General features: G+C 40.9%; 15 protein-coding genes across 23 annotated transcripts in view; 10 read left to right on the top strand and 5 right to left on the bottom strand.

Annotated features, from left to right (window-relative positions):
* The window catches only part of riok2 (RIO kinase 2 (yeast)), a 4,421-nt gene extending 851 nt beyond the window's left edge, over positions 1-3,570 (top strand). Inside the window, exons 2-10 of the mRNA XM_068311148.1 lie at positions 1-136; positions 238-354; positions 684-859; positions 1,093-1,181; positions 1,294-1,485; positions 1,570-1,662; positions 1,791-2,216; positions 2,313-2,412; positions 2,838-3,570. The exon at positions 1-136 is cut by the window's left edge and continues 3 nt beyond it. Coding sequence (XP_068167249.1) covers positions 1-136; positions 238-354; positions 684-859; positions 1,093-1,181; positions 1,294-1,485; positions 1,570-1,662; positions 1,791-2,216; positions 2,313-2,412; positions 2,838-2,999 — 1,491 coding nt within the window. The 3' untranslated portion in view covers positions 3,000-3,570. The remainder of the gene's footprint in view (positions 137-237; positions 355-683; positions 860-1,092; positions 1,182-1,293; positions 1,486-1,569; positions 1,663-1,790; positions 2,217-2,312; positions 2,413-2,837) is intronic.
* Positions 3,571-4,665: 1,095 nt separating this feature from the next.
* On the top strand, positions 4,666-8,266 carry LOC137593040 (protein limb expression 1 homolog). The gene is made up of 6 exons (XM_068311615.1): positions 4,666-4,850; positions 5,320-5,525; positions 6,222-6,362; positions 6,473-6,568; positions 7,487-7,564; positions 7,682-8,266. The coding sequence occupies exons 1-6, from the start codon at positions 4,775-4,777 to the stop codon at positions 8,135-8,137; spliced, it is 1,053 nt and encodes a 350-aa protein (XP_068167716.1). The 5' UTR covers positions 4,666-4,774; the 3' UTR covers positions 8,138-8,266.
* Positions 8,267-9,819: 1,553 nt separating this feature from the next.
* epg5 (ectopic P-granules autophagy protein 5 homolog (C. elegans)) lies at positions 9,820-27,944 on the top strand. Of its 4 annotated transcripts, none has more exons than XM_068310575.1 (45): positions 9,820-10,405; positions 10,701-11,351; positions 11,740-12,000; positions 12,092-12,290; positions 12,416-12,552; positions 12,658-12,765; positions 12,854-12,927; positions 13,046-13,154; positions 14,213-14,327; positions 14,401-14,551; positions 14,634-14,789; positions 14,875-15,032; positions 15,245-15,396; positions 15,701-15,841; positions 16,007-16,168; positions 16,250-16,372; positions 16,464-16,726; positions 16,827-16,967; positions 17,056-17,200; positions 17,503-17,700; positions 18,080-18,187; positions 18,273-18,395; positions 18,694-18,860; positions 18,938-19,174; positions 19,286-19,409; positions 19,522-19,666; positions 19,748-19,919; positions 20,066-20,228; positions 20,319-20,461; positions 20,582-20,738; positions 20,825-21,019; positions 21,116-21,329; positions 21,943-22,130; positions 22,252-22,459; positions 22,573-22,648; positions 22,910-23,013; positions 23,109-23,284; positions 23,823-24,032; positions 24,120-24,329; positions 25,091-25,235; positions 25,334-25,576; positions 25,750-25,963; positions 26,073-26,291; positions 26,398-26,512; positions 26,606-27,944. In XM_068310575.1, exons 1-45 carry the CDS (start codon positions 10,352-10,354, stop codon positions 26,792-26,794), a joined length of 7,743 nt encoding a protein of 2,580 aa, XP_068166676.1. In that variant the 5' UTR covers positions 9,820-10,351; the 3' UTR covers positions 26,795-27,944. The 4 variants fall into 4 exon arrangements, with proteins under 4 accessions (XP_068166676.1, XP_068166678.1, XP_068166677.1 ...); XM_068310577.1 differs by having other exon boundaries at positions 10,698-11,351; positions 18,739-18,860; XM_068310576.1 differs by having other exon boundaries at positions 10,698-11,351; positions 18,697-18,860.
* Positions 27,945-31,814: 3,870 nt separating this feature from the next.
* Positions 31,815-40,294, top strand: dnajb5 (DnaJ heat shock protein family (Hsp40) member B5). The gene is made up of 4 exons (XM_068311134.1): positions 31,815-31,933; positions 32,719-32,995; positions 33,578-34,230; positions 38,323-40,294. The coding sequence occupies exons 2-4, from the start codon at positions 32,785-32,787 to the stop codon at positions 38,554-38,556; spliced, it is 1,098 nt and encodes a 365-aa protein (XP_068167235.1). The 5' UTR covers positions 31,815-31,933; positions 32,719-32,784; the 3' UTR covers positions 38,557-40,294.
* A 2,257-nt stretch (positions 40,295-42,551) lies between these two features.
* On the top strand, positions 42,552-45,355 carry akr1a1a (aldo-keto reductase family 1, member A1a (aldehyde reductase)). The gene is made up of 8 exons (XM_068310466.1): positions 42,552-42,664; positions 42,744-42,863; positions 43,410-43,561; positions 43,675-43,870; positions 43,974-44,023; positions 44,131-44,280; positions 44,357-44,516; positions 44,847-45,355. Exons 1-8 carry the CDS (start codon positions 42,584-42,586, stop codon positions 44,910-44,912), a joined length of 975 nt encoding a protein of 324 aa, XP_068166567.1. The 5' UTR covers positions 42,552-42,583; the 3' UTR covers positions 44,913-45,355.
* Positions 45,356-45,506: 151 nt separating this feature from the next.
* On the bottom strand, positions 45,507-53,457 carry vcp (valosin containing protein). The gene is made up of 17 exons (XM_068310465.1): positions 53,304-53,457; positions 51,744-51,855; positions 51,457-51,629; positions 51,238-51,380; positions 50,988-51,118; positions 50,770-50,901; positions 50,191-50,293; positions 49,625-49,758; positions 49,286-49,421; positions 48,728-48,840; positions 48,133-48,297; positions 47,921-48,043; positions 47,623-47,835; positions 47,149-47,457; positions 46,724-46,879; positions 46,468-46,622; positions 45,507-46,044 (listed from the first exon to the last, which is right to left on the bottom strand). The coding sequence occupies exons 1-17, from the start codon at positions 53,318-53,320 to the stop codon at positions 45,939-45,941; spliced, it is 2,421 nt and encodes an 806-aa protein (XP_068166566.1). The 5' UTR covers positions 53,321-53,457; the 3' UTR covers positions 45,507-45,938.
* Positions 53,458-53,927: 470 nt separating this feature from the next.
* fancg (FA complementation group G) lies at positions 53,928-59,260 on the bottom strand. The gene is made up of 14 exons (XM_068311340.1): positions 59,131-59,260; positions 58,783-58,882; positions 58,563-58,688; positions 58,291-58,457; positions 57,782-57,932; positions 56,727-56,857; positions 56,486-56,632; positions 56,127-56,281; positions 55,933-55,999; positions 55,494-55,807; positions 55,368-55,408; positions 55,085-55,258; positions 54,872-54,986; positions 53,928-54,179 (listed from the first exon to the last, which is right to left on the bottom strand). Exons 1-14 carry the CDS (start codon positions 59,209-59,211, stop codon positions 54,077-54,079), a joined length of 1,872 nt encoding a protein of 623 aa, XP_068167441.1. The 5' UTR covers positions 59,212-59,260; the 3' UTR covers positions 53,928-54,076.
* A 2,744-nt stretch (positions 59,261-62,004) lies between these two features.
* Positions 62,005-65,491, top strand: LOC137592872 (neurofilament medium polypeptide-like). The gene is made up of 4 exons (XM_068311343.1): positions 62,005-62,745; positions 63,427-63,626; positions 63,717-63,841; positions 63,932-65,491. The coding sequence occupies exons 1-4, from the start codon at positions 62,061-62,063 to the stop codon at positions 65,040-65,042; spliced, it is 2,121 nt and encodes a 706-aa protein (XP_068167444.1). The 5' UTR covers positions 62,005-62,060; the 3' UTR covers positions 65,043-65,491.
* A 1,328-nt stretch (positions 65,492-66,819) lies between these two features.
* On the bottom strand, positions 66,820-73,347 carry thoc5 (THO complex 5). The gene is made up of 20 exons (XM_068311021.1): positions 73,242-73,347; positions 72,916-73,017; positions 72,011-72,157; positions 71,471-71,584; positions 71,050-71,147; positions 70,580-70,726; positions 70,378-70,492; positions 70,094-70,226; positions 69,926-70,003; positions 69,720-69,763; positions 69,390-69,489; positions 68,707-68,815; positions 68,319-68,420; positions 68,139-68,235; positions 67,942-68,053; positions 67,751-67,854; positions 67,592-67,679; positions 67,392-67,507; positions 67,107-67,297; positions 66,820-67,001 (listed from the first exon to the last, which is right to left on the bottom strand). Exons 2-20 carry the CDS (start codon positions 73,009-73,011, stop codon positions 66,938-66,940), a joined length of 2,055 nt encoding a protein of 684 aa, XP_068167122.1. The 5' UTR covers positions 73,012-73,017; positions 73,242-73,347; the 3' UTR covers positions 66,820-66,937.
* A 339-nt stretch (positions 73,348-73,686) lies between these two features.
* On the bottom strand, positions 73,687-78,684 carry tfip11 (tuftelin interacting protein 11). The gene is made up of 15 exons (XM_068310879.1): positions 78,548-78,684; positions 77,700-77,907; positions 77,390-77,555; positions 77,146-77,302; positions 76,896-77,023; positions 76,603-76,764; positions 76,200-76,391; positions 75,888-76,067; positions 75,659-75,793; positions 75,469-75,572; positions 75,193-75,361; positions 74,833-75,076; positions 74,569-74,711; positions 74,275-74,440; positions 73,687-74,174 (listed from the first exon to the last, which is right to left on the bottom strand). Exons 2-15 carry the CDS (start codon positions 77,903-77,905, stop codon positions 73,828-73,830), a joined length of 2,499 nt encoding a protein of 832 aa, XP_068166980.1. The 5' UTR covers positions 77,906-77,907; positions 78,548-78,684; the 3' UTR covers positions 73,687-73,827.
* Positions 78,685-79,627: 943 nt separating this feature from the next.
* Positions 79,628-83,079, top strand: srrd (SRR1 domain containing). Its single transcript, XM_068310581.1, has 6 exons — positions 79,628-79,870; positions 79,965-80,005; positions 80,098-80,306; positions 80,395-80,493; positions 81,938-82,089; positions 82,169-83,079. The coding sequence occupies exons 1-6, from the start codon at positions 79,725-79,727 to the stop codon at positions 82,407-82,409; spliced, it is 888 nt and encodes a 295-aa protein (XP_068166682.1). The 5' UTR covers positions 79,628-79,724; the 3' UTR covers positions 82,410-83,079.
* Positions 83,080-83,224: 145 nt separating this feature from the next.
* On the bottom strand, positions 83,225-95,358 carry LOC137592419 (clustered mitochondria protein homolog). Of its 2 annotated transcripts, none has more exons than XM_068310578.1 (28): positions 95,079-95,358; positions 93,742-93,854; positions 93,172-93,343; positions 92,167-92,304; positions 91,914-92,068; positions 91,664-91,818; positions 91,395-91,517; positions 91,183-91,315; positions 91,009-91,101; positions 90,753-90,919; positions 90,407-90,586; positions 89,887-90,321; positions 89,727-89,800; positions 89,538-89,642; positions 89,306-89,406; positions 89,028-89,180; positions 88,887-88,949; positions 88,539-88,771; positions 88,359-88,443; positions 87,681-87,834; positions 87,425-87,564; positions 87,012-87,092; positions 86,748-86,873; positions 86,533-86,642; positions 85,287-85,380; positions 85,071-85,196; positions 84,902-84,975; positions 83,225-84,243 (listed from the first exon to the last, which is right to left on the bottom strand). In XM_068310578.1, the coding sequence occupies exons 1-28, from the start codon at positions 95,125-95,127 to the stop codon at positions 83,634-83,636; spliced, it is 4,242 nt and encodes a 1,413-aa protein (XP_068166679.1). In that variant the 5' UTR covers positions 95,128-95,358; the 3' UTR covers positions 83,225-83,633. The 2 variants fall into 2 exon arrangements, with proteins under 2 accessions (XP_068166679.1, XP_068166681.1); XM_068310580.1 differs by having other exon boundaries at positions 93,742-93,851.
* A 1,100-nt stretch (positions 95,359-96,458) lies between these two features.
* Positions 96,459-108,266, top strand: ddhd2 (DDHD domain containing 2). Of its 3 annotated transcripts, none has more exons than XM_068311603.1 (18): positions 96,459-96,575; positions 97,292-97,469; positions 99,473-99,665; positions 99,755-99,948; positions 100,079-100,168; positions 100,498-100,618; positions 100,752-100,841; positions 100,940-101,081; positions 101,213-101,421; positions 101,722-101,783; positions 101,880-101,999; positions 103,025-103,120; positions 103,394-103,570; positions 104,015-104,170; positions 104,614-104,716; positions 104,817-104,978; positions 105,925-106,093; positions 106,212-108,266. In XM_068311603.1, exons 2-18 carry the CDS (start codon positions 97,356-97,358, stop codon positions 106,291-106,293), a joined length of 2,280 nt encoding a protein of 759 aa, XP_068167704.1. In that variant the 5' UTR covers positions 96,459-96,575; positions 97,292-97,355; the 3' UTR covers positions 106,294-108,266. The 3 variants fall into 3 exon arrangements, with proteins under 3 accessions (XP_068167704.1, XP_068167703.1, XP_068167705.1); XM_068311602.1 differs by lacking the exon at positions 96,459-96,575 and adding an exon at positions 96,702-96,825; XM_068311604.1 differs by lacking the exons at positions 96,459-96,575; positions 97,292-97,469 and adding an exon at positions 96,726-96,825.
* A 961-nt stretch (positions 108,267-109,227) lies between these two features.
* On the top strand, positions 109,228-128,796 carry LOC137593122 (transforming acidic coiled-coil-containing protein 1-like). 3 transcript variants are annotated; one of them, XM_068311749.1, is made up of 13 exons: positions 109,228-109,474; positions 118,640-118,731; positions 121,351-121,750; positions 122,489-122,534; positions 122,641-122,722; positions 123,952-124,004; positions 125,191-125,325; positions 125,429-125,505; positions 125,754-125,797; positions 125,988-126,148; positions 126,624-126,730; positions 126,866-126,986; positions 127,142-128,796. In XM_068311749.1, exons 1-13 carry the CDS (start codon positions 109,410-109,412, stop codon positions 127,208-127,210), a joined length of 1,452 nt encoding a protein of 483 aa, XP_068167850.1. In that variant the 5' UTR covers positions 109,228-109,409; the 3' UTR covers positions 127,211-128,796. The 3 variants fall into 3 exon arrangements, with proteins under 3 accessions (XP_068167850.1, XP_068167849.1, XP_068167848.1); XM_068311748.1 differs by lacking the exon at positions 109,228-109,474 and adding an exon at positions 116,563-117,011 and having other exon boundaries at positions 125,194-125,325; XM_068311747.1 differs by lacking the exon at positions 109,228-109,474 and adding an exon at positions 116,563-117,011.
* Positions 128,797-129,105: 309 nt separating this feature from the next.
* Positions 129,106-130,953, top strand: si:ch211-113d22.2 (uncharacterized). The gene is made up of 3 exons (XM_068311410.1): positions 129,106-129,285; positions 129,702-129,815; positions 130,188-130,953. Exons 1-3 carry the CDS (start codon positions 129,237-129,239, stop codon positions 130,406-130,408), a joined length of 384 nt encoding a protein of 127 aa, XP_068167511.1. The 5' UTR covers positions 129,106-129,236; the 3' UTR covers positions 130,409-130,953.
* The last annotated feature ends 450 nt before the right edge of the window (positions 130,954-131,403 follow it).

Genomic DNA, 131,403 nt, shown 5'->3' with positions numbered 1-131,403 from the left:
GAAATGGGAATGAAGAACCATGAGATTGTTCCAGTGAGTCTCCTGGCCTCCATAGCTAGCCTGAAACATGGCGGCTGCAACAAGGTCCTCAGAGAACTTGTCAAGCACAAACTCGTGGCCTATGAACACACTAAGAGTAAGAAATCATACAAGAATGCTTGTTGAGCCTCAGCAGTCCTAGAAGAGATGGAACATATGAGGTTTTTTTCTAATACGGCATGTGTGTGTTGATTTCAGCTGTGCAGGGCTATAGGTTGAACAATGGAGGATACGACTACTTGGCTCTGAAAACTCTTTGCTCCAGAGAAGTGATAATTTCAGTTGGAAACCAGATGGGAGTGGGTAAAGAATCAGGTAAGACAATTACCTGAAATGTGTAGAAATTGTTCACAGTATCTGCTTTTATCAGTTTTTAATTATGTAAAGGATAGCTTACACAAGCATAGTCAAATGTTGACTATTAAAACTTGCCCCCTAATGTAGATACAGAATAAATTGTAGGCAATACAATATGTTTACTTCTTAAAATGAACATTTATATCATGGAGTCTTCATACTGCACAAGTGTTTCCTCTCACTGACCATTGGACACTGAAGGAATAATTTTAACATGATTTGCTTTCTCTTTATTACAAATATAAATTATGTTCACATAAATCTATTTTTGTGTTTTTTTGCTTAAGACATATACATCGTTGCAAGTCCCAACAATGAACAGTTTGCGCTGAAGCTTCACAGATTGGGTCGTACCTCCTTCAGGAACCTGAAGAACAAAAGAGATTACCACAAACACAGAAAGAACATGTCCTGGCTTTACCTCTCTCGCCTTTCGGCCATGAAAGAGTTTGCCTATATGAAGGTAAATAAACAAATTACTGAAAGTAGGGAAGTTGTGTGGAAGGAAAAGAAGTGTCACCAGGAATTGATATAAATTGTGGTAGGAATCTTCTCTTGTACCACGTCACTCTCCTAATTAAAAAAAGTTTAAAAAAAAAAAGTAATTTCCTTACAGGGATCAATAAATTATTATATATTATTATTATTATTATTATTATTATTATTATTATTACAGTATTATTATTCATTATGCAGGCATTGTATGAAAGAGGATTCCCTGTTCCCAAACCTGTGGACTATAACAGACATGCTGTAGTGATGGAGCTCATCAATGGATATCCTCTGTATGTATACATGCAATCCTTCTCTCATGTCTTATGTATTACACTGCTAATGCTAATAGTACCCTTTCTCCTCCAAGTTACTAATAATCTGTGTGCTGCATTCTTCTTTCAGATGTCAGGTCCATGAGCTGCAGGATCCATCAGCCCTGTACAGTGAATTCATGGAGCTCATCGTCAAACTGGCCAATCACGGCTTGATTCATGGAGACTTCAACGAGTTCAACCTTATGTTAGACGACCAGGACCACATCACTATGATTGACTTCCCTCAGATGGTGTCCACCTCACACCCTAATGCAGAATGGTTGGTATCTCCTTTGTTAAACTGACAAGTTATGAACACATAATAAATCAAACCGTTAAGAAGTTTTTATGTTTTTGGATACAGGTATTTTGACAGAGATGTCAAATGCGTCAGAGATTTCTTTGCAAAACGGTTCAATTATGAGAGTGAGCTCTTCCCAACCTTCAAAGACATCAGGTGACTGCTGAGTTTTTTCCTTTTGCTTTTCACCTTTTTCTTTTATGTACAGTAATTCATTCATTAAAAAATGTGAAAGTAAAATGCAATTCTTACATGAAAATTTTTGCTATCATATGTTTCTACAGACGGTCTTGTTCTCTAGATGTCGAAGTCTCAGCAAGCGGCTTCACAAAAGATCTGGAGAGAGACGGTGCACTGCTGCACCCAGCTGGGCCTGAGGGAAATGATGATGAAGAAGATGAGGATGATGAAGAAGATGGAATAAATGATGTAGAAAAAGAAGAGAGTTTGGACATGGAGGAATATAAGCATGCAGTTCTAGAACTGGAAGGTCTAACAGTCAGTGACCCTCATGCCAAGGTGCAAAGACAAGATGATGAGGACAATGATAGTGAAAGAGGAGAAGAACAAAAAGTGACCGATTCAGCACCTGCTGACAGAAGTGAAGAAGAACCCAAGAAAGAATTGGATGAAGAGTTGGATGAGGCAGAGGATGAGTGTCCAGAGTTAGCAGAGCTTTCTGCCTCCAACAAAAATTTCAAACCCTTCAGGTAAACAAATTATAAAGTGAAATACAAAATCTGATACATTTGACCAAAAGAAGAACAATAAATGTGAATTCTGTGCATGTTCTTTTCCTCCTGCAGAGACTCAGACAGTCTTCTACACATGATGGAACACGTGAGGAAGAGGACAGACAGCGAAGCCACAATGGGCAGCATAGGGAGCTGCTCCACCATACCTCCAGTAAGTAGAATATACAGTAGCTCTTGTTGCTGTATTGTACAAGCAACATGGCAAAAGCAAACTAATGCTGGACAGGATTTACCACCATACTTAAAGTTATACCTTTACCAGTGGGGCATTTTATAACCTTATTTATTTAGTTAATTTGACAGTTATTGCCTTTATGGAAACATTGATTTGCTGAGCTTAAAAAATTCAGTCTGCAAATGCAAATGCAATGACAGTTTTGGACAAAAATGGTATTTACCTGTAGATGGTGCTAAACAGCTTTCAGAACTTTATGTCTTGTGGTTTGTCAAAGAATGCAAGGGGTGACTTGTAGGTGAGACAACACGTCTGCAGAATGTTGTGTCTGGCTTTCACAGAAAGGCTGCCTGTACATTTGTCTGGAGTGTAACCATCTGTTGTTTTTGTGTGTCCTGCAGGAGATCGTCCGTCAGAAGGTGCGGAGGCAGCTCACCAAACAGCAGAAGGCTGCACAGAGGAGACGTCTACAGAAGGGAGAAGCCAACTTGGTGACCAAATCCAGGAGAGAGAACCAAAATAACATCAAGTCTAGCATGGATAGTGCGTCCTTCTGGGGGTGAATTGGAGAGTAACTTGCATCAACATGCCTTTTGTTTGCTGAGCGTACATGCTGCAAAATTCATGAACTGTAGCAGCTTCATTTCAACAAAACTGAAACTTCTCTCTTTGAACTGCCATATCATCAGATTCATGTTATTGTAATGTAAATATAAGTTACTTATGATGAATCAATTTTATTTTTAATTAAACTAACAAAACTTAACCCTTGAATTGTGAGGTTTTTTTTATTTTAAAGACAGGTTTATTCTTTGTGTGGTCTGTACACTAATAAACCCGTTGCTCATCCACCAATACTTCAGGCTCTGATTTGTAGAGCTATGGTGGGCACATCACCAGTTCATCCCACATCTCCCTTTTGGCCTGCAGTTCATCTGACACGTGTGCAGGGTCACGAGTCATGGATATCAAAGTGGAAGGGTCAAGCTCCCCCTGCAAGAGAAAATTTTAGTTTTGTCTTGAGATCAGTCAGTAATATAATTTCAATTTATGTGTGTGTGTTTTTGTGGCTTTTCTAGTATGTAACTTTCTGTGACTATACTGACTCATAAACAATCTTGACACCACGGTAAATAAAGCCATGTTTTTTTAATGTTGCGGTCAATCCAGGAGATGTTATCAAAAATCAAGTAGAAAAATGTAATCGGGGAAGGTCTTTCAGCTGTTAAAATGTCAATGAATGAATGGATGTCAACCTGAAGACAACATTTAAATAAGTTCAATATATTTTTTCTAAGGATATTACAACCACAGCTTGCTATTCAACGTAGAACATTTGCTGAGGAAACAGTATCTAATAAGATATGGATTTAAGATTTAAAGAGAAGGCAGGTTCACTGAGAGCTTTGATATAGGGAAAACTCCTGTAGTTCAAAGGGCTATTATGGCAATTTGAAAAGATCCCAGCCTCCACCCTCCCAGCAGCCAATCAAATCAGAGAATGACACAAGCATGTGAAAATCCATATGCTCCAGAAAACACAATATACCATATTCAGGATTTAAAAAATTCAGGAGATAAACAGACACCTTGTCTCTCTGTCACACTAAAACAATTCACTATAGAAACAAGTTATAAGAGTGAATGTTTTAAAGCACAGAAACCATTTATCAGAATTTGGTTCATTTATTGGTAAGAGGCTTTCAGAGAGTGGGTGAATTCAGACTTGAACAATGGTCATTCATGTTGAAGTGAGTGAATGGAGTTTAGACCCTGGGTTCCGTGGCCTCAAACTTGGGTGTGAAGTCAAACGTATCCCACTCCCCCAGTGCTCATTCTGTGTTTTGGGAAACACTAAGATGGATTGAAAAGCGAGGAATTATGCAAAATTAATTCATTAATTGACTTTAATAAAAACCTTTATATGCTGCAAAATGAAATTTTTTACCAACTTGAACTGGGTCTTGAAGTGTTCAACTCGGTTCAGGGATTAGCCAGCTGCACAGCTCAGAGGGAGGGGCTCAGCATTCCAGCTTTGCACCACTGTGTGTATGTGTGGGCGTGTGCGTGCGTGTGTGTGTGTGTGTGTGTGTGTGTGTGTGTGTGTGTGTCTAGAAAGAGTAAGAGGCCCCCTGACTTAATTGGCAGCATGGGTAACAAAGGTGGTTCACTTCAAAAGAGAGACCCCCGGTGAGACGTTCACACAGAAGAAACGTAGGAGAGTGGGAAGGGAGTTGAGGAGGTAGAGAGAGGCAGTTGCTGCTCACTCTGTAGATCATGCGTGCTGTTTTGATGGAAATAGTGGACGGCTTGTGTTTGTGGAAGTAAACGCTGGAAGATGAGTGAGGTTAAAGAGGAGGAGAGCATCATGTCATACCTGCCACAGAGTGAGACCGACACCAGCCTCAAAGACCGTGAGTAACTAAAGAAAACAGACTCCTCAGCATCACCTGACAATGATCTTTTGAAATGCATTTAGCAAACATTCAGTTGTTTTCATTCCACTTCTTGCCTCCAAAATGTCAGTCAAACTGGTCATGCTGCCTGAATCTGAGCTGCAGTGAATTGTTTAGCACTCTGGAAAAGTTGAAGTCCTTCATGGTCAGAAACCTCAAAGGTGTAAGTTATTGAGAGACACATTTCAAATCCACTTAATTAAATGCTGCCTGGGAAAGCTGCTTTCCATTTGAGTGATGTGTGCAGTCAGGTTCAATACTAGAATTGCTCAAATATTTGCCAGAATTGAAAGGAAGAGTTTCATTCAGTTGGTGAAGAAGAGTCGTGTGACATAAATTTACACTCAAACTGTTTGCTTTCTTTTGTGTTCATGTATGATTTCCATACTGTCAGTCTTCATTCTCTGCCTTTATCTCATGTGTGCAGTTAATGTAGTAGCCATGCTCCATGACTTCTGGGAGCAGCGGAAGATGAGTCCATCACACAGTTCCTCCAGTGATACTGGAGGTTGCGGAGGGGACGTGTCCATCCAGAGAGAGAGTGTGCTGCTGTATGAATCCGCTCCGTCTCCTGGTCCTCCATACATCTGTTACGTCACCCTGCCTGGAGGAAGTTGCTTTGGAAACTTTAAGGTGTGTTTATTATGATCCTACGATCACGTGTGCTGTCTAACACTGCATGCACTCTGTCATTTACACTATTAATCCTTCATATGAAGTTGGAAACATCAAAATCACGCGGTGAATACACATTTGTAAGCAATCATGTAAAAGTTACTATTGATACCTGAGTCAAGTGAAAACTGTAACACCAGTTGTTAGCACATCTTAAACTTTTAGTAAACATATGTAATAGAAAAGCTTTGATTATTTTCTTTTCAGCTAAACTAAATTATAAGTAAATCAGGCCCAGAATCAGATTTATATTCTTTCATATTTAGAGGGATATGCTTACAAGAAACACCTGAACGTCATTCGGTGGAGATAAACACACAATCACACACATTTATTCAGACATTTTTAAACTTATTTATTTTTATTATTTATTTAAACTTATGTATTTCAATACAACAGTTCCTCTCAGTGTGATCATTGTTACCCAGAGGAAGCATGTTATTGGTTATCTGTAAGATCTCTCATAATAATTTCACCGACGAGTGGAGTCCTGATCCCATGATTAGCTGCAATGTAGTGTGAAATCATAGAAATGGATCTAAGAGTGACTTTCAGATGTTAACACAGACTAAAGTTTATACCTGACTTGAGCTGGTTTCACATCTTTTCCCTCTCTTTTTTCACTTCATGTCTTTTTCAACATCAATGTTTCAGGTGTGTGACAGTCAGGCAGAGGCTCGGAGGGATGCAGCCCGTGTGGCTCTGATGAACTCACTTGTGAACGAGCTGCCATGTCGACGCATCACCCCTCATTTCATTACTCAGAGTTTGGCCCAAGCAGCCGCTGACAGCTCTGTGAGTTTAGGACAGTCCAAACACATAGGGTTACACCTCATAATGGGCTGTAATAATGACAGTGTTGAGTCTCAACCGTAATCTTGACCTCCACCATTTAATCTGTAAAGGTCTCTGTTGAAGATGCGAGTGATCCAAGCACCAGTTTAGGAACCTACAGTTTGTTGCTCCACTCCTTCATGGGACGGACTATGCTGGAGTTCCAGGTAAAACATGCAATCAAGTCGGAGTTTGTGCTGAATTATGTTTTTGTTTTAGCTGTGCTCATAAATCAAATACAGTTATTTGATGATTTTGTGAACAATTTAGTTACTTGAAACAATTCATGGTGTTTGAAATGTTTTTGTGAAGGAATCTAAGTAGTGCATTTATAGTTGGACCTAATGTATAATTTGTATCATTTCACATAATTAGAGACTATTAAACCAGAATAAGCAAAACCAAATCTTACAACTGGGTGGTAATTCCACCCACGATCGTTATCATTATGATCCTACTTCTTCCCATTTCTTCTCACTCTTGGTTTGACCCAGGCAGGGAGGGATTGTACGAAGTACCTTATATTTCTACCATTGTGTAAATAAACCTGTGCCTGCAGACAGAATGCTATTAGTAAGAGGAAACGGACTCATTATCTTTCCTGCCAAAGAATGGCTCATAGAGATTTCAAGTAATACACACACACACACACCGTGAACCATACTGTAAGCATCTGACAGTGCTTTGTGTATTTATGGATAAGAAAGTAGAATGGGGCAGATACACATTTGGAAACACAGCAAACGGTCTGGATGTTACAACATCTCAAAGTCCAGATAATGTATGTGTCATAGTTTCCATCTGTTTTTCATTAGGTCAATTTTGGTTGGCTCGCTTTGTTTAACACCAATGTTGTTAGGTTCTCCGCGTATGGCAGCTGTTCAATTATATGAATGACATACAGTTTAATATCTTTTCAAACAAATCATCTACAGTTTAGGTGTGGATTTAAGAAATAGCTATGTAATAAGTTCTCTTTGTCAGGCCTATGCACACAGAGCTGAACATTTGGGTTTGTTTTTCAAGTCATTACTCAAAGGGCAAAGAGCATCTCTGTGTCTAATACATTTTTTCACCCTCTGTAGGAGATGATGACAGTTTTTCAACTGTTGCACTGGAACGGGACACTGAAGGCTTTGAGACAAAGACAGTGTTCTCGACAGGTAGGGGCCTTGCCAATGACATATTTCATCCCTGAAGCATTGGGCAAATTTTGAAAAAACAACCCTAATTCTGCTGCTATATAATAATAATGAGTGTTTATTTTCTTCCCTCCTCAGAGTGTGATAAACTATTACTCGCAGCGAGGACTTGATGAGTACATACGCAGCAGCTTGGCTTTGGATTGGCTCGGACGGGAGCAGAGGTCACCGGGGCGTCTTGGAGAGGAGCTGCTGGTGGCACAGAGGGAGCTCGTGCTAGCGCAGCGTCGAGGCATAGAGCTACGATTCTATAAGGAAAAGACCGAGATCCTCTGCTTGGCTCTCAGTCAAGCATACATTCACCACACACCTGACACCTCACTTCTGGTGCCAAGCAACACACACGAGCAAGAACAATTTCCCTTACTCACAATGAATAGCCAGAACTCAGGAATTCAGACCACCCCACGCAGCAGTCCTTCACCAAACCTCCACAGAAACACTAAGCCAGCTGTCTGTCACTCCTATGACAAACCTATGTCCTCTATCAGCTTTTTATCTTGCCAAATTGAGACTTCAGAAGACTTGGAATAAACTGAGCGACAATACTTTACTTCCTTTGTTTATTTGTTACATCATACAGCTTGTGCTTTGATCCGTGGTCTTTGTCACGGGCGTGCATACTAACTAACTAATCAACTAAATAAATAAATAAATAACTAATGGAGGGACAAGTTCATCGAGGGTTTACTGTGTAGGTTGTAAATCAATCACATGTGACACTGAACAGTGTTAATTCATCCAGAGTGTAATTACAATTGATCCCCCGACTTGTTAGTCCAGCTTGGATGGAACAAATGGTGGGTTACTGTGGAAATGTCAAGTGTAAAGAAAGTTTGAAATTGATTAGAATCAATCTTTCTTATCAATTTCAAACTCCAGGTCTGGTTCACTGATTCTTAGTAACACCTGTGGTGGGCTGAACTTTACAATTACCATATACGCTTTGCTATGTCAAATGAACATGGCTTTAAAAATATACTGTATGTTAATTTGTGTATTAGTAACACTCTAACCTTAATGATACTCTTTTGTTAATATCGAGCTAAGATTAGGATGTGTACAGTGCATTTTAAACTTTAACCAACATTAAAGACATCATATGTTTTGAATTCATTCATAAGAAATGTTTTTGAACTGTGGCTGTAATGTAAATGTAATTTTCTTTTCATAAACACCACTCTCCTTCCTTACCATTTCTGCTTGTCTAATCACATGATCTTCATGAGTGATATACAGTATAATGAGTCACTTCAGTGATTTAGAGTTTAATCTGATATACATACCAACAATTAGTGATGCCTCACTCTATTTTGTATCTCTGTCAAGCATGTTGTGAAATGCAAACTTGCAGTATGACTTGTTGGATGTTGGATGATTTGATCCTGTGAGGATGACTGTTTGAAAACATCAGAAGGCAATCTGTTTGTATACAGCATATATGAACCAAGGAGATATTTAGGGGGTAGTTGCTAGTTTTAATTGCAGCTAAAATTACAAGAACCAGCACTTTATGAAATTAACACAGCTCTGGAGCTTGTTTCAGATTTGCACGATAATAAACAATTTTTTTAAAAATTCTTAAATGCATTTGGTACAAAAGGTTTTTTTGTAGCTCATTGCCTGTCTTTGCGTTTATATGAACCCTGCAAGTTAAGGGAAGCCAATTTTTATTATATGATCCCTTACAGGTTAACAAGGTGATTATAATAGTCATTTTCTTGCATCATGACCTTAAATTGAGATCAGAGTGAACTGTTATGGCAATGGATCACAGTATAGTTTAGATTTATATTACATTTTATTACATTTAGCATCAACACAGAGGGTCTTTATTTGTATCTCGTTAAGTTTGTTTTTATCATTGTGTATCTGTGAATTGTTGAGGTCTTACGTCTACTGTCTCTAACCAGTAGCACCTGTTGCACTTGCTTGACCATATAACATGTTCTATTATCACATTAAATATACTGAATGTCCTTTCATTACTTCCAAGTCAAAGCACTTTCTAAATATTTTTATTCAAAATTAAAATTGATAATAGAGATATAATTATACTTGCAACTATTCATATTAAATATGTTGCTGTATATCAATATGAATATTTGTAACTCCGTTGTGAAAACATCAATTGCGACTTCCATAAGTTTGGGCTCCCTGACTGTCCGTAGCGAGGTGGAGTAATCACGTGACTTGAGATTGCGATTGCTGATTTCCTGGAACATCAAAACAAATGACAGCTGACCTGCGGACTGGGCAACTGTTGTAAACCAGTGATATCGATTTAAAGATTTAGAGCACCAATTTAGAAAAGTTGAATAAATTATTTAGGGTTAAGGCACCATAATAAGCTAACAGTTACGGGTGAGTTTAGCTTAGCCTTCGGTAGACTGTCTTCTGTCATGTAGAAAGCTAAGTGGAGCTTCACCAGCATGGACTGGTTTCTTTTCCAGAAATGGATTTAAAGGACGTCTTATCAGCGCCAGACGACATGCTAGTTCTTGCCTTGCCGTCACTGCCGGGGATTTCTCTCAGCTGGCAAAACAAGAGTGTTTCGTTTCGTTTCGTCGTTTTATCTTGACAACACAGCCACGAGTTGTTTATCACAGGATATACCTCGCTTGCCTTTGCAGCTAATGGCTGCCCTCTGAGTGTGTTTTGTTTATATGCGAGGAGTGTTCGTCTTCAGATGAGCAGCATTTCCGAGGTGAATCATCGAGCAATGCCCGGTGTGCGCAAACGATAAACATGGAGGCTGTAAGACCAAAAAAGACCAAGACGAAAGTCAGCGGAAAATCTCAGGTGACTATTCCAAGTTGATCTTTCTGCTCTGTCCTTTTTGTGATTTACCAGTAAGTAGTGGCTTTGAATTAATAAAGGTTTATATATTTTCTCACATAAGAAATTTTTTCGGTTCTTGTCCACCATACTGTACAAACAACAACACTGAAAGTTTAGTTTGGCAGATATTTTTTAAAAATGTTTGGTCTTTAATCTAGGTCACACGCCTTTCGTCATATGTTTAAAAAACCAAAGCTGATTGAGTTGCTAAGTGAGAATAATGAATTCCCCCCATGTTGTTATTTTATGTAAGCAGCTATCCAGGAAGCAGAAACAGACTGAGGAAGACAAAAGAGCCACAGTTCCTTTAGCTGACTGTGATGAGGCCTCCACCTCTCCTTTTACTGACATCCCCCTCAGTCTGCCATATCAGGAGCCACAAGAAGAACAGCAAAAGGCTGCTCATTCCATTCAGACCTCAACACAACATGCAGATCTGCCTTCTGAGAAACAACAAAGTTCCTCACCAAATTCTTTACCCACAACAGGGTCATCTAAGACTTTACACTCAACTCTGACATCACGGGACACCGTTCTTCTGTCAGAATCAAAAGAGGAAGATGGTGGAGTGGTCGCGCATCAGGCTGAGCCTGAAGTCTCGGCACAAACAAAGAAATTGGGAAAGGACACACAGTCATGGGATCAACTTAGTGCTTCATGCACTAAGTTTCAGATCCAAAATGCCCCAAGTGCCCCTGCATTGTACCCTTGTTTACAAACACTGGAAGAAGGTCCCGTGGCACATCTCTGTGAGGAAGCTGTGAGCAGTAGAGAAAAAGGACCTGCAGTGTTGGCACTTCCTGAGCAGGAATCTTCCCCTCCAAGTCTGCAGCCTCTGCAGTCTGTAACTGAACTTTCTATGAATAAATTGTACCCAGAATTACCCAAGATTGCTGCAGAAATTCAGGTAATCCCACAAACAAGGGAAGTAAAGTTATTTTAAGTTATGTGTACAGTTAGTGTGGTTGAATGTTATTGTCAGTTTTGAACACAGCAGCATTGAAACCTATTAATATCTTACCCCTTAAATGTTAAAAGTCAATGCTTTATAATTTGATCAGTGTTTGATCGGTGATCAAGATTTCAAATGTGATGAAAAGGAAGAGAAGAGCTTTAAAAAGTATTGTTGATGCAGGAAAAAAACATTCTTATTTTGGGCAAAATTCCATTTCTGGTTTACCTTGCACATGTATTTGAAGTTGACTTTTTAGTTCTTTTTATTTTTTTGTGATAATGAAGGTGTTTGTGTTGGTATTGTGATGTTTTCTTTGTGTCATTTTATATTTCTTTGGCAGCCGTTCACAATGGAGCAGCTGAGTGTCTGGGAGCCAGGTGGAGGCCTGAAGGCTTGGTTAGAGGGTGTTGAAGTGTGTGCAGTACAGTTCTGTGCTTTAGCTCGCCAGGAGAACCACGAACTGACGGAACTGTTACAGAACTACTTGCGCTGTCGTAGACAGCTGACCCAGTCACACACACAGTTGCATACACAGTCATCTGACTGCAAGAGCTCACAAAACCGTCTCTGGACCTTCAGAGACGAACAGCTTACGCTTCAGGTGTGGTAGTTAAAATAAAAAGCTGAAATAGAGTGTACAGTGTTTTTTTGTAAAGACAACTAATATAATGTAATATAATATCTTCCTACAGGGTGTGTGTGCTGATCAGTCTAAAGTGTGCGGGTACCACCGCTTCCAGCAGGCAGATTTCAGTGAGAGTGTGCTTGCTGAGCTGAGGAGACAGTTTGAATCTCGCAGCGAACTGCTCCATCAGAAAGTGGTGCTACATGCATATACTGCTCTACTGTCACGCCTACAGGTGGAATCATACTTATATCATCTGTTGAAAGGTGAGACACTTAAACATATTGCTTACCTTTAAATGACCACAGTATAGCATGCCTGTTATAAACATGCCTTTCATGCATTAGTAGGTACCTTACATTACTTTTCTTTTGCTGTCTTTTGTCATCAGCTTGTTCTAGTAGCCAAACACAACCCTGTTCTCTCCAACCCTTGAAAGAGGCCATCAGCGTTCTTTTTAGCTTCACCCGTAGAGTCCTGGATGACTCACAGTTTCAAACAGACATCCATTACTGGTTGGATACATTGGTATAAATGCACAAACACTGTCCCATTTATTTTACTTTATGTTCGTTTGGATATGGTTTTGGATACTGGTTTTGTTTCCTCACATGATTCCGGATCCTATTCCAGGTGGCTGTCCTGCTGCATGTTGGAGGGTCAGGAGAACATCTGTACCTGCTGTGCCATCTTTTGTGCTGTCCTGCTGGGGTTGGCAAGTGGGCTGCACCCTACCTTCAGGTTGGAAAAAGTCACAGTCTTTTATGTGCTTTTATCATGTCAGATGAAGGACACAATAATTGGAGCTTTCTTCACATTCCTGCCTCAGATCCAAGTTCAGGGAAACTCTTGTGGTGTGCAGCAATTTATGCAAGCTTTGGCCATCCTAATGTCACCTTCCAGGTAAATACAGGAGGTGCCTCTTTTTGTCCTGCTGACTGAACTGTAGCTTTAAGTGTTTGGTTTTCAATGAGAATCATAAATCTGATCTCTAAACAGTAGTTTCTGCTTTGTTACTCAGACACCGTGCAGAGTTCTTGGCGCATCTGAAGCCATGTGAGAGCCAGAGTTCAGCAAGTTCTGGACCTGAGTCTGGCAACTGGACCCTAGTGGATGAAGGGGGAGAGGAGGTATGCAAATGGAGAAATTATGGCATTTTTAAGAAACAAACCAAACTTTCTACATTAAAGATTCAAAGCAAGCAAGTTTTCTAAGAATGGGACAAACTCAATATGTTGTGTAATATCTGTATGGGACTGGGGTTTTGAAACAATATGTATTTAATTGGCCAGCCTCAAAATGTCCATAGGTGTGAGTGTGTGCGTGCGTGTTTGTCTGCGTCTTTGTGTGGCTACTCAGCGTACTGGCGTCGCGCCCGGAATTTGCCCCGCCTCACGCCCAAGCCAGCTGGGATAGGCTCCAGCTCCCTTCGACCTGCGATATTGGACAAAGCAGTAGAAGATGAATGAATGTATGTAATTAAAAGGCAGGGAGCCAATGTATTATTTGCATAATTTCATTGAAAGTGATGACAAATTTTATTTTGAACTGTTGCTCTCATGAAAATTTAATCTGTCATTGAGGTTTGTAGATGCCAAATTTACTAATCAGATTGTTCTGGTGTTTTTTTATTTTGTCCTAATGAGTCACATTCAAGCTGTTGTTAAAAGGGTGCCAAATGAACACCTTTAATCACTTTGTTAAAGATTAATGAAGCAGCACTATGTATGTGCTGGAAATCTACGACTTTAGTCCTGTAATAATTTGTGGTTTAATGATTGTTTGGAGAAACTTCTAGCAACATTATTTTCTAAAACTAACTGAATAAGCTGTATGCAGATAACGGCCGTCTGAGATGTAGAAAGATCTAACAGCCTGTCCCACAACAGAAATAAACACAACAACAGCCGGCAAATTGTCTGCCTGTCTGCCTCTGCTCTCTGATTCATTGTCACCTGCCTGCATGAGGGAGCAGATCTGTGTTCACACAAAGACAGACAGCTGCTCAAAGCTGAGAAAATGAAGCAATTACATACATATTCACTGAAGCCAATGATGATTACATTTTAAAAACTTACATAAATGTTTAAACTGTTAACAATCTATTATATTTTTTTTAAAAACAGCATACTGTATATAAAACAACAGTATGCGGTCAGTTCATTGCTGTTTTCTTCTCTGTCTATAGGATGAGGACCCAGAGAGCAGCTGGCTGTTGCTGTGTGAAGAGGATCTCATCTCCCTCCTCAGTCAATTTCCCTTCCGGCACCTCTATTCACACATGCTGGGAATGATTGCTCCAGGTAACCAAGTTTGTCTTCTATTCCCACTGGTGCTTGTATTATTCACTATACTGACAGATCACTCTCCATCCAGGTGTATATGAACCCCAGGGCAATTCCAGTCAGAAAATGATGCGTGTTTTTGGTTTTGCCTCCTCGCTCGTTGAAATTCTTGCTTTTGGACTGCAAACTTACAACAGGGCTCGATACAGACAGCTAGTTAAACGAATAGGGCATACCATACGGTCAGTGCACCAATCTGGATACACAGAAATTATACACATAAACAGAGTATTAGATATTCTAATCCTTTCTTCTTTTTTCCAGAATGACAGTGTGTTATGTCAGCGATCACTGGGCCCAGTATGTGAGCTTATCTGGTGGTAGTAATTCCACTTCACACACACTATCTTTGGACAAACTACAGCAGGAATATGACCATCTCTTCCTCAGAGCTGTTTTACATGTACTCAGAAACAAAAGGTGTGGATTTGGCCTTTAGTTTTTATTTCAATTGGGAGTCATTTTGTTTTAGGTTTTTATCATCATATTTGCGGTTCTCTCACAGGTTGGGTATCTGGTTGTTCATGTCTGAGATGCCCTACGGGACTCTATCCAACTCGATGCTTTGGAGGATTCTTTATGTTATGCAGTGCGCTGAAACAGCTGGGCTAGAGACCCTCAGTGCTGCTACTGATACACCCTCCTGCATTCAGGCTCTCCGAGGTACCCGTGTACACTCTCAACCTGTGACTATATGCCTCTTCACCAAATAGCACAAACATAGTAATGAATAGAGGTGAACTCACATCTTCTCATTGAAATATTAGCGTATTTTCTCAAAGAGGTTTATCACATTTTAATAGATATTTGGGCCATATATTGCATTTGAGATGTGAAACCTTCTCTTATATTATCCTTCTACGTGTCTGCTGTAGACCCTAAACACCAGGAGAGGTTTGAGACCTGGCTCTGTGAGGTGAACAGCTCTGACGGCATCTCGCTCCTCACTGCATTAGCACACATGGCCACACAGACTCAGCATTCTGACTCTGCATTTATCACAACTATAACGCTGCTGATTTACCAGGTATGTAACAAAGGCACGAGTAAAATACTAGAACAGCCAAATGAAGGCATGAAGATGCAGAGTAGTTTAGATAATAAAAAAAATTTAGGACGATGTTCTATTATATTTTGAATACAAGCATGAAGATGCTCTTTATTTCATAGAGAATCTGAGGTAGCCAACATGAAAAGTCTGAAATAAGATATCATAAAGAAAATATGTTACATATAATAATATATAAAAAATTTCAAATGCATTTGCTTGATAAGAAAACATGCAGTTCCCACCTTGTTGTTTGACCTCTCTCACCTTACATTTGCTGCAGGTGTCTTATGTCAGTGTGTCAACCAGAGAAACATACTCCAAAGTTGGGAGGGAGTTGCTGGCTGCCATAGCAACAGTCCATCCCTACATTGTTTCTGTGCTCCTGGAGAAGCTGAGAGAGACCATACAGACCGTAGGGATGGTTGGTGTTGTTTTTCTATTCTGTCTTTAAATCTGCAGTTGACAAACTTTACATGTAAACAAAGGTCTGTAAGGTCCATTTACTTCAAATCAGCCAGTAAAGCTTGATTTGCCGGCTGTACCTTTGTAACTGTTCTGCTAACATTTGTGTGCATGTGTGTCTCAGGTGGCTCTGTATTTGTGTAAAGAGCTGCCTCTGAGTCTGTGGCAGCCACAGCCAGAGGAGATATGTGTGATTGGAAACTGGTTGCTTCAGCATCCTCTGTCTGCTGTGGAGAACCGACTGGCTTGTGTCATCCTGGAGGGTCTGAACTGGGGATACACTCAGGTACTTAATGAAAATGAAAATGATGCATTCACATACTGTATCTTGAGTAGAAATGTGAGTTTTCCACCTTTCTTCTTGCAGGATGGCTCTTTGGCTTTGTCTTCATCTCTCCACAGTGAAGTAGCTCTGCTGGTTGCTGAGGCCTATCAGAAGTACCTCACTGACAAACCGTATACTGGCCTCATATCAGAGGGAATCAAACAGGTGGCACATTCGTTTTGCTCACTGATCTCTAATGTGAGCTGACAAAACTTCATTGTTGTGTCTTACTTTTCTTTTGTTTCATCCCCCTCAGGTGTCTTATCTTGCCAGTGTCCTTCGTTTGGGTGGATCTCCTGAAGCATCCTTTAGCCAATGGGCATGGCAACTATTGCTGAGGCTGAAACTGCACAGCAATGCCCAGAACCCTAAAGGGGCCTGGTCGGTATCTGCTCTGACATCTAACCCCCCTCCAGAGCTCCAGAGCTCTCCCAGCATGCACTCTGTCATCAGGGCAGTAAAGGCAGGTATACCTATTGGATGTTACCTGTCCATTGCCATGACAACAGTGGGACATAGGTTTGCAGCAATTCCTTCCATTTCTAATGCATATAGTTGATTTGTAAATAGAATTTAAGTAAAGTTAATGCATGGAGTTTCTTTTTGTGTGTTCTTCAAGTCTGGAACACTTTTGTACCAATGGAGTTGGGCTGTTGAAGAACCTTATTCAGTCTTACCACCTGAGAGCTGCTGTGCATCTTTTGGACAAAATCCTTCCCCCAACCTACCCTCTCAGCTTCTACCTTCTCAACAACTCTCAGTAAAAAAATCTTTTCAAACACAACGTATTAAAGAATTATTTTCTAGCTGGTACTCCTTTCTTATTGTCGTTTTTTTGTTTATAACAGGTTTGTAAGTTGTATCCAGCTGTTTTTGCAGTACGACAGCATGTGTCCTCAAGGTGTGACACAGCAGGTCACTCACCGGGTGGCACCACTCCTCACTGGAACCACTTATGGAGACAATATTCGACTGTTGAACAGTGTGATTCAGGTTGATAAAATTGAGTTTTATAATAAAGATGTATTTTATGTCTTAAGATAACACTGAAAATTGTTGACTTCCAGAAGTCACACAATGGTCAGGATTCTTCTAAAAATCACTTGAATGACAAAGATATTGATTTTTAACTTTAGGCAAAAGGCTGGTCCTTTTTTGTCAAATAAACGGCCAAACACTTTTTTTGTAATTGCTGATTGGCCTCTTATTTCCTTATGATTTGTGAGAAGAAATAAAGAAAAGAGAAACATTTTCAATCTTGTTTAATACATGTGATTTTTATTTTAATCTTCCAGAGTCATGTGGTGGAAAGTTCTCAGCCCGGGCGTGTCGGTGCTGCGGTGGTTCTGGAGTTTTGGGTGGGGATCCTGATTCAGCAGAACCTGTGGTACCGGAACAAAACTGTCCTGTTCCTCATGGATCAGATTTGCTGCGCTGCGTTCACACACCATCAGGAGGAATGTGTGCAGAAACTTCTGTACCAAGAACATAAGGTGTTTACACAGTCTGGTTGTACATTTATATTACTGTATTTTATTATTTAACAACTCATAAAGGTCTTGCAGGTACAAATGCTGAATTTGTCGTTGCAAATTGCCTTCAGTATCATTACAATGACAAATATCACATTAACAGTTAATGAATTGCACATTACAGTAAACCAAGAGCTTGGGGCAGCAGGAGGTTTTTTTCTACTTTATTCACACTGTGAATGAACAAGAAAATGTAGACTAATCTGCTACATTAGTAATTCTATTTTGAAAGTGTAAATAGATCAACTACAACCTATGAAATATTTTCATCTGGAGAATTTTACTCCACTGAACAAGCACAGTGTTTATGTAAATTTTTCTCAACTCATACTTCATACAGAATGCCTTAGGTTACCATGGAGATCGGGGTTTTCTCTCTACTCTTGTTGGTTGGATTGCTGGAAATAATACACCCTCATTCATAGAGGGCCAATCCTTGAGTGTTGAGGTGAGAGCCTTCAGGTATTACCAGTATGTGTGGGAACCGTTGCTCATGTTAACATTGCTGACAGATGCCATCTGTGCACTTGTAGGTTTGGTTTGCCTGGGTGGTGCTGAATATGGAGGGCGTGTTTGAAGATGATTCACAGTTGAGACGCTGCGTTGAAAATGAGCTCCTGTCAGACCCCAACGTTTCCCCAGAGCAAGCATTAAAGGTCAGCAAAGACTCCAAAGTTGTTTGTTTGCAGATCATTATTTATAGCAACCAGTCTGTATCACCTGATGCTCTTACTAACATTTCACAACAAGAAATATGGCAAGAAATATTTTGCCTAATGTGAAATAATTTTGCACTGCATGGCATTTAACGCAACATAAACACCCTGTAGTTACAGATGCTATATTATACATATTGACGTGGAGCTGTGGCATGGAAATGTGAAGTAGTTTGATTTACAGTTACAAGTGCTGTATATAGAAGGTGTTAACAGTATGTGTATGTGTATGTGCCAGAAGGCGCAGCAGAAGCTGAAATTGCCGGTACCACCATCTCTGCAGCGACTGCAGGTGTACCGCTGGGCGTGTCAGGCTGTGGCCACGCCCCCTGACCACCCCCTCCTTCCCCTGATCTGGCAGAAGTTCCTTCAACTGTACCTCAGACAGCCAGGACCTGAGTACGGGTACGATGCACAGTCATTGCTGTCCCTTTTCAATGAATTGAAGAAATATTTTAATGATATTTTGTGTTTTTCGCCAGGCTGGTTGCAGGTGGATGCATCGGCAGAAGGTTCTTCCAGGCGTCATCTCAGGCTGCTTTGCTCAGAGACCTGCGACAAAGAATACAGGAAGTGTCTGACTTCCACCATGCTGCCAGCCAGGCCCTCAGGGTGCCTCCACCTCACACGCCTTCATCAGACAGCCAGGGAGACGAAAGCCCCGACAAACCCCACACACCTTACCTTACGTCTCCTGAGCTGCACTCAGAGCTGGTCAGGTAGGTCACTGATGCTACGCTCACACACACACTTCTCTCTGTTGTTTGTCAGGTAGCAGTAGCCTTTGACCATTAACAGCTCTCACATCTCAGCTGCTTGGTTGATTTTAGATTGTTTGGTGTGTTTGCTATGTGGCTGGATGACGAGACTCTGCAGAAGCAGGAAGTATATCTTCCTTCACTTCCTCCAGCATATGAACCATATAAGCTGGCACAAGTCATGCAACGACAGCAGGTGAGTTTTTCTGTGAATGAAAGTCATGTAGTGCTGTGTTTTCAATCTCATTCTTACAGTATTGTTTTTATTACCATGTAGCACATATATTTCAATTTGTATTTTCCTGTAGGAACTGTGGCTGGAGTATCTGGATCAGGAGCGCCTGCAGTACGATGAGAGAGAGGTTCTGTCTCTGTGGGAAAAAGTGCAGAGTGAACCAATGTTCTTGCAGACCCAAACTTTTGGCTTGACTGACTGCACAAACCTCAGCAGTGGTACAGAATTAAATATGATACTTAGACATTTTCCTGGTTTTTCAGCAATTTAAAATCGTGTTTCTGTGGCTTGTTGTAAAGCAAAGGAACGTATACTATCCAACCTGCAAAAGCATCCAGTTCCCCGTCCAGCACCAGCGCGTCAGAAACAGAGGGCTCCGGTGGCTGACGTACCTACCAGCTGCCTCACTGACTCTAAAGCTGCTGGTGAACTGATACAGCAGGACCTCAGCATTCTGCAGGAGCAGGCCAGGTAAAGATTTCATCATTTCCAAATGAACAGCAGAAGGCATTGCATATGTGCACTCACAGGAGGGCATCACGTGTATGCAGTCACACAAATAACACATGTTAAAAGCTGTACTTTAATTACCTGTCACTTGTTTATCTTGGTGTCAGGATTGCAGTGGCACGTGAAGCCCAGCAGGTGGCGATGGAGCAGGAGCTCCTGGAGAGCCTTCCTGTACTGTATAAGAACCAACCAGAACAAGTCACCATGACCCTCGAGTGTAAAGGAAAGGGAGGACAGCCATGCCAGGGCCCGGCGAACATAGCCGTAACAGTACGACATGCAAAGCCACTTAGTAGACACTTTTTTTTGCATTTCTTTATTTTTTTTTATGTTGAATGTGTGATCTCTGTAACCATGTAGTGTGAGCGTGTCCAGAGACAGGAGGCAGTGCAGACTCGGATAACATCGCTCCACAGGGACATCAAGAAGCTTCAAACAGATTCCGTGGCTCCTCCACCTCAAGGCTTGGCCCAGGCTGCTGTCCACACTGAGAATTTTATCACGTCAGTATTTACAGACTGAAAGAAGAAAACATAGCCTAAATCACAATAATTAGCCAATTTTAGAGGAAGAAAACTGATTTAAGGTCTTTACTAACATGTGGACTGTGTCTACTTGCACAGAGCTCTGGTGAATATGTATAAAGCACAGAAATCACCAACAGTGCAGCATGTTGGTGTGTCTGCCTTCTACCAGGTGGTCGCTTACGTGTGTGAGGACACACTGCGACATCCCCCGACACGCCAGTATCTCTCCTCTTGTGTGGAGATTCTGGGACAGGTACAAACACACACACACCTTGTCTGAAATAAAAAGTATCGCTCATGAAGACAATAACACATGAACATTTTTTTGTGTGTGTTTAGGTATTTATCCAGGGAAATGCAGAGGAGTGTGGCCGTGTCCTGAAGACCATCCTGGAGCACAGACGTCTTTGCCCTCTCATTTCCCCTTTCTTCACTCCTAATGCAGCACCCAATCAGCTCGTCTTTCTCTACCAAGATGTGGTGACATCCTTACACCTCGACAGTGCTGACGTCATTTTCATGCTGCTCACAAAAGTTAGTTGAGACGCAAATGGAAAGAATATGATACACACCTATGGCAGCTTAGTCACAGCAGCCACCTCTCTTTTTCTCCCTCTCTTCCCCCTGCAGTTTGATTTATGTCAGTGGCTGAATGAAGCCCAGCCTGTGTTTTCAGAAAGAACCCGTTTCCTGGAATTGGTCCACGGAGGTCTCTGCGTCTGTGGCCAAGACCCTGAACCTGAATTTCTCACACCTTTTCACCTCTTCACCAAGCACTGGACCTGGCTGTTGTGCTACCATTTCCCTGACCACTACAGCGACTGCCTCCGGTTGCTCACGACCAGTAAGTGTTTGTGTGTCTGTGTACAAAAATGTTATTTTTACAACGTGACACATACACACAACACTGACAGTTGCGAAAGCAATTTCACAATGAGTGTGTAGTTCACTGACAGTTTTCAATAAAAAAGCTCAAATAAGAACAGAATAAAACAGAAAAGTCACAAATCCGAAGGAGTTACCTCTGCCTCTGTGTTTCAACTAAATTCTATTGAAATAATTATTAAATACCTACCCTTTTTTTTTCTGTAATGCATGTCAGACCAAAGAATTCTTTAAAGATTTCTCCTATGATTCATAAAAACACATTCAAGCTTCTGAAAGAATGCCTCCCACTCGTCCTCCCACCAGCGGAAGAGCAAATTAAATAATTAACAGGAGTAAAGTTGGCTGAATTATTTCATCAATGCACTGAATCAGATTGTGAGATTGTACTGTGTGGCTTTAGTGCTGACACAAACATGATACTGTTTGATTTTGGTTTGTTGATGTTTGACCCAAATGAGTTGCAGAAATCTGCAACAGTTCTAAAACAAGTAATGCTCTCTTGTTAAAAATCCTGGATTTTGGTGTTTAATTTTCCACAACTATAAAGAAAAATGTCTGAATTTCATCAGGCTCTTCAAGCCAGTTGCTGAGTCCAGAGTGCTGGAAGGTGACTCTGCGAGTGTTGGGCTGTTTGCCTCCACCCCGCCATACCAAGAGCAAAGCCGAACAAGCACAGAGCACCACTGATGTTTCTGGACATGCAGTCCGACCCTCAGTGTCTCCTTACAGATCCTCCATCAGCCTCTCTCCTCAGCAGGTAAATGAATTTGTTAATATATTCAAACATTATTCTCTGAAACTGCCCCATTAAAGCGTAGGATGCTCGAACATTCATTCTCTATCCAACCCCGCTGTGGGATTTTATTGGTGACCAACAGGCAGAGGAGACGATTGATTGGCTGAGTGATTACTTCCTGCGGAGTCGTCTCAGTAAGCCGGACCTCCGCAGCTTCGGTCTGTACTCGTCCTGGACTCCTTACATCAGCGAGGTTGTTTTGCTCTGGGACCATTTGATTGGCTGTCTGATCAGCATGCACCACAGCAGCTGTGCCAGAGAGTCAGTGGGCAGCAGCAAGATTATGAAGGGTAGCTATCATAAAATCGAGATTCATAATACACAGTATCATTAATATGGTTCAGCTTATTTATTAAAATGTTTCAGTATTTGTTTCTATTAAAACAAAATAAATCTCTCACAGCTCTGCACGACCTGCACAGTAAGATTGTCAAGTTTTTTAAGCCTTGGATTTTTCCTGTGGATACTGATGATGGCGGGTAAGCATGACGTTGCCTCAGCTCTTAAAAAACTCTGTGGATCAAAACTGTTCCTGTTTGTTGTTTTTTTTAACGCTGTAGTTTTTTTGTTCTTTTTGAAAAATACATATGGTTTCATACTTGTCACTAAAACTAAATACTGAATGTTGATAATTGAGAATCTTGTAAGTCAACCATGTCAGAATCAAGCCTCTTATGTGGGCAGTGGTTTGTACTGTTATTCTCTCGATGCTGAACTTAATGTTAGTGTCTGTTTTTTAGTAACCTGAAGTGTTACCCCTGGCTGGAGACAGATGCGAGTGCAGCAGGGTGTCTTTTTGGCCTATACACTAAACTCACTGACACACTGCATTACAAATTTAGAGGTGAGTTCTGACTAATCCTCTCCATTAAGTGCTGACATTCTTTAGTGTCCGTGCCACGGAAGGTATTTCCAAACTTTTGTATGTTTACATTGTAGATCGCCTGCTGCCTGGTCAGAGAGGTGCACTGTGGCTGTGCATGATGCAGTATTGTGCGAGCTGCACTTCTCCACGAACGCCTGAGTATCTTCTCTACCTGTACCACACACACCTCCGCAGCCTGCCCTGGAGACAACTGCACCCTGACACCCTGCTAATGGAGCAGCTCTTTAATGTGAGACGTTCTTTCACTCAACTGCTAACCCCCGAACTTCAACACTGCTCCCCAGTCTAGACATGTATTACACAGGGGAGCTTGTTAATTTGAGACTGGGTCCTTGGATCCAGACTCCTTTTATTAGCCTTAATCATAGTCTTAACTCTCTCTTCCTTGATATAGCTGTCTGTCTCATGTGAATCATTTGAGACTAGTATGCAGTAGTGTCCCAGGCATTTAATCAAATCCTAAAGAATTGTGGTTTGCTTATCTATGAAAGATAATAAATACCAAAAAAGGAAGTAAAAATAAGCAGGACGATTTAAAGTAAAGCTATTATTTTCAATATGCAAACAGAAAAAACATTACAGAAAGTTACTGAAATATAGGATTTTTTCCGTAGCGATTTAGTCATAAATGTACTTTTGGCATTAAATAAAATAACACGTTACCCCAATAAATAAATAATCAAAGTGCAGTCAGTTGGGGGTCTATATAATTGATTTGTTTGCTCCTCTGTGTTTTGAGTGTGTTTCCCTCCTTCTGGTGCCTGCAGGTGGAGAGAGGAAGTCCCAAGAGTTGCTTCCTCTTCCTAGGAGAGGTGTTATGTGAAGTTAACTGGCTCAGTGTCCTGAGTGACCAGTTGCAAAAGCGCCCCGCAGCTACAACATATCCAGACATTCAAAAGGAGTCACATACCATGTTAGTCTATCTACTATACATGCTTGTTTTTCTGGCAAAGGAGGAACAAATCCTGAGTCAACAGGTATGTCCAGAATGTGTTATCACACATCAGGGTAAAACATATTCAATTCTTCATTTGTTCTTCCTTTTTACCCTCTATTAACATCAGGATTCTCCTCTGCTGAGTCTCTTGGTCCAGTCCACCTCTCTCCCCTGGCATCAACTGGACCTCTCCTCATACCAGGGCATTCTGGGATATGTCAGCACCCATTACCCGCCCTCCTTGCTGCTTACTGTTGATTCTGCACCTCAGCTGCTCTTGAAATTACTGCGCAGTGCTGCTGGGCTCCAGCCCCGCCCCAGTGAAGTTCCACACGGGGTGAGACAACACAGGCCTTTTTGTTTTACAAGTCAAATCAGATTTATGGAGGTCTATCTGTGTTTAGAGCTACGGTACATTAAAGTTTAATATCCTTTTAGTATTCTGTGTACATTGAGTGGCAACTCAGTCAAGTTTTGGGCTTAGTTTATCACAGAACACATCCACGATTAATGATTTAGTATAAATACTGTATATCACATATTTAATTAACTGGGTTCTACAATAATTTATAACTTTGCACATGAAGTCATGTAAAATTCTTCAGTTTATAATTTAATGTAAAATTCTTTAACTTATGATCCATCATGAACAGTTCATGGTGTGGCTGGACATAACATCATTAAGCAATTTATGATGAAATGATGCCCTAATGTTGGAAAATAACGACATCAATTCATTATCCTCACAAATCTACATGTGCACTGCTCTGGGTGGGAGGGTGCATGCACATCTCCAAAACTAAGAGGATTGGAATGACATAAATTGCATATAACTCAGTATTAAGTCATGAATAGTTTAAAGCCTAAATATTAATTGAGAAAATGCAAAAAATGCCTAAAAATTTAACTTAAAAATTTAGGTGTTTCTGGAAGTATAGGCTCATAATACCAACAAAAAAATACTACAATCTGGGTACTGTAGTATATCTTTTATAGTGTATCATACAAAAAAACAGAGATATATATTTAATCATATATTTCTATATGGCATTAACTCACTAATGAAAATGGATCATCCTATAATCACCCGTGTGTCAGGAGGAGACGCTGAAGGCCTCGGCGTTCGTGAGCTGGTGTGTTCAGTCTCTGGTGACTCTGGAGCAGGGAGGCAGCATCAGCCTCAGCAGCCTGGAGGCTCAGCTCGAGACGCTTCTGGAGGGCGTTGTCACATTCAACCCACCAGGTGAGTCATCTCACATCTTCATCAACATTATAAACCCATCAGTAGCAAGATCTTTAAGTACCTTGGCTGTACTGCTGTCTCCCTTTCTTACTCTGCAGAGACGGGTTTGGAGCAGAGGCACATGGCATTCTGCAGCCTGTTCAGCGATGCTCTGGCTTTGCTTAATGGAGTGGGCGTCTCAACAGGCGAAGCGCTTGTCGCTCATGTCATTACCTGGTTGGACAGGAAGGGGAGGGGCTTTCCCATCCTGCCTCTACTCACAGCTTGTTCCCGCTGTCTTGCATCAGTACGGCACATGACTCGCATCATGGAAGCATGTGTCACAGCGTACTTCAACCATGGTAACCAAAACTCCTGCTTTGTGACTTCTCGGTACTTTTGTGGAAACATTTCTGATATTGAGTTTTAAGTTACGCTCTTGATAAATGAATGTGAATTGAAATTGGACTGGTGCACAAAGGTGTACAGCCACAGGGTGGTATTTCCGTTGTTAAACTTTCTGTTTGTCTTTCAGCTGAGGAGGAGTCTGTTGGTTGGGGTCCTGTGTTGGCATCTCTGCAGGTGCCTGAGCTCACAGTGGATGACTTCCTTTCTGAGAGTCAATCTGGAGGCAGCTTCCTGACTCTCTACGCCTTCATCCTGCAGCGCCTCAACACTGAATACACCGCAGCCAATGAGAGGAGGACTCTGGCTATTATTAATACGTGGACAAATCAGGTTTTCCCCAGGTTTGACCACTCATTCTCTCATTTGTTTACCTCTCATGCCTTTTAAAGTCAAACTTGTCACCCTGTGGGCTTTGACAGCATTTTTAGATCCATTTTATGTTTTGTATAGTGGACCAGGTGATGAAGCCAAGTTGTTTCTTTGGTGGCACAAAGCGCTGAACCTTTCAGCAGAGCAGATGCAGCCACAGTCAGGCCAAACCGAAGTGTCCGGAGTCGTCATGGGTCTGCTGAGGTTGCAAACCAGGCTGCTTCAGCTGGGAGAAGAACGACTGAACTCTGGGCTGTTGGGAGCTATAGGCCTGGGCAGGAGGTCTCCTCTGTCTAACAGGTGTGCTAACATCTCTGTGCAATATTGTGTAAGCAAAATAGAGTTGGTTAGTTAAATCATCATCATTAGTAAACCACCAATCAATGCACACCTGCTTCACACCCAGGTTCAGGGTCGTGGTACGCAGTCTGGCTGCATTCCTTGCAGTCCAGGTGCCATCAGAGACGGAGCTTCGTCTTCAGCCGAGCACTGACCTTCAGCTCTCTGCGAAAGCACAACAAGTAAGCAGAAAAGAACTGCAGCTGTAATCATTACCTAATCTGTTCTCTTCCCCTAAAAATATCTTGTATTTCCTGTCTTTTACATGGATGCAGATCTTGGGGACGCTGGAGGCCATGCCAAGTAATAAGCATTACGCTGACTTAGAGGATTGTGTGAATAAAGCTGTCCAGTTTATCCGCTACCCCGGACACTGTCTCCGAGATGGACCTCGACTGCTGGCCCTTCTCTCCAATCTCCTATACCATGACGTCAGATACCTGCATATTATCCGCCAATCATGACTTATCCTGACACTCATGCTGGAGAATTAGAAAACACAGTGACAGGAAACACCTGTTCTAAGGATAAAAATGCATCTGGAGCACAATATAGTGAAACAGTCATCACAGATCTGTCAGTAAGAGCTGCATATCGTACCTACAAGAGGTTTGTGTGACAGAAACTGTTCATCGGAGCTCACTGCACATGTGTGAAAAGTCCTTTTTTGGCTGGTAACCATGAAGGACCATGGAGACAATAAGAAGAACAAGAAATAATCAACTATCAACCCCAGTCTTTACTTGCACTTCCTTCTCTCATGTCTATGCCTTATTGCTTTTAATGTAATTGTCAGCCAGCGTTGGACAAATTTGTTCTATTAATAATTTAAGTGGAAATTGCACATATTTATTGAAACAGAAATCATGAATCAGTATTTAACACTGGCAGTGGGTTGTGTCACATGTCTGAAATCCACAGAAGATTTGGAGGAAGTTAATGGACCTATCTGACAGGCCCATTATTACTCTCAGAAAGACCTCCTTAAAGTGGGGTTGGGGGCGCGGTAGGAAAGTTGTTTTGCAGTGGGATTAATGCCTGAAGGTTATCTTTTAATGGTAAAATCTGAAATCTGAATCCTTTCTTCTGTGCACAAACAGATCACAGCTGTTTGCCTTTATGAAGTGATCACATTTCATAACTGAACATTTGCCAGTATTTCTTTTATGTCCGGCCAGAAGTGCTTTCCTTGTTTTTGCCAAAGACAAGTTATCTTTATTTGCTGAGCTTCTTAAAGCTTCTTGACCATGTTCTCTTGTTGTTCCTTCTTTTGTTCATCGTTCTTTCCGTTGGTTCATAAACTAAAGCTGGAAATAGACGCCCACTAGAAGGTCCACAGAGTACTTCTTACAATGTACCACACTAAAATAACTTCCTTATAAAGTAGTGTCTGAGCAGTAACTTACTGACAATGTTTGTATTACTAAACCAACAGGTATGTCGTGTTGGAGCTTGTATATACAGATTGAATATTAGGTTTATTGGCAGAATATGCTATTAATCAGTTGTTTGCAAGAACAGCTTTATCTCGGGTTTTATTTGCTACTTTTATCAACCTTCTGAACACTATACCTCACAAGAGCACATTTTCAAATAAATGTTGTTGAAACACTCTGCCAAGCTTCATACACTCACTTTAGCAGCTTTACATTTGACTTAAAGGCTCAGAAGGTGCAGAAGATGTACACCACCGTAAACCCAAATGAAACAGGCTCTAATGCACCCAAAACCGTCTAGATAAGCCAAAGATATTTTTGGATACTGTTCCACCATTAGTTCTGAAGGGGGAAAATAGCCAGTATCCAATATATCACCTCATGCAGAAAGAAACTGGAACCACAGTGAGTAAGGCTGTGACTCAGTGGATAAAATTGATTCCATCAAGTATCAGGACAGCCTAAAAGAAACTGATCATCTGTGAGGAAGATGAAGCTTTAGTGTCTGATCCCAAACACAACTCAAAGCCAGTCGTGCCTTCAGAAGTCCTGGGTGGTTCTAGAGTAGATTCACCGTCACCAGGTTTGATCTTGGTGGAATGCCTCAGGTGGGTTGTGAAGAGGCAGCAGGTAAACCCTGGACTATGTCCAAGAGGAATGTGTAATGGTTCTTTTGGGGAATGCTGCCAACTCTGTGCCATTTACAGCATTTTGTAAAAAAAAAAATATTTGAAAAAGCTAAATATCCGTATTGAGCCAAGTGTTCTTGGTTGATTTAGTTATGCAAACAGCTGATAAACATATTTTACCAATAAACTAATCGTACAATAAATGATTTCTCAGGGATTTGAGGACAAAGGCTGAGAGTAATTCAGATCATTAGACTTCCAGACTTCACTGAGCATCACAGTTCACTAACATGTTCATTTCACCACGTCTCCCTCTATGCTCTGGTCATTGTGCACCCTGAAGATATTGCTTGTGTTATGCGTTGACTATAAATGTCAAACGCTTCTCCGTGAGTCAGTAATCAAGAATGAGTTTCTTCTGCAACTGGAGGAGGGAGCTACAATAAAGAGCTAGGCAACACAAAAGAACATGTTCACTAAAAGGAACTGAATGTCTCACAGCTGGTATTTACCAATTCATCCCAGTGGGCAGAGACAATATGTTGTACTCTGAGAGAAAGGAGTCTAAACTATGCTCCGTGTACAGGTCATATTCACTGTTTTACAAACTGAGCTGTAGAGCCAGTGGGCAAAGAGATGCAAACAATGCAGAACACATTTTACTACACGATAAAAGGAATTTAAAAAGTCTAGCATGATAGTATAGCTTGATTTTTGCATCACCTCTCTGATCGAAAGAGGCTTTTACAAAAGGAGTCTTTGCATTTAGCCATTAGGTTTTGTACACGTTTTGTGTTCATCCACTGTCCTTATTTGACTCCACTATGTCTGTCTGGGATGAAACCTCTCTTCAGGCGATGGTGGTCTCTATGGTTACAGAAAGAGTAGAAGTGAGAAACGAGATGGAAATGATGGGGTGTTCTGAAACTGTGAGAGGAGGTGGGAGCTGATCAGAAACAATCACAGCTGCCTCATTTTTTTACATTAAGCAGCCTCCAGTGTGTTCTGTCAACACTTTTGTCTGGTACGACCTAACCGACCTACTGTTCTCCCTTTGTCTCTCAGGTTTGATGGTTAGAATGCTGAAGAAGCTGATTTAATGTGAAGAATGTGCTTTCGGATATGTACATCATCTTATACACTGCCTCGCTCTCTCACACACTCATAAGGACATTCACGTGCTCAGAGGACCCATTGCTGAGACAGAGCATCCTGGCAGACACCTCACTGTCTAGCAATTTTCAATGTCACTATGGAAACCCAGCATGAGGTCAGAAATAGTTGTTCCTAGACTGTTTCGGTGCACACTCAGCATCAGAGCAGCACGTGGATCCGCTCCTAATGTCATCATCATTGGTTCTTGATGCAGACGTGGAACAAACAGGGTGGAATAAGTGAGAAGGCTTGATTGTGTAACGTACATATTCACTTGACACAAACAGATTTGGGAGCCCATTTTTAGCAAATCCTTTTGTCAGTGCGCTGCAGGTCGTTTCAACATGTTCCAATGTCTGTCAGTGGCAGAACAGACTGACACTCCACTGTTGAGCAGTTGTTCTTCTGGAACAGCTGCACTGGGTTTAAGTCCCTCCCTGCTGCCAAACAACACACACACACACACACACACACACACACACACACACACACACACACACACACACACACACACACACACACACACACTCAGCTGTACACACAACAGTGTCGTTCTGCGTTCTTGAAAATAACTTCTTGGTCTGTTTTCATTGTGTTGAATCTCTGTGCATATATACATATATATATATATATATTTATATTTATATATATAAACACACATACATACTGTACATATATGCATGTGTCAGACAGACTCCTCCACTTAGAACACCCACTTTACATTCACCTCCTCACCAGTCCAGTAGGGAGGGATGACTCAATCTTAAATGACTCTTTATTTCTCTCGCGCTCTATTTCTCACATCAACCAAGCAGAGCGGGGGCTCCTCCCCCCCTGTTGAATCTACTTTTCTATGCACTTGATGGTTACTGACTCCAGTGGTGTTGGAATAAGTATATAATTTTTAAAGTTTTGTGTGCTACTTGATGATCTCATCTAGACACCAATCAGATGTCGGGGGAGAGAAGGATGTTTGATTGCTGCAAATCCCCACAATGATTTATGAATAAGAACCTGCACTGAGAGGGAATTTTAAGTTAAAGCTTCATCTCGATAAGCTTGGTGGGATCAATAAATCTGGGATTTCATTTAAACTGAGGTGTTGGTCTGAATCCAAATTAGGACAAAGATAAATTAACAGTTAATCCCAGCGTTGAACATCTCAAGACTTACTTGTCAGCCAGTTTTTGAGTTTTAATTTCTACTTGCACCAATAAAGGACGATATACCTTAAACTTTGATGATGATGATGATGATGATGCCTAAAAGCTGGTTAAATAAGGGTTCAACACGTCAGTATTTAATGAATGCATAAACTCAAGACACACAGGGTGGGAGGACCCCTTGTGTGTCAGTTGTAAGGTTAATTTTAGAGTTTACATTTGGAGAAGTTATTGGTTTGATTTTGTTGAACTTGAAATAAGGATGAGCTGCCGGATTGGATTGGGATTTAAGGCAGGATGGGAAGTTTCGTGGATTGTTTCAGTTTGGAGTGATGGGACATGTCAGATGTTAGGTAGTGTTAATATTATAGGGAAAGTAGGATGTGACAGAATAGATACAGAATAGATCCTGGATAGAACAAAATGCGTGTGTGTGTATAAGGAGTCATCACATGACTCAGCAGTGTTTTTATCAACTTAATCTAGGCACCACGACACGATCAGACTCACAGACACACACATACAGAGAGAGAGAGAGAGAGAGAGAGAGAGAGAGAGAGAGAGAGAGAGAGAGAGAGAGAGAGAGCGAGAGAGAGAGAGAGAGAGAGAGAGAGAGAGAGAGGGCGAGAGAGATCAATTAATTAATTAATTAATTAATTAAAGAATGAATTTCTAATTCCTTCAGTCCAGCTGACTTTCTCCTGGACCGACAGCCCACTGGAGGCTCCGGTGGCTGCTGGTCGATCTGATTTGGGCATCGAACACAACAAAGCTGTTGGTTTGGTAAGAAGATAATTCGGGGTTTTTTTGGCCAATAACGACTTTTATCACATGAGTTTATATATATATATATATATATATATATATATATATATATATATATATATATATATATATATATATATATATATATGACATTCTCTGAGCTGTATTATGTATAGAAATCCCGTCAGCAGCCCGTCTTTACGCGCATGTTTAGCAGCGGGGGGGGGGATGCGCATGGAAGTTACCCGAGGTTTTCCACTGAGACGTCAGACGCGCCTCGGCGTTCGCTCACCGGTTATTTCGGAACATGCGATCCTCCCGGTATCCTGACGTCAATTTATAAGGACTCCGCGGTGAGGCGCACTGAAGGCAGGCAGATACCGGGGCTGAGGCACAGAGGCAGAACCTGGACCATGCTGCTGTAGACTAGTCCTGGAGCACTGCTGAGCGTTCTGGTAGGGTTTTCTCTCTCCATTTGATTTGACATCATCATCATCATCATCATCAGCGGCTGGCGCTTCATTCTCATTGTACCGGATAGAATGGAAACGTCTTGGATTTATCAATCGATGCTCTTGTAGTCATTTTTTGTGTAAATTACGGATTAAATTGAATTATTCTTGCAATAACCATCGGGTCTCTCTATGTACGGCAGCATGGCTGTGCAGAGGATCAATGTATTGTTCAGACATGAGGTGTCGTTGAAAGTGGGTTCTGGTTCGGACAGGAGGATCAACCGGTTTTATCACATCTAAAAATAAGAGCGTTTGAAATAAACGAACCCATTAGAAAAACATTAGAAAGCCATTATTGGCTGAGCTGATAAGGAGAAGCCCTTTGATAGAGCAGATGAAGGGGATCCCTATGTGTTCTACATCAGCAGCACAGCTACCATGTATCCATAGTAACAGCTAGGGAAATTATTATTATGTCTTTTTAGTTCAAGCTATCATTAAACCGGCTTCATGGGGGTAAGAGTGCAATCTGTACCGCAGCCAGGACACATGTAGTCTGCTGCTCTGGCCGCCGTCCGTCTGGAAGCAGTATGATGAGACTCCCAGCAGTCACCTTGAGAGTTTGGATACAGTTGGAGTTCTTTTTTAGTTTGAGGACATCTCATCTCATCCAAAACACTTTCTCGGTTCTAACTGAAGAAGTTCAGCGGTCTTCTATTCTTAGGATTGCCTTGATTAGGATGAGTGAGAATCTGCACAAACATTATAGCGTTCTATCTCACCAGTGATCAATCACAGCCAGAGCTGAAGAGGAGGCTCCCGGTCCAGAGAGTGTATGCCTGTGTGCCGCTATGGGGAAGGACTACTACAAAACCCTGGGCATCCCCAAGGGCTCCAACGAGGAGGAGATCAAGAAGGCCTACCGACGCATGGCGCTTCGCTTCCACCCCGACAAGAACAAGGACGCCAACGCAGAGGAGAAGTTCAAGGAGATCGCAGAGGCCTACGAGGTTCTCAGCGACCCCAAGAAGAGGGCCGTCTATGATCAGCTGGGAGAGGAAGGTGAGGAGGAAGTAGCTCAGAACAGACATTTAATATCACAGTGGAGGACTTTGGTGGGCTTCAGCCGCTGAAGTAATAACAGTGTGTTTCCTCTAAGTTTTATAGTTATGTGATTGTGGAGGAATTTGTGTCTGATTGTTATTTTTAGTGTCAGCAACACTTACAACCTATATTGCTTTTGTCTGCTGCCTGTGTACTGTTTGTGTGTGTGTGTGTGTGTGTGTGTGTGTGTGTGTGTGTGTGTGTGTGTGTGTGTGTGTGTGTGTGTGTGTGTGTGTGTGTTGTTGCCCAAAAGACAGATGGCTTAAGATAATTATGTGTGAGTTATGAACAGCAGTGATGGCGGTATAGTCTTCATTCTCTACTGAAGAGGTCTGTGCGGAGATATTGGTTAATTCTTCCACCACAGATGCCCCATCAATGATGCTGTGAGATATTTGCCACCCACATGGTCTCCAGTCTCCATTATTTTTTTTGTGACATATGACCTTTTCTGACCAGGGTCCTGCTTCCAGTCATTAACTCCATATCAGTGTTTTTTTTAGCTGTTCCCTCATTCTTCTTGCTTTTTGTCTCCCTCAGGTTTGAAGACAGGAGGCAGTAGCTCTTCAGGAGCTCCTGGTAGCTCGACGTACCACTACACCTTCCATGGAGACCCCCATGCCACTTTTGCCTCCTTCTTCGGTGGCTCCAATCCTTTCGACATGTTTTTCGGCTCCAATCGTCACGGTCGCACCAACGGTTTCTCCTTCCACAACGACCACGACGCGGATCAGGACGTGGACATGGACGATGACGACCCCTTCACTCATTTTGGGAGGCAATTTGGCTTTCCAGGGGGGATGAACAATGGCCACGCGGGGGAGGGCCGCAGGAGGAGGGGTGTGCCTTCGGAGCGCCTGGGAACAGGGAGAAAACACCAAGACCCTCCAGTGGTCCATGAGTTGAAGGTCTCGCTGGAAGAGATCTTCCACGGCTGCACTAAACGCATGAAGATCACCCGCCGGAGGCTGAACCCGGACGGGCGCAGCATGAGGACAGAGGACAAGATCCTCAACATTATCATTAAGAAAGGCTGGAAGGAAGGAACCAAGATCACCTTTCCAAAGGAGGGGGATGAGACCCCTGAGAACATTCCAGCTGACATCGCCTTTGTGCTTAAAGACAAAGGACACGCTCACTTCAGGAGGGACGGTTCCAATATAGTATATAACTGCAAGATCAGTCTGAGAGAGGTACGTCTGTCCACTTTACCTAACCTTATTCTATTATGTCTTGCCTTTCTCCAGTCCTCTATCTCTGCCATGTTCTGCATGTAGATGAGCAGATAAACCTCGTTCTTATTCATTAACATGGAGAAATAGTGGACGAGGTGGAAATGTGTGACGAGCGTTAGGTTAGGGTTACCTAGTGTGTTTAATGTGTGTGAGGTACATGTGTGTGTGTGACAGCACAGTTACTGCAAAGCGAGAGAAGTAGCAGGAATGTGGTGTCCTTGTGTGACCGGCACGGAGCCAATGTCCTCACTTGTTCTGCACTGCTGTCTGAATAAATGAACATAAATACACACGCAGCCTCGCTAGGCGCAGGCATAACAATGCATGCATGCTTACACACTCTAACATCTTCAATTATATTGCAAAACATGAAGATGTGGTGTGATAGTTGTGGCAATCCAGGATGCCATTACTGTTACTGGCAGGACGTTTAAAATTAGTTGCTCTCCTGAGGGCAAAGAGTACAACCCAGTGTTGTTGTTTGTCTGTGAATCACACCAGCCTTAATGTTTCTATTAGAGCTGCCACTCACAGCTCAACACTGCATGCTCAGGTTAATAGTAGATGTTCCCAAAGACTCTTCCATGTCAAGGGGGTCTGTTTGTACTCCAACGAAGGTAATTTTGTACCGTTTTCTCCTAAAAGCAGCGCTGGCTGACAGCACGCAACACATCCATTAGGACCACCTTGATAATGAAAGCACTCTGGATTCGTCAAGTTGCATAAAGCCGGCGCCGGGAGTCGCACAAACCTGCAGAAATGCTTACATTTACACTGCATAACTCCCACAGTTACATCATCTGCTCCAACAGAACCCAGATGAGGGACTGAAGTATGGTGCAGAGAAGGGGGGGGGGGTGATGATGTGGGTGGGGGGGGGGATATCTGGGGAATATTAGGGAAGTGGGTCAGATGATTTGGTATCCAAAGCAAATAAGAGCTCATATTCCGCTGTTGCACTCAGCTCTGCTTCACCAGCGATGTGATGCTGCAGTGAAGACACAGCAGCAGCGACGCGCTGCACACCGACCTGCCTCGTGTGACTAATGGTATGCAATGCACCTCCAGATATTAGCATCTAGCACACAAGATGATTGTTTCCAATGGCGCAAAATCACAGCATGTACAAGAACAAGTGGACGGCTGTGACTCAGTGCTAAGTGGAGATTCATGGCTGAAGTGGGTACAATTATTGAAATACATTATGATTTCAGTATGCCTTCTGCCACAAACCACTCATTTGATTGCACTATAAACTCCTAGAAGATTCTGCTAAAGGCAGCATCCAGCCTTGCAGCGGCTTCACCGCGACAGCCGTCACAAGCAGTTAGAGAGCTCAGCACAAATATAACATGTTGATTCCTTGGAAAACAACCTATCCCTGCATCTAGACTGGCTCCTCCTGGCATTAATGATGCCTCCGCAGTGTCTGGAAGTGTATTTCAAGCTCCTGTCACCCCTGCATTCAGCTCAGCAGCAAAACCCACATCCAAACACACACACTTGCAGAACTCAGGATGTGACTTTGTAATAGAAAAATCAAGTGTGTGTGTGTGTGTGTGTGTGTGTGTGTGTGTGTGTGTGTGTGTGTGTGTGTGTGTGTGTGTGTGCGTGCGTGCGTGCGTGCGTTCGTGCATGCGTGCGTGCGTGTATGTGTGTGTGTGTTTGCATCTCCAGAGAAGTGTTACCTCAGTTAAGGATTACGCAATCAGTGGGCACTGGGATCAGGAAGCCGTGTGCGTCAGCCGTCATGGCAACATGTCTGTGTGTGTGCATGACGTGTATAAGTGAATGGAACTGATGGTAATGGGGGATGAGCACTTGTCTCCGACACAGGTCAAGGGTTAAATCACCTCCCAATGTCGTGTATGTGATGGATAAGAGGAGGCTGATGTCACGGCTGGAAAACTGTCTGCCTCTGAAGCAGCTGTTCTGCCTGACTGAACTTCAAATGTCCCTGAAAGCACCAGACGAGACAAGAAAATCCTCCTGCAGTCTTACTACACTGGAAACATAATGATACGGACCGAGGGTCGGAGGTCAAGCATGTGCCATCACTGTTACATTATGGTGGGATGGTTTTCCTTGAGATGAATGATGTTAGTAGTCTGTATGTTTTTGAAAAAATATGTGGGGGGAAATTTTAATTTTTAATGTTGGTTGTCATAGGATAAAAGAGAAATTAATTTATATAAAGTTAATGCATGGGTCCTCAGAATATTCATATTTTGGCATCTTGTACAGTCTTCTACACATTTCCTCTTCCTGGAACCACACAAATATTATTTAAAATCAAATGGTTGATCCAACGACTTAAACTCCAACAAATGCCAATAACAACAGTGTCATTGTGGCAGTTTAAGCACCATAGAAAGATCATGTGATCAGTGCTTGATCGGCAAAGTCAATGAATAAAATGTTGTGCATCTTCTATATAATTTTGAGGTAGGTCTAGGTTAAAGTCTGAATCACCCTCTTCACTCTCTTGAACATTCTCAGATCAAGCTATTTGTAATTTAAATAGACCAAACAAGATAAAAACAAAAATCAGACTGGGACCAGTAAGTGTGATCCTCCATGATGTGCAGTTGTATCCAGCCCTGGATCATAATTCACATCTTGAAGCTTGAAATCTGTAAATTGAAAATCCTGGACTGTTGATTTTAGAGACATGGAACTACTAACCAACGCCTAACTGACATAATACAGATAGAAAGTCTCGTGTTTCTGTAAATGGTCAGAACTACTGTATGTCCATCCATAGCAAATAATGAAGTTTCCACTACCAAGGAATTGGATGGTTTTACATAATATGGTGTGAGGAAAATAATGTCTGTGATACTAAAATAAACAACTGTTACAGGATTTAACATCACAGTTTCACAGTGCTCAGGTTTTGACAATGGCGGAGAGAAAAAAGAGACAAAATCATTTAAACTCAAAACCAGGGACCTGGTAATCACAGGGTGTTCCAACCATCTGACAACCAAGACACCCTAATATCACACTTAAAGTCCCTACTTTTAGTGTCCCTTAAATGGCTTTAATGATTACTTTTCCTCATTTGCCTTCCTTTTATTGTTTCTGTCACTTGCTTCCCTGTCAAACCCAATCCCAGTTAATTTTAGACCATTCACGTTGGTTTGCCGTCTTCCTGTCTCCACAGGGACTTTATTCATTGGCCTTGTTTTATGGAGCAAATCATTCTGCTTAGAAAAGCTTCTCATAAAAAAAATATTTTTATTCACCAACATATTCATTCACAGACTTGTGGATACAGTTGATTCTGTTTATTCAGTGCAAATCTGGCAAAAGATGCTCATTGGAGAGTCTGTGAAGTCGTGATAACCACAGGTTTCTATGTTTAGCTTAGCTTTCACTACGCTCTGACTGGATTCACCAGGCATCGTGATAAGCAGTCGAAGCTTTGTGTGTGTGTGTGTGTCTGTGTGTCTTTGTGCACGCGCTCTCTCTCTCTCTCTCTCGCTCTTCTTTCTGCCAGGCCAGCTGACAAGCCCTCCAACTATTTACGAGCTCAGCCAATTCTTGCCTCACTTCATTAGCCCCAGCTATGAGACCGCTTCTAAAATTAGTCCCCTGTGCAATGTGTGGCCCCTCCAACATCGACAGACACACACACACACACACACACACACACACACACACACACACACACACACACACACACCCACACACACACACAGACATACACACACACACCAGAAAACATTTCCACTGCCAAGTCATGTTTTCCTGATCCAAGAGGTGTTTGGTCGACCCAACGGTGATCTGGTAGATGCTCTAACTATTTCCCTGGAAGGTATACTGTCTCTCACACATGCACACAAACACAGGGTGAACACACACACACACACACACACACACACAGATACACACGCATACACAAAATGTGTGGAAGAATTGTTGTTAGTCTGGTGTTCTCAGGAAAGTTGAACTCAGCTTTTTAGTTCATTGAATCATGAAGTTATTCATGGATTTAGCCTCTAATGCCAACCAAAGATATTAACCCTTTCCTCCTCTCTCCTCCAGGCTTTGTGTGGCTGTACAGTTAGCATCCCCACTCTAGAAAACCGCATCATTTCGCTGCCCTGTCACGACATCATCAAACCTGGGACGGCGAAGCGCCTCAGAGGGGAGGGTCTGCCTTACCCCAAGAACCCCTCACACCGCGGTGACCTCATTGTGGAGTTTTCTGTCCGTTTCCCCGACAGGATCCCCCCTCAGTCCAAAGAGATTATCAGACAGCACCTCCCCCAGTCGTAAGAGGACTCACCCACCACCCCTCCACTACGACACACCATCCTTCATCACTTCTTTATCACCTCCCATCCCGATCCCGTGTGTTAATGCAAGCAGCACTGAACAGACGCTGTTGTTTGCAGGGACTTCACCGTGAGCCAATAAGGGAAGGATTCCAAGACTGATGGCTGTATCTAGAGGAAATTAATTGTGTTTGTTGTTTTTGTTTTTATGTCTGTTAGACTGGGCAAACACACACACACACACACACACACACACAATTCCCGGAACAATAAATCAGGGCTCAGCACAGCCATAGCTTTTACCGAATCCACTTTTCTTAACTGTGTTTTTTACAGATTTAACAGTGGTTTTATATGCCGTCCAACTCTCTGATCTTTATCTCTTTGTGAGAGGATGAAGCATGAGATATTTTTTAAAAGGAACTTTTTTTTCCCTGTGTATTCTTTTTCAAAGGAAGCTTCAAATCATATTTATTTTTACCCTGTGTACCAGCAGCTTCACTGTGTTTGGTGCAAACCGGGGTTTAATAGAACCAGCCAATCCAACCCAAAAACCCACCACCCACCACCTACGTTCGTCTTTCTCTCAGTCTAATAAAGCATTGTGCTTGACTTCTGTGAGTTGTTTACTGATTAGTCAGACCTATCTCCCATAAAAGACGGATTCTGAGACACAAAGTTCTGAATTATAAATAACGGTGCGCCTCAGCCGTATTTAATGAAATGAAATGTCTGGGAATGACAATCAAATAATGCAACAGCAGTGCAAGCTGGGATAAAACAATCTGTACACAATATAGGTGCTTTCTCTTCTGAGCCGTGTGGCTCCTCTGAACTGAACAGACCTGCTTCTATCTGAGGGACATTTAGGTGCCTTAGCCCTGTTGTGATAATACCAACCAGCCATGTTAAGTGTACAACAGACAATGCCCTATGTTGTGTTAGACATATGGTGGTGGACATGGAAAAACTGCAATCAAACAAGCAATTTAAACTCATCCACTATTTTGTACTGTATGTAAGCAAGGACACTTTAGGGACATTGGGAGGTAAGGTTTGAGTCTAAACTGTTGAATATTGCTAATGCATCCTTGTGAAGTGCCGTGCAAGTACAAGCTGGATTTCCCAGAGGAGAGTTAGCATTTAGTTTCTCAGAACTTAACAGCAGATCAAGATTTCTCTGGAAAACCTAGTTTTACTGTTAATATTCTGCTTTCTCTCGTGCCATTTTCAAAGCCAATGTCTCGGTGCTACTGTGAACAAATCCAAAAGAAGACTCCCTTGGAGTTTCCGCTTTGGAGTCATGGAGTCCTGATGTATGATTTGGTACCTGCTTCTGTTCTCTGTAACATCTGTACATTGAATTTTGCATTGGTTTCTAAGTGGAAGATTCTGTTTAAGAAACAGGTTTTTAGTATTGGATCAACTGTTCTGTCTCAGTTGCAGGGAGCTCTGAAAGCTCTTCCTACAGTTGACAGTTCTGTGAGTACGGTGTGTGCAAACAGCCTTGGTAGGTCATGTATATCGTGTGTAATTGTTTGGATGCAACATTTTGATAAATTCACTTTTATGTCATAAAGATACTGACATCTTCATATCCTCATTGGACTGTGGCTACAACCAGATTTCACATGTGCTGCTGCTGAAAAACTGTCACTGCTTATGTGCATTTTGCAATATTTATGACTTTTTTTTTTTTCAAAATGACAACAAATAAACCAAATGTGTGCAAAAATGTGTGAACTGGTGTTCAAATATGTTTTTTTTACTCAGACATATCATGTATGTATTACATGATTAGTCTGGTTTTGATCTTAATTTTGGTAGCCATCTACTGTGTTCAGTATTTCATTTGATAAAAGTCAAAAACATGAAGACAAATGTATGTAGCACAGTTGAATATTTCCGACAAAATTAATCATCTCACAACCCCTCAGATGTATTTTTCTGCGCTTTGGGAACCATATCTACATTTGGGTACCATTCTATCAGACGGCTGTGGCTTATCAGAAGGTTGGTGATTCAGTCTCCCAGTTTACATGCTGACGTGTCTTTGGCTAAGATACAGTATTTAATCCCAATTTAGTCCCCAGGCACTTTTAGACCTACCTACTGCTCCCTTGGTGTATTTTCTGATAATATTTGCTAGGGTATTATTATTATTATTGTTAATATTTTTAATATTATTATCATTCCCTTTCCCCTTATGCCTTATTTTTTTCTATGTATATTCTCCCTGTTTCTGTTTCTCTTAATGCTGCTGCAACATGTACATTTCCCAGTTTGGGATCAATAAAGTATATCTTATGTTATTTTTTGTATCGTTTCAAATGCATTGTGTCAGGTGTGACCAACCTATATACATTATCCTAACACATTGGTCACAAAGTGGAAATTTGTACATTTTTGCATGACATTAATATTTGATTACAATGCATTACGAGTCCGTCTGTGGTAATAAAAAAATAAACTGTGATGTTTAGGAAAGAAGATTACCTTTGTGCAGCTGATCAGATAACATATATAGATTGTTGAGATCACAGGAATATAAATGATCAGATTTTAACTGTGCTTTGCAGACATTAAATCCTGAATGTAACTAAGATATGAATATGCATGTGAACAAACTGATCTGCGTTCCAAAAATTCTCATTTTCTTGGAACAAAATATTGGCAAAATATGTTCATCTGTGTGCTCCTCTGAGAGCGCAGTGGAGTTTGGACATATGGCAAGTACAGAAAAACAAATAAAGATGGACTTTGACCTCAGTCTTCCAAAATCCAGATGGGTGGCTAACCATTAGCTGATCACTGACATGAAAAAAAGGTTAGATGGGAAAATATAGCAACTTTGAGTGACTTTATTTAAACTTAATGTAGAACATTAGTCAATCATACGCTGGTGCTGGGCCAGAAGGCAGTCAGAGTGGGCGATCTGCATTTAGAGACTGATCATATGAAACAACTGCTGGTGAAGGGGTTGTGTGTCTGTGCATCACATGACAAGGATAGAGCGCACAATTAGTGAATCAAGGCTCCGGAGTGCTGCAGTAACACCACGCTGTGACTAATGACATACACATGTATCTGCTATTTCTGGGTTCGCAGGGAGTTTATGCTTCCACTGAACCACACTTTTCAGATCAAGCAGGTCAGCAAATGGGTTTTGTTTGTTTTTTTACTGTTGCTCTGTCTGCAGAACAGGACAGGTGACACGAATGTTTGATTTTCTCATTACAGCAGCAGCTGTCAGTACGTGTGAAGTCGATGTGTTTGAAACAGACACAATTGGCAAGCAGAAGTGTTTGTCTGGGTCACAGAGTTTCCAAAATTGCAGGTCTTGTTGGAAGTTCTCAGTTTACAGAGGTTGGCACTTACCAGAGGTGATCACAAGAAGGGCACTGGTGACCCAATGAGTGGCAAAGGTTTATCAATTCACGTGGGAAGCAAATAGTCCCGCGTTGTACGATTCCAACCGAGAGCTACTGAACAAACAGGTTTAAGTCTATTCAAATAGAAAGGTGTCAGAACAGAAAGGTGTATGTGGCTACATATAACTGCTGCACATCCATCAGATCTAGATCAGGAAACTACTTGACCAAATTCCACCAGATCTCAATCAAGTAACAAGTCCGATTCATGGTGACTCCACCTCACAAATTTCAGGCCTTGAAGGAGCTGTTACTCCTTGAAGTCCTGAAAAAGTTTTGGTTCCAGATACCACAACACACATTCAGATGTTCTGTTGAGTGGAGGTCTTGATGGGTCAGAACTGTTTTGGGCAGCAAATAAGGGACAAACAGTGTTTGTTAATATTATGGTTGACCTGTGCATGATGACTGAGAGTCTTCTGCACAGGATGTGAAGGAACACCTAACCCGTGCCGTGTTCATTAAGTCAGAGGGTAAAATTAATCAGTTACTAAACGTGACGACATGGTCACGATGATATGTGCCGTTTGCCCAGGACTTGACAGATGAGAATTTCACAAACTGTCTCATTGTCATTCAGGTGGCGAGGGTTGAAACATGAGCACCTTTGTGACTCTCTCCACAGGGCGGAGGATGCCCACAGTTGGACTGGGAACATGGAAGAGTTCTCCAGGACAGGTACCAGCAGCTTTCCTTTTCTTTTGGTGATTACAGCTCTAATTATGTTTGGACTTCCTGCATGTTCTTACGTTCTCAGGTGAAACAGGCGGTGCTGGCAGCTTTGGATTGTGGATACAGACACATTGACTGTGCTGCTGCCTACAGCAACGAACAGGAGGTGGGAGAAGGTCTGGCTCTCAGAGTCGGCCCCGGAAAGGTGAGAAACTGGTGGAGATTGAATCACACATGGATTATGAAGGTCTGTTCTTGACCTTGGAAACAAAGTTGTCTTTGACAAAAACAGTTTCAGGAATCACTTACTTGTTCTGGTGGTTATCTCTGTTTAAGCAAACAGTCTGATCAGTTTTCACACCATTCTGAGTATTTTGAAATTTTAGTTACGTGCAAGCCAAGAGAAGAAAGTGTTTTGTGTTGAAGATCCAGACTGAATCGTAGGTTATGGAGTTTAATACATACAGTATTCTGGGTTTGCTAATAACAATCTAGTAGATTACACATTTTTGCAATTTCTTCTCTTTCTTTTGTTTAGTGTGACCCTGAGAAGGATCAGTGGTTCTAGACAACGAATGAATAACTGCATGAATGAATGAATGAATGAATGAATGAATGAAAGCGTGTTCCAGCTATGTGTGTATGTGTGCCTGTGTGTGTGTGTGTGTGTGTGTGTGTGTGTGTGTGTGTGTGTGTGTGTGTGTGTGTGTGTGTGTGTTCTCTGAACTGAGCGCGATCCTTTCCCCCACAGATTCTGAGTCGTGAGGCGGTATTTGTCACATCCAAACTGTGGAATACCAAACATGATCCCGATGATGTTGAGGAAGCATGCAGGACCAGCCTGGCCCATCTGGGTCTCTCCTACTTGGACCTGTACCTTATGCACTGGCCCATGGCGTTTCAGTGAGAAGCTGAACACAATTCATTTTGTCTCGCTGAGGTTGTTGATATGATGATTGACTTGAAATATTCTAAATCAGTTTAGCTGATGCGTCCTTTGTCTGTATGTGTTTCAGGCGAGGGAAGGAGTTGATGCCTCGGCGAGACGATGGGGGTATTTGTTACTCCGACACACACTACAAAGATACTTGGGTGGCCATGGAGAGCCTGGTAGACAAAGGTCTCGTCAAAGCTATAGGACTGTCCAACTTTAATGCTAGGCAGACTGATGAGATCGTCAGCATAGCCAGACATAAACCTGTGGTCAACCAGGTATGTTGTTCCTATTATATATGATGGGGTTTTATTTCCTAAAGTGATCTGTAATTCAGGCATACACTTAAAATCAATGATTGCATGTCTGATTGTTCGACAGGTAGAATGTCATCCCTACTTATGTCAAGCTGATCTTCTGTCTCACTGTCGGTCAGTGTCGGTGATTACAGTAAAACACTTTGAAACATTTCACTAATTTAAAGTGAATGTGGTCAAATGTTACCATCATGTCAGAAACTGAGTCTCCTCTTTTTCAGCTCGGTAGCAGTTTGTGTGACAGCCTACAGTCCTCTGGGCAGCGGTGACAGACCCTGGGCCTCTCCTGATGAACCCAGTCCGCTACAGGATCCTAAACTGGGTGCTATAGCACAGAGATACCAGAAAACACCTGCCCAGATCATACTGAGGTAAGAAACAAACTCCTCAACAACAGCACACATATTGAATTCTTTTATAGCTGCTGTTTTTGTGTCCTTTTTGCAGATGGCATGTACAGAGGGGTGTTGTGTGTATCCCTAAAAGTGTGACACCTTCCAGGATCCAGCAGAACTTAGAAGTGTTTGACTTTTCCCTGTCAGAAGATGAAATGAAGCTGATTGGATCCCTCAACTGCAACGAGCGCTTTATTGTGCCGGCAGTCGAGGTGAGTCACTTGTCAGTTTGACACCTCATAAGATCTTAACAGGAAGTACTTCCCGACACACTGCCTTTAAATACCACTGACTTAGGCTTCTAAACACGCTGAAGTCATCTCGGTTAAAAATAAGTTAGATGTTTTTGTACTCCTTACTGCATGAATAAAATATTAGCCTATTTTGGATCAATGAATCAAATGTGTACAGAGGATACTCATGAGAGTACCGAGTCTAGACTGCAGGAAGTTCGGTCCATTTTTGATCGGTATGATTGCATATGCTGTAAACAAACCATCATATAGTGACAACTGTTTTTATTTTGTTTTCTTTTTACACAGAGGGATGGCAAGAGAGTTTGGAGAGATGCAGAGCATCCTCATTTCCCCTTCCATGATCCCTACTAAGACCACATACCAGGAATGCAATCTTTTGGCTCAGAATGAATCTCACAATGATTTTCCTGACTACAAAAAAGGTGTTATTTTTGGGATGAAGAAGTGATTCAAATTAGTGATATAACTGCTTTAAACCTTTTCCAATCAGATTCAATGACATTGCAGTGTGGGGGGGAAAAAACTTATCCACAACCATAATTTTTCTTTTACTGGCAGAGTGACACTATGTGGTCAATGTCAGAACTACCCCAATATTAACTTGGACCACATGATGTATGGTTGCATAGTAACAGCCAAGACATTTTCAGTAGTTGTACTTAAATGCATGACTTGTGTAAAATTTAGATAATGCCACTCCTCTCCTGATCAGTGTTGTTTGGCCCTGGAATTTTTTCAAAATGTTTTGACAGATTTAGATGATTACCATATCTGCAAAACCATAAGACCTCAATGAAAGTAACACTATAAACTAGAATTTTCCATGTCGTCTTTATAAATGCACTTAATAGGACATGTGCAACATTAAGATTTTGAACATTTTTACAGATGCCCAGAAACAAACTTTACATTTACACCATCAATAAAGACATTTCAAACAGACCATAATTCTTCCAATTTTGTGAGACTTTATTTTCAACATAACCTTGACAAATTTGTAATACATTATAAGCTACTGTTTATTTTAAAAAAAGAGGAAGTCATTATCAATATGTTTTTTTCTCTTCTTTCTTATAGTCTAGCATAGAATCCCATTACTAAAGCCATTCACGTTGGTTGTGATATACTGAGAATGAGGCCACTCAAGAACAACCCCCCACCCCACCCCCCCTGTCCCTCCCCATCAGTCCACTGAACCTCCTTTTCCAACATCCCCTTACCCACACCCACAACAAAGCCAGGGCAAATCAAGCGGCTACATGCTTTCTCCGAGGAAACTCATACAAAAAAGGAACACATGAAAGAAACACAAAGTCCTAAAAATGTGGAATCTGGTGAGAATTTGTACACGTGTGACCTCAGTGGGGTAGTGTACATTTATCCATAAAGGTCATCGTCATTGTCTTCATTGAACACCGGCCCACTGCCTGCTCCTCCTGAGCCGTGACTTGGACCGGTGCCGCCTGGAGCACTGGAGGGAAACCTGAAAGAGGGAGAATCATTCATTGTAATGGGAGGATTATCAATAACATGGAGATCATTTTTCTTCCTGAGCCATTCTGAGGTGTGAATTAATGACTAGTTCTGCTGTAATCACTGATTCAAGGAAAATATCACTAACATAATTAAGCTCCTTACAAAAATCTTTCAAAAACAAATTTGTGATTCCCCCATTGCACTACAAAAAAAATTATTTAAATTTTTTTGTTTCTGGCAGAGGATGATAGTCAGATTATGTGTAATAACTAGACTGAAGACTAACCTAAAACTGATCCCACAGCTCAATTTAACGCCATTTCAGGGTGGCTGTTAACCACAACAGAATCCAAATCTGAAGAATGCTTTGCACTGCACTGACTTCAACCAGGAAGCTACCTAGCACTGATTTAAACTTTGAAAAACGCACCTGAAGTTTCCAAAGCCTCGGCTCTGCTGCAGAGTCTGAGCAAACATTTCATATTTGCGGATGTCGTTGTCACTGACTGAGCGACGGGCAAATCGCATTGCTTCTTCAAAGTGATCCTTCCTGATCTCTGGCACAGGATCGTCCTCTTCCACCTCCTATTAACATGACAACATGACATGTAGGACATCAGACATGGCAGGAGAGCAGTAGTGTGAAGTTATGAAAGACAGAACGACAACACTCATCAACCACTGACCATAGCAGACGGGTTGGTCTGCCTCTCCTTCTCTCTGCGGATCTCGTTCTCGATGCTCTCCCTGATGGCCAGCTTACATGCCCGCTGGCAGATCTCTGTCAGATCTGCTCCAGAGAAGCCATTGGTCATCCTTGCCAGGAAGTCCAAGTCCACATCCTACCAAAATCAAAAGTTTAATACATTTTGATTCTTTAACTGAAATTACAATTTGGTTTCTCGACCACTTTTCTAATTTAATTCCATGACAGGAGACATTCATGAAGCAAACTTAATATTTGTTCATATAAATAATTCATCAGAGGAACAGTGAATGTAATCTAGCTGCAATTTGTTGTTTGCATGAAACAAGCTGAATAATAAGTCCTTCATACAAACAGCTCTAATGGAAAAACACAACTAATTCTGTTTGAGTAGCAACTCGTCACCTTGCTGATGGGGCTCTTGCGGAGGTTGGCTTTCAGGATGCTCATCCTGCTCTTCTCATCGGGTAGAGGGATGTAGATGAGCTGATCCAGACGACCAGGTCTCAGGATGGCAGGGTCAATGATGTCTGGTCTGTTTGTAGCTCCAATGATGAAGACGTTCTTCTTGCTGGACATTCCATCCATCTCGGTCAGAATCTGGTTGATGACACGATCGGCGGCGCCACCACCATCTCCAACATTGCCACCGCGGGCCTTGGCTATGGAGTCCAGCTCATCAAAGAAGAGAACGCATGGAGCTGCTTGACGAGCCTGAACTCAAACACACAAAATTGTCTTAGAACACAATGCGAACATTATTGATAACAAAATTAGTTGTACACACAAACATGCTTGCTCTGCAGATGAACTGTAGCTTATTGACAATGACTCCACTCGGTCTTGACTTTATAGCAGATGCAATAACAATATTCTTACCTTGTCAAAGATCTCTCTGACGTTGGCCTCAGACTCTCCAAACCACATGGTGAGCAGCTCGGGTCCTTTGATGGAGATGAAATTTGCCTGGCACTCATTAGCGATGGCTTTTGCCAACAGAGTCTTACCACAACCAGGAGGACCATAGAACAGCACACCCTTGGACGGGGTCATGCCAAACTTGAGGAACTTGTCTGGGTGCTCCACTGGGTACTGAGTTTAAGAAGATGGAAACTTTGAAACACTGTATTTTTCCTAATATTTTTCCCTTTCAGATATCATGTGTCCGGGTTCTTACCTGCACCAACTCCTGGAGCTCCCTCTTGACATCTTCCAGTCCACCAATATCCTCCCAGGTGATGTTGGGAACCTCAACAACCGTCTCCCTCAGTGCCGATGGGTTGCTCTGGCTCAGAGCCCACTGCAAGACAGTACGGAGCACGTCAGCAAGGGTTCAGAAGGCCATTGTATGCCAAATACCAGCGAGCATGTCACAGTTCTTAAAGTCACCTTGAAGTCATCCATAGTGACGGCAAGAGAGTTCATGACTTCAGCATCAATAGTCTCATCCTCGAGGTCAATCAGGTCCATCTTCTTCCTGATGGCCTGCAGGGCGGCCTCTGAGCAGAGAGCTGCGAGATCTGCACCCACGTGTCCATGAGTCTCATTGGCAACCTGCAGAAAAGCAAACACAATGACGTCTCACTGTCTGCTGTCCTCTACTATGCATGAATGCTGCCAATGAAATGAATACCGCTAATTGTGTAAATGGATGACATTTGTGTATTCAAGTACTGTTTGTTAGCTTATGTGTACTCGCATCATTTATAAAGACCTTCTGAATTACTTTAACAGAAGTATTGGATGTGTCTCAATCTGGCCATGAGTTATGATAGTCCACTACAAAAGAAAAGGGAACCACTGGAATGATCTGACAGTGCAACAATGAGTCCAGATTCCATAGTAGTAAATAATATAGAATTCAGTGTAATTTTGGGGATAATTTTATTTAGAAATTATAGGTATTTTTATACTGTGACTTTTACAACTAGTCAGACAACAGGTATGTGGTGTGTCACCTAATACATGAGCATCATGTACTAACCTGTTCCAAATCAACATCATCGGCTAGCTTCATATTCTTAGTGTGAATCTGAAGGATTTCCAATCTGCCAGTAGCATCAGGGATGCCGATGTCAACTTCCCTGTCAAAACGGCCTGGATGTGGTGATTCAAACACACATGTTAGTACATTAGGTCTGCAGAGATGTACAGAACTGCAGGTATCAGAAACTTATCCAAGAAACCAGGAGTCAATTTAATTTCGAATTAAATATGTATCAAATATCTTTAGTTCTATTGTCGTAACACTGCTGAGTAGCATAATACCGTGAATGATGTCATTAAACAACAATTACATCTGAATTTACCAGTTGTGAATGAGTTCTTGGTGTAACATACATAAGTAACTAGACACAATCTGATCAACCAGGCCATATTTTCATGCTTAACTCTTTACCAATTGGCAAATAAGCAGTGTCTTCCAGAACATGGAGGCAGACCTTTTATTGTCCATGGGAGAACTGTGCATTGTAAGATATTCATCAGAAGCTTGAAACCACTGCTGGAAACTTTCCGAGACATGCTTAAACAGTTAACCTACCAAATCTCCTGAGTGCTGGGTCAATGCTGTTGGGTCTGTTGGTGGCAGCCATGACAATGACATGAGCTCTTTGTTTCAGACCATCCATAAGAGTCAGCAGCTGAGAAACAATGCGCCTCTCCACCTCTCCATGGGTCTGCCCAAAAATAAGGAAAGGGATAAAAAAACAAATATTTTTTTACTATACAGTTTATTTCAATGCAAGACAGTACACCTAGTTAGACATGTTTTTATTGTACAATCTGAGTAAATACAATAGTGTTCAGTCAAATTATGATCAGATATTGTGCTGTTATTCAGCTATTCATTCCACCACTACATTCCTCTCTACCCACTCACCTTCTCTCTCTTAGGAGCAATTGCATCAAGTTCATCAATAAAGATGATGGCAGGAGCGTTCTTCTCTGCTTCCTCGAAGGCTTTTCTCAGGTTACTCTCACTCTCTCCAGCAAGCTTACTCATGATTTCAGGACCTAAAGAGACAAGCATTTTAATTTCAAGAGTACAACATCCTGTATATACAACACAACATGAAAGGTTAAAAAAAATCAGCCCCTTTCACTCTAATAATGATGACACAGAGTATGAAAGACAATTAGACTATTTCCTAACAATTTGTATTTTGGGAGTTGCAACATCTATATTAAACTGAAAAGCAAAAAGGGAAAGTTATACCACTTGGAGCACATAAGATATATTCCCATATAAAGCTCCTGAAGACATCCACCCACTCAGTATAGCCAAGCAACCAAATTGGATAATTCTAATAATTGCTTATGCCTAATTGTCAAAAATAAATAGCATCACAAAGGCAGTATCATCAGGTACAAACAAAACGCAATCATCAAATAACACTGACCAACAGGAAGCATGTAGAAAAAATAAATTGAAATAGGCATTCAAACCATTAATCAGGAAGAAGAAAGCTCCCGTTTCATTGGCTACGGCTCTGGCAATCAAGGTCTTTCCTGTTCCAGGGGGTCCATACAACAGAATTCCACGTGGTGGCTGAAAAATTTAAATCATGAATTTTAATATAAAGCATTAAAAAAAACAAGGGAGACAGAACTTTTCCGTGTTTCATTTGAGTTGACTTAACAGCAACATCATTACACACAAAGTCAATAAAACAATGATCACCAAGAAAAAACAAGAGAACGTGACATGTGGGGTAGTGCATTTACAACTCAAAATATGGTATACATCATGTATACTACACATGTAGACTCGAAAACATGTCAGTAACAATATCTGGCTTAAGTGATATTTGCCACCAGTCATTCCTGCACAAATGATTGTTACACAACTCTGGGCTGCAGTGGTGATAAGTACATTTTATGTCTGAATTTAAAAAAACAAAACATATGTTTGATTAAAAACTAAATGGCTGTTCTTTTTTTTATGCAACAAATGCTCCATTTAATTTGATTAATCAATTGAAAGCCACAGTTTGTTCCTCTTTGCACATTAAAACAGTGCCTTACCTTCACTCCTATGGCCTTGAACAGTGCAGGGTGTCTAAGAGGCAGCTCCACCATTTCTTTGATCTGAGCTAACTGCTTCCTCACTCCCCCAATGTCATCATACCCCACTTCATTTAGGGACTCTTCCTCATCCTGCAAGTTCAAACAAGATATTAAAAGTTCCATGATTAATTTTCTGTAATGTTCACCCTTGTACTGTGTGTGTTCCTGATACCCACCTCTCTCCTGATAGGTTCTCCCTCACAGTGGATGACTGTATCTGGAGCAACGATGCAATAGGGAGAGGGATCGGTCTCTACCACCTTGAACTCCACTGCACGCATACCTCCTCTGACAAGGAAAATATCACCTTTACATGGTGAAAAAGGGACAAATTACTATTTTATTCTGCATGTTCCATTTCAAAATAGATTTCTTCAGCCAGAAATTGTTGGGGTTTCTTGGTTATAACAGGAAATTTGGACTGACCTTTGCGGATTGGTCTGTAAGCCTCCAAAAAGTATGGCTTCAGGTAAACCTCGAACAGGTTGCCAGTTATTCCCTCCACTGTGTCGTCTATTGGAAGGACGTGGATCCTCTTTCCATACTTCACATCAGGGCATGGCTGAATGCTGAAGGATATGTTAGAATTAACACCATTTTTTAAAGATTGAATAGACTTTTCCAAATAGGTGTGCTTTTGCCCACCTGATGACATCGCCCAGTCGCACCCTCAGATTATTGCGGACCACCCTGTTCATGCGAACTTTCTCATCGGAACAGGTGTCATCAGACAACACGATACACACAGTCTCTCGCCTCTTTTTACCCTTCATCAGCACTGTGTCGCCACGGAAGAGCTGCAGCTCGTCCATCTTGGTCTTTGGAAGAATGAAACAAATTGATTTGTAAGTATGTCTTGTGTCAATACATAGTAACAATGCTCAAGATGACAAACGGTTAAATGTGCGGGGAAAAAAGTTTTGAGAGTCTACCTGAGACAGAGAGACCACACTGTTGTCTTCATTGATGGATTCATCAACAATTAACCTGTTAGGCCTGTTCTTCTGTTTCAGAATAGCAGTGGCTAAGTCATCATTTTTGGATCTATGATTAGAAGAAAGAAGCAAGATCTTTATTTGTCATTATAAAAACAAATAATTAGAAACCAAAAAATAGATTTAAAATGAAGTTGATTCCTGTACACTGTAAATGACTGATGAACAATTACACACAGGTACTCAAAACAGTCAAGTAACTTCACAATAACAATATCTGTATTCGACACCACTGACTCGCAATTCCATGTTTTATGATTGCATCTATAAGAAATTGAAAAACACTTCATTAAATGTAAGCTTTTGTATGCTTCCGTTTAGTGAAACACAGTAAAATGCTTACACACTCACTCTTATCATTTAATTACCGTAGAAAGGTGATTATTTGCTATTTGTTAACAATAAAACTCATAATAAATACGTATTGTATAACTTCAAGCGCAACATGTCGTATAGCCACTTACTATGATCTAACGTCACATACTAAATATCTGCATAATATTTACATTCAACATGCCGTGAAAAAGTGACCAGATTTCAGGATTTCTAATGAAAGTGCCACGAGTATCTAGAATACTCTTGGAACGGTTTAGCAGTTTCGATTATGTTGTTAGCATGCTATGGTTAGCCTTTAGGCTAACCGACTAGAGCCCAGATGACACAGCAAAAGAATAGGAAAAAAAACTTTGTTAGCAACGTAGGATCGTCCGAGCCAGACCTTATAACTATATCGTGTCATTAATAAATTAGCTTGATGACAAAGACTGAAAATGAGTAATACTGAAATAAAGCAAGGTTATTATTTCACGACTGTTTAGCCAACAGCGATTTAAAGCTAAAGTTAATTGTAGATCATTTAGAATGAATAGCCCCGTTAGCCTGTTAGCTTTGGTGTAAAGAGCAGAGGCAGCTCGTCACATTTCGTGAACTGGATGACTAACGTTAGTTAAGGTTTTTCAGTTCGTAAACACTGGCTGGTTCCCCTAGTCTAATACGTAAAGTGATGTGATTCATAATGTTACTCAATTCAGTTATATTTTAAGCAAATTCTGAAAACAGGCTATATGCCGGTGATTAGGCCAACTTGTCGATGTGTGGTGGATGGTTCTGGCCTTGACTATGTTGCTAAGCTAAGGTTAGCATTCAAACACGGCAGCAATGACTGTGCTTTGTCAAGTCGCTGCCACACAGCTGGCAAGATTAACTGAATGGTGGCAACTCAAAAGATAATCACGCAGATATAGAACTGTCAATAGCTAATTGAATAAAATACGCCACTGTCAATCAATTTTATTTAGCTTATCCAACCGCTAGACAAAAGTGCGGAGGCTTGAGCAGCTGACCCCATTAGCTGATGCTAGCAAACACGGTTACGTATTAGCAATCGTGCTAACTTTAATAAACTATGGTGCTGTATTCTGATCAGACGTCAGGCATTTAACAGATAGCCACTGTTAATAGAAACGCGTTACAGTAATAATAAATAATTCTACTTACTCCCCTCCCGAGGCCATTGTCGTCCACTTGAATTACTATCAATAAATACAGAAATTCTAGCTAAATGTTTATGATTAGCCGGCTGTCGTTGTTGAACGTCCTCCGATATCACATGAAAGAGCAGCAGTTTCCGTGGTCTTCTTTACTGTTATACCATGAGACGGATGTATCCTTCATTCTGATTGGTTGGACGTTCTCCGTCAAACTCGTAAGCCAATGAAAGAACCCGAGGGTCTGACGTCAACAGGAATATTGTGGAAACTTAGCCAGTTACAAACGGGATGCTTGTTCCTTTTTTCTTTCTTCTCTCATCTTCAAACCGCTGAAACCGCCGTCGCGGGTTGCGGGGTCCTGGAGCCTACCGCCGCCGAATGCAGGCGATACTCCGGGCGCGACCCCAGTGCACCGGCGCCACATACGCAGTGTGGGGGAATACAGCACATCACAAACCACAGAGACATCACTGTTACAACTACTTTGGCCGCTTTGAGATTGGATGGTCCAAAAAAGTCCCTTTAATGTATACAAAGTGAGAGCTCATTTTATATATAAATGCGTTGTGCAATTTCATCTGAAATTAATAAAGTACATATATATATATATATACCTGAACCACCTGCCAGGTTCACCATCAATAGTTTTAATTATCATTCTCATTCACTATAAGACCTTTAACCATGCTTTATTTTATTGTTCCATAAGACCCATTTGTGTTGAAGGCAAGGCTTCAGTTCCTCAGTTGACAGAGAGATGATCCATTCAAGCATACGTATCTAAGATGACACCACAGGACCGAGTTCCTTTATTCTGTGTTGCAGCTCCAGGGAGTCCAACAAAGGGCCAGTCTGGGGTTCTTGGAGGTACAAAGAAAGACTCCTGCGGAATAAAAGGTAGACAGTAGTTAAAAGGACAGCTGTAGAGGAATTGATATAAGTTTTCAAAAGTTAGGTTTTAAAGGGTGTGTGTATATATGCAGATGTCTGCATTTATATGTGATTGGAAATGATGATGTACATGTGTATGTGTATACTGTAGTGGTTCTTATTTTCCTTTATCGTTAAAGTTAATAATGAATGTCATTTAGTGTTTTATGCAATTTCATTTTAATATCTGGGTCTGTAATAAACTCTTATAAACTAAAAAAAGGGAGAGGGTAAATTTAATCTTTTTTTCACCGTGTTTACATTAGCAAGATAGAGATCATTTCTTAATTTAATGAATGGATCTTGATGAAAATAAAATCAAGGTATATTTAGTGGCTTGCTATCCAAGATGATGTATTATTTGGAGCAGATCCAAGTAGAAGTCTGTGAGAAAATAGATTTAAATGGTTGGCTGCTGCAAATTCAATAACCATTACATTAACAGGGTTATTAGTTTGATTTTGGATAAAGCTTAATTCAATTTAACATGTCTATTAACAGTGCCTTTCAAATGCTAACCTGTGTGATTGAATGTGGTTAATTATTTCAATATCATTATGAGGTGTATTAAAATACCCCACAGCATAATGTGCAATATGAACCAAAAACACAATGAGAGTGAATTCAGAGATAAAAGTGTCTTACTCTACTGAGGGTTGTGTGTTGAAGCTCCAGGTTTTTTCCCAACAAGCTGCTGCTTCTCTTCTCCTGCCAAGCCTCCACATTACTTCACCACACCACAGTCCTGCACTCACACAGTCTGAGACAATATACACAGTATGAAATCATGTACTAGTAGCAAAACATAGATTCCTCAAGTCTGAGCTCCGTGGAATAAAAAATACATGTTGTACTTACCTGGGATTGTGTGAAGGCTGAGCTGAAGATCTCTAAGTGCATCTTTTATTTGGTCTGTGTGGGAGAAGCAGATGCCCCTACCAGCTAGTGAAAGCCCCTTCATCCTCTGGAGAACACACAGATCTGTTGCCTGCTTGCCAGCCATGTCTGCAATGAGTATCTGTGGTTGGAAATCTGTAGCAGAATAATCAACAGAATAGAATGCAGAAAGTCAACACATCTGTGAGGCCAATAATAAGAACTATTTATTTCCAAATCATCAAAGAAGTCAGAAAATAATCACCTCTCTTTTTAAACCGCACCTTTACCAGCAGATTGATGCACCTGCAATACATGAGTACATTCTTTAAAGCATCTTTTGAAGTCAAATAATAAATGGCTCGATAAAAGCACATTTCATCTTTCAGACCTCGTGTAGTGAGTCACAGCTTGTTTCCAGTCCTTAAGGTAAGTGTGGCAGTGACCCAAGAGGAGGTAGGCAGCCCCGACCCACAGCAACGTTGCCATCCTATCGTCTCTCTCTATACCCGCATCCCCGGTAGATGTCTCAGACTTCTCCGGATTGTCCAACACCAGTTTCTCTGGCAGCAGCTCAAGCGTCGTGCTGATGACTTCGTCACATACAGCCATGCAGTCAGTGGGCCGCCGGGCCATGAGCAAGGCAGCACCAGCCTCAAGGTAAAGCTCAGGCAACCTGGGGAGGGAAGGGGCCTCAGAATGCACCTGAGACAAAATAAAAATGAGTTTAGTATAGTTCCCTGTGGTCAAAACATTGTAACAAATGAGCAAGGGGAATGCAAAAAATGAATCCTAAGTTCTCAAAGTTATCTCATCTTTGAGAGTCTTACTCCATGTTGATCTTCAGAGTGAAGAGAAGCCAGTAGGTCCAAATAGTACTCAACACCCTCCGATACCCTGAATAAGCAGTAGCAAAATCAGTTTGCAACTTAAGTGTGCATTATGTCTGTAATATTCTAGTTTTTAGTAGTGATCAGTTGTCAGTAAATTCCATAAAGCCTGAGCTCCACATTGATATTCTTACCTTCCATGGAACACACATTTCTGGGCCAGAGTGTGAAGAACAGAGAGGGCAGAGGGAACTAACAGCAGACTATTCAGTGATTGGCTGCAGAGCAATAAAGTTGGGGAGACAAGATCTGTACCAGCCACAACAGACTCTGTGGGCAACATGAGGGTCTGTGGAATCAAGAGAGGTTTCATGTGTCAGAAAGTTTACATGAGTATGTGATCGTGTGCCAAATGTGGCCCATCTGCAATGAGATACTCCACAAATAAGGCAGAGAATATGTTTAACAACTACGATGTACAGTGTTTAGACATGTGCATTTTATAGGCATGAGGCATCTTTCCCTGTATGTGCTGAATACTTGTGTCACTCACAGAGTGCAGCAAACGAAGAGCCTGAATCTCAGCCTGCGTGTTGCCCAGCTGTCTGTAGATCAGCATGCTCCTGTACAGCGCACACACACACCGAGAGTCTGTTTCCAGTGCCTTCCTGTAACACTGCAATGCCATCTGAGGACAGCTCTGGAAGGAAACACACAATCTCATTGCATACAAATGTTCAAAACTCCTATCCATGCATGCATATGATAGACGTTACATTTGTCTGTGTGTGTACCATATGAGCGAGGCAGGCACCCGACAGGAGGTGTGTGGATGCTACCAGAGACCTAGGAGCCGGTAGGGAGGAGGCTGACTGCAGGTCGGGCAGGGCCTCTGAACTCTGACCTTCATTCAACTTTTCTGCACCTAAAGAAAACACAGACAACAGAAAAACACAGGATAAAATAATCAGGATTACAAACACAAGGTATTAATAGCTCAACATCATATACCGGTAGCTTATATCCTTAAAGAGGAAATTTATGTTGCAGCATATAACACAGATTGAAGTAAAAATACAAAATATACACAACAGGATTAACATAAACCTTATTAAATCATTGGTCAAGACAATTAAAGTTGTAAATAAATACTTCTGTTTCACAACATCCCAAAAATGTTAGTAAATATTTAAACTACATTCTGTCCATAAACATATGAATCATTAATGTATAAAGAACTTATATGATAATATAAGCTCTGTATACATTTTGAACCAGGCAGGAGACCTGGAGGAAGACCAAAGAGGAGGTTTATGGATGTAATGAAAGATGAAAGAGGACATGAAGGTAGTTGGTGTGAGAGAAGAGGATGCAGATGCAGGTTAGATGGAGGCAACTGATTCGCTGTGGTGACCCCTGAAGGGAAAAGCCGAAAGGAAAAGAAGAAGAAGAGTTTATATGATACTTCATCAGTGTGCGGGTGCAAACAAGTTCTTCTAACTTCACTTTTTAATGACTTAACTTTTCAACAATAGCGCTATTTGGAGCTGCTAATGATCTTTATTAAACCTTAAACACATTTCCCCGACACATCAGTTTAGATTTTTCTACTAGTGCTCAGTTGATGTTTCTATAATTGTTTGTCAGAAGAAAATATACAAGTCGCGCTATAAAACTGAATAACATAATCTGAACCAGGGATTACAATTGTTATAAAACAAATACATCATAAGTGATACGCCACTGAATGCAGTTAGTGTCATCTGTATTCATTATTTGAGTCCACTACTGCATCACAATAAACTGGATTTAAAATTGATTATGCCTGAAAAACATGACTGCTTCTGACCTCGAGCAATTACAGTACAGATCTGCAGTAATTCAAGAAGCCGTCTTGGGTCCGTCACCAGTAGTGGAGTGTCTGAGGAGTTTTCAGTTCTATCACTCCTATGGTCCCCAACTCCATTAGAAACCACCTCAAGCAGAGCGGACCACTCATCCTGCATCAGAGCAACAGGTTTTATTTCATATTGTCATAACCAGAATCACAACAAAACACCATCAGTCTGTAATACCCCCCCCCCCCACCTCCCCAAATTGGAAATGGCCTCAATGGTGACTATTCATGTAATATTAATGTTAGTAATATTTAGTAATAATAATAATTAAATGACAAAATATTGTGATAGACTAGATCACAAAAAATGCAGCAAGGATATCAAGTGAAAATTAATGGAGTTTGGAGGAACTCTGTTCCATCTGACTAAATAAATGACAGAAAGTGGATTAGACCACCAGGTTGCTTGGAAATAGACAAAACAAGAATAACTGAGAACACAGTAAGCATAAAGATCATACCTGAAATTCCTGAATAAATTTCATTTGACAGGTGGCCAACCAAATCACCCACTGCAGACAAAGAAGGTGTTGTACAAAAGAATTCAAAGAACTGTTTCCCACTGATTTGAGAACTGTTTTCCAAAACACCAGAGGGTCTGAAACGGGGTCGTCTTTCAACTGTAGTACTGTAGAGATGCATAAAAACAGGCCATAAATGTCAAATATAAACAATCCCGACGCAATCGATACATCTACATCTATAATGGTCTTGGCATCATCTCATAACCTACCCCTCTCCATGGCTCTTCTGAGGAGCAACTCAGCCTCTGAAAACTGACACTGAACAGCGAGAAACACACAGGCGTTGTTCACGACTGTCAGCTCCAACTGGGCATGATCTGCATGTGGGGGGATACCTGCAGCCGAGGGACAAGGAGGGAAAACGAGGGCTTTAGAAGGCTTCCCTACCTCAACCAGCTATGTCATTGTATTTTAAGGCTGATGAAGCACCTTGAACTTTCTTTAGAAGCTTGTGAAAGTCGGTGGAATAACCTCTCAGAAAGGACTGGTTCTGGTCTCGGCTCAGAGAGCCACCACTTCGCTCTTGTTGCTGAAACAATGAATTAAAAGCAAAAGTACTGACAACATTCATTACCTCTGTATTTCATAAGTAGAACTGGAATTTAGTTAGCATACGCATTAGCAACAATACGTATCTAAGTACAAAATGATAGTATTAGATACCAGACATGTAAAAAGGCTGCACTTATTGCTCTAAATTTATACTCAGGCACATGAAAACTATATCACGCCAAGGGCTAACATTAAATAAGATATATTTAACAGTTGTCCACCTACCTTCCATTTTTCAACCAAACTGTTGTTGTCTTTGATCCACCTATCTATTAGAGAACGTGGCTGATGCATTTTATCAGACATTACCAAGTTTTGTGAAACGTTTTGTTTGAACCATCCCTCCCTTCTCAGAGAACCCGAACACAGGAAGTAAACATCAGCGAGTTGACAGCAGTGCTGCCCCCTGCGGACAGATAGGAAATAACACGCGCAGTTTACTGACTGTCCAGGAGGTGGTGCTGTGACTAAGAGCAAGTGAACTGTTCTGGAAAGTTCAATCTGATGGTAGATATTAGAGCAATCATCTGTCAGTTGTTCTTCTTGTTGGTTGTTTGTGATTCTTGACTAACCTACCTACCTGCCTACCTAATATCCATCCATTCATCCATCCACCCAGCCATCCATCCTCATCTAATCCTGTTTATCCTTGGAAAAGAGTTTGAGGTTTCAATATTGATACTCAACACCCTGGATATGACACCAGTATAACCATTAACACTCACAAATCTGGGTTCAGATTCACTTATATTTGATGTTCTTGAGCTGTGAAAGAAAACCGGAAAAGCAAGAAAGAACCCATGCAGACATGGGAAGAACTTAAAAATACCCCACAATGAGACCCAGGTAAAGATTCAAATCCAGAACCTTCTTTCTGTTCACTTACCACCGCAGCTCTACAACAATCTACAGCACATAAATGCATGCACACCAATAGATCTAAAGTGTTAAAGACAATCTCAGGCCTTAGCTCTATTACAGCTGAGTCACCCTCAACACAACCAGGACACGCATTTTTCTATTCACGCCTTCCAAGGTGACTCTTTATTTTCTCACCAAATTACATTTCTGCTCTCTCGCTCTCTCGCGCGCTCTCTTTCTCTCTCTCTCTCTCTCTCTCTCTCTCAGTCTCTGATTCCTCTATTTGTGCATCATTTCATTGTCCATTTTTCATCTTTATCACAACCTCCCTGTCTCTCAATTCTCTCATGTTTTCTCAAATCAGAAAAAAAGAGCTGTTTACTATCACTGAAAATCAATGCAAACTGCTGACATCCACACAGCAACAGCAGCATTATCACTTCAGTATTTTATCATCACAGCTGTAAACACATGGAAAAATAAAACTTCCATTATGATTTCCTTTATAACTTTCCCACGAGGAAGGATTTCATTGTTTTGTGACATTTTCCTCTGCATCAGTCCTGCTATTTTGCATCTCTCTCTCTCTCTCTCTCTCTCTCTCTCTCTCTCTCTCTCTCTCTCTCTCTCTCTCTCTCTCTCTCTCTTCTCTATTAACTCTTTCAAGGACGAGGTCATTACACAGGAGGAAGAGATCCCTCTCACAATGTCATTAAAATGGCAAGACTTCAAACTGTCAAATCATCTTGCTAAAAAACTGCACTTATGTTCCTTCAGACAAGCCAATACATCAGACGTTCCTGTTCAGTTTGCTGGATTTATCTCTTCTTTGCTATTCTTATCATTTGAGGGCTTAATTCTCAAAATAGGTGACAGGTGATTTGGATTTACCATTACACACAGAATACAAATAATGTTGTAGGTTTTTATGTAATGAAGTAACAAATTATTGATAGATCATAATAGGATCAATAATAAATTCTGCACACTTTGCTCTTTAAATCCCCATTCATAAAACATGAGGATGGGGGACAAATTAGATGTGATCATGTGACACATAATATTTGTGCCCTCTTGTCAGCATTGCAACCCATAAACGTGTGACATGGTGCAAAACACACAATGGCAATGCCTGGGCTTTGCAACATGTTTTTTTTCATTTTGAAAATAATTTTTGAGGACCTTAAACAGCTTTGACACCATTGATGGAGGAGAGAAAATCCGTGTTGCAGTCCTTTGGGTGTCATTGGGCTGATGACACACATATTCACATGCTTGAAGAATGGCTGATGCAGAGAAATGGTCGTGTGCTGATTAAAATCTTCTTCAACATCTCGAGGGAAAGGCACAATTGTCCCTGAGCCTTCAAGTCACGCACAGTAAACTCACTCACCCTGAATCTGATGGATCAATAAGTGATGTCCCTGCTCCAAGAACTGACCCCCTTACAGGTCAGCAGACAGCTCAGTTTGTTTTTCTTTAACCCTGCATCATCACTCAGTGTGTATCCTGCACCAGGTTGCCATTTATGCTGATGGATTTTATGTCAGTGGTGTCAAATTATGCTTTGCCTGCAAATACACCTTCACAGCTGGTGAATATTAACTCTCCCCATTGACAAACCATGAGATGACTGGACTTATTTGGGATGATAAAAACAAACTTTCTTTGGAGAACAGAAAAGAAACAGCCTGTCAGTGGCCCAGCAGTTGTCCCAAGGGAGGTTGCATGGATTTGCAAACTCACACTGCAGTAGCACAGTTAACAGAGCATCAGCAGAACTCACTGCACACACACATTATTGGTAAGCCACACTTATATAAGGTCTTTATATTTTTACAATATTGCAATAATTTGCATAGGTTTAAAATGACACTTTATGTGTCAGTCCTGTTTGTAAAGAGAAACTCCCATTTTAAAAAAAGGACAAAAAAATTCCCCATCAGTGTTTCATCTTTTTCTATACAAAAAAAGGAAAATACTATAAAACCAATATTAGCTTCTTTGCCTTAATAAAATCGTCCTATTGTCATGTTCAGTAAAAACGCAAACCATCCACGAAGGTGATGGTTAGAGAGAAGATGTTCCTGAGCAGGCCAGAGTTTTCTGACGAAACGATGTGTCTTTAAATAAAAAACGTCTTCATGCTGACTCGAGAGTTTCCCTCCCTGCTTTATAAACCCGGAGCGCCTCTCCTGCTGCAGTCACTTCCCTCCGACCTGGACAACATGAGTTTCTCCGTGGATCATCACTTCTTCAGCCCGACTTCGTGCCGCAAAGCTCGGCCAGCCTCCATGTCCTCCAGCGGCTTCCACTCGCAGCGCCGCCGCCTCGCCTTCAGCCAGCCGCCCTCCGTCGACAACTTGGAGACCTTCAACGGCGACATGACGCGCAGGAGCGAGAAGGAGATCCTGCAGACTCTGAACGACCGCTTCGCCGGCTATATCGACAAAGTGCGAACCTTGGAGATGCACAATCGCAACTTGGAGGCTGAAGCGGCAGCTCTGCGTCAGAATCAGGCCAGCCGCACATCCATCGGGGAGCGCTACGAGCGGGAGCTGGGCGACCTGAGGGGTCTCCTCCAGGAGCTGACCGGGGAAAAGGGCCGCGCAGCTCTGGAGCACGAACACCTGGAGGAGGACGTTCAGCACCTGCGAGACAGGCTGGAGGATGAGGCGCGTAACCGAGAAGAGCTGGAGGCTGCAGCCCGCGCAATGAAGAAGTACGTCGAGGAGTGCAGGCTGGCGCGACTGGATCTGGACAAGAAGCTCCGCGCCCTGGAGGAAGAGGATGCATTTCTAAAGAAGAATCACGAAGAAGAAGTGGCCGATCTCCTCGCGCAGATTCAGGGCGCACAGATGAGTTTCGAGGTGCGGGACACGCTGAAAGCGGACCTGACCGGCGCACTGCGAGAGATCCGGGCGCAGCTGGACAACCACGCATCCAGGAACTCAACGCAGGCAGAGGAATGGTTTAAGGGTAAGTTGGGTCATAGCTGAAAATTAATGTATATCGAAGCTTTTAATCGCAGAAAGTGCTCGTTCTCTGTCCATGGTGCTGAAGTCTAAGACTCGAAGACGTTTCTGTATCTGTACGTAGATGTAAGTCATCATACGCACATCCTTGTGTGCGTCTTTACATCGGAAGCTCTGCGGCTTATGCATTCATAGTTATCTCTTATGCTTTCCTAAACAGAGTAAACCAAGGTGTAAAAGAGAAATGCACATTAAAGTTAATGACTTTCCCACAATTGAACTGCTAGACGCACGGCCTCTGCTCCTTTTAAGGTTTTATCTGAACAGCTGTATGCCACAGAATTGAATGATCAGAAGCCATACATCCACATTGATCCACTACAGGGAAAGGTGCAAACAGAATGACCTTCCCTGTGTCGCGTCCAGCTGACTGCAGCAGTGTGGTTCATGCATGCTGGGACTAGGGAGAGAGCTGAGTCAGACTGCTGACTGACAGATGGACACAGTCAAGGTTACTCAAGCTCCCAGCGGCTCTCTGAGGCCTTGACAACAGAGGACAAGTCAGGCATCTCAGAATGATGCAGCTCATGTGGACTGAGTCAGAATTCTGAAAGTCTCTGTGCCTCTGTGAATCACCGAACATCTTTTGAAGCTGGCCTTTTTTTTCTTTTCTTCATTTCTGCAGTGCGTATTGAGCGTCTATCTGATGCTGCTCGATCCAACCAGGATGCCCTCCGTGGAACCCAGGAGGAGATCACAGAGTATCGTCGACAGCTGCAGAGTCGCACTATTGAGTTGGAGACTCTTCGTGGAACCAAGGAGTCACTAGAGAGGCAACGTATGGAAAGTGATGAAAGGCACCATGATGATCTAAACTCATTACAGGCAGGAACTAACACAAACAGCTCACTAAAAATGCATATTTATGTTTTTACACTATTTTAAAGGTGGACCCTGTGTTTTGTTATTTTGCAGGAGACGATCAATCAGCTGGACAATGAGCTGAAAAACACCAAATGGGAGATGGCCAGCCAGCTGAAAGACTACCAAGAGCTGCTGAATGTGAAGATGGCTCTAGATATTGAGATTGCTGCGTATAGGTTTGTTATGGTTTGAAAACACATTATTAAATATTTTCCCATCATTTAAAAAGTTAATTCCACTGACTGCCTGGCTCTGCCTTCAAACAGGAAGTTACTGGAAGGAGAGGAAGATCGCTTCTTGTCAGGAGGAAGTCCGTATTCTTATTTAGAAAGCAGAATCTTCAAAGTAAAAGGAGACGAGATGTCAGACACGGTCATTGTGGAGGAACAGACAGATGAGACCCAGGTCACAGAGGTGACAGAGGAGGCAGATGAGGAGGAAGAGGAAGAAGATGTTGAAGAAGAAGAGGCAGAAGAAGAAGAGGAGGAAACCAAAGAGGATAAGGGAGAAGAAAAGGAGGACGAAAGGGAGGGAAAGGAGGATGGGAAGGGTGAGGAGAAAAGTGAGGAAGAAGATGCAGGTAAGGAGAAAGTTAAATCTAAAGATAAGGGTGAATCCCCTCCCTCGAAGTACCCTCAGCCTAAATCTCCTGCTGCCAAATCACCAGAATCTAAATCACCAGCAGCCAAATCTCCGATGCCCAAATCACCCCCTTCAAAATCCCCAGCCAGCAAATCCCCTCAATCTAAATCCCCACCCAAGACCCCTGAAATAAAGTCTCCTGAAAAAGAGAAGGCCAAACTTCTGGTTATAAAGGACACCCCCAAGGACGAGAAAAAGGAGGAGAAACCCCAACCAGTCAAAGAGGAAACAAAGGAGAAAGAGCAACCTGTGAAGGAGAAGACTCCAGAGACCAAGGAGAAAGAAAAGAAGGACAAACCAGATGAAATGAAAGAAAGCAAAGTAGATGAAGCACCAATGAGTGAAGATACTTCAAAACATGCTTCCCCTAGCAAACCTGCAGACGACAAACCTGCCCCCAAGTCCGAGCCTAAAGAAAGTATTCCTCCTGTAGCTGAGGAAAAACCATCTCCTCCCAAACCAGAGAAAGCTGAGTCTAAGGCAGAGCCTGCTCCTAAAGCAGAGCCTGAGAATACACAGAGTAAGAAGGAGGACAAGAAGCTGGAGGAGAAGCCCACTCCAAAAGCCAAACCAGAGGAGGCAGAGAACAAGAAAGAGGATAAGAAGCCAAAGGAGAAACAGGAGAACACTAAAGAAGAGAAGACCCAGGTGAAGGAAGGAGGGAAGGCAGAGAAAACTGAAAAATCATCTGGTACTGAATCAAAGGAGAGCAAAGAGGAAAAGATGAAGAAATAAGACTGATGAGCTGTAATTCAGGGCATGAAGAGAAGAAGATGTAGAGATGCCAAAATAAACTGTGAGGAGTGACGCAGGAGAAAGCAGACAAGCACTTTAATGTCCAAAGCAAAGCAGGTGATGGTACAGTATGTAAGCAATAGTGATGTTTGTAGCCAACAACCCCTCACCCCTCCATATGATCACCCCAATGCTTCTGACATGACTGGAGTGAATGCAGCATCTTCTAAACTCTTATTCTGAATGTGACAACTGCCCTTAAACAATTACAAGTGCATTTCAACTGGATCTGCTATACAAGCCTTCAAAGGTAGAGATGTCAAAATAATGTGTGAATGTGTATATATATATGCAGATGATATATTTACATATACATGGATAGGAAATATTTGAGTTTTGCTTTATGTGCACCTTCATGCAGCTTCTCATGGCAGGTGGATTGCAGCGTCTAACTCTTCTGGTCTACAGTAGTAGGACAATAATGACTGTGCTGTGTATAAACTGCAGAGAATATGCAAAATGAAGCGGACAAATAAAGAATGAAAAATCAAACGTGGCTTTTTTTCATCTCACTACACAAAGCTGGCCAGCAAAACGACCTAAGAGAATCACCATGAATGAGAGGTGTCAAGGTGTGAGGCTGAAAGGTGAAATGTTACTGGTTACTGCACTGCATTGCGGTAAGAAGAAAGGGAGCTGTACCCTCCCGGCACATCCTTCCTCACGTCCCAGAGTCATCCTCATTTATAAATCAGGAGCAGAGCTGCTGGTTTGGAGGAGACAGACTCCATTTCTTTATTCCAAAATATACCTCATTGCAAGCCTCGGGACTTGCACAATAGTAGGGATTTAATAATTGTTCACCAGTAATAATTTAGATTAGAAGTGATAAATGTCAAGGAAATACAAGTCTTTTCTGTCAGCTTTTAGAAATATTTCAAAATCTCCAACATTTTTGACAGAAAAAAAACTCATCAGTTTAGTTATTTCATCCGTGCCACCCAAAATGAACCAAACATGGAATTTAAGCCACTGATATACTGTAACTACACCTAAGGATTCAGGGACATTGAGTACCGTAGTCTTTGGCCGACACAGGAAGCATTCATCACCTGGCATCTTATCAGCTTTGACTTCACATTGAATGACCTCCGAAAGGAATGTCATCACATCTGAAAGATGAGTCTATATTTACAGGATTAACTAACCCTGTTGTTTCCCCAGGAGAATTCACTGCACCTGTAATCACATTAGTGCAGGTCGCTCTCAGCAGTCATTACAAATGAAGTGAGCCAGAACAAACCACTTTTTTTCTAATATATTTTTCACATTCCTTTCTTCTTTTGAGACCTTTATATTTTTTTTGTATCTTGGAGGTACCAGTATGTATAAACGTCTGTTTTCAGTTCTCTTTCACAAAAGGAATGAGACTCACATTTAAGAATAATGACAATGTCTCATTGTTATTTTTGGTAAGAATTTCTGCAGGTAACTTCTACCTGATTATAAAATATTGAAAATGGCATCCAATCCTCTTGTTACTGCAACAATGACAATACAAGTTCAAAGGCCCAAACATATAAAAAATGTGGTATTGTATAATTCTCTAGGTAAGTGTATGAGCAGAACTAAACCACAATGGAATGATTCAGGTAGTTAACACCGGTTGTAGAAGAAGTGCAGCACGGAGGAAGATGAAGAGATGAAACAAGATTTGAGTCCACAACAATGGATAGATGTAACAGAGTCAGAAATAAAAGAAATACACACTCACCAATGGAAATGTGCTTTTTTTATTTTCAAAATGTTACAATTCTAAAAAGGTGAGACAAAAAGTAAATACGAGTATGATTGAGTATGAGAACTAAAGTAAAGGGGGATAATCATTGACAATTTTAGCGGTGACTGAAGAACCCCTGAGGATGGTTGAACTTGAATGGCTTCAGACGAGTTGGACCCCTGACAAAGACAGAGGGCACAGATACAGTCACTGAGTCCACACACCAAAGGAGCATTTAAGTAAATGTATTACCATTTTACTGTATGCTTCTTGTGAACACGTACCTCACAGTGCGCAAGCACATCTTTTCTCTCGGAAACTCTCGCGGTCCCTCCACGCTGTCGTCTTGTCCCTCGGTCTCCAAATACACGTCCAAGCAGACGCACAGGCGTAAAATCTGATTGGTCAGGAGCTGATGTCCCGGGCGTGGTCCCTGTAGTTCATTTTTGAACACATTGACCTCGCTCTCCATGGCCTAAAAAAAGAATTAATGAATCATTGGAGGTTGGAATGTCTTTATATAAAACAGTTCTTACGGAACAGTGTGATCAATACTGAAACGTTCATACTCGAAGGTTATCGTCAGTGCGTCCGCTGCGCTCTCCTTTCCAGCTGAGGGAAAGAGAGAAAAGAGGAGTGATGTCTGGGTAACGGGGACTAAGGACGACGGCAGCCTGGAGACGAGCTGGAAAAGAAAAGTGAAGGGTTTGATGAGAAACAAATAGAATTATCATAGAAATGGAATTCTATTATCAGCACTAGCATTCACCTGTGCCTCTCTCCACCACACCCATAAAGTACAGATCAGTCTCCTTTGCCAGTCCGGCATCAGTGACATGGCGCGTATAAGGCAGGTCCTAAAGAAAACGCAGACGTCAGTCACAGCCAGAGCTGTATGCTAGGATTCACAAATCCTTACTGTTCTTACCTTGTACTCAACGTGGGCGATAGTGGTCCAGCGAGCTAAACGGGACATGATCTTGGCAGGAAACAGGTGCTGACACTCGCTAGAGACTGGGATGATGCTGTGCTCTGAAGACATCGACACAAACAATGTTCATCTAAACCTCCCGTGTCTTCTTTAGGAACATTTAATAAGTGGTCGTTAACAAAAAGTACCTAAAGAGGCAAACTGCTTGTGCAGAGCCAAGCGGGATTGGACTCTTCCTCTTAGGAGTTTCATGGTACTCTCCATTTGGCTGGCACTCAGAGAGCTGCCCACACTCATATCCTGAAGAATAAGGGTGAATTCCAAATGACATGGTTGTACAGACTTGAATAAAGGTCAACTGGTATGTAAGTCGATCAACACGCACCTCTGTAATATCACTGGGAAATCGTAATCCTCCCAGACCCTGAACCCAAACGTAGGGATGGCCAAGATCCTCCACATAATCTGCAAAGGTAAGGATTCTAAAAAGAACATGATGGGTTAATTTTATTTGTCCTGATAATTTAATTGTTAGTGGCTGATTTTAATCATCTGACATCCTTACCCAACTTTGTCAAACTGGTAGCGATTAGCCGGATTGGGCGTTTCTCGCCCGTGGTCGTTTGCGTAGAGGCAGCTGAGCACGATGTCTGCTTTCAGCAGATCTCTGCAAAGAAAACATTGTTCAGGGATAGAAATGAAAACACACTTGGTTAAATGAACTAATAGTGAGGCTACGTTTAAATTATTTATAAAACATTACATCTATTTGTGATATTTAAGCTCTAATTGGAGACATAATTCTAGAATTACTGGAGACCTTCTCTTGACTTGAAGCTGTGAAACCATGTAAACAAATCTCGTGTTTCTATTATATTTTCTGTGGACTGCAGGAGGAATAGTTGCTACCATGGAAATAATCAATGTGGGTCTGACAAAAATAATGTACACACCCAGCACTGACAGCTGTGCTGAGGTCAGTGGAGGTGGAAACCTTAGCCTTGACAGTCATGATGTTCAAATTCATCAGGTAGTAGAAGTAGAGATGGAGGATGGTGCCATCTGCGAAGATATAATAAATAACACAAGGTGATGAACAAATCCATTACTGTCTTTAGTCAAAACTCCCTCCAACCCACTCTTTCATTAATGATCCCATTGAAAAACCCCCGTGGTATAACTGCACAGAGCAGCACAATTAGAGGGCAATAACAGGGTGGGGTCACAACGATAGCAAACACCACCCAAGGGACGCATAACATCTTTCATTCTCTACAGTCTGCGGTCACAGTGAACCCCGTGTCACTCAGCAGTGCAGTAAACTGACTGCTGCGACTGGCAGCCCTGATGATAACTGGGGATAGATAGATAGATAGATAGATACTTTAATAATCCCGGAGGGGAGAGAGGAGGCATGAGAAATCATTCTCACAGCATGTGGTATCTGCAGACACAGGGTACCACAACCAAATATCTCACCACTAACCCCACCCCCACCTCCCACACACACACTTTTAGGTGGTGTTACGCCTGCAATGCAGATCTTCCTGTGACTGTTCACCATTCCATTAGCTGCCAGCAGAGGGAACCCCTGGGTCAAGCAGTTTCATGATTTCACTCAGATTTACAGATTTACCTTTACACTTGAGGTCTATACACAGAGACAGTGGGTGCCTTTTTAGCATCTCTCGTCTCTTGTCATCCATCTGGCCACCTGTGGTTGGTCTTCTCCTCTTCTGCCAAACAAAAAAAATAAAAGCAAACGGAAATTATTGTATTTGGAACACACACGTTTAAGTCATGTCAAGAAAAACATCCTGACGGACTGGGAAAAAAACAAAACCTGGGCTCAGGTTAGATTCACTAGTCATTGTTTGGAAAATTAATGTCAGATACCTTCTATCCAACACTTAAAGTTGTTAGATGTACAAATCTGTCTAGGGGATATATTAGGTCTGAATCTCACCGTTTTTTCCTGCTCCTCCTCTGCATCTGAATCACTCTCATCATCTGAAAGCAAACATTAACATTATTGTTGTGGATGCTACACCCAGCAATGCAATGTCTTGAATATGAGGCAACATGCACGACTAGAACACAGTCCATTTTGTGGACTATGTTCTAATGCTGCATGTTTAGTAGCAGTGATTAGTGGTGTAATATTGTCTGTACCCTGTGAATCTTCTGGAGGTTTGGACAGGGCCTTGGCCTCATCCACATCACCAATGATTGAAACAATCAGATTCTTGTCTGAAATGGACACAAAAATAAAGGATTTATGCTTAAGTCTTTCATACCGTGAGGAAAAACTTTATTTTCTATAATCTGTGATCATTTTACCACAGGCCTGGCCATAAGCATTCGCTTGAACAAACAGGACGTAGAGAGGTGGAGGCAGGTGGCGAGCAACCTCTGTCTGTTTCTGGGTCTGTTCAAATGGCATGGATAGATACTGCTGCACTGGGAGAGAGGCCTATGAAAGACAGCAAAATAAGTCAGAAGAGCCATACCTGATGTCTACTGGTGGTATAGAGCTTCATGCCAATTAAGACTCCATAGAAAAGAAAATAAATTTTACACACAAAATTAAATGAAACTGGAACAAAATCCTAAAGACGCTACACCTGCATGATGGCAGTGAGTCCTGGCTGCAAGCTGGTCAGATGTTCCTTCTTCACCTCTATGCTTTTCTGGATCTTTTCCTTTGTGGCCTGTGATTCTTTATATTTCTCCGCCAGCCTGTGTTCATGTAGAGTTAATGCTTTTAAGACAGATGCCTCATGCATTGAAAACACATGCATGTAATACACTTCGCTAGCTACACACCTCTTCCTCTGCTCAAGCTCCCAGTCTAGTCGAGCCAGCGTAAGTTGGTGGGAATCATCTTTTGTGAGGTGGGGCCTGGAAATCTCTGGTGGTGCCTCCTGGTAAAATTCTTCCTCAGACACCAAGTCTATTTCCTCATGTTTAGACCTGAGTCAGAGTTACATTAACAACGCACTTTAAAATGGGAATGACAGGTGCTATAGTAATAAATAATTTATCATTGTTACAGAAGAATGAATTTTTCCTTTTACAAACGCCATTAATTCATTAGAGTTTTTAAGCTACACATTTTAAGAATCTTTTGGGAAAAATACTACTTTTCACCCAAGTGCATGCTGACTTGACTCATATGTTTTTATAGGACAAAATACACACACTGAAAGTGAAGCACAAAATAATTACAGCCCCTTTGATTCAAAGACTTTGTATATTTAAAATAAAAGATTGAGAATAAGACTTTTTGTACTCACTTAAACTCCAGACATTTGCTAATCTCTTTCTGAAGATGCAAAACTTCATAAAGCAGATTCTGCAATTGAAGGTGCAGCACATCCACTTTCTGCTTTGCCTGAAAGGAAAAATACTGTGACTAAAACTAATTTACAAACGCCAACCAGGGGCATTCTAGAAACAAACTGAAGCAAAACAATGTGCCAAGAATCAAAACAGGATTCAATAAATATTAGGATTAAGAGGCTGGATCAATAAAAAAAAGGTATATGTGGACTTTTTTGCTGACAGAAGAACTAGTTACTGCAGTTATGCATAGCAGCACTACATCTAAGGAGGTTGAAGCAATACATTTTCAGAAAATACTTGGTATAATGTAACCATAAATTAAGCCGAATTGCTTCTGCAATGCACAGTATTTCAAAGTTATGTAGAAGTTACCTCATGTGTCTGGTCTCTTCCTCTCTTCAGTCGCATGTGAGCCAGACGATTGAGTTTTTTCAGATTCATGAAGTGGATGCAGCTCTGCATACGCTTCTGCTCCACCTCAACACACTAAGAACAGATTAAAAAAACTGGTTAGATTTCAATATTATTGATAATAAAAGAATTCTCTACAGCATGGTGAGAACTGATTGTTTATCAGTTTCACAAACTGCATGTATCAAGTTTGTAGTGTGGGTAAAAGCTGTTACTCCACAGACACATCATAACCTGAAATAATTTTGACTAGTTCATAAAGTGGGCACCACGTTGGCACTGTGGCTATTCTTGTTGCCTCACAGCAAAAAGGTTCCAGGTTCTATTCCTTTCTATGCAGAGTTTTATGTTCTCTCCGGCTTCAAAAACATGCAGCTTAGGTGAATTGATCACACCAAATTGTGTGGATGGATGGTGATATAGTAATATCACCAACTAAAAACTTTCCAAGAAAACAGTCGATAGGCAGCATTTGAATGCAAATCTTAAAAGTATGATTACCCCCTCTTTGGCTCCGTTGGCTTTCAGATCCTGAATTTCGCTCATGAGTGTCGCCAAATTCTCACATGACGCCTTGTACTGATCGTAGTCCTTTTTGGAGTCCCTGCTGTCAAGCTCCACCTCTTCATTATATACACGTGGAAAATCCTATGAAATACAATTAAAATCCATTAATGGTGGTTGAAGCACCAGTTCACCGCCGGAACACTGCCAAGGTGCACTTGGGCAAAGCACCGTCCACTTAATACGTTGCACATTGTTTGTGTGTGTTTAAGTTTGAAGGCCTATCTCATATATATATATATGTATACACATACACACACGAGTCTGACAATTAACTAGAGTGGAAACCTAATTTCCCCTACGGGGGACCAATAAGGGATTTCATTATTATTCATTATTTTAATGCAACTGCAACTTAACACAGGTCCCAAATTTCAAGACTCGATTGATTACAACATAGGGGGTTAAAGATGTATCAAATTTGCAATATTTTTTGCTTTCATGGTTCTTTTATCCACAATATTCAATTTAGAACTTCCATCACATAAAAATCACAAAAGCAGCGCATTGTAGACTTTAATTCGACCACGTCCTGAATAAAAATACATTATGCAGAGTTGCATCCATAGGAATGTATGCAAAGGAAATAAACAGCAAGTGTGTGAGACATATTTGATCGTTCAGATGTTTAAGAGAGCAGCAAAACCCATTTCAATTTCTTTTCTGCTGCTGGACTGTTTGAATAAGTTTTATGATGTATTTTAAAATGTCACAAATATCTAACTTTGTGCATGCGAAAGTTAAAAATGGAGGAGCTGAAGTAAAATGTCTGATTACTGTACAACTTTTACTTCCGACACAAGACCTTCAAACCAGATATTTTGATGGGACGACGAACTTACCGGCTGGTCGCCCTCTCCACGGCATCGTTTCATATCAGGTGTTCCTCCTTCACTTCGCACAACCTTAGACTTTCGCTTCTTCTGTGCATCCGACATTGTTGACTGAAATAAGATGCAAAAGATGTAGCCTAAAATGTATCTAGCTTTGGTAAAATGTAGTTCTTTAGAAAGACATACGTCACAGCGTTTCCATTTAGCAAGCTAACGTTAGTACTGTCTAGCTAGCTAACCCGTTAGCTTTTTGTCTTCTAAAGGATGGTTTTTAAAACAGAAGTCAGATGACCCATATATTGACATTAGTGAGATATCTAGTTTTTTCCACATACCTCTGAGATTCCAAAATACGTCTGAAATTATTCAATCGAGGACAACTTGACAAACAACTTTGTAGCACCTCAACGCGGTGAGCACGTACGGAAGCTCTGCCGTACCAAAACCACCAATTTGCGGAAGTGGAAGCAGCAGCTACACTGCCACCTATAGTATAAAAATGACATTGCGGATCATTCAAAAATAATGAATTGTGCAAAATGTCTGAGACTGCTAAAGTATTAAAATGATCAAAATACCTAAATTAATTTTACCTAACACAAACCCATGTACATAAATATCAAACATATTTTTGTGTAATTTGTAATCATAAGCGCTTGATTTCAAAACATTTAACTAGAGAAAATATCTGTACTGAACACAAAACATTCTGAAAATCAGGTATAACCTTATGCACTCATGTTATTCAAAAGAACAAAAGAGACCAGTACAGTACACTGAAAAAATATTTAATCACAGTTCCAACACAAAAATGACAAAGACACCTATGACAAGAAAAGTATCCTGAAAGTACATTAAAGTGAACATATGCTCTTCACTCTTTATTACACTTGAAAGATCAAGGAATCAGTTTGTTCGCCCTTACTTGGCCATATCTATCAGACTCTGCAAAGACGTGGGTACCCAAGTCTTCTCTCCTTGCACAAACACAACCCCTCTATCAATGTAGATAACAATGCGCCCAAATGTGTACAACTGCTTGCCCTCAAAGCGTTTGGCCACTAAAGGCATGAACACAATGTTGTTCTCCTCTGCTTTGGTCTGGATAAGGTCCTTAAAGTTAGTTGGGACACCGGCACTGACACCCCTGTGAGCCACATTCTCCGCCTCTCTCCGCTCCTGCATTGCCTCATACTGGAAATCCTTTCGTCTCTCTGTCTGTGTTAGATATGCAATATTCTCCCTTGCACCAGGTTGCATATATCCACCTGTGTATATGAAAAAAGAATGAATGAATATATTGCAGTGCTTTGATTTTGACAGAGGTTGAATTACTCTTTATATTCTGAGATAGAGTGCAACACCAACCTATGCCTGAAGAAACGGCACGGTTCATGATGTCCAAAGCTTCATTAAACTTTTCTTTAATGAGCGGTTGTGACAATAAGACGTCACTAAACGTGCTTTTCCAACCCAGGTACCATTTAGTGATTTCGTCATAGTTCGGACTATTACTCAACCATGAGCACAGGACCTATAATCAACAAAGCAACAGTAGACATAAAGTAACGGAACATATTTTCAGTAACTGAATTGCTGCTGGGATAATCTCACTTCATTTCAATTCTGTATAAAAATTACAGCTCAAATGTTGTCACTGACCTGCAGCCACTTTGTAAAGAAGTTTTTGTCCAGCAGAGACACAAGGCTAGATGGAGACAACATGCCCTCCCAGTCCATCACCCAATGAAATGGCTCCATCTGTTGCTGATGAGGGTTGATGACCAGCTCTTCCAGACACAGAGCTGAGGAGGAAAATAGGAACCATGCCACAAAGAAAGCCAGTTGAAAAAAGAGGAAAAGGATGAAAAAAGAGACATTTATTTTCTTTCACTAATATACTGTAAGTCTGTCACCAATACGTACCTAGTTTAGGGATGATATTTTTCACCATGAATGCCTCCCAGGCACCTGGTGTGAAAACGTCTTTCCATGGCTGCAAGATGAGACGGGCTGAAGCATCACTTGGGTGCCACCGCTGCAGGGCGTTGGATAGCTTGCTCCTGATTGGTGGGTAAAGAGGTTCCAGACGCGATCGGAGCAGAGGCAGCCAAGGGTGGATCCAGGAGTGGATGGGCACTGTGTCAGTTAAAGGGTTCCAGTTATCCACCTACAAATCAGAAAACGGAATATAATAAAAACAGCTAGCAATATAAAAGACAATTATCCACAAGTAAATCAGGTGGTATGTCAAAGTTAGTAAGTCTTGAAGCCTGCAGATCTTGCCTCTCGCTGAAGCCGTGGTAAAATCAGCTGCTCCAACAGGTGATCCAGGATCCAGAGAGGAAGAAGAGGCGCCCAAACGTCCACACAGTCCACCATTGGTTCAACAATGCGAGGCTGCCAGCTTGACACACAAGATCGCATCACTGGAATCCACACTTCCCACAGCAGTCTAACCAAATGAACCAGATCACATACAGTCAAAGACATGCTATGATACTTAAACAGAAGAAGTTTATGCAAATAAACAAGAACAACATTAACAGATGTTTGTTTGACCTGTGATATGGGTCCATGTTTGAATCTGGGGCACTGGAGTGGAGGTCTCTTGATTCAAGAATTGCTCTCCACTGACCAATGTCTTCCAGACAATAGGAGTTATCCTGATTTAACAGAGAAGAGCATGAGATTCACAGTTGATTAGTTAGTCAAAAATGAAAGGAAGTCGTCGGGTAAATCCTAAAATTACCTTAAGAGGAACCCAAGAACAAAGTTTTTGCTTTAATAAGGGGTGAACCACAGCCACAGCCAGCTCTGCCAATCCCATTGTCTTGTATTCTTCATAATAGTCTGTTTGCAAAGACTCAAAGATCTGGGCACACTCCTGAATGAACGCCACCAAAACATAACACCAATGTGACCAAACAAATACTGCAACGGACCCAGTAACTGTAGCCAGTGTCACGTAGTTTATGCACCTGCAGTGTAGGCCCTTCTCCTGGTGCCATATCTTCAGAAGGGAAACGCTCCACCAACGCCAGAACAGCCTCCATTCTCTGGATTGCATCTTGTTCTGCATCCAGTCTGCTCTGCAGCGCTCGCTTCTCATGACTCAGAGAAACCACAATATCCTTTTCATGCGTCAGACGTCTCGCCGACTGTGGGAGGTGGGAATCATATGAAAGAGGAACTTTATGAGAATCTGATTGCCAGCTGAGTGGCACCAGAAAACTTACAAAACCCATAATGACAAAACCCAAATTTTTTGACAGACATATATTTCTTCATACCTGTAATATGTCCTGTTCTGTAAGGTCTATCAGGAGCTGTAAGTTATGTTCGAGTTCAGGGAGAGCAAAGCCAGATGCCTTTTGATCCTGAGTGGACATGCTTGGTGGAGCTTCATCTGGAACACTGTGCTTGTTAGACAAGTGACTGTAACTGTAATATACTTTTTGCTCTCTCCCAGTCATGTCTATGACCTAAATTGGGAAAGAGATACCAGTTAGATGAGGACCAAAAAGCAAACCCAGCACTAATAATCAGATAATTCAATCCACATATAACTGTACTACATGCAAAAGTACAATTACCGGTACAATAGTAAAGTGCCACTCAAGAAATTTGTTAATCCAAATCATTGCATCCTGATAACATTACTGTGACACAGAATTCAAACCTTGTCAAACTTACCTTAACTTGAGCAAGCTCTCCAGCAGATGTTGCTGTGCTGCGCCCTGTCAGCTTTCCTTTAGCCTTCAGCTCATCTACTGTTCTGTAGGAGTATTTGGGCTTCTTTTTAATACCAGGGCCTGCAGGATCTTTACGCCACTGGCCTAGTTCTTTCTGAAACTCCTACACATACAGAAATAGAGAATTGAGTCAAAATAAATAATATTGACACGACTAAATCAATATTGTCATATAATTTAAGTGTAAATACAGCTGGGAAAAAAAGGGGGGGTGCATTGGTTTTTTCTCTCCACCTGTTCCTCCTCCTCCTCTGAGTCGACGACAGGAAAATCTTGAAGACTCTGCTGTGTTCGCTCATTGCCATAAGCACCAACAGCTCCCTTGCCTTTGCGAACCTTTGCCTCAATGGGGTTAATAATACCTTAAAAGACAGGGAGGTACATGATAACAATGCCAATACTAAAATCGGCTGCTGCAAAACTACAACTACAGTACTGCTAACACTAAACATTCATTAAGCATAACATTTTCCAGTCCACCCACCTTGAGCATTCTTTCCAAGGCCTTTTCCTGGTTGATAACCCATTTTTTGCAAAAGTTTCTGTCCAATTCCTTTTGTGTGCTTCTCCCAGCTACCAATGCCTTTACCAGACTGTATGTTACCTGCAAACCTCTGGGACAAGTTGCTCCGGAAATTACCCTAGGAGAAATACATATTTGTTGTAAAAAGTGAAATGTCACAAAGTAAGCTGACATTGAGGAAGAACATATAAACAACTACAATTACCATTTGAAGTTTTTTGGGTGCAGTGCTGCGAGATGGGGCTGGTGCTGAAGGACCATCATCCGAGTCATCAGAGCCTGCTTCTCCTTTTTCCTGCTCTTCCTCCTCTGCTGCAGTCTTACGCAGACCACCACTCACAAAGTTCACGGGCACAGTATAGTCTTTAGTTCTAAAAAACAAACCCCAAAACGAATTAGTAAGTTCCAACAGACTGGTTGGACTCAGATCAAATGAGGGGAGACACACTTCTATAGGAAAACTGACTGCAACTCATTAGCATTGCAGCAGAATTGCAAATGACCGTATGCCTTACTTTTTGCCCCCAAAGCTTGGCCTTTCATCCTCATCGGAGTCCTTCTCAGCCCAGATGCCATAAGTAGCCTGCTCTTTGGTCTGCCTGTATCGGCGACGGTCCGGATTGAACTCATTGGCCAGATCCCAGTCTGTCACCTCAAAGCTCTCCACCTCCACACCTTCCTCCTCCTCCTCTCTCCGCCCATACAGATGGGACATTGACATCTCTGCATATTATTGAAACATAAAATATAAGTTAGAAGCAGCGTAGAATGTTGCGTGACACTCATCTGCTACTGTGCGTGATGTAATAACTGAAATTATTTGAAAAATTAACATTAGGGGTATAATGTACATTTGACCAAAAGCCCATTTTATATATTTTGTGTTTTCAGTATAGCAATTAGTATAACATGATAACTTGTTATGCTAATTGCTATACTGAAAACACACACACACACACACACACACACGATCTGCTAGAAAACATACAAAAGTACAATCTTCAATTGTATTACCCTTTGTTCGCTAGATAGTAGAGATATTTTGTTGGATGTCACTTTGATAATGTATTTCGTGTCTGTTGCACCAACAAGCCATACTGCATAGACCGACAGTAAATAGTTTAGGTGATGTGCATAACGTGAATAGAGAAGAGCTACTCATGTCTTAAAACATGTCAAGACGGTTGGTTAAACTTTTATCAGCCCGTATGAATGAATCCCCTTTTCTAAAGTGGGTAAAAACAGGACAAGATAAAGCTTCAATCAAAGGCTAATGTCAGCTAACGTTAGCTAACGCAGCCTCAATCTTTAGCTGGAAAACATGGGCGGATGGAAACAATGATATGGCTCTTTTTTGACTCACCTGAAGTATTCACAATTCCTCGAAAGAATCAAGATTACATCAATTATTCATTAGTAATATATAACAATGAAAAGTGACTCGGTTCAAGCAAGTTGTCATGCTCACTCAAAAATACAGGAACTTCCGGTTGTCCCAGAACTCTTCTTTGTTGGTGTCAGTTATGAACCACTACGTTAGACGATCGCCCCCAGCTGGCAGGACAATGTTCATCTCTTCTATATAATTTTAAGAAACATTTGATTCCTTCTCTAATAATTACAAAGATTTCCCAAAAGTCGCTGCATCCATAAAAATATTATTTTCTTGGATTTCCATACTCTCTAAGGAGAAAATAGTCATAGACTTCAATGATAAAAAAATTAATTTACAAATATAAATAAACATTATTGTCTGCAGGAGGTTTCAATGAATTGTTATTCATTATTCATCCAATAATTTATAATAAGTAAATATTTCAACATGAACATCGTTGTGCAAAACTGGATGCGGTGTGTCACCAGACACACCGCATTTAATTTTATTCCAGTAGAAAAATATTTTGTTTCCTGCAAACCATCCCGTTAACTAGACACACTCCGTCGGCAATTGTGGTTGAATTATGACCACAGTTTTCAGAAATCCATCTAAAGTGCCCTACACTGCAACTCTCAAAAGGTAACCACCTTGACCTTAAGTGTAACTAAAACAGATCGAGTCAGTGTAATTGTTTCATCAAAAGTTATTGCTTTAGAAACTGTTCATTATATCACAGTTATAATAAATTTATTATTTAGAAATTCATTTTCAACAGCACACTAAGCAGTTTTATATGCAGCGACGCCCGTACTCCAAATTAATGCAACATCACAGATTTGCCAGCAGGTGTCGTCTACGGCAGCCTTTTCAAAAGCATTGAACCGAATAATTTCATCAACTATTTTACTTCTGATCGGCACTTTAAAAAGCTTCGTTTTCACTTTCACTTCGACGAACTATATCTTTGAAAACGCATCATGTATTCATCAGGACACACAACGGAATACAATCTATGGAACACCGGAAGAGGAAGTCCATGTGTTACACTGAAATGTTTCCTCTTGTTACAAACTCGCCAACTCAATGCGGTACATAGTAAGAGTTAAATTGATGATGTTTAAAAAAAAAAGTTCGTACAGGACGAACCGATGAATTAGCATAAATGTCGGGCACCGGGGAGGAGTGGCAGGTGGTCCGGGGACGAAAGGGCGCAGCGCGGAACTCAAAAACACCCAAATTGTCCTCAAATTTAAATTCTCAGGAGCCGCTGGACGTCCGGAAAACTGTTGAACGAATCAGATGCACAGTGTAAGACATTAATTTCCCTCCCTGTTTATGTGTTTTAAGAGCATGATTTTGTCCAAATCAAACGAGTCCAGCAGCTCTGCTTTATCACCTTCAGATCGGAGCTAAGATGTGAGGAGTTTTGGAAAGAGTGGAAAGGTAAGTCTGGCGTTATATCAACAAATCCTATACGTTGCCATGGAATCGTTTATCTTGCAGCCCAGTAGCCCTTTGATGATTATTGTTTTCAGAGCTGCTGCTGGTTGCAGGATCAGCAGCCCTGTCTGAACCTCTGGGGAGAAAGAACAACGAGAGCCCTACTGGCCAGATGGGGATGATCAGAGATGAAAGAGTCAGCCAGCATCTGCAGTGTGTGTGTTATGGCCTTGGCTCGTTTTCTTCCTGTGTCTCAGCTCGTTACCAGCTCGCCATGTTGCTCCTGCTGCTGGATGCTGGACAGGTTAGAGTACATGTTCATCCGACATCATCACATCAATCACTTCAACTGTTAATGATTCAGTCTTTCATTGCTCCTCTCCTCCCTCTAGATTCCACCAAACGACTGTTCTATTTATGACCCTGTGTTCACCTCTGGAGAGAGGGATGTTTTGAAAGAGCTGGGCGTGACTGTGCTAACAGAAAATGAGGTCTGTTACTGGCTGCTGGTGTTGTTTTTAACTCTTTCAAACAAGAAAAACAAGTAGCATGTTCACAGCACAGAGAAAAAGTTAGGAGTGTTGCTGTTGTTTCAGCTGGATTCATTAAAATAGAAAGTACTTAACACTGCTAACCATTTCAAATCAAAAATCAACTTCTTAGATTGTCATAGAGAGTTATTATTTTAGCTTGGGCTTTAGCTTAAACTTTCAAAGAGCAAGCATTACTAAGCTTTTGATAAAATAACTTCTAAAACTCCAAGAAAACATGTTGTGTAAAAAGGCAACACAAATGTTGTCTATTATTGTATTCAGGAGTTGTTATTGTTTGTTCGTCCTTTTCAATTGCTTATACGGATCCTGGTTGCGAGGGCAGCAGTTTGAGTAGGGATGTCCAAACACTTCTCTGCCCAGGTACTTCAACCAACTCCTCAGGGGGATCCCAAGGCACTCCCAGGCAAACTAAGGTATATAATATCTGTGGACAAAAACTGAGATATATCATATCTGTTGACAAAAGGTCGAATGGTTTGCTAGAGTCTCCTGGACCCCACTGAAAGTTATCGTCCATGGTCCTCACCAAACCTTTCCCACGAATGGATCTTTGCTTCCTTGACGGCTGAAACTGAGCATCATTCTGCCTGCCTCTACTCATCAGCTGCCTCAAGACTCCCACAGGCCAAGCATACCGTGCAGGACTCCTTTTTCAGCCTGACGGCATTTCTCGCCTCTGGTGTCCACCATCAGGTTCAGGGATTACCACCACCACAACCAGTGTCGGCAGTCTTGCGATCACAGCTCCATGTATCCGCCTCAGCAATGGGAGCACAGATCGCCAACCATTCAGATTCCGTGTTCCAGTCCACCAATGGACTGAGTTCTAGGCTTTGTTGAAGGAAAGAGTTGTGGACCAATTTGAATGGGCTCTAAACAAGACGTTCCCAGCAGACCGTCACTGTTCGTTTGGGCCTCTCAGTTCTGTCCAGCATCTTCCACCCCTTCACCTGATCCAACTCACCAGCTCATCTCCTCTTACCTGAGCGTACACAACATACGGCTGTAGATCAGCTGATGCGACTATATGATCTATGACCTAGGGTATGACTCTGGGCTGGTTGCACTTATAAGTTGGAGATTTTACATCATCGATCTTTTTAGCTACATTTTGTCTGACCCTTCACCTTGAGCCATGGGAGACCCCACCAGGGGCAAATTGCAATTGCCCCAGCAACACGGCTCCTAGGAATATTAGCTACTCAAATTCCTCCACCACGATAAGATGGCGGTTGACGGAGGAGGAAATTGTTAATGCTGAAATGAATATAATGTAATATACAACTAAGATGACATATGCTATAGCTTATTTCTCACGTTAAGGTAGCAAATCAGTGCAAAAATATCAAACAGTATCTATCCGTCTCACTTTATTGTGCAGGAGGGGAAGCATCTAACGACTAAGCCCACAATCTTCTACCTGATGCATTGTGGGAAAGCCTTATACAACAACCTTCTGTGGAAGAATTGGAGCACGCAACGTCTTCCCCTGATGATTATCATTGGAAACAGTTTCCACGGCATGAGAGACAGGTTTGTGACATCTGAGCGAAGGAAATGGGTTTTAAGAAACCGGACGAGAGGTGACGTTGTCTGTCCATTGTTTCAACAGAGCGATCGAGAGAGACTTCAAGCGGGACTACAGCTACATTACTCAGGCTTTGTCTGTGTGTGAAGAGAATCTGCTGCCCTGCCCTTCCCGAATGATTGACATCTTCAGTGACACAGCGGTGATCACCTTTCCTTCTAGTGGCCTTAACAGACTCCCACAATCCAGCTGGACAGCGCTGCCAGAACCACAGTATCAACACTGCCCTGATTTAGAGATCATTCAGAAGGAAGCAACAAGATGAGTCACTGGAAAATTTTCCCCTTGGTTTGAAGTTTCAACTTATTGCTGTGTTTCTGGAGAACCAGTAATATCACTGGTTTTACAATAATTTGTAAATCAAACCACATTTTTTGCCCATAGGAGACTCATAAGGGAGACTTGAACCTTTCAACTAAGTACAGAAGTGTATGGCTTTCATTTGTCCTGGTTTTATAGTTTTTTATAAAGAGCTTACTGTAAATAATTCAGCAAAAGAATAGAATTTAAGTTTGTTTTCTGATTTAATGAGATATCTTGATTATTTAGAAGGACATTGAATTGCTGTTATACTTCACATGAAGTTCTTCTCCATTATAGGTTATGGAGTCTTTTGGAATATGTAATTCCAGAACAGCACACTGCAGTAGACAAGGTACCACAGATCCTTAGAAAGTCTTAAAACTAAGCCTTTTTGTGTGTCCATGTGCAACCCTGCCTTTTGTATCCTTCTATTTAAATCCTTTGCATATAAAGCAGGGAGACACAGGCAAGTATCGCTCTGTACATATGTCTGAGACTTAAACTCTTCAGTTTTTCAATATTTTGTCATGAAACATGGGTAGCACATCAACTGTATGCAAGAGTGGTACTTTTCAAATCTTGGGGAAAATATTTTGTAACAAACCATTAAAACTATTTCATATATCCTCAACAACCTGTACATTCATATCAACTTGGAGTGGAGGCATTGGTTTCTTTTGAATTTCCATGGCAACATTTAATCCCAAGAAAAGCCTTAGCTTTGTTTTTGAAACACATCTTGTAAACTTATCTTTGACAGTTTGTATGTACACCAGAAATGATGCAGACTTTATTAGTGATTGTAACTGGCAAAACAGAATGAACTGTAAAAACACTGATTTTGCAGGGGTTCTACTCCATCTCATGACTCGTGCTTGTTCTGAGCATAGAGAATGTTTTGAGGCTGCAAAGACAGATTCACAATAAAAATCATATCCTTCCCTAAATGTTTACATGAATAGAAACTACGTGTGTCCAAAAGACAGTAAAGAGTTGAAAAAAAAAAATACAGCACTCAAGTCTCCCAGCATCTCCCAGCATCAGCAATAACATCTCCAAAACAAAGTAATAATTCATCAATCTGTTACGCACTGCTTCCTGGATCAAATTACATCTGGGATGCTGGGAGAGTTTTATGTTACAGCAGTGACTTGTAAAAACTCGACTACAACACTGTGATATCTCCTCACTCCTCAACTGCTCCATTAGCTGCCACTTTCTCTGCTACTGCTGTGTCTTTGATTCCGGTCTCACGAGCTTTTGCAGAATTTGATACAACTTGTGCCCAGGTTCCTTTGCTTTTGAGCACTGAGGGGCTGGTGGGAATGTTTGAAGTTCCATGTATGTCACCATTCACCTCGTTTGATGTAGACTTCACTTCGCCTATTGCATTCGATTTTATATCTCCATTGGCAATGCTGGTTGCCTCACCTGTAGCCCTAACCTCTGAATCCCCGTTCACTTCCTTGACCCCGACATCTGAAGCTGCTCTGTCACTGTCCCCATCGTTCTGTCCAGCTTGTTCCTCCTCATGACCGTTGGCTGAAATAACAGCAGCACCCTCCATCAAGGTCTTCTCCCCTGGCTGCTCCTGTTTGACCTTGCTGGTATTCTCATCTGCTGCATTTCCTCCAGCCTCAGGTTCCTTCCTGCTTCCTGTTTCTTGATTTGAGCTTTTCTCTCCCCCTTCCACAATCTCTGAGGTGCTGAGCTTGTTGGGCAATTTCAGTCCGAGTTCTTTCATGACTGCTGCCTTTAGTTTTAGGTGTCTCTGCTTAAATTCCTGGAGCTTGTCACTATGAAAACAAAACATTTATGAGAGCATTTCTTGAAAAAATATTTAAATATACAGTATATAGTTGGCATATATATATATATATATATATATACACTGTATATAGTTGGCATCAACTTTTTCATAAGATGGTAACTATAACAGCACTTTGTGGACACATTATCCAATCTGCCCAATTCTAGATGTCTTACATGGATACCCATCAAAAATAATTCATACTGGTGTCTAAAACTAAACAGGATAACTCAAACTCTGTTGTCTGGCTACTTGTTATCTTTTAGTGGATAATTAGATTATCTCAGATAATTCCTTCAGGTGTTCAACAGATCTAAATGACTGAATCAATGTTCAACACAAACACTGATTATTTTTTAAAATCATGATATTTAGATCATTCCCTGAAAAATGAATCTAAAATTGCCTTCATCTTGCAATGCAATGAAGAAATTAGAATCCCCGTCTTTCTACCAAGTTTAACAGGAATCGGTTTGACGCTTTTTACTTAATCAGGGAAATTATCGTGGGTAAAATGTGTGTTTATGGGCATCTGTACCAGTTTAAAAAATCCAATCAGTGAAGTTGATTATCATTTCAGGGTTAACATACCATTTCATCACTACGATATTTGATGTTGTACTGATTTTATATGTAATATTTACCTTTGTCCAATCAGCTTTATCCCCAATACCAAAACCATTTGCTCCTGCAACGTGTCTGTTGTTGGAGTGAGACACTGAGAACAGTGGAGACAAGGGGATTAATAAACGTGTTAAGGTTCAAAGAGGTTATGAGTAACAGAGGTCACATGAGCTCCTGAACATACAGTACCTCCACTGTTTGCTCTGTGCCGTCAGCTCCTGCCTGTCTGAGGGAACGCTCCACCTTCACTGCCTGTGTGGTTATGCTGCACAAAAACTCTTTGCTGGAGCGGGTCTGAGAGTGGTCCTCTCCAAACTGAGAGATAAAATAACCATTAGATGAATGAATGCTTGAACACAGAACCAATGAACTCATATCTTGTTTCTCTGCAGAGGATATACTAACCATACAGGTAAAAGCAGTGAGGGCCTCTTTCTCATGAGTCATTGCGCTTCGGTAGTCACCTTTACTGCACATCCACTGGGAGAGCAAATGCTGGCTGCTCAGACATGAAAGCAGAGAGGAAATTAAACAGATCAAAAGACAACTTAATCTCTTCCTGCAGGCATTGGCTCATGTTCTTTTCTTAGTTGGCTGAAGGGTGACATGTACCTGATGACTTATTTAAAGTTAATGATTTACTGTTTTTAAAGAACAGATATTTGAGATTCTGAAGTACTATTTAGTTTGGCGTCTGCATGCTTTGGGGAATCAGAGGCAGTTTCCCTCTTTTTTGCAAGATTTGTTTCTCAGTTACTTTGTGATATATGGATTACTAGAGATATTAAATATGGAGTTTGAAATGGATTGGTAAATAACTAAAGATCTGGGGGGTTGGGTAGGGTTTAGGTTCTGTTGAGTTGTTTTGTTGGATTTGTATTGTAAAACGTGAAAATAAAATATGACCTTGGGAAAAAAAAAAGATCTGATCAGATCCACTTTTATATATGATAGAGGGATGTTAAATCATTCATAAGAAGCATATTACCCCCGTTACACTGTTTAAAATTGATCACTAATCTTTCTTCTACTGTAGCAAATGCTTTGTGAAAATTGGATCTTTCTTCCTAGGGAATATTTAAAAAGTAATTAGTGGGATATCTAAAATGAAAAAAGAATTGCATCACACCACATTCTGCCAACTTCTTGAAAGGTCATTTTGATTTTTTGTTCTTGTACTTTTTGATCAAAGACTTCCCGTCAACTTCTACCATCTGGTTAACACCCTTCCCACTGAAAGATGACAGACTGCCTGAACGGGAACAGAGGAGGCATTTGTTAAAATTGTTTAGAGTTCTTATCTGCGGATCTCAAAAATGTCCTCCTGACAGAACATAACTTTTCAGAGAAAAGGGACAGCTGCATAATCCAATTATATGACATACACCATAATACAGCTGGTGATGATCAGTTTCCCAAAACTCAGGCTTGTATTAGGAGTGTTGAATGCTGCGTTTTACTTAAATTTTATGTGACTGCTAACAAAATCTGGACAGTACTAACGGTTTCTTTTTTAATTTCTGTTTTGAATGATATCTCTCCTCCAGCCATCTTCTTGTAGATTAGACAATCACAATCGTCTTCTTTATGTTTTGATTGGAATATTCTATGCGTTTCGCACAAATTATGGGTGCATGCTATGACATCATACCTGAAAGCGGTGTATACACTTGTGGGGCCAAAGAAAGAGGAGTTGAGTTTGACAGCATTTTTTAAATAGCGGCCACCCATGTCTCCTGTCAGCACCAACCCAAGACAGCTCTGTAAAGAAAAAAACAAAAACAAATTTTCACAAATATCTGCTATGATGTTACTGTGAAAAGCATGTTATATCCTTGTGATGTGCGATAAGGTATTGTAACCTACATCCAGTGTTGCGACGTAGGGATGGTCTTCTCCATGGACCGTAAGTGTTAGTAAACGAGCTCTGAGTAGACACTTCTGAGCCACGGCAGTCTCTCCTCCAGCAAACATATACACACTCAACAGGGCCTAGGTATGACAGCAGAATTACCAACACACATGAAACAGTGCTTACTCTTAAAACTATGGAAATGAACAGCTATGAACCCAGCATGACTTCTGGAAGTACACAACAAATTTAACCATGCACACACAGGTGAAACTCACATATTGCTGAATAGTGTTCGGATGGTCAAAGCCAAACACTCTCTCACTGATGACCACTGCTTTCAGCTGGACACTGCGAGCCTTGAGATCAGACATCACAGTCTCACATATACCGTACATAAGCTCCTTAAAACTTTCTGAAATTTACACAAAAACTTCAGCTTCATCCAAAGTATTACAGTATGTTTTGGCACAAAGAGCAGAATATGGAAGGCAGATTTAAGGCCTTTTAGGTAGAGCTGGCATCTAAAAATACTGCAATATCAGCCTTGTATAATTTGTGCATTCAAAATTTTACTTAACCTTTTGGATGCTCAAATGCAGGACACTAACTTTATACAAAACAGAACAGGTAAAGTAAGATAAAACTATGCATGGCACACTGAAATGCAGTAAAGCGGCTGTAAATTTACCTCTGCTGCCTTTCCCTGCAGGTAAGTCACTTTGGCCAACAGGCTGTAACAATAACAGGCCTCAGGATGTAGATCATCACACACTTTATTAAACAAGTAGACTGCTTCTTTCAGGTGGCCATGGGCCTGGTCCATCAGACCTGCAGCAGGTTTGCAACAAATATACTGTTAATTTTGGTTTTGCTGAAAAACATGCATTGAACACAAACTTCAGAAATGCATTAATCCAGTTAAATCGACCGTTTTATTGACGCACCTTTGTGAATGAATGTCTGTGCAGCTTTATACATTGTTGAAGCTTCCACAGTTGTGATGTGAATGTGCTTGACAATAGGAAAGATGTTGAGAACATCGTCTGGGCCAATAGGAGCTTTACTTTGGTGGTCAAGGAAGTAGTCTCTCAGTCTCAACTGGTATGAGATGAACAAAAACCAGTCAGCAACCAGAACCAAGGCAATCAGACTGAAACATCCCACGACACCCCTGAATTCAAAATTTTTATCCAGAATTATGAAAGTAGGTCAGGGTATGTCACTACGTCAAAGCTAGTGCTTTGATCTATGGTCTTACTCACACTGGCCTTCTCCCTCATCTGTATCTTATCCTGTTCTTGAGTGTAAAAAATGTTTAAATTTTAGCCTGATCTAGTTTTCTCAAGGTCAAGGTCATCATCTCATTTTCATCCCCTTTGTTGCCTGAGTAATGCACTTTTTGTTTCATCTTTCCATCTGCAATGGTTGTGACGATATTTGGTGAACGGACGGACGGACGGACAAACAAACACTGACAATTAAAATACATCCGCTACACGAGATGTAAAGACCAAATTATTTTCAAGTTTTTATCTGCTGGCTAACATTTCCACTGCAATTCATTGTGTTTTATGACACAGTTACTGAGCAATTGCCTCAGACTACAAAGAACACATTGCTACCTGAACTCCAGTCTTCAAACAGAAGTCTCTCAGTAGAGAGATCTTCTGGAGGCCGTAGTGCTCCCATAGGTGGTTCGGGCCAGAGCTGTCACAGAGAAATATTGTTTGACAAAATGGGCTCTATACCTTTACATACATAAATAACAAGCACAAGGTGAGAAATAAAGGGCAAAACCTCACCCAAGGTAATCAGTGATGCCATATGTTTCAACTGCATCCTGACAGACCAGGTTCCATAGCTCATTCCCTGTAAGCATACTCCAGGGGGTGCTTTCAGAGGCACTGGTCCCTCTGCTACGCCGCCTTGACTTCTTCTTAGTCTCCTCCCCAACAGAAGTGGGTGTGTAGTGGGGAACCAATAGGCAGCAGAGGAAGTGACTTACAGCTGCAGAAAGACTTGGCACATCCACACCCTGCACAGACACAAGGTTGCAATTCATTTTTCCTGGAGCCCATGGGTCTATACTTGCCCCTATTTCACCAACTAATTTTGAGGTGGAAGACTTCTTCCTAAACACTGTCATGTACCTGGAGGAAATTGTTGAACACTCGGCGTGTTGAGCGCATGAAAATTTCTCCTACGGCTGTTCTCTGGTTGAGACAAACAGTTACGTTAGAAAGACTAATTATGTCTGCTTCAATTTTGACTATGATATCAGTCAAACACACCATTATATGCCTCAAGCACTCCTTGTGTTCTGGCTGGTCAGTAATCTTGATAATGTGGCCTAGGTAACGGAGGTTGATTCCTCTCTTGTGCAGTGCGTGCTTTAGAGAAGCTCCATCCATTGGCGCCTCATTGCTTTGCAAGCAATACTCCACCTGTGTACACACACACACACACACACACACACACACACACACACACACACACACACACACACACACACGTTTCATGTTTGCAGTGGATGTGTCCATTACAGAATGTAAACAATGAACGCACTTACAAAGTTTGGTATCTGGTGCATGACAATGAACGATGCAGCTTCCCTCAGTAACCTCTCCTGCAGCTTTGTTGACTTGCTATCAGCAGGTGGGAAGGATACTCCTGAGCACAGAACAGTAATGTTGTCATACATTAAGTGCTTAACAAATAAAGTTGCATTGGATTGGATACATTGTTTTGTCATACAACGTTTAGAGAATGCGTGTGTTTGTGTGTGCAGTTCCTCACGGTACCAGGAGAGAAGATGTTTGGGTTGAAGCGCATTTCAAAGATGATGTCACTAACAGAGCCCACTTCTTTACAAGCAGCTCGGACGGCCTCAGTCGCTCTAGAGTCACCTACAAGTACAAATTTTATATGGACGGCTGTTTTCATGCATACCTTGATTTCCATTTAGGTGAAACTCATAAAAAGCTTCTTACAAGCTGTTGCACACTCTTCAAATCCTCCATTTTTGTCCAATATGTCCTTCACACACAGAGTGAACTGACTATGTCTAAAAAGAAGTGACAGCAAATCTTCATCTTAGACAAAATCTTTATAAACTGAGTTTAGTCGTGTTTTAATTAATGCAGAACTCACTTGTGCTGGATGAAGGCCTGCACCAGCTCTGGCTTCAGTCTACATAGTCCATGAACATAGCTCTTCGGGAGGCCAGAGGCTGAGTGATAATTGTCTGGCCAACCTTCTTTAAGACAGCTGTTCTCTTTGTCCTCCTCACAGCTTTTGTTCTTCTTCTCTTCTCCAGTAGTTGCCTGACTTTCCGTCTCCATCTCTGGAGAGAAGTTGGCATCAGCTGGGAAGGTTCTGAATACATCAAGGATGTAGAATCTTCCATCAGCTCCCAACAGTCCCTGGGCATCTACTGAGGTGAACAGAGGCACTTTGTGACCCTCAGGCGCCACAACAACATGTCTCTGGAGATTAAGAGACTTGGCACCATGAGCCAAGAGTTCTAGTAGCCGCCTGCGATGCGGAGACTCTTGAGGTCCTGCATTTATCCCATAAAGCAAGCCTCTAGACAACAGAAGAATAAAATGAGACATAAATTTCAGGCAACTCGACAACAATGGATCACTGTATAACTGGTCACATGGTGTACCTTGAGGCAGGGGAAGCTCCTTGGTCCTGCTCTGAGCCTTCCAGACCAGGGGCCAACCCCTGAGCAGACAGTCGCACTCCTCTGTAGTCCACAATGGCAGTAGGCAGAGTGTGCAGTCCCTGTATTCCTTCTATGTTGCTGTAGGCCTGAACACCTTTGAGCTCCATCCTCTGAGCAGCCCTGCAGGTAAAAAGATGGGCAGGCATTTGTCCAAACAAACCCATTCTATAACAGACTCAAAATATTTTATTAGGCTCTTGTCTGACAAAGCAAGTGGATGCCATGTGCTAACAAAGAGTCAAAATGGAATGGATTAAAATCTACAGTATCTTGCTATTAACGATACCTGCGACCTCTTTCCCCACCAAACATTGAATTTGATGCTCCTTGGCTCATGAGCAAGCCACCCCACAGGAAAGCTGGGTCTTCGGGGGCACCATTCACCGGCTCCACAAGACCGTCTACAACAGTCTCTGCTCCCTGCACCACAGCCCTAACAAATGCACTGTTTACCTTAAGAAAAAACAGGTATGAATCAAGCTGGAGTGGAAGACTTTAGTGAAAGAGAACAGCCAAGCTAAACTATGTGTTTTCTAGGCTACCTGGAGCAGAGCTCTGTCTCTTTGCAGTTTCTCCTCCAACGTGCGGACTGGAAGATCTCTGGCAACTTGCAGCTCCTCATTCCAGTCTGGGGCCTAAATAGAAACAAGAAGTTACACCTCTGCCAGCAGCACGCCAATAACAGATACCAATAGCTGCTCTGTGTCGTAAATAACCTGTGCTGCTTGTTCGTCTTCCACTCCCATTCTGCTGAAAGTGTTTTTATGAGTACGAGAGGCACAGGGAGGTCCGAGCCAGCTCAACGTACGGTAAGGAGTGGGCAGCACCTCTACTTCAGATACATTAGGCCTAAAGAAGAAAAATTAGGATTGACATCAAACATCACAGAATACTGTCGCAATTGTTTCTGCATGGGTAATGACGTTACCTGTTTCTCAGTGCGCTAAAAGTTTGTTTGAAGGCTGGGCTAATGTGACACAGAAGGTCAGTGAAACTGTGATAAACTGGGGAAGACTGTACAGGACGGGGATCGAACAAGTCCTCTGTAGACCTAAGACGAGCAAAAAAACCAAGAATCAAGTTTAAGGTTTTTTTAAAATTAGGTTACTCAAACAGAAGGGTACATTGCTATTAAACCCAAACGGCGAACAAAAAAGAGAAATGGTTTGAGTTACAAGCACAGCATGAATGCTTTACCTATTGATAAAGAAACCTTTTGGACAGGATGTGATCTCACACTGTCGCCCCTCAGTTGTGACCACAGTGATGTACAAGAAGTCACCCTGTAGCTTCCTGTGTCCTGGAGGTGGATTCCAGGAGCTGAGAGACAAGTCCTTCAAATAGCTGGTTGACTGAAGAGACAAATAAAGACAAAGAGTTAGACATGTCAGTGTTTTTATAATGGGCTAGCCCGCTGAGGGAAAAAAGGTTCCAGGTGTGGACATACTTCTGTTTGGGAGCCCTGTGGTAGCACGGCCATGAGAGGTCTGTCTGAGGAACCAGGGAGGAGATACTCAGGAGGAGATCCATCCTGGTTTGATGTTTCCGTTTTGGTATTGCTTAAAGAGCGTTTCAGGCTCTTAGCAGTAGGTAAACCAGAGTCTGCATCGGCAATAAAGGAAAAATTGAGTGTGTGTTTTCTTGCATTTGTACCTTTGCATTAGACTTTTATCTCAGTGTGCAGCATGTGTGCATAGTACCAGTTGTCAGTGCATGTGTGATTGTCCCCAGTACACTTGGTGAGCGCCCTTCTCTCAGTGCATCTTGGGGGCCAGATGCTCTCAGCAGATCCAGCACACGAGTCAGATGAAGCCGGGCTGTGCGGGAGGTGTAGGGTTCTTGAAAGACATGGAATTAAAATAATAATAATAATGAGTCATTGACCATAAAAATCTAACCTCAAGAATTTGGATTCATTTTGAAAGTATAATTAGGCTGCTAGTTATTTAAAAAAATATTTAGCTAATCGTGGATTGACAACTGACATTCAAAGGTTTCTGTTACAAATTGATTTTAGGATTAATTGTCATTATTTCATTTGCAACACTCACAATAGTGAAGATAATTGTTTATTGAACCAGAGTGCTTATATTTATACTATGTGAAATTTTAAATTTTATCAGCATTTTTAGTATCAGATACTCAACTATGTGTTATTCATATCGCCATAAATCTGCCTGTGTACATTCTGCAAAGACCAGCAGATCGGCTGCAGGAGAAGTTGTGGCATCATGTTGAGGGAGACATACTAATTGGTTTGCACACAGGCGTAATCTCTGCAACTGTAAACTTGAATTGTGACTCGTAAATAATGAGTCAGCTGTATGAGAAAGAGAGTAATGATGTAATGAAACTATGGGTGATTTTATTCCATTTTGATGCTCCAGCAACATAATTAACTGCTATGCAACAATAACGTACTGTATGTACAGCACAAGTCATTAAGGCGCATTACATAACAAATTCTTAAACGCCTAACATTTCATATTCCTAATTAATGTCACACAGTAAATTTTATATGTTGGAAAATATATACATTTTTATATGGAAGACAAACTTTAAAAAACTGAGAGCTGCTTTTAACAGAAAGTAACTCTCAATGCATAAATAAGCTATTTATGAATTATCCAAATGTGGATTAGAAACCAGAACTAAAAGATACCTCTCAAAAGAACCAACACAGAGGGAAAACAAATTGGAGATACCTTCCACCAGGCGGAGGACGGCTCCTGGTTTAAGGCCCTTGATACTTTGCAGTTCAGTGAGGGGGTCCAGAGGTGTGCCGGCAAACGACAGTGACAGATTAGAACGTGGCTTCACCTCATCCTTCAAGAGTAGCATCATCACTGCATCTTGAACAAGCCAAAATCCATGAATCTACAAAAAACAAGACAAATGGTTGGCAACAGCATATAATATCACCTGTGTGCTTATTATATATATATATATATATTAAAAAATCTGTTCCTATACACCTAAACACAAGTAAAAGAGAAAAGAGTACTACAGATAGCACAAGCAATTATTAATACTGATTGAACATGTGTATTAGAATTTCATTCTAATAGGACTCGTGGAAAGTGTTAAATGCAGACTGGAACTGGTCGCAGGGATGTTTAATATCAGTATAAAAATGACAGATTCAACACAAAATGGATAAAAAATTGCTGGCAAAATGTGACCTCGGTTTTCTCTGTCAGTTTCCTTCACAAGTCAAGTGTAACCATTAATAAACTACGAAAGAAAAGGGAGGAAACAGTAATAACATTTTGTACCTGCAGCTCAAACGGCTCAACTCCTCCTCCCTGAATCTTCACAGAGAACGACGACTCGTCATCTTGCTTTATACCAGTGGAATCTTTTCCATCAGTCTGGCCAACTGCATCTGCTAGAATGGCAAATCACGAAATCAAAATTAACTAAACATAAAGCCGTGCAATGGATAAGAAAAATAACTGGTTGTGTTCCTGCTTTTGGCTCATTACAAGGCAGGATTGCTGTGATCTTGAAAAAATTAACCTGACAGACAAAGCATAAACATGACTTATTTTGTTCAGATTCAACTGTCCATTCTTTGTCGCAGAATCAAACAATGGCATTAATCTCTGAAAATATCCTGAGTTTCATGAGTCTGTGTGTGTGTGTGCCTGAGGGCAAGAGTGATTATGTGCAAGAAAATGTCAAACAAAAGAAAACGGGGTGTGTCTGACTTATGACACGCACAGAACCAGCGGGTAAGCAGGACCCAGCGTGTTCCTCAAGCAGCGGTGTGACTTAAACCTGTTGAATTTGTCTGCTGGCCTTCAAGTCATGTCAGGGTAAAGGGACAACCACACCCACCACTGGCATGTGGAGACAGCAAAACTCTAAAACAAATAAACTCACAAAGCTTTAGGATGGCAGTTGAGTCAGCTTGCATGAGTGCAAGTGTTATTGCTTGCAAAACATTTTGGATAAAGTTCATTGCACCCAAGGAGAAATTTCACTTTGCATGTCTCAACCTCCTCCTACAGTAAATCCACCTCGGTGTTACTCTGGGACTCATTTAGTATTGGAAAGCACCCAAAAAAAAAGGCTTTGCTGTTCTCACAGATTTTTATCCCTTTTGAGGAGGTAGAACACCTCAGGGTAATCTCATCTGTTAAAACACATCATTCATTAATTATGTTGTTTCTTGAGAAAGGGAAGTGGCAGAGGTTACAAGAGGATGTGAGGCCTGCTTGAAATTGAAGCGACGGGATAAGCAATCATATAAGTGGACATATAGATGGACATATAGATGAGTGGAAAGGAAAAAGAAAGTAGTTGGAAGAGTTTTACTTTTGCATGAACTTTTGCACATCACACGAGCTAAAAGCTATACCTCAAGGGATCCTACCTGATATATTTTGTTTGTTTATTGAAACTCAAACATGCTCAACAGAAATGTTGAAAAAGTAGCTAAACCACGTCTACACCAGTCATGTTTATTGCAGAAGTGTTGTGCTTAAACTCCCACCCTCCTCACATTCTCTAGTGAGGGGGAAAAAAGGAAGAAAAAAAAAGGAGGGGGGAGTGCAAAAGAGAGAACGAAAGTAGCAGAAAAGAAAAATAGATTGCAAGAATTTCTCACCAGTTTTGGTCTGATTTCGTCCTCCACCCCTCCGCACTTTGTCCTTCATGGTTACGTGTTGGTTAAGTTTTGCAGAATTTTATTTCTATTGGCTGGAAGTTCCTTTTTTTGTCCAAAGTCTTACTTCAAACAGCTGTAAAACTACACACTACAGGACAGAGTGAGCACAAGTGTGCAACTAGACTACTAATGAGCTCAGCAGTGTGAAAGTAGAAAGCTGTAGAGGATTTTGACTCCTGTCTCACTCTACAACCCACACCAGGCTTATCTGTTCTTCCTGAGTGAAAAAGCCACACCCTCTTATTGCTCCACACAGCATGTCCCTTGTTGGACTGGGGTGTGTCCATGTGTTCAACCTCTGCTGGCTCTTCCCTTTCTGGCATGCTTCACTTCGGACGCCTCCTTCATAAACCCTGAGAGGAAAGACAGCTGAGAATAAAGCACGTTGTGCTGGAAGGCATTTTGGACTCTGCTGCCCCAAAACGTTGTTATTCACATCACGGTCACAGTAGTTTTCATGGTATGTGGTTGACTGAAGCCTCCCTCCCCCCCACACACACCCCATTAATTTATAACCTTTTGTGGTCCAGTGAGCAATCACACTAGGAGGACAGTCTTATTTGACTGATCACACAGCAGTCAGATCAGCATGAATCCCATACATAAAAAACTACAGGACCTTATATAACTGGAATCCTAACCCAAATAAGCATTGAAGAGATCAGATTTCATGATGTCTGCTGTTCACACTGTTACAAAAACAGTCACACATCTGAGTCACATCCATAATAAAAACGTGATTTAGGCCATTTCTACCTGCAGAGTGAACCATGAAACAGTTAACCTAGCTGCCTCAAAGGGGTGTGTCAATGTGATTGCTGTCTCGTTGTATTGAGATGTACTACTACGTTCACATTTTACACATACCAGGTCACATTCAAACATAAACCAGTCCAAAGACTTCTGGGCTGGGTTATCAGGTGACTTGTTCAGTACTGATCACATTCTGTGACATATAAAAACCCAGATTTAGTCAGGATAATGCTAGCATTATAGAAATACAGTGAAGAGTAATGTAGTCGAAAAATTAAAGAAACTGATTATTGAGTCCACAATTGATATAAATTTAGATACTGTACATAATTTGTTTAAAATGTCATATTTGAGCTCCTAACATAGCCCAAAACAACCACACATTTGTAACTATGGGATACCTGGAGAATATTTTATGATTTCCTTCTGCATTATTGGTATACTGTAATTTGAACTGTGAATTACCTACAGACTTAAATCAAAGTCTAATTTTTTTGCAAAATTCATGACGTCAGCCTCAGGAAAAGGGGGCGGTTCCATGATGATGTGTTTTATGTCGCCTTCAGGATCCCCTCTTAAAGTTTGATATTTTAAATTTAGTTGTCACTACAGCGTTTGTTTCCAGTGATCGGTTGAACGTATACTTGGTACGTGTTTCAGCGGATAACATATCGGATGATGAAGGTAAATTTATGATTTTCTTAATTTATTTCGAGTTATTTTTCCATTTCCTTTGGACGATGTTCATTTATTATTAGATGTTTTATCCCTTTACATGCCATAATAGTTTGCGAACGTAAATATTGTTAGTGATAATTCCGAGATGACGTGAACTCGCAGTGTCTGACGGAAGGACGTCCTTATCTAGCCGAGCTAGCCAAAACAACCGACACGACGAATTCAAATCCTCTATTTGAACTGCATGCAGTTTGCGGTGAGTTAAACAGAATAACTGTCTATAAGTAGTTCTGTAACTTCTAACACGGAGAGTTTAATTCTAGTATCTTATCTTGGTGCTAGCATGACCCTAAACCAATTTTTAATGAATTAAACAGTGGGCTGTGGTTGTTACGTTCATACAGCAGTAATGACAAATAACCGTTATCTCTCATTATCTACGACAATGTCGAGAAATTGCTGCGTACATCGCTTCAACGCTCAGTAAATACACTTAACCCAGCTAGCTCTCACGTTACGCTAGCTGTTTACATTTGGCAGCGGATAAGACGACCGCTGAATGAGTGAGAGCTAATGTGATCCGGCTTGTTTTTACTCCATAAAATTACCCGTGATGCCCCATCGTGTACACTACGGTGTCGGGACGGGCTGTAACTTGTGGTGGTGATGAAGTTGTCATGGATTGAAACGTGCGCGTTCTGACAAGAGATTATTTGTTTCAGGTTCTTTTGTCTTGAAAGAAACATGACAAATTCAAGTCAAATCTGAGGTTGAGGTCTTGGGCTAATGTCACACAGTCCCAGTGAGGAGGGGGCTCGACCTCAGGCTGCCCCAAACACTCATGACCTGATTTATAACCCTCCCCAGGCTGCAGCCGGAGGAAACACACCTGACGATCAGGTTAGACAGCATGTGAAATGTTTTTGCATGATTTTTTTTTTTTTTTTTTGGCCAAAAAACAAATTCTGTAGCTTTGCCTTCCAGGACTGGTGTTGAGATTTAGGTTAGGTCAAGCATTGCACATGTGTGCATGTAGATTTAGGGAATGAGAATGAGATCAGGGATTGAAGGTCAAAGGACTGCTTTGGTCCTTGTATTGATTGTACACTAAATATTTTATTTCCGGTTTATTCAGTCCCACAATAGAGTGGCTAGAGTGGTATGGTATCATTGTAACTGTACAGCAAATCGTAAAGTTCAGTTCAGTTCATTTTATTACAAATATATATTAAAAGCATTACAAATTCGTTCACATACAATAGGTGGCAATGCATATTTGTAAATGGGACACCCTTGAAGCAGCATTTAGCTTATGTATGGGGCCCACAACAATAAACAATATTTAAAACAAACATTCAGTGCTTACCTAACCTGTACCTACCTAAGCTTACCTACCGACTAAAACATACCTTTCTTCCCTACATACATTTTAATTGCCTACTTTAGTTTTGCTATCATGTGTATCCTATGTAATTTATAAAAGTACACATTTTGTTGTAAACATTATACTACTTTTTTTTAAATTCCCAAGTTAATACTTTGACTTATGAATGGTTGAAGTATTAATTTTGACCATTCAAAGTTAATACTTTGAATTGTCAAAGCATCACCTCGACCCTTCAAAGCTACTGGTCAAAGCAACAGCTACTGTTTATTATAGTTTCCTAAGAGCTCCATTTTTAATTTCTTTTTTAAAAATGAACAGAGATGATGCAGCTTTAATGTCCGTGTTCAGCTCGTTCCAAACCTGCGGGCCTTTACACATCACACCAAAGCTTGTGCACTTTAGTTCTCTCGAAAAGGGATCTTCAAGGGAAATAAGGTGTCTCAACTTACAAAATAAACCAACATATTTGGATAATTTATTCACCAGATGATCAATATGATTTTTAAAGTTGAGGTGTTTGTCAATTTTAATTCCAAGAAATGTACAATTTAATCTTTCAATGTTTTTACCATTTATTGAGATGAAGATTTTTTTTTGCTTCTGTTTGAGCTGAAAAGGATGAATTTAGTGTTATTAATATTTAGTGATAATTTATTGGAATTAAACCACTTGTCCACTTTTTTTAGTTACTCATTTATAGTATTCTGTAGAAATGTGGGGTCTTTATGGGATAGAAATAGCTTTGTATCGTCTGCAAATATTACTTTATGAAGGATTTGAGACGAATTTGTGAAGTCATTTATATAAATAATAAATAATAACGGGCCTAGGATTGAGCCTCGTGGGACCCCGCAATTAATACTTTTACGGTGTGATTGCTGATTATTGATGTGCACATATTGTTCCCTTTCATATAAGTAGCTTCTGACAAGCTCCTTTCATATAAGTAGCTTCATACAAATTTAAAGAGCCACCATCATGTTCATGGATGACTTCAATACTTCCTGAACTATGATAATCTGGAAATCATCCATACACCGTAACAGACAATTATGAATCACTAGCCTGAAGGGTCTTTATGACAAGCAAGCACATATCGAAAGGTATTACAGTACTTTTATTGCACTGAAAATCAGACTTTGGAGCTGTGTGCAACATGGACGTTTGTGTCAGCTAGTGGCAGGCTCTCCCTTTCAACAAAGCAGTACAGTCTCAAGTCATATATCCACTTGTGGTTAGGAAGGAATAAAACAAGTGTTTGTGTTGCCATTTCCATGAGGTCTGATCCTGCACAATCAATTGTCCCTTTCTCTGTCTCATGGTCTGGGGTTGTTGATGGGAGTTCAATCAAAGAACACAGGGTCAGCTCAGTTATCATTCTTTACTGATACATGACCGGTTACAAGGCAGAAAGATCACTGCTTTTTTTTTTTTACTTGGTAACTGAGCGATATTCTGACAAGAGACGTATTGATTTAGCATTTTGACCATGATGGAATCTTTTTTTTTTTTCCAGGTATTGCCTGTTATAAATGAGGGATCTCCTTCTTCCACATCCTCCTTTGAGATACTTGACATGGAATCAGCCCCTGCTCCTTATCAAGAAGTGCATCCACACTGGTTCTTCTGTCGACTAGCTGAGGACAACAGGTCCTGGCTTCCTTTCAGCAGAGATGATTCTGACAAACTAGAAAAGGCCTGCAAAACTGGTAAATGGGTTTATATTTTACATGTATATTATATTTTTGTAATTAGGCACGTGGAAAATCTGAAATCATTTTTTAAATTTAATGTTTAGTAGGAGAAAATGAGGAGGATGTGGTGGTAGCTGTGGATGGAGAGCGTTTTGACGTACATATCAAAGAGAGGAAGCGCTATGCTGTGTACTGGGATCAAGCTCCCACTGAAGTTCGCCGCTGTACCTGGTTCTATAAAGGAGATAAAGACACCAGGTTTATGCCTTATCCCGAGGACTTCAGCAAAAGTCTGGAGGTAGTCTGAGTCTCACTCATCACATTTCTGATTTCTACACCTTCTGACTTTATCTGCTTCCTAACTTTAACTTGTCTTACTTTAGTTTTGCTTTGATTCCTTCCTGATTCCTTCCCCTGAAATTTTTCAGGATGCTTATATGACTGCGGTAACCTTGGGCAAATGGAAGACGAAACTGGAATTTCCCAGTGGAGAGACTGTCATCCTACACAATCCTAAAGTAATGCCTCATGTTGAAATATGACCATACATGTTACAAGGCATAATATGTTTGAAGACCTTTGAAAATCTTTAGACCCACACAAAAATAATCCCTTATGACCAAGTACTGTAGTAGTTTGTGGTTGTGTCCTTATCCATAGAAACCCTATTTCTGCTTGTTCTTTCATTATTTAGCTTTGTTTCATTTCCAGTTGTGTAGGATGGACCTGGTATTTGCTGCGTATAATTAACTGCCTTTATATATAAAGGCAATTAATTATAATTTTTTTATTAGTTATTGTTTCATTCTTCAAAGCTTGTTCTTTGTCATTTCTGTTTCTCTCTCAGCTGATAATGCAGTATCAGCCAGTAGGATTGCAGGATGACTGGGTGACCTCCCCCTCAGAGCAGAATCGGCCTCAAACAGTCAAAAGAGGAGTGGACAATATCTCTGTTGATATTACTGAGGGTACTTTATGTGTATGAATGTATCAGAAAGAGAATCTTTGAAGTAATCCGATTTTGCAAAGTATTTATACTACATATTTTATACTGTGTATTTTACTATAGTTCAATGATCTTATTTGTTTGTGTGTTCTTAGGTGAACCAGAACAGGTGGATCACCTCGTCTTTATGATTCATGGCATCGGTCCTGCATGCGACCTGCGCTTCAGATCCATTATACAGTGTGGTAAATGTGACTTTGTGTGTGCATGCAATGTATACATATATTCTGTATGCATTTATTTATATGTACGCATGACTTGATTTCTTCATGTCTCTCTTCAGTAAATGACTTCAGAAATGCTTCCCTGTCCCTCCTGGCTTCTCATTATAAGCTCGCTCAGCAGGATGGCAAAATAGGAAGAGTGGAGTTTCTCCCAGTCAATTGGCACAGCGCTCTACATGGTGATGCTACTGGTGTAGACGAGTAAGTATGAAGAGAGACGAACAAAACTTGACTTCTCTGTTGTTTTCACAGTGGTTGCAGAAAAAATATCTAATCCTATCTATCCTGTCTGCTCTGTTTCATTTTTTTTTGCCCATATTCCCTATTTCCAGGGATATCCAGAGGATTACTCTGCCTAGTATCAGCAGGCTGAGACATTTCACTAATGACACACTGCTGGACCTGTTTTTCTATAACAGCCCAACATACTGTCAGACAATAGTGGACACAGTGGCCTCAGAGATCAACAGACTGCACACACTCTTCAAACAGAGACACACAGCGTTCAAAGGAGCAGTGTCAGTTGTTGGCCATAGCCTGGGTAAGACATGCATAAACATGCAATTAAACTGCTGAACTTCAATTAAGGCATTAAAAGCTGTCATAACACTCAAAAGGAGAACATTCGCAGCCAGGAGTGTGTACCATATAGATGTTCTGTATATGCACACAGAGGAAGAAGTCATTTATTCAGCATTCTGGAAGAAGAGGAGCTGTTTTTATGCAGTGATGTCAGAGATTTCCTGCTCTGATTCACATTGGACCTCTTATAGGAAATATTCCTGAATATTTCAGAGATAGACTACTGGTGTGTAAAAGATGTTTTTCTCTCATACCTCAGGTTCACTGATCCTGTTTGACCTGTTAACTAATCAGAGGACTGATTCTGAACCCAGAAAGAGGGTATAATCACATTCAGAGAAGAAGAAAACATTAATAGATTTCTTAACATGTCGCTGAAGAAATAAATGTCCATATCTGTCTCCCTTTGTTCTGTAGTTTGCCTCTGATGAGCACCATCTGCTGAACTGTGACACCTTGGAGGACACTCTGACCAGACTGGGCCTACAGCAATACTTAGCTAAATTGCAGGCGGAAAGTGTAGACCTGGAATCTCTAGTAATACACACACACACAAACACACACACACAGACACACACACACACACAAGATATAGTGGTACCTCTATTTACGAAATTAATTGGTTCCGGAAGAAGTTACGTAAGTACAAAATTTCGAAAGTAGAGACACGTTTTCCATGCAAATGCCCTAATCCGTTCCAAGCCCCCCAAAATTCAGACATAAATATTTTATAAAGTATAAAAATGCATCAAAACATGTAACAAATACATGTTACAATTACATTATTACAGAATAAATGAGAGTTGTGCATAATGTAAAGAATAAAGGATAAAAATGATGGTCATTTACCTTTTAACTGCTGTCCTCATTGTTTTTTGCCCTCTGGTTCTTGCGCTCCTGCCTCACCATGCCGAACAATAAATTCCAGTCCTCCTTTTGAACTTCTCCAATCACCCAAGCGATGCCTTAAACTCCTTAAACTTCCTTTTGTTTTAATAACGTGTCAATTGTAGATGCATTACGGCCATAGTCTTTGGCGAGATGAACCAAACGCATCCCTGCCTCATGCTTTTCTATGACCTCTTGCGTTGTTTGTATGGACAAAAAAACTCTTTTCTTTGTCTTTTCTTTTCCTCTTTTCTCCGTCACTTTCTTGGGGTCCATAGCAAATACTCAAAACGTTAATATATTTACGTAAAACTATCAGAACACCTTATGGGTCGAGAGCCGAATGACGAGGACCCTGCATAAACACCGATCTAGCTCCACACAGAGATCCCTCTTAGCCAATGGGATGCCAGGAAGATACTAGGTAATAACCAATGGCAGAGCAGCTATGAGAATGTTGCGTTCAGGAACCTGTGGAAGCTGCGAGTATCAGCCCATGCTGTATCTTTACCTTACGTAAATCAAAATTTCTTTCGTAACTGGAGGTAATATTTTCCTGCTGAGAAGTTTCGTAAGTAGAAAATTTCATAAGTAGAGACATTCGTAAGTAGAGGTACCACTGTACTAATGCAGTTGCAGTAGATAATTATAATTGTATGAGTTTTCTCTTTTAGGGTCTTTGCCAAGACAGTGATCTCAAAGATTTAGGAATTCCTCTTGGTCATCGGAAGAAGATCTTGAACTACATCAGACGGAAAAGGTTGCCAGAGGTCAGATGTAGCCTGAATCTTGCTTGTCTCATCTTTACAATATATGATGAACACACCCTCTTAAAACTCGCACATTAAATCACATGACTATGTACATTGCTTAAACTATGTTGAGTATTTGGTAAGATCAAAGTACTTGTTAAAAACACTGAGAAATAAGACATTTTTTGTGGCCAATTTCCTGTATGGACAGCATTGTTTTTCATTGTTTTGTTTTTTTAAGTATTTCCAGGTGTCGTTTAAATTACATTTTATACTCCTGAATCTAAACAGTGTTATAAGACAGGAGCATCATGTCTGGCATCCGGGATCCAAGTTCCAACTCAAACAACAAGTGATCAGGATAGTAACCAGTCAGCAGGATTAGCGAAGCAGCAGTCCCAGTTCAACAGGACGCATTCTGTCACCAGTGCTGTGGACTATGAATATTTTGACGTGGGCATTGGGCAGGTACGGTACATAAACTCAGATGTGACATGCTTGGCAGTGCTTGTAGAAACAACCTGTGATGCATCACCTTCCTGCTTTTCTCCTCCCCTGCTTGCCTGGACAGACCAATGGAGGAATAGCCAAGGGACAGGTGTGTCTCACATGGTGTCCCCAGGCTCTCAGACCTTAGCCCCTCTTATCTCTTTGTGTGTCCAGTTTCTTTTCACCTATAGTCTGGTCTGGTCAAAACAAAACGCCAAGCAACTAATTTCTATTCACCATCCTATGAGCAGCAGGGTTTCCTCCATTGTGTCATGACTGAGGCTGCCATCTTTGTCCCATCAAGTCACACAACCCATCGCCACACCCTGTGTGAATGTGTGTGTCTGTATTTCCAGCGCCATTTTGCAATTATCATTAAAAAAAAATTAATGCAATGTTTTTGATGACATATTTTCTCAACAGGTTTCTATTGACTACCCACAGCTGGCCTTTCACCCTCAAACATTTTTTGCTATTGGATCTCCTATTGGAATGTTCCTGACTGTTCGTGGGCTGAAATACATAGATCCCAATTACTCCTTCCCTACCTGTAAGAGCTTTTACAACATCTACCACCCAGTGAGTAACCACAGATTTATAGTTAATGTATTATACACTCAGTCCCCAAAAAGTGCAATATCTTCATGTATTTTTCAGTTTTCACAGAAAAGATTAATGATGACAGTTCTATGTAGTTAATTATTATGTATTTTCCAGCTGCTTTAGGGGGAGAGCCCATTGCAAGCTGTTTTGCTAACTGTTAACTAGCTTTATTTGCTACCTCAGCTCCTCCCATGCTCCATTGCTTTCAGGTGAAGCAGGACAAAGGTGAAGGCACTAAAAAGATGGTGGTTGCTTGATTCATTCTTTGAGCCCAGCAATGACTCCTTACAAACATATGGGATATATCATGTTCATATTTTATGCAGTCTGTCAATTAACAAAATTTTAAATTGTAGACAACCACTAGTGAAAAAACTGCACTAGTAGTTGGAGTTTCAATAATTTCTTCACTTTTTTAGTATGACCCAGTTGCCTATCGGATAGAGCCCATGATCGTGACTGATGTGGATCCGGAGCCCATGCTGATTCCTCACCATAAAGGCCGCAAAAGAATGCACTTGGGTATTGCTGTCCATTTCTTCTTTTATCTGTGGAACCATATTGTTTACGGGCTCTTGCTTTGTACGTTCAGTAATAATCATTGTTTATCATTGTTACATAGAACTAAAGGACAGCTTGACTCGTATGAGCATCGATTTGAAGAACAATGTTATGGGGTCGTTGCGGATGGCGTGGCAATCCTTTGCCAGGCTACCAGTTGTTGCACTGCCCCCGGTGGTTGAAGGAGAAACTCCAGTACAGAGAAACCTTCAAGAGACACTTGGTAGAAAAAGCAAATTTATTTTCTTTTGTATATTTGTGGATGTTATGTGTGTATGCGTGTACACAAGAGTCTATATATATTTCTTCACAGCCCGTAACTGACCTCATAGTGATAAAATTACTGATAATTTTACATTTTCATATTTAAACACAAGTATGGCTAAGACTGGGTAAAATGTAGTTTCTCTGAAACCATAAGAAAAGGTCCAGACTTGTTGCATGTTTGCTTCTTAAATCTCACATTTCAAACTGGTGAGCTCATTCTCCTGCACACTTATTGAGCAAGGCAGGCTTGACATGTTTCCTTGTGTATTGAATATTCGGAAAGTAGATTATCTGACCTTTTGTCACAGTGTCAGAAAATTCGATTACACTTCCTCTATCAAAAAGAGAAAATGTGATTATTGATGCAGACTCTCTCTATTCCTATTTTTCTTTCCCCTGAGTGCTCCCTAATGCAGTAAATGTGATCATCTTTTTTTTAAGACTTAATTACTGAAACCTCCTTCAGGCCTTTCTGCTTCAGTCAATTCTGTGGTTTAATTCAGTGACAGCTTCAATGGTTCCGACATCAGAAGTCAATTGAGGGACCTGACTATGACTCCAGTGACAATAGTACATGTGAAATAGTAGCACTCAAAATGCTGAAACTCAACCAGAATGGAATGCCATGCCATTAATCAATACAGTAGTTGGCCAAATTGTGGAGCTGCATGCATGCACTTGTACTACCTTGTATAACAGGACCTTAAGTACACTTCACCTTGGTCTGTGTGAAACACTTTTTATAAATTGCAACTTCTCTGTCAAAATATTTTATAACCAGTTCAGAAAAGGCGACATATCTTAAAAGTCTTTATTGTATGTACATGATGCAGACATGGATGTAAATGACCAGATGACGTAGGCATACAAGGGATAATTTTAGTTTACCTCTTTCCCCTCAGGTGCTTGCGAGGAGACAAACTCGGCCAGATCGGCAGCACAGACGGTGCAGCCTGAAATTAAAATGGGGATGTTGAACGGTGGTCGAAGAATCGACTATGTCCTTCAGGAAAAACCCATCGAGAGCTTCAACGAATATCTTTTTGCCATCCAGTCTCACCTATGTTACTGGTGAGTCATACATGTACAGTATGTGAATGCAGTTATTGTGCTAATTTTGTTTGTCTTTACATTCATTTTAACTTTATCAGAAAATTAAATAGTTTCCTCCTGTCTGTGTGTCTCTTAGGGAGTCTGAGGACACAGCTCTCTTGGTGCTGAAGGAGATCTACGACAAACTAGGAGTAGCCTTTGAACAGCCACAACAGTAATTCAGTGTTATGAATATAGACTTGCATTTTCATGTGATACTAACTTAAAGTGAGAAAATGAAGCACAGTTCATGACCCTGAGGCTGCATAATGCTTTTACACAATGCCTAACTGTCTGGATGTTACCTAACTGATATGATCTGTGAAAACATCTGTTATGCCTCTGGTCGCACATTTTTTCGAGATGTATGTTTTTTGGTTCACCTTTGAGGTTGTTTATCTGTCTGTATGTTTATAGATTTTTTTTCTTTTTCTTTCTTGACCATTGCCGAATGTATTGTTATTTCACACATCCCACATTTCCAAAAAAAAAAAAATTGGTCTGGGGAAACAAAAGAAAGTTTTTCGTCAACAAGAATCTTTGTCAAATTTGACATTGTGTCAAACTCGAATTCCTTATCACAACATACCATATTCTGTAAAGTGTATTATATACTGTATATTACCCATTACCTCCAAAATAACCTCCAAAAATCAAAACTATAGAACTTGTTATTTTGTGCACAACATGCCATTCTCCTAAAAAAGACATGAAACTCAATTTACCGACAAAACAATCCCTTAAAGTTAACATTCAGTGTTAATAGCAGGTCCAGCATAGTTCGATTTGGTTGACCATAAAATGTTTACAGCATCGTTTTTGTTTGATTATATCTGTACCTTTATCCACGACAAATATAGTTGCTTCAAGGTTGTTTGTCATTTTGTTTGCCTTTTGATAGTGCGTTTGTGTGCATTTATGTACTTCTGAGTGCACTTTGTATGTGGAAGCAGAAAGGCTAGTTTTACTGTCTGTTCCAGGTCTATGTCATTCCTCATCTGTCATTTCATTCTATCTCGTATCTTTGACTCAAAATCCATTGTCCTGTAACCATACTGCTTGGATATAGGCTGACATCCTATCCAGACATTTACATATTTTACATAATTTAAGAGCCAAATGATTAATGTTTTACTTCAGTTGTTCCTTTTGTGCAATATTGAAAAATGACTGTATATATCTGTATTTTATGCACATTTGTGTTAGAGCAGGGGTTGTCAACATCCTTCTGCTCCTGACCCAATTGTTGATTTCAAAATGTTCAAAATAGTTCAAAATTGCAATTAAGACAGTAAATTAAAGCATAGATTTGTTTCAAAAAACCGCAATGAACAGATTGTATTTTCTCTGTCTTAAAGCACATTATTTTATATTAAAATGTATTAAATATTGATATATTAGTAGTAGTATAAATATGAATTATCTGTGCCTTCGTGCTGAACAACTTTGGGTCAGGAGTATAAAGATGCTGAACTAGGTTGAATGTTTAACTTGATAAATGACCAACATGTAAGACAGGGCTCTATGGCCCCCACAACCAAAGCTTTGAATGGCCCGTGTTTCGTTTTTCTTGCTCTAGGGATGCATTGAATTGTAAATTATTTTTATTATCATTATATATAGTAGATTCTTGTGAACCTTACCCTTACCTCTGTTTCTGTCAGGTTTTTTAAAATAGTTTCCTAATAGTCAAATGGGGCTGTATGGTCCATGATTCCTTTCATATCACAACGGTTTTTGCACATAATGTAAAAAAATGTCAATACATACTTAAAACAAAACTTTATAAAGACCCTATGAACATGGTCATACCTTAATAAAAAGAGTTTACTGTTCAATTCTCGTATTCTCAAACTCACCGAATTGACCTGCAGCTTTTATAAAGGTTTGGGTTGAGGACGAGAAAACCAGAAGAAAAGAAGATTTATATGAAGATTAAACTTCAAAACAAACGAGATGCTTCATATTGGATCGTTATCGTTAGAACAGGTTATAACGCATGTTGTACTCAGCGGTTCATGGTGACGTCACTGATTAACAACCTGCAAGTGATTACTCTGCGCATGCGCAGTCATGCTGGCATCTCAAATTTGTATAATTGAACAGCAACCCCCCGCTTCGCAACTATGAAACTAGTGCAAGTATTCCTGTGTTTTGGCTTTTGCTTGTAAGGTAATTATAATATTTATTTTTTACAGACTGTTTCATTCTGTGTTTGCTCGTCATTCGTCACACAACACTAAGAATTGTAAATTAACAGGCGTCCGGACTGACCTTTGCTCTCATGTTCAATACACATAAAGTTTATTCAAATCACGACCGCATTAAATCACATGTAGTGCATATTATTTATTTAATTACTATTTCCGCGTTGCGTTTTTAAATTAAAATGAGCAATATATAATTAAGACCTTAATAATTATTTCAGTGGTAAGAAAATTACTATAACTTTCTACAGTCATCTCAGTTCTTTTCTGGATGCTGCCCGACACGCCTGTCCTCTGGGTGGTTGTTAATGAGACAAACGGAATGGGTAACGCAGAGATGGGGAACAAAATACAGGTAACTTAAAAATAACTTATTAACATTGAGTTAAGAATAGCACTGCATAAAAAAATCAAGTGAAACTACTTTTGAGAGCATTGCAGAATTGCAGGCAGAGCTCAAAGCAGTTTGAAACCTGTCTCTCAAGAGTTTAGTTAGTTGATTCCAAAAGTAGTGAAGATAATGTCAAGCTAGAAAGAGCTGCAGGGGTGTGTATGGGGTCACAGCAGGTAGGTGGAATGTGGCCCAACAAGTGGGTCAGTGTTTTATGCTGCCAACTCTTCCTCCATCATCCATCCCTCCCCCAGAACTTCTACCAAACCTTTTATTCAGCTGACTAACAATAGAGGGGACTCATTCATGCTTGAACAATGGCCTCACCCCTGCCAGATACCCCCTTGACACTCAGACTCCACCTCCCTGTTTTCTCATACTAAAGGCTACGTACTGCCAAAGTAATGATAATCTTTTGTGTGGATGGAGAGAGAGAGAGAGAGAGATTTAGAGCGAAGAGGCGGGTCCAATTCATGTGTCATCGCTAGTATTCCAGCATTTAGGCTGTACATCAACAAAGGGCAGACATAGAGAAGAGAGACTGCCTGGTTGACATGATAAGTCAGTCATAAGAACTGGTGTGGTGCTGGACTCGTATGTTAAACCAGGCTGTGTGGAGGAGAGGCAGAAGTGAACCTTGGGAGGAGACAAGCAGCACATCTGGGATAAACCTGAGACAAACATAGACGCTGTTGCCATGGGGGGCTCCCTCAGCCTAAACAGGAAGGGCTCCGTCGGCTCTCCTGGGAAGAAAAGCAGCATGTAAGACTGCATGATTCACTGTTTGTTGTGTACACAATTTCTTGATCATCGTGGTAAACTTGTTATCCGGATAGCTGAGCGGATGCTGTTGATTAAGGTCAGCCACAGATCAATTTTACACTTTGGCACCTGAGGTTTGTTTTGTCTTGTGTGGATGATGTGGAGCATCAGTATCAAGGAAGGCAAACAGAAGTAGGGAATAAGGAGTTGAGGATCAATGGAGAGCGCTTGATGCTTGCTGTAAAGCCAGGACTTTCCCTGTTGGACTAATACTAAATCATCTCAGCAGTACTGCATTGCACATAGCCTCTCTTGTAGAGCTGTTTTGAATTCTATTTAGGTATTCAAACTAAGGAGAGATTGAAAAGAGGACGTGTAGTGCAGCTGATGACATTAAAGAGGCTAATGTAATGTACATGAGCTGACTGAGTCATGCTTGTGAGATCACGGCGGAGTCAAAGCCTTCCTTTCATTGGTTTTGACATTTTAGCAGAAGCATCTGTCGGGATAACAGTAGAAGAGCTAATGATGCTATTCTATTTTCCACTGTAATCCTCATCCTAAAGTCTTATGTTATTCATGTTACCTATGTCTTAGCCGTTACACTGTGTTCCTGCTCTGTTCACTTAGTGTGTTTCATTTAGAGTGCTGCGTGATGTTTGAACTGCTGCTGCTGCTGTCTGGAGCGATTCCAAATTGAAGGGAAGAGAAGATGGTCCTGGAATATTTCTTGTCAGAGCTAAAGAGCACTTAGCCAACCGTCATGCGCCCTCTTCTTGTTTGTGTAATCCTCTGTAACACAAGCCACAAAATCCCTTTCACTTTGTCCTCCCAGCTGATCCTGGTGATGCTCTTTGTAGATGGAACATTTTCTCTCAATTCAAATATTCATAATTCAGTCTATTTTTAGATGTTTACTCAGTGACTCATGGAGAACAGTGCTTGTTAATAAGAGAACCAGTCCAACAGTGTTCTGAAATAATTGTTCAGGAGATGGTAGGGAAACTAGGAATTGCAGCTGTGAAGCTAAGACACTGGGCAAATGCTATGTTATTTGGTATTTGGGTCTTAAAATCTTATGTATCACATAAACAAACTCTATTCTAATCCATTTGTAGGGCAGGTGGGGGTTGGGTTCTTCCCTGAGGGAGAACTAGCCAGCCAAATAGTACCGTGGGATCCCAGCTTTCAGCTGCTGGTCTAATTTAAGTTGGCTTAATTATCTGTGTTATGTCTTACCTGGAACAATCCTTGATGTAAACTAGACTTCCTGCTCCCCAAAATCTCAGAGTATTCAGACAGTCTCTTTTGTGAAGAGGCTAACCTGCTTAAGGAATATTTTTTGCTGCATCCATGTGAAATCAGATCAGTGAGGACTAAAAAACATTCAGAGAGACACACCACACAGTAGGATACAGAACATTTGAAGATCTGTGTTTGTTGTGTACGTCTGCACTGTTTTGAAAACCTTAACTTGCACAGTATTAATATAAATTATAAAAATGAGTGTTTCAATTACACACTAAGTGTAATTAAAAGAATATCAACAATATGGCTTTGTGATCAAATCTAAAACGTGTGCACAATGTGCTTACACCATTTGGTCAGAATTGTACTCTGTGTTCCTGTAGTAGCTGCAGACAAAAGCTCAGTTGGTGTCTCTACATGACTTCTCTCTGGTGACCCCCTCGTTGCCATAGTTCATGTTCCCTCAGTCTTCCTCTTTTTATTTTATCATGCCACTGTCAATTAAGTCATCCTAAAGGGCAGTACGCAGTGAGTGTTTCAGCTCTGATCAGTCTGGGTGTTTCCTCCTTGCTAGGTTCTCTCCCTCTCTCTCTGTTTCATCTCTGTTACTTTGACATGGACAGGATGAAGCTGACAAATTTTGATCAATAAAACAGTAAATATCATGAGGAGTAAGAATAAGAATGCTACACGAAAAAATGTGAAAACAATATAATTATGAAAACTGTCGTCTTTTGGTATTACTGAAGTGTGTTGGACATTAAAAAACTGTTACGATGAAAACCACAAATAATGTTAGGAACATTTTGTTTGTGCAGTGGTTATGTTATTATTATTACCATTAACTTCTCATGAATATTCTCTCTCTCTCTCTCTCTCTCTCTCTCTCTCTCTCTCTCTCTCTCTCTCTCTCTCTCTCTCTCTCTCTCTCTCTCTCTCTCACTCTCTCGCTCTCGCTCTCTCTCACTGACTTTCTCCAGAATTGTAATCAAATAAGGTTTTAATGATTCAGTAGGTTGTAGATTGAATAAGTAATGATAACTGTTGGGAAATTTACCATTGTTTATTTTCAAACCAGTCACTATTTCATCATTATCACAGCATCTACGTACATGATTTCTTAGTGTAACATTATATACAGTACTTCTCATCGGTTTTCCAACTGTTCTTGTCAAACCCGAAAATTCCTTCTCTTGTATTAAAAACGTGACATCAGACCCGTCATGAGTTTCTCCCTTTCCGTCTCACAAGTTCTTCACTCAACTCCATTTACCTTCCTTTCTTTTTGTTCTTTTCATTGAATTATATATATATATATATATATATATATATATATATATATATATATATATATATATATATATATATATATATATATATATATATATATATATATAATCATTGAATTGGTGTAAACAAAACAGGATTTATACGTTAATGAGGTGTGTTGAGCTCAAAGTCAGCGTTTTCAGTGTCACAGGGGTGGCTGTCTTTCAACCTGGCTAGATTGCCGTAGTATTCATGGCAATAAACAGCACTGCCGTGTCATATATGCTGAAAGCACAGCAACTGTATATTGCATAATTATATTAAATTCTAAAAGCCGTCAGTGGTTTCCTTGTATCCATTATTGTGTTACCAAGCCAAATGGGTAAAAGGTAAATTTAACATTGCAAGTTCTGATTTTAAGATCTCTACAGTCCACATATGGATTTTATATGAGTTCAGTTTTTGACCAGGAGATGGAGCCATATCATGCAATTAGCACATGAGCAGCAATGTGATGTAACTCTGGATTACAGTAGATAATATAAAACGTGATATAACCAGACAGCCATTTGTCAGACTGGGAATTTTGTTGCTTATGTACATGCATCCTTTGGGACACTTTCTGACAGTTAACACACACACACACACACACACACACACACACACACACACACACACACACACACACACACACACACACACACACACAAAAACCCAGACTTGTCCATCAAATTGCTAGATAGAGAAGTGCGATTCATCACTCCAGACAACACGTCCCCACTGCTCTAGACTCCAGTGGTGATGTATGTCTTGGATGCAGCTGCATGGCCATGGAAACCTATTCCAAAAAGCTCTCTGCGTGCTGTTCTTGAGCTAATCTGAAGGCTACGTGAAGTTTGGAGGTCTGTAGCGACTGACTGCAGAAAGTTTGCAACCTATTCACACTATGCACCTCAGCATCCACTGATCTCGCTCTGTCAGTCTGTCTGTGTGTCCGTGTGTGTGTATATTTGTGTATGTATGTATGTATGCATATACTGTATGTGTCTATATGTATGTGTATATATATTATAAACAGCATATAAATAAATATATACAGTGTATCCGCGGTGCACTGGCGTCGTGCCCGGAGTGTCCCCCGCCTCACGCCCTATGCTGCCGAGATAGGCTCCGGCTACCCGGGAACCGCTGCGGCGGATATAGCGGTGGTAATCTGAAGATGACTGACTGACTGACTATACACAGTATATGTGTATATATATACAGTACAGTATATGTATATACTGCTTGAAAGTTGGTCAAAGGGGATTTGTTTGATCGTAATGAAAACTTTATATCAAAGGTTTGTATCAAAAGAAAAAATTAATTCATGAAAGATAAAAATATACATTAAAATACTAATAAGTATAAAAGAAGTGATTTATTTTTCTTTGGGTAATGGGTGTAAATTAGGTGAAGGCACCTGATGTGAAAAAAGAGTGACTACTTTCTGCATAAATTTCAGACCAGATCAATAGCCAGCAGACTGACTGACGGACCAACAGCCATTATTTTTAGAGATGCCACCAGTATGTCTAAAAATAATAACTGTAAATTGAATGTAAATCCACTCATTCATTTTTAAGATAGCTTGTGATTGACGTCAGGGGCAATGATTCCAAACAAAATATTAGTGGTTCAACCTTCTGTTCTGTCATCATGCAAGGAAATTGAGACATGAACAGCCTATGAAAGTTGAGAAGCTTCTCTAATTCCCTGTCACTCACACAAACATACACACACACGCACGCACACACACTCACACACACAGGAACACACAGTATCACATGACGTCTGTTGTGGATCACATACATGTTTGTCATTGCTAATGTATTCATAGCTCGTACCCACACATGCTGCTATCAGTCAAATTGTAATTGATGATCTCTGCCTGTGAGGCTGCAGCTCCAGATCACATATGGATATGTTTTATGTGTGGGTTTGCCACTGTTCACTGTGTGCTATTTATGGCTTTGAGGTATTACATAAGACTTAATTCTTTTCCCCTCTTTCTCTCAAGCTTCACTTTTTCTGTGACTCATTTCTCTGCATGTTATTTCTCAGTCTGCATGAAGACATGTACTGTATGTCCAGGGTTGAGTTTGCAAAGTCAAGGTGAAGGAGAGTAAACGGTTTATGCAACAACGGATGACTGAACCCATCATGTCTGAAAATGCTCCTGTCAGGGTTTTCTTGCTTTAAGTACATCATATTTTCTACAAGTCAGACAGGTTCATCCCCTCAGCTGAGCTGACTGACAATGGGAATTTGAATGAGAATTTCTTAACAAAAAAGGGGAATGGAGACAATGTCAGTAATGTTCATCAAGAGATGTTTCAGATTCCAGCCCTGCTAAAAAAAACGTGCTTCATGTAAATTTCCTTGGGTGTCAGGTTTAAGGTCTCTTTTTGTCACTCCCCATTTTTCCTTAATGAGGTTTTCCATTTTTTATGCATCTAATGTTTTTCAGTGCAGCTAACACAGATTGAACAGTTGCTCTGTCACTGTGCTCACTAGTGTGTGACATTATTCCTGAGTGTTATCAGCTCATGCATGCATCCATTAACCCGCCTGCTTCTGTGGAACCAGAATGAACCTTGCTGGAGCTTTGGCTCTTCTTTGCATGTGACCATTAAACCACAGGAAAGACGATCTCACACAGCTAATCGCAGGAAAAGTCTCATATTGTAATTTTTTTCTTTCCCTTTTCTCCCATTTCACTGTGGCGTAAACATCATACTTCTGTGAATTTAGTGACAGTCTGTGTTTTCTGCATCAGGTCTGGCTGCATGTTTGAGAGAGAGAAAGAGAGAGAGGTGTTTGCGTGAAAGCTTGGACTTACATAACCCATCATCGAGTTGGTGAGAGTGTGTGGGAGCAACAGTGTCGCAGAGCTTTCATCTAAATGAAATTCAATCATTTGTACCACCATTCTTGAGTTTATTTTTGCTGTATTGATTAGTTTATCTGGCCCAGGTATTGTGACTGAACAGTAAGAACTTTCTAGGGTTTGTTGCAATTTATGGAGCATATTTCCAGCTAGATGTTATTTATCTGTGAACATGTAGAGTCTAGGACTCTTTCTGATTTTGTATGTTTTCCTTTATTTATCCTCTGACAATAGGACTGAGTGCCTTTTTTTTGGCAGAGCTTTGCATCATAATGGGAACTGCCAAGTAAACAAACTATTAATAATTAAGATTACGTTTTAAACTCACTATGGTTTGTCTAGACATGCCAATGTGTCGCATTACAGGAGATGTACTCTAAATATGTCTTCAGTCTCATGAAAGGAAATGAGGCAATGCTTCTTTCAAATCTACACCACTGCAGTGGTAGAAAGTTGTCGAAAATGTAGATAATAAGGGTGTTACTGCAATTTGGGGCGGCAGTGGCTCAGTGGTAAAGCGGGCGGTAGAGCGGGTCGTCCTATGATTTAAGATCGGCGGTTCGATTCCCGCTCCCGCCCCCCCAAAAATACCCGGAGGTGAGCTAACAGTGGGAGGTGTCAGCTCATCTCCGGAGCACTGCCGAGGCACCCTTGAGCAAGGTGCCGTCCCCTTTACAAATTGCTCATTTGAGGCGCACCAAGAAGGAGCTGCCTGCCACTCTACCTCCCCTGCATGCCTACAGGCCCCTTTGTGTGTGTGTGTGATACAGGGGCCTGTACTCACAAAATATGTATGCATGCGTTTGTAATCAGTAGCTAGAGTGTGCTTTCTTTCTTAATTTCCCTTCGGGGATCAAACCAGTATATAAAATTAAAAAAAAATAAAAAAAATTTATTTTATAGGTTTATGGAATTATGGAAGGTGTAGTTACATCCAGCGAAGAGGTGATGTATTGCACTTGTCAATGATTATGTGTTCGTCCGTCCATCCACCAAATATCTTCACAACCGTTGCAGATAGAAAGATGAAAGAAAATGCACGTTACTAGGGTGGCAGAGGGAATGAAAATGAGATCACAACCTTGACCTTCAAAAACGAGGTCAATGTCAGTTTTTCACTTTTATACCTTTTTTAGGCACACATCTTTAACCTGAAGAGATATAATCACAAAACAAAAAACAACATTTTCAGGAAGCCAGAGGCACAAAAATGCGTAGGTCAGGGTAAAATGTTGAATTCAGGGGTGTCACGGGATGTTGCAGTCTCTGATTGCCTTGTCTCACTTAGAAGGGAATGTAATGAGTTGAGGTCAAGATGCACAATGAGTTCTGATCCAAAATCATCTCCTGACTCTCATTTGTCTCTTGTTTTTAAATTTACGGCTTGCATAATCATTTCCTCCCTTTCCTCTTCTGCTTTCTTTTCTTCTCATGGCGGTGCGTCTGTCCCATAAAATCCAGACTTCCACTAATGAAACAGGAGTCACCGCCTCTCCTCTCCCACAGTCAACAAACCTCAAAAGAATCATGGAGAGGAGAAGAAAAATCATGAGAGCAGAGTGAGCTGACGTTAGCCAGCTGATCTCTCTAGCGGACGGGGAGGGGGACAAGAGGGGAGGGGAGCAGGGAAAGGAGTGACTACTGATGCTCCAGTAATCTGTGTTATGTGAGTCAGTGCTGTCGAGAGCAACGGCAGCAGCGTGAGACACGTTTCCCCCTCGCAAAGCGTTAACAACAGAAAGGAGCAGGGTGGGAGAACTGAGCTTGGCTCACCAAGGGGAGGAAGTGAAGAAATCACACAGCAAGTAAAAAGACCGAAACTGACATCAGGACGGAGAGAAGAAGAGACGACAGAAGGGGTTTTCTGGAGACCCTGCTTTTTTGGTTTCAAGAAGGAACTACGGGTGATCTCCAAATCTGATTGTCAGGAGAAGTTGATTGTTACATCAGAGGTGGCAGAAGGTGTGAGACTCGGCGTGGTGCAGAGATGTCCTGGCTGTCTCCAGTGCAGTGGGCCAAATGGACATGGTCAGCAGTGACGGGGGCCTCTGGGAACGAGGGGCAGCCCCGATCCCAGAATGATGGAGACAAGTAAGAGAGCAAGTCGACCAGTGTGTGTGTGTGTGTGTGTGTGTGTGTGTGTGTGTGTGTGTCTATGGTGGTAGAGTGAGGGAATACATATAAGGAGAGAATGGCAGCTTTTACTGGAGAATATGTGTGAGAAATCAAAACAAGATTAGCTGGACATGAGAGTGATTTTCTGTATGTTATTCATTTTAATTCACACTAGATTGATTGTGTATATGTGTGGTAGTTTGTATGATGACTGCAATTTCCCCTGAGTAATACTGACAGGTGGTAGAAGTGTAGACAAAGTCAGACAAACTGACTGATTCTTTGGTTTAATCTGATTCTTTCTTTTGGATCCCAGAAGTCAGGTCATATTGTCACTGGCTAAAAAGAGAATCTTAGTCAAAATACAGGAACTCAAGCTTCTGTCTCCCAGTTTTGTGTGCAGCATCCTGTTTCTTTACGAGACAGTAAACTCTGAGGAGAGTGGGTGTGTGTTTGTGTGTGTGCGTGTATGTGCGTGTGCGTGCGTGCACGTGCGTGTGTGTGTGTGTGAGGGCTGTTTGGGAACAGTTGCTGAAAAGTGGGGGAAGGGATAAAGGGCTGTTTCTAGAGCTTTTGATTCTTTTTCTGTCCATTTCTAGTTTCTAAGTAACCACACAAGATTGCAGCCGTTGAGGCCATCACTGGAACGTCATCCTGTGTGTGTGTGTGTGTGTGTGTGTGTATGTGTGTGTGTGTGTGTGTGTGTGTGTGTGTGTGTGTGTGTGTGTGTGTGTGTGTGTGTGTGTGTGTGTGTGTGTGTGTGTGTGTGTGTGTGTGTGTGTGTGTGTGTGTGTGTGTGTGTGTGTGTGTGTGTGTGTGTGTGTGTGTGTGTGTGTGTGTCACGTCTGTGAAGGGGAGGGGGTGGGTTATGTATTTGAGGATTAGCCCTGGATGGTAGTGTTTGTATAGAGCCCAGCATGTGTGAATGTGTTTGTGTGGACTTCTTTCAGAGATGGAGTGTGTTTGGGTGCTGGCAGCATTAGGTTACTTTTTTTGTGTGCTATTTTTCACGAGTGTATGGACTTTTTGATGTGTGTTCCAAAGGCTGGCAAACCACAGAGACTCTTACACTCCCTTCCTCCCTCGTCTCCCCTTTTCTTTTTGCCTCCACTGTTTGGAACTTTGGGCTGTTCCTCTAGGCAGCTGACACAGCAGACCAAAAGACTGTGTGTTCTGTGTGTGCATGTCCTTAATGAGGATGCAGGTGGCCTTTCAGGACTTCACTTCCTCTTTTCACCCTTCCTCTTCCTTTAAAATAAAGCTGCTCGTTTATTTGGAGAACTCTGAGATCTATTGTTTTTCTGTCACTTCAAGAAAATGAAAGATTCATATTGGAAAGCCAATGTTCTTGTGTTGAAGTCACTTTAATGCTGCAAAAAGAGCTTCTTCCCTTTTTTGTGCTTAAAATTGTTGATGATCACAGCCTTTAAATCTTAAAGTCTCTCTGTTCTCTAAGACAGCTGATGGCTGTGTGACAAGCATCCTCATAGCTTTAAATCTGGAAATAACTTGGCAAACACTTGAGCTCTAACCTCTCTCTCTCTGGCTCTTGGTTTTTTTACTTTTAGTTGTGAATGAATCTGTGTCTTTCCTTCTCTCCATAGTTCAGACTCGGAGGGGACATTTGAGACTCCAGAGGCAGAGTCTCCAGGTCTTGTGACGCTGCTGGACCAAGTGAACATCTCGAACTGCCCAGGTGAGATGATTCAGTTGAAACCAGCGCTCTGTACTCTTTATAATTGGTTCATTTCAGTTACAAAACTCATGCTGATTTTTTTAGGCTTATTTGCCTTATCTTCTTTCACACACAACAAAGTACTGAAGTGGTGTCTCTTTTTTTGTGGGAATTGACTTTAGACTCATTGTATGACTGGGATTTGTCTCAGGTGAGCGTTTTTGGGCCATAACTCTCACAAAACATTATAAACACACCTTCCATGTGCTGGAGAGTTGCCTTTTAATATTTTGGGAATTGAACTATTTTTCTTAGATATATAATTAACAAAAAATTGTATTAACAGGAACAACTTCAATAACTTTGTCTTGACAGGTTACCGTAATAATTACACTTGACATTAAGAGTTTATGTCGAGCAAATCTCGACTTGCCTGTTGTTGATAATCACACAGTTCTTAGATAATTTTCCTGTCATCTGTACTGACACTGCAAATGTAAAATGAAAATACGTATGAGTAAGCTTCTTCTATTTTGGCACAGATTGCTTGATCATTAGTAATAGTGGGTCACAGATGAATGCACTTTTTAAATCTGGCACAGCCCCCTCCTCACCCCTCCCACTGCCCTGCTTACACCCGCAAATGATCACCAAACATTACCATCAATCATTAATGTGTGTGTATTTGTCTGTGTGTGTGTTGGGGGGGGGGGTTCTGACATTAAACTAATGCTATTATATCTCTGATGTTTTCTCCTCCTCCAATCTGTTTTCATGAACAACTGATTTCAATATTTTACCAGTATTAAAATGAAATTGTTCGGCATGTCTTGGATGGCTTGGCATGTTGACGTTAAATATTTTTTATTGGAACACGTGTGACACTTTGCTAGAGACGGATATCGTAAGTATTGAATCAAGTTTTTGGCTAATAACATTACCTATGTTATGCTGAGCTATAACTGTAACCATAATTAGTTAATTATCCATCGTGCTTTATCTTTGTCAGTCTTATTTTCCTCTCTATCCCCTTCTGCCTCTTTTTTCATCCAGTTGTTGAACTAATAAATCCTGATGTTGTTTTTGTTGCTAGGCCACATGGTGGGGTGTAGTCTGCATAACTGGGTGTGGTTCCTCTCTACATCTGTTCTCCATCTCCAGAGGAAATGTGTGGGATTAAAGTACTTACGTTTAAAGCAGACGCTTAAATAAATTTGTTAATTTTTAGTTTAACATATGAAGTAAAAAGACAGAGATTATCACAGTTTATTTCTAACTACTTAACAAGCTGTTAATCCATCAAGGTGATGGTGACTTTGGTCATGTTTTCATTCCAGTTAAGGAAAATAAAGGAGAGCTTTTTTTCTGTTGTGTTATTCTGTGTAGTTGTGTCTGATTTTCAGTTTGTGTGGATGTAATTTTCAGCAACAGAAAGACTTGTGTTTGAGCAGCGGCGTGACTCACCATAGAGCAGCCTGTTGCTTTGCCTGTTGGCTCACTGTAAACAGATATGTGAGGACACAGGATGTGAAGTGTTGGTCAAGGAAACAAGTGGCCATTTAAGTGTTGCAACAGGAGAAGGGACAAGTCATCACTTCAGGTTTAATTCCCTCATTGACAGGTGAAATCATAAGGTATCTACTTAAATTCACTCAATAGGAATGCCCTTCTCCTTTTACCTCAAATAAAATAGTTCATGTTTTTATCAGCTTATTTTACTGTATTTATTTCACTGTCCGGGCTTCTTAAACAAATTTAAAAATGACAGTGTGGAAGGTTTGTGACACCATTTCAAAAATTAGTAAAATACTGTATTGTCTTTAGAGATTGTTTCAAAATGAAGCGAGTCATGGGTTAAACGTCAGAGAAATCCTTCCTGTGACATCAATTATCTTGTCTGTCGCAGATGTTTCTGCCCATATTCAGAATCGATTTCGCTTTCAATGACATCAGGATCAGTCATCTGAGAGATTTACTGATCAGTGTTTGTTCTTTTTCTTTAAAGACTCAGTATAAGAAAAGACTGTGTTTCTGAAGCTTTAGCTCAGCTGCAAGAAGCTATCTGAAAACGCTTGTAATTTTTGGTTATTAATTATTATGGATCATAAATTAATATGATCAAAGACTAAGATTTTTTTTCTCCTTCTCCAATTATAAATATGTTATTCAGTATTATTATGATGCAGTTTGCATTGGTAATTTCAGAGTATGTTTAATGTCAGTCTGACATACAGTGTAATATTTTCTATGATATTCCATTATTGGGTTTGATGGATATAGTTCCTTTCCCATTCATTTGTAGTGTTTATGTGCTTAAAATGCAATAAAGACCAAACACACAGTTGGTAAAGTCAACCAGTTTTAATGCCTATTAATATATGTTATTAGGCTGGGTTAATCATACATATAAAGGGTATGAATTTGTGAGAAAGGACCTGTGGATCTTGGTGGAGATGTGTGATCTACTGAGTTTCTCATTTCTATTCCTGTTTTCTTTACTAATATGTTGTCTGAAGTTTAATGTAACTTTTACTTCTTCTTTTTTTAACAATTGTGAAACTGTGATTTTCTGTTCTTGAGAGGTTTTTTATGAAACTATATACAATTTTAACGTGAACATTTTTCTATTTTTTTCCATAGTTTTTCCTGATACAACAAACAAGAACTTAAACCAGGATGTGGCTTCAGTTTCAGAGGTTGATTCCCTGAACAACCTCGTTGGCTCTTCAGCCAATGACAGCAGCTTAAGTTTGAACAAGAACCTCAACGTGACCCTCGGCAGCAAGCATAGACCCGCCGCTCTCCCACAGCCTCAAGCCCTCCGGCCCCCCTCCCTGTCTGTTCTCTCCCCTCTAAACAAACCCGATCCTTCAGAAGTGGACGATGAAGCTCCTGTGATGAGCGACTCCAACCTGGACTTAAACTTGAGCCCCATTGGTGGCATGTACGTGGACCCTGACCTGCTCAATGGCAACATGAACTCTGACACTGTGGTGTCGAACACAAAACTAATCTGTGAGAACAACAGCAAGATTATCACGTGAGTAAAACATTAGACAACTAATACCCCCACAGGCCAGTCCTCTTGAGTCATCAGCCAGTGACTGAACTATTATAACTCACTGATCATCAGGCTGAACAAATGCTGCTCTCTTTTCACTTGCTGTTGAGAATTTTAGTGAATGCTCACCATTGTGCCCAGCGAACCTGAATCCGTACCACTTTGACCAACTGTGTTCTACTGTGTATTTTTCTCCTTTATACATCTATTAATTTCTCTCCACTTTTCATACTGTGTTTATCTAGATTTGTCTTGATTTGATTACATTATTATGCTTGTGCTGATCATTTTTTCTTTGACATAAAATGAAAGCCGTAAAAAGTGAATGACAAATGTCAAACGCTGCCCTCTTGTGACATGTTTCATTTCAGCTTTAAATTATAACACGTGAGAATAATGCTCAACCAACCATCTCTCATTTTGTTAGAACAAATATTTGCTACTTGGAAAGTGTTGTTTACATTAAATAAAAACCATAGACCATTAAAGGCCATTAAATAAAGACCATCTTGTTTAAGTTTGGCAACAGTTTCCAACTTTAATCTGCCTTTTCTTCATTGTAATTCAACTCATTTGGCTGAACTTGAGAATTCAGCACACATACAGAGCAGAACAATGAGTTCTGGTTTGAAGGAGTTTTATCACAAGTTCACAAGTACAGATGTACAGAGATATCTATCTGGTTACTGTTGACACTGATGATACTTTCTTTTTCAGGAGCTCCTGTAAAGTCAAGCCGATGCTTGTGGACTCATGTGGAAAGGTAAGCAGTGACAATGGTCTTGTTTACCTCCTGGTTCACGTGGAAGTGTGTACTCAAAAAGGTTTCACACGGTCATCGTGGGTGATTCAGTTTGTTGCTCTCATAGGACGACCACCCTGGAGACCACGCCACAGATGAGGAGAAACTGGCAAACAGCGTTGGTGTCAAACCAGACAAGGACGACGGCAGTGAGTTAAATCAATCAGTGGTGATTGATTTTACTGTTGTGTGTGTGTGTGTGTTCATGTTAGATAGCCATCCAGCCACAGTCCACAATGGTACAACAGTGAACAACTCAATCAGGACACTGTACAGAGATAAGAAAGCAATGTGTTAAAAATTAGACAGCGTGTTCTCGATCAATACTAGAGACCAAATTTATATTTGCTTTACCAGCTAAATCATTAATTATTAACTCAACACCTCATTGTACTACGTTGTAAAATATATAGTTCTAAATGCCATAATTTTTCCAGTTAGCTTTTTGGGTCGAATGACATTTTGGCTGTGTGACATTTTGGCAGATCAATGCCCTACTGGCGTTGATCTGCCTTTGGACATATTGGTCCTGAAGAGGAGATTGTTTTACCGTAAAGGTGAAGACTAAATGGGCTTCCCTGAAAAACAAGCACCTCTCAAAGTTACTGTAGCCCTGCAGTATGAACAGAAAGCACAAGCAGGTATTAGTCATTCAGAGGAAGTGCTTTGATGCTTAAAATACTGCAACCACTATCTGAACAAGTCATTTAGGCTCATTGCGTGTCATAATGAAAGGAAACACAAACTGCCAGTGGTTTCAAACCAACTTTTTCAGTTATTACATTGTAATCGAGTGGTTTCTTGATCAGAAATAAAACAGATTTAAAAGCAGTTTAGATTCCATGAATAATGCAAATGTAAGTTTTTTCAAGCATATTAAACTGAAAAAGGCTTTACAGTATGTTAAATCTAGAGCCTTTGATTGTTCAGTCTGGTTGATTAAATTTTGAAGAACCTTTATTTAGATTTGTTTTATAGTGATTTTACAGTGCATTACAAATCTTATCCATTTCAAGATGAGAAAAAAAGAAACCCATAAATCTAATATCATGAAAAATAATAAAGGCCCAACCAAAATAAAAGTGTAGACGGGGAAAACTTAAGATTTTAGGGTCAGGTTCTTCAATCCGCGCAGCTGAATCTAGCTCAGCTTCATAATCCTGATTTTAAAATTCATTTCATTGGATTTTATGTGATTAGTCTTATTTAGGTGAAAATTAGATCCAAATCTGGCTTTTTTGAGTCCAAACATTAGTTGCAGCTTTCCTGGGTCAGGGCATTGGGTGACATTAAAGTATCATAAAGTATGGTTTTAGTCAAAATGGGCTTTGTGGAGGCGTTCTTCCCTCTAGTTGATGTGCGTATCGCTTTCTTCTAGGTCCAGTTTGTCAAGTGACGTCTGAACCTGAAGATTCACACTGCTGTGCTATAGTAAGTGAATATCATGATTGACCAGTCTTGTCCATAACCCTGTTTACACTCCCATACACAGTCATCATCATCCACCACCAAGCCTTTTTTTTAAATTTTATTTATGTACTTCATATACAGACCTGGTTCATTTTGACTTTACTGTCCCTTTAATCCGCCATGGTGACATTCTATTAACTAACCACTAGGTGGGACAAAGCACTCTTATTGGTTGAAGGAGTCACCCTCAGGCCCAGTAAGAACAAAACAAGACCATTGCATCATTACATTTAATCTATCACTATTCTGGTCACCTTCATTTTCATTTGAGAGTTGGATATTTACATTAGAAATGCACACCGCTCTTAGTTTCCTGTGAGTTAAAGACATTAAAGACTGATGTGTTTTGTGTTTAGAGCCTCTTGCATATGTTAATGTGCAGAATGATGGACTGTATACTGACGGCAGTGTACTGTAGGATTGCAGGAGATTCTTATTGTCCGCCTCTATTTTCATGTACTCAGATGACAGATGGATTTAGATTTATCATTCAGGAGATTAACATATGGCCGTCATAATCCAGAGAAGGACAGTATGAGAGAGGAGAAGCAGGGGGGGAGAAGAACAGGGGTTTATAGTTGTTAGATTGAAAAAAAAAAAGTATGAGTGGGGGCAAAGAGAAGGAGAGTCGGCAGATGTGAAATACAAATAAAAAATAGCAAGTAAGAGCTTTACAAAAATACTCTTGTTTCAGTATTGTGGTCTGTCTCGGTCTGTCTCTCGTTTTGTTTATTTTACTAAGACTAAAGTATTCAAGTGGATTTGGTTGCCATGGTGTTATGTCTCATGGCTGGAAAACCAAAAACCCATGAATCCATTTTATTACAATTTTTTTTAATGGTTTTGTCTTTCTCTTGCTGATTGGTTTCTTGTGATAAATAGTCTCATATTGGCTGTACAGGAATAATTTGCTGCACAGGGATACATGTATTTGGCACCTTTTTGTATATTTTATATATAATTTCAAAAGAAGTATGGGTTGCATTGAAGTGATTATTTATGCAAGAATGCATAAAAATATTTGAGGTCACAAATAATCGACCTGTGACGAGAAAAGGACACCACTGGTAAAATGTGTTTTTGTCATAAATACCCTATAAAACATGAGAGCACTTGAATGAAATAACTGATTTCTTTCTGCCCTCAGCAGTACGAGGACTCGTTCAAACCTAAGAACAAGTCAGGCGAAAGTCAAATGGAGAAAACAGGAAGTCAAGTACTTGATTCCATCTGTATCAGTGAAGCAGAAAAGCAGGCTGTTCTCACCCTCATTAAAGAAGAGGTACGCTCTTCATCCCATTCACCCAGCTTGACATGTCGTCTTCTGACTGCGTCTTGTTTTGACTCGTGTTATAGTTTAGCTCACAGTGTACATCTCTTTTCAGATCATCACTAAAGAAGTGGAAGCAAATGACTGGAAGAGAAAGTTTGAGGAAAGCAAACAAGAAGTCGATGAGATGAGGTTAGAATATGAAGCTCTATTCACTTTACTCCGCAGTCATGGAGAAATTAGCATCAGTGATAGTGGTCATGTGATGTTTTAGATGAAGTTATACAAAAGAAAATTTTGTTCTGTATAAGATGCTCTTAAATCCACAAAATTACCAAGTCTTGTTTGAAATGATTTTGAGGTTTATACTGTATTAAAATGTTAGGTTTTAAGTGTCATCCTCTTAGTAAAACCTATCATCATGTTTTATCTTACAACAGGAAGGTCGTTGCAGAATATGAGAAGACAATTGCTCAAATGATCGGTGAGTCAAAATGTTAGAAGATGTAAACCACTTTTGAACTTGGTTATCAAAGGTAGAGATAGACAACACACAACTTTCTTTTGACTGTGCAGTTCATTTGATGAGAAAGCCACAAAACACATTTTACTTTGTTTTCAAATGTTTCTCTTTTATGCACCACTAAACAAATGTCATGTTTTTGTTTGTGCAGAGGACGAGCAGCAGAACAAGCTCACTTCCGAGAGGGCTTTGCATGCGATGACAATGGAGAAAGAAGCCTCTCTGATGGACTTGAACTCCGTGGAGCGCTCTCTCTCCGATATGTTTCGGCGTTATGAGAGTATGAAGAGCACCCTGGAGGGCTTTAAGAAAGTAAGAGATTGCAGGAAACGTTTACTTCTCAATGAAAGTGTCAGGTTCAAGAGGTGAAGTGATTAGCTGGCCATGGCACAAGTTGGAGGGATGTAAGAGGATTAAGATGAGAATATGTTTACAAGGAACTGTGTGATTAGGAACAGAAGTGCGGCAGGCACAGGTTTATTTAGATGATCATGGGGGAAATATAACCCTGAACTCTTGTTACCACACAGTTTTCGTACGTGTAAAAATAGGAAGCTGTGGTGTTTTAATTGGGCAGCATCCAGGAGAAATTGTGTCCAACTTCAAGAATTCAGTAAGATTAGAGAGTGAAAACTCTCCAGTTAATAGAAAAATGCTCATAAATAAGAAATGGCTTAAATAGCTACCATTGTTGAAGAATCAAATACACATTTTCATATTACCAGACAAGAATAAATAATGATAAATGTGATAAATAATGTGGTTTGTTCTTGGTTTCCTTGAACAGAATGAAGAGGTGCTAAAGAAATGTGCTCAGGAGTATCTGGCCAGAGTCAAGCAGGAAGAGCAGAGATACCAGACGCTTAAACTGCATGCTGAGGAGAAACTAGACAAGTAAGCAGAGACTGAAAGGAAATCTAACACTCCTCAGTTTGCTAATGCCAAATAAATACTTTTATGAGTTTAAAATGCTGTAATATGATCATAGATAAATAAGTTATCATTTCTGTCATTGCATTAATTTTTCAGGGCCAATGAAGAGATTGCTCAGGTGCGTTCAAAGGCGAGCTCGGAGAACATGGCGCTGACGGCCAGCTTGAGGAAGGAGCAGATGAAGAATGAGTCTCTGGAACAAGCTCTGCAGCAGAAGGTTACCAACACACACCTAATAGGACATACCAACCATCTTTGTATCTTTGAATACTCAGAGAGGGAAAAAAAATATTGTGTTTAAGCTACATTCATGCTGTCATTCAGGATACAGAGATGCATTAAATGTAGCTCTTCTTTCTGTTTTTATCACAGAGTCAAGAGATTGATGAACTCACTAAGATCTGTGATGAGCTGATTGCCAAAATGGGAAAAGTAGACTGAGTGCCTCTCTCTGGGAATCTGCAACTTCCGTCCTCCTGTTCCTGCCTCACAGTGACGCCCTGCGCATGTTCTCAGAGGAGAAGCGATCCTCATACCCTCCAGTTCTGCTTCACAGAGACCGCTTATGTACGGATACCTAAAGCAATTTCCTCTATACTACAGTTGCACTCCTTGTAAGTGAAGAGTCTGTACACTGGTTGTTCTTCGTGTTAAGTCTGTTATGTATCATACATTTTTAACCACTTTAAGGCTTATTAAGCTTTCGTGCATCATGCCAGTGAACAAAAACTCCACTTAAAGTTCCACAAACTTGACAACTAAATTCCCAATATCTCCTCTACCTGGATGACATCATGCAGGCTTGGGTTGCTTTAAAGTTATATTAACCCATATGGTAATTCAATGGGCTTTACAAAGATTGTTTTATATTAAAGCAACAGACCATAAAGTGTATTTTTCTATGAAGTAAATATGGATTTAATCTGAAAGAAAGCTCAGGGGTTTTTTTGTGGAGCAGAATGAGGTCAGGGTTAAAGTCAAGCTGCACAAGAGCTGGACGAAAGGATTTGGATTATTCGAGGAAATACAGAATCCTCAGAAGCTTTGGTTTGTTCAGGAACGATACTGAAATCACAGTGAATCAGGACCACATCAGTGAAACTGAAGCTGCGTATGATTCATTTCCTTTACCCGCTTGACGCTATGATGCACGGAATAAGTCACAGTGAATTATAACCTGACAATCACAGACTTTCCTGTAATCGTGTACCCTTCCAATTCAACAAGGCTTTAAACAGAGAACTAAGTTCACTCCACCGTGTTCCTTTCAATATGCTGTGTTAAGAAATCAGCTTGAATAGAATTATTTATGTGAAAAAAAGATAAGGACATTCTCCAGGATGTCAGAAATATTGTACCAATTATCACATTTACCTCTGGGCACAATCAATGTCTCAGTTAGAGGTTTTGTTGCTTACGTGTGATAAAGGTGTGTGTTTACAACAGATATCTGTTTGCATGTTTATACTCATAGTTTACTGTTTTTCACAATGCACATTGTTTTCTTAGCCCATCAATAAAACTATTTTTGTCAGGCACCCTGTTTTAGTTATGGCTGTGACCTAGCAACGAGGTATCTGATGCCAATGATGCTACTCTAAAAAATAATTCAATGCTCTTTTCTTCTTTCTCAGCAGCATTGCTGTTTTTAAGGCTATTGATAACTATGTGCCTTAACAGAATACAGTTTGAAATTTTGCAACTTACACAGGACAAAAAAATCTAAATTTTTTCAAAACTTGGGTTATATAGAGTTAGACACTACAGAAAATGACACTCAGCCTCATTAATAAGATGTAAGTCCAAATGACATAAATCCACTAATGTGCCACAACTGTTTTTTATTTGTGATGTTTTCTTGTTATTTAAGAACTAACATTGTTTTGCCACTTTATCTCCTTCCTTTGATTATTGTTTGTATTTGTAAATTAGAAATGGAAATGTCCCATTTGGGTTAACACACTAATGACTGAGTGTACGAGAGGTGCATTTATCCGAACAACCATAAATATAGTAATACAATACAAGATTTTGTTGTGTCTTAATTTTTTCACTTGCATTACTATGACTGTTCGTGTGTGTGTTTCATTTTCATGTTTTTGTTGGCCTTCAAACTGTAATGACGCACAGTTTGAAATTTTAATCATAGTTTTCAACAGATGGGGTAATTAATAACTATGACCTTTTTTTTTTACACCTTTATTCTCCATTCTCCCTTCAAAAGCTGTCGTTGACTGAAAACATTCTAGAATCAACTCGACCTCCTAGTGAAAGCTTGCTTGCTAAGTCCTGTGGTTGCTGGCTGTGCAGCATAGATGCAGATTACAGAGATAAAACTTTAATGCCTTCGGACACCTTTGCATTCCTAAACCCCTTCCTGTCCCTCAACGCCTGGTGTCCCCTTTATCGAAGTCTCCTCTAAGCTCATCCATTCTTTCTCTGGACCTGGACCTGTCACCCGACCATCATGAAGACTGCTCTTGCTCTGCTGCTGCTTGTCTGTCTCTTCTGCCACAGTAAGTTCCCTGTTGCCCTGATAAGATCACTGGTTTGGGGGCCGATTTAGTCGATTAGCTGCTAGTAGATTTACAGAAAAACACTGCCACTCAGATGATCTGGGAATTTTCTGGTTTTATGGCAGACCTTTGCGGAAAATTCATTGTCTGATATATATCTTCCATGGGTGGACGTACAAGATTTCAAGGATGCAGTTGTCAACTTAATTTGCGCTAGAATGTCACAGTGGAAAAATACAGCTGAACAAGTTGTTGGTACATAAATAGCTTTAATTCTGTGGAAAAAATGATCCAAGACATGTATTCAGTCTAACAGCAAGTGTGTATGTAGACATAATGGGGTGAATGAACTATAAATCTGTGTATCTGCATGCTTAGTCTTAAATCAGACGCACTGTCTTGTTCTGTCTGTGAAGGCCACGCCCTCAAATGTCACACATGTGTGGCATCCAATGAGGAAGACTGCAACCAACAAGGCTCCACCCCCTGTCCACAGTATGCTGATGCCTGCTCCACCATCACAGGACCCAGTGAGTAAATGCATTCAGGAAAACATGTCAAATTTGTATTCTTTTGAATCTAGCACTGCAACAAGCCTCACCAGAGGTCACGCTGAAGATCAGCTGCTTGCATGAGTCTGCATTTACAGTTTCCACTGATGAAGGAAAGATCTTATGGAAGATATATCACAGAAATTAGAACTTTCTCTCCACGTACTTGTGTGGTCATGGGACTGGCCCATCCTCATCTCCCAGAACCACAAAGCTCCATACACCCATTTGAGTGCATCAAGATGTGCTGAGAGGCCGTTTGGGGAGTTCACTGGGTTCCCAGCGTCACTAAATTAATTTATTGACTTTAATCATTCCAAAAAAGTTTCTCTCAATTCCTGTCATTTCCAGACACCGTGATGAAGTCATGCACATACAGGGGCTTCTGCAACAAGGCTCAGGGCAGCAGCTCCGGAGCCAAGATGGAATGTTGTTTTGGTGACGACTGCAATGGGCCCCATAGGAGCCACAGCTACGGGGAACACCGCCACAATAGTGCAGGGGCCCTGGCCTCCAGCCCCCTCCTGCTGACTGCAGCTCTGCTGCTACGCATGGCTGTCAGTCAGCTGTGAACACGTGCACTTCTCTTTTAATCATTTGTTAAATTCATGTCAAGTCGTCCACCCTCGACTCTTTGCTACTCCGTGGGGCATCACAGAGTTTTAATACAATTCCAAAAGTGGCAGAGAGTTTCAAGTGGTTTAAGGCAGAACATTTCTGGTCTGTCTCATAAATACAAGTTCCTATGCATAGCCTTTCATTCTCTCATTTTTCATCATTGTCAAGAACTTGAATAGTAACCTCATTATCTGTAGTGGTATGCTGACTTTCAGGTGATATAAGGCTGTAAAGGACCCTGTGAAGCTCAGAGCAGTTTAGGTGATGGTTTGGTTTTGGTAGGCGCTGGGGTGCCTCAGTGGGTAGTTTGTGCACGGTTAGCGTGACGCAATATAACCACATTATTCAACTGTGTTGTTACCATGGGAACTAGAGAGGAAACTGACTCTTTTAACACCGCAATCTAAGCAAAATGTCGTGGTCATGGTGAATTTTAAAGTTAAGATGTTCATTTCATGCTTGTGTGCTTGTCTCAATAAAAATACAATCAAACTCTTAATTTTGTGTGCTGGATGTTTGTGTGACATCACCATTGATTTTCAAAGCACATGTACTGTAGAGACTGCTGAGACTGTTGCCCCCACGACCCAGCCCCGGATAAGCGGTAGATGATGGATGAATGGATGGATGTACTGCAGAGAGTATATGTTTGGATATGTTTGTGATTTTCTGCAGAAATGAAGCTCTGCGAAACCCTCAGGACTTCCTTCTACGAGTGTGTAACTTGAATCCTGTCACCACAGGATATGAAATCAGCCTCATAAGTCTCCCTCCTCAGGCAGGTCATATGACACGCAACCACTTCCTCTTAACAGGCCACTAATTTTTTTATTTTTTTTTAAAAGAGAAAATATGATTACTCCTGTAAATGCACTTCTTTTCTGCATCGAGAAAGTCAGTGCTTATGTGGAAGCAATAAACCCAGACTCTTGATATCAGCGCTTAACCA

Source organism: Antennarius striatus, chromosome 3 (assembly GCF_040054535.1).
Source record: "Antennarius striatus isolate MH-2024 chromosome 3, ASM4005453v1, whole genome shotgun sequence".
In the NCBI taxonomy this organism is placed as follows: domain Eukaryota; kingdom Metazoa; phylum Chordata; class Actinopteri; order Lophiiformes; family Antennariidae; genus Antennarius; species Antennarius striatus.
This window is presented reverse-complemented; position numbering and strand designations above follow the sequence as displayed.

Coding starts and splice junctions, on each gene's coding strand:
- epg5 (XM_068310574.1), top strand. CDS start 10,352: ATGGAGGCTGTAAGACCAAAAAAGACCAAGACGAAAGTCAGCGGAAAA. Junction 12,291..12,415: donor CTTATATCATCTGTTGAAAG/GTGAGACACTTA, acceptor TTTTGTCATCAG/CTTGTTCTAGTAGCCAAACA. Junction 24,033..24,119: donor AACAAATCCTGAGTCAACAG/GTATGTCCAGAA, acceptor TATTAACATCAG/GATTCTCCTCTGCTGAGTCT.
- si:ch211-113d22.2 (XM_068311410.1), top strand. CDS start 129,237: ATGAAGACTGCTCTTGCTCTGCTGCTGCTTGTCTGTCTCTTCTGCCAC. Junction 129,286..129,701: donor TGTCTGTCTCTTCTGCCACA/GTAAGTTCCCTG, acceptor CTGTCTGTGAAG/GCCACGCCCTCAAATGTCAC. Junction 129,816..130,187: donor CTCCACCATCACAGGACCCA/GTGAGTAAATGC, acceptor TGTCATTTCCAG/ACACCGTGATGAAGTCATGC.
- ddhd2 (XM_068311603.1), top strand. CDS start 97,356: ATGTCACACAGTCCCAGTGAGGAGGGGGCTCGACCTCAGGCTGCCCCA. Junction 100,842..100,939: donor CAGATCCATTATACAGTGTG/GTAAATGTGACT, acceptor GTCTCTCTTCAG/TAAATGACTTCAGAAATGCT. Junction 104,717..104,816: donor CCGCAAAAGAATGCACTTGG/GTATTGCTGTCC, acceptor ATTGTTACATAG/AACTAAAGGACAGCTTGACT.
- LOC137592872 (XM_068311343.1), top strand. CDS start 62,061: ATGTCCTCCAGCGGCTTCCACTCGCAGCGCCGCCGCCTCGCCTTCAGC. Junction 62,746..63,426: donor GGCAGAGGAATGGTTTAAGG/GTAAGTTGGGTC, acceptor TCATTTCTGCAG/TGCGTATTGAGCGTCTATCT. Junction 63,842..63,931: donor ATTGAGATTGCTGCGTATAG/GTTTGTTATGGT, acceptor GCCTTCAAACAG/GAAGTTACTGGAAGGAGAGG.
- tfip11 (XM_068310879.1), bottom strand. CDS start 77,905: ATGTCAATGTCCCATCTGTATGGGCGGAGAGAGGAGGAGGAGGAAGGT. Junction 77,556..77,699: donor CCAAGCTTTGGGGGCAAAAA/GTAAGGCATACG, acceptor TTTGTTTTTTAG/AACTAAAGACTATACTGTGC. Junction 76,765..76,895: donor CAGAGGAGGAGGAGGAACAG/GTGGAGAGAAAA, acceptor CTGTATGTGTAG/GAGTTTCAGAAAGAACTAGG.
- vcp (XM_068310465.1), bottom strand. Junction 48,044..48,132: donor TCACTATGGATGACTTCAAG/GTGACTTTAAGA, acceptor ACTGTCTTGCAG/TGGGCTCTGAGCCAGAGCAA. Junction 46,045..46,467: donor CGAGGCTTTGGAAACTTCAG/GTGCGTTTTTCA, acceptor TCCCTCTTTCAG/GTTTCCCTCCAGTGCTCCAG.
- LOC137592419 (XM_068310578.1), bottom strand. CDS start 95,127: ATGAAGGACAAAGTGCGGAGGGGTGGAGGACGAAATCAGACCAAAACT. Junction 92,069..92,166: donor CACACATGCACTGACAACTG/GTACTATGCACA, acceptor TTGCCGATGCAG/ACTCTGGTTTACCTACTGCT. Junction 84,976..85,070: donor GCACAGAGCAAACAGTGGAG/GTACTGTATGTT, acceptor CACTGTTCTCAG/TGTCTCACTCCAACAACAGA.
- LOC137593122 (XM_068311747.1), top strand. CDS start 116,908: ATGTCCTGGCTGTCTCCAGTGCAGTGGGCCAAATGGACATGGTCAGCA. Junction 126,149..126,623: donor CCCTGGAGGGCTTTAAGAAA/GTAAGAGATTGC, acceptor TTCCTTGAACAG/AATGAAGAGGTGCTAAAGAA. Junction 126,731..126,865: donor GCTGAGGAGAAACTAGACAA/GTAAGCAGAGAC, acceptor TTAATTTTTCAG/GGCCAATGAAGAGATTGCTC.
- srrd (XM_068310581.1), top strand. CDS start 79,725: ATGTCGGGCACCGGGGAGGAGTGGCAGGTGGTCCGGGGACGAAAGGGC. Junction 79,871..79,964: donor GAACGAATCAGATGCACAGT/GTAAGACATTAA, acceptor TATCACCTTCAG/ATCGGAGCTAAGATGTGAGG. Junction 82,090..82,168: donor TTCCACGGCATGAGAGACAG/GTTTGTGACATC, acceptor TTGTTTCAACAG/AGCGATCGAGAGAGACTTCA.
- fancg (XM_068311340.1), bottom strand. CDS start 59,211: ATGTCTGATAAAATGCATCAGCCACGTTCTCTAATAGATAGGTGGATC. Junction 56,633..56,726: donor GTGCCTGCCTCGCTCATATG/GTACACACACAG, acceptor GTTTCCTTCCAG/AGCTGTCCTCAGATGGCATT. Junction 55,259..55,367: donor GGTGCGGTTTAAAAAGAGAG/GTGATTATTTTC, acceptor ATTCTGCTACAG/ATTTCCAACCACAGATACTC.
- akr1a1a (XM_068310466.1), top strand. CDS start 42,584: ATGAGCACCTTTGTGACTCTCTCCACAGGGCGGAGGATGCCCACAGTT. Junction 42,665..42,743: donor GGAAGAGTTCTCCAGGACAG/GTACCAGCAGCT, acceptor TTACGTTCTCAG/GTGAAACAGGCGGTGCTGGC. Junction 44,281..44,356: donor CCTGCCCAGATCATACTGAG/GTAAGAAACAAA, acceptor TCCTTTTTGCAG/ATGGCATGTACAGAGGGGTG.
- dnajb5 (XM_068311134.1), top strand. CDS start 32,785: ATGGGGAAGGACTACTACAAAACCCTGGGCATCCCCAAGGGCTCCAAC. Junction 32,996..33,577: donor TGATCAGCTGGGAGAGGAAG/GTGAGGAGGAAG, acceptor TGTCTCCCTCAG/GTTTGAAGACAGGAGGCAGT. Junction 34,231..38,322: donor GCAAGATCAGTCTGAGAGAG/GTACGTCTGTCC, acceptor TCTCTCCTCCAG/GCTTTGTGTGGCTGTACAGT.
- thoc5 (XM_068311021.1), bottom strand. CDS start 73,011: ATGTCGGATGCACAGAAGAAGCGAAAGTCTAAGGTTGTGCGAAGTGAA. Junction 70,727..71,049: donor AGCAAATGTCTGGAGTTTAA/GTGAGTACAAAA, acceptor ACTCTGACTCAG/GTCTAAACATGAGGAAATAG. Junction 67,855..67,941: donor CAAGCAGTTTGCCTCTTTAG/GTACTTTTTGTT, acceptor CGATGTCTTCAG/AGCACAGCATCATCCCAGTC.
- LOC137593040 (XM_068311615.1), top strand. CDS start 4,775: ATGAGTGAGGTTAAAGAGGAGGAGAGCATCATGTCATACCTGCCACAG. Junction 6,569..7,486: donor GGACTATGCTGGAGTTCCAG/GTAAAACATGCA, acceptor CACCCTCTGTAG/GAGATGATGACAGTTTTTCA. Junction 7,565..7,681: donor AAAGACAGTGTTCTCGACAG/GTAGGGGCCTTG, acceptor TTCCCTCCTCAG/AGTGTGATAAACTATTACTC.